We start from the raw sequence: 127,058 nt of genomic DNA, 5'->3' as shown, positions 1-127,058 counted from the left end.
GTGGTCTCACCAATGAGTTATTCAGCTGTAGCACGATGTTGCACCTTTTGTATTCAATATCCTTCCCAATGAATGCCAGTGTGCCAAAGACTGCCTTCACCATGCTATAGAGCTGACTCGGCATTTTATACATCTCTCTGTTCTACAACACCCTCTAGGACAATCCCATTTACTGCGCAAGTCCTGCCCTTGTTTGACACAAACCATGCAACACCACACACAGGCCAATTTTCCCATCAGCCAACTGCAAAAATGAGCAGCTACCTTCGTTTCTGAAGAAGGGTCTCGACCCAAAACATCACCCACAGTATTCCTTTTCTCTAGAGATGCTATCTGACCCGCAGAGTTGCTTCAGATTTTTGTGTCTAACTTTAGTTTTGCTGTTCAATATCAAAGGATGAAAGATGAACGATGATACAAGAAATACTACTTTAATTTTTAATGGTAAACGTGGTCCATAGTTGAACATTTGTTTAGTAACTCACTAATGAGTATTCCTCTGTACCAGTGGAGATTTGCAAAGGAAAATGTGCAAAGCTGTTTACATAATGTACTACAGATGTTCAACCATTTAGATCGAGACAGGATTTTTATGTAAACAAGCTAAAAATCGTGCACATAGTGTAGAGGACCTATAAATATCTGTCCGTTTTGAAACTGTAAGAGATGATTACATGTGAATTAGCCTGGCGGTAGTTTTAGCCAAGAATAAAATTGAAGTTAGAAGTATGAATATTGATTTCTCTCACATCAGGTAGCCCCGGCATTCCCTCTCTCTCTATCCCTTCCCCATCCAAGTCGAACTAGCTTCTCATTTTCACCCCACAACCAGCTTTACAAGGCCCGTTTCCTTTCTCATCATTACTTTTTTGCATATCTTTCATTCACTGTTCTATATCTCTCCACATCACCGTCTATATCTCTCGTTTCCCTTATCCCTAACCAGTCTGAAGCAGGGTCCTCACCCGAAACGTCACCCATTCCTTCTCTCCAAAGATGCTGCTGCCTGTCCCGCTGAGTTACTCCAGTTTTTTGTGTCCATCTTTGGTTTAAACCAGCATCTGCAGTTCCTTCTTACACATAAAATTGAAGTTGTGGCTTTAATCAACATCACCATGCGGGAATTGGAGCAATATCGCCCTCCATGTTAAATATCGTCAACTGTATCCTAACTAACTTGATTTTGGCTTTGTTTGAAGCACTAACTATGGGAAACTGGGGGCCAAGGGGCTTATTTATCGTTATAGTCATACTGCACAGAAACAAACCCTTCAGCCCAACATTTCCCATACCGACTAAGGTGTCCCATCTAACCTTGTCCCATTTGCCTGTGCTTGGCCCATATCCCTCTAAATCTTTCCTATCCATGTACCTCTGCAAGAAGTTTTTTTAAATGCTATGATATAACCTGCCTCAATTATCTCCTCTGGCAGCTCATTCCACACACCCACCATCATCTGAATAAAATAGTCGCCCCTCAGGGTTCTATTAAATGTCTCCCCTCCCACCTTAAACCTATGTATTCTGGTTCTTGATTCCTCTACCCTGGGTAAAAGACTGCATTCACTCTATCTATTCCTCCCATGATGTTTTACACCCGTATAAGATCACCCCTCAGCCTCCTGCAGTCCAAGGAATTAATTCCTAGCCTGCCCAATCTCCCTACAGCTCAGACCCTCATGTCTTGCCAACAACATTATAAATCTTCTCGGCACTCTTCCCGGTTTAATGACAGGAACAGGATACTTATTTTAGATGATCAACCATGATCATATTGAATGGCGTTGCTGGCTCGAAGGGCCGATTGGCCTACTCCTGCACTTATTTTTCTATGTTCTATGTTTCTAGGGAAATGTGCTTTTAACTTCCTCTGTTCCACAATACTCCACATTTTGTGTTTAAGAAGGAACTGCAGATGCTGGAGAATCGAAGGTACATAAAAAAGCTGGAGAAACTCAGCGGGTGCAGCAGCATCTATGGAGCGAAGGAAATAGGCAACGTTTCGGGCCGAAACGTTGCCTATTTCCTTCGCTCCATAGAGCTGGTTTCTGGGCCGAAACGTTTTTTTATAATATTGCCTATTTCAGTGCAGTATTCAACATGCCTTTCTTTCTTACAAATCAGGGACATTCCGGGTTTCGGCCCGAAACATTGCCTATTTCCTTCGTTCCATAGATGCTGCTGCACCCGCTGAGTTTCTCCAGCTTTTTTGTGTACCTTCCACATTTTGTGATGGTCCTGTCCTGCTTTGACATCCCAAAATGCAACACCATGCCGTATCTGCATTCAACTACAGTAGGCATTCCTTAGCCCACTTGCCCAACAGATCAAATTCTTGCTGTGTTTTTGATATCCCTCTTCACTGTCTATGACACCTCCTATTTAGTGTCATCTGCAAACTTACTAATCATGCCTTGTATTTTCTCATCCTAATCGTTGATATAATCCACAAACAGCATTGAGGCCAGCATTGATCCATGAAGCACACTACTTGTCACAGGCTTCCACCACCACCCTCTGCTTCATTCCATGAAGCCTATTCTGTATCCAGTTGGATAGCTCTTCCTGGATCCCGTACAACCTAACTTTCCACAGCAACAACCTACCACGTGGAGCATTATCAAAGGCTTTGCTGAAATATATCTAGACAACGTCTTCAGCCTTGTCTTCAGGAACCTTCACGGTTACTTAGAAATATGATGAAATTCATGATCAGGTGATACGGAAATACAATGTTTTAACTGCAGGTTGTAGAAATAAACCTGCCATGAGGTTGAGCATGGCTGAAACAGGCCAAAGTCAATGAACATCTAATTATTGGGAGACTTTCCTGCGGCTGGAAGGAGCAAGAATGTTCTTTATGGGCTGGAAAGATCCCTCGGTCCTCAATCTATCTCTGCTCATCTCTAAAGGACAAACCACACCAGCAATCTCCCTTCATTCCCTGCAACATTTAACTCATGGAGGGATGTTTTCTAATTCCCACTGTGCCAGTAGAACATGGGACCACCGCTGTCATAGTGGGCAAGAGACAGATCTACGGTGGCTAGTGACCACTATTGGGATTGTAACTGCAGAGCAACCTCTGGGCGGGGGGGGGTTTGCACTGACAAACAATGCGCTGTCCGTCACATCGAACGGGAGATGGTGAGAGAGACTGGGGCTCCAGGTGGTGTGTGGAGCACCACTGCCAATTCCCAACAATGGTCCACACTCATTGTGCTGGTCTGGGTGAACTACAGCTCAGTGATGACGACACTCACCCCAGCTGATCCAACACCATCTCTCAATGGAGGCGTTTCCACACTGAGCCATGGATGATTCTTTACTAGGGGAACATCAGTAGAGGGCAAGAGATTTTGCACCAATTTTCCAGCCAAATTGAGTAGATTCAGGTATGAGAAGCACTGTCCATGAGTCTTTGGACTCCAGAACCATGAGCGCAACAGTAGTCTGCAGTTTGGGATCTGTATGTCAGGACATATTACATCCAGATAAACATACAGTTTCCATGTGCAACTTGAAATTTGCAGACGGACCCCATAACAGTTGGGTTGGCTCAGATGTAGGAACAGTTATTACACTTAATTCAACAATATTTAGAAAATTAATGAACAATATGAGGGGGGATCTCATTGAAACGTACAGAATAGTGAAAGGCTTCGATAGAGTGGATGTCGAGAGGATGTTTCCACTCGTGGAAGAGTCTACAACGAGAGGTCATAGCCTCAGAATTAAGGGATGTTCTTTTAGGAAGGAGATGAGGAGGAATTTCTTTAGTCAGAGGGTGGTGAATCTGTGGAATTCTTTGCCACAGAAGGCTGTGGAGGCAAAGTTAGTGGATATATTTAAGGCAGGATTAGGTTCTTGATTAGTAAGGGTATCAGGGGTTATGGGGAGAAGACAGGAGAATGGGGTTAGGAAGGAGAGATAGATCAGCCATGATTGAATGGCGGAGTCGGCCAAATTCTACTCCGATCACATGATTTTATGAACAAGTCTTTTAATCCCATTATCAGGTTTTTTTTATGTTGGTCGCAACTTAGTTGCATCACTTCAGTTTCAACAAGGATCAGTGGGGTCTTGACCCGAAACGTCACCCATTCCTTCTCTCCAGAGATGCTGCCTGTCCTGCTGAGTTACTCCAGCATTTTGTGTCAACCTTCAATTTAAACCAGCATCTGCAGTTCTTTCCTGCACATCAAACCAAATATTATTCCTTTGTACAATTAATAGTTCGAACAACAAGGGCAATAATAGAATTGCTGTTCTGAAGCCAATTTTTGCCAAATGCATAATTTTGTATTAAGATTGTGCATTTTTTTCCAAGTTCTGATTTTAAACATTTGTCTTTGCTGTTCATTATGATTATTTACTGTTGACCAAAATCTCTAAGATTAGCGAGCGTGCATTTTTCATTTGATAAACCCAACAACAGCCTTTTAAAGCAATAATGAGAGAATTTGATTACGTTTACTCATCAGTTCCTGATCAGATGGGAGATTCTTATTCTTGGTGGGACTCAGATAAACTTTAGTGTAGTCTAGTGATTTGTCGGCATGGGAAGGCAAGAGAGCAAGAACAAGAAACGGGATAGACTGGATAGACTTGGTTTATAGTCTCAGGATTTAGGAGGTCAGGGGGGCTTATAGAAACTTACAAAATTTTTTGGAAAGGCTAGATGATGAAGATTGCTCCCGATTTGGTGTCATGGTAGACCAGTCAGTGAAAGTAGGAATGCAGGTGCAGCAGGCTGTGAAGAAAGCGAATGGTATGTTAGCATTCATAGCAAAAGGATTTGAGTATAGGAGCAGGGAGGTTCTACTGCAGTGTACAGGGTCTTGGTGAGACTACACCTGGAGTATTGCGTACAGTTTTGGTCTCCAAATCTGAGGAAGGACATTATTGCCATAGAGGGAGTGCAGAGAAGGTTCACCAGACTGATTCCTGGGATGTCAGGACTGTCTTGTGAAGAAAGACTGGATAGACTTGGTTTATACTCTCTAGAATTTAGGAGATTGAGAGGGGATCTTATAGAAACTTTCAACATTCTTAAGGGGTTGGACAGGCTAGATGCAGGAAGATTGCTCCCGATGTTGGGGAAGTCCAGGACAAGGGGTCACAGCTTAAGGATAAGGGGGAAATCCTTTAAAACCGAGATGAGAAGAACTTTTTTCACACAGAGAGTGGTGAATCTCTGGAACTCTCTGCCACATTTGCCAGAGGGTAGTTGAGGCCAGTTCATTGGCTATATTTAAGAGGGAGTTAGATGTGGCCCTTGTGGCTAAGGGGATCAGAGGGTATGGAGAGAAGGCAGGTACGGGATACTGAGTTGGATGATCATATTGAATGGCGGTGCAGGCTCGAAGGGCCGAATGGCCTACTCCTGCACCTAATTTCTATGTTTCTATGTTTCTATGAAAGATGACGGGAAAAAACAAGTATATTCAAGGTTTGGAAATAATTAATATATTAGGAAAAGACACGGAATAAAAGATTTTGAACGCACGTGCTAAACGGTGAGTAGATTTATTCAATTTATTAACTGGATCTTATTACTTTCTGTGCCTGACCATTTTTTGAAATATGATACTATGAACTTTTTGGTAACAAATATTTCTAATTAATTCCAGTTCAATTTTGATTTTTTATATGAGAGCATGAAATACACAAAAACTAATGACAAAATATACAGCATATGGTTTAACTAATGAATACTTTTGACAAATTGCTGCTCCATAAACATGAAATCTCTGTATGGATATTCACAACTCAAACATTTCAATGAGCCAATCTCTGAGGTAGATGTCCATAATCATTATGTTACCACATGATCTCAGGCATGAGATAATTTACATATGAATTCATTTCATTAGCTTGGCTATGAAAGCAGAGGGTGGCAGATCAGGATTTAAGAAAATGTGAAAATTTAAAACAGCTTTCAAGTAAGAAAGCCCAAACCTTCTTCACCGTGATTTGAAAATTAAGGGACTGAAGTTTAGGGGCAACATGAGGGGGAACTTCTTTACTCAGAGAGTGGTAGCTGTGTGGAATGAGCTTCCAGTGGAAGTGGTGGAGGCAGGTTCGATTTTATCATTTAAAAATAAATTGGATAGGTATATGGATGGGAAAGGAATGGAGGGTTATGGTCTGAGTGCAGGTAGATGGGATTAGGTGAGAATAAGTGTTCGGCATGGACTAGAAGGGCAGAGATGGCTTGTTTCCATGCTGTAATTGTTATATGGTTATGATGTTTTGTGCATGCTGAATTAATAGTGTTAATTTGTAATTCATTAATAATGTTTAATAATATTGTCATATAATTCCAGTTTAAATAGGAACCACAAGTGCAAAACACCGATTTATTAGTAACATTGTTGAACATAGTCTTACCTCAGTTCTTCAGCTGCTTATTAGTGCCCTTATTCCATTCCCGACTTGACTGTTCGAAGGTCGTCATGGCAACCTCTTAGAATTGTGCTAATCCAGGACACTGCTGCCCGTATTCAAGCTGGCATTGAAGTCTAATTCACCCATTAGTGTTGTCTTTCCGCATCTACATTAGTTCCTAGTTAAACAGAGCTCCGTTTTAAATATTCTGATTCAGGGTCATGCCTCTCTCCATTGCCCTCATCTGTTTGAGCATTAGTACCCTCTAAGACATCACCCTGGCCTGTCCTTCAGCCTCAGTTGCAATTGCTTCAGCTTTGTTCATGGTTCATAAGCTCTGGGAGCAGAATTAGGCCATTTGGCCCATCAGATCTACATTCAATCGTGGCTTTCTATCCCACTCAACCCTATTCTCCTGCCTTTGCCCCATAATTCCTGACAACCCTTACTGATCAGGAATCTGTCAATCTCCGCCGTAACTTGGCCTCCACAGCCATCTATGGTAATACATTCCACAGATTCGCCACCCTCTTACAAAATAAATTCCTCCTCATCTCCTTTCTAAAGGCTACCTAGACTCTCCCACTCATTCACGTTATGCAGGCCTTAGGTGGCTGTGACTTCATCTGCCGTAGCCTTGAATTCTCTAACTCCCTCCCTTCCCTCTTTAAGACCACTATTCTAAGCATGTTTTCAGTAGTTGTTCCATTTTCTCTGGCTCAGCATGAACCACTTTTGTTTAGTTGTGTTCTGTGAAATGCTGCAGGACATCTTTGTGCACACCGTAAGATGTTCGCAAACTTGCCAAATGACAAGATGACAAGATGAAAAATACCAACAGCAATTTTCATTTATTTATAAGTTTGTCTTTGTCGTGTCATTGTCGTGTGTGCGAAGAACCCATTAATACCCAGACACCATGGAGCGACTAAATAAGAAACAGTTTTTTTAAACAAAGGTTTATTTGCCAGGACAAATACATCAATGTTGCACATATACAACATGGAAATTGCATTCTCCGATTTAAATATAAACACTCACACACACATCCCCACAGGCACACGCACACACACACACACACACACACACACACACACACACACACAAACAAAGGTATACAAACTTGGTGTTAACAATTGCAACATTAGTTAATCATTGCAACATCAAATTAGTATATATCTAATGCAACATTTCCATGCAAATCCCAGTGTTTTTTTTAAATCAATGGGGGCAGGGGTGGTGCTGTTTATTAGAGCAAGAATAGAACTGTGATCACCTCCATTCATAAAACTGGAAAATACTGTACAATTTTGGCTCTTGTCTAAATTTAAAAAGCACTACAAGATATTAAATAAGAAGACTATGAGAAAACTGGAATGTATTTGAGAGCAAAAAGATATAAAAGACAATATTTGTTTCTAAACTGTAATATAACAATATTCCAAGGCCATTATAGAAAGTTAACAATACACCTGTGCCTATTTACTCCCATTGTTTTGCAATACCAGAATATTTGCTCATTCTTAGTATTTCTCATTGAGATAAAATAAATGCTAGAAAACTAATACAAAATCAGAAACATACATCCTCACAAAAAGTTCTTAATGAAAAGTTAACAACTATTTTTGTTTGGTGTTATTTCCAGTACTTTCACTCGCCCATCTTCCACTGAACTCTGTTCTATTATTTATGAGGGAGAAGCACAATCACTGTTTTTGTTTGTAAGTTGAGTAAAAGTGCATGTCACAATTTAGCTTAGGCCAAATGTTTAGATATGCGTTTCACTGCTGGGCATGTCCAGTGACAAAATGTTACTTGCTACAAGCATTGGATGAACTCAATGGGACAGGCAGCATCTGCAGAGGGAAATGAACAGACGAGGTTTCAGGTTGTGACCTTTCAAGAGCCAAACTATTCAGAATGATCACTGTGGTTTGTGGAAAAGGGAGGCATGATTTTGTCCCTTAAGGAGGAATGAAAATATTTACAAGAGCACTGACTGTTGTTGCGTTACCCCCAAAAATGTTGGAGTGTTGACCTGAAACATCATCTGTTGAGTCTGAAGATGTGTCCTGATTGGAAACTTTGTCCTGGCAGTCTAAACTAAATATATTATCAGTCCTTTTCCCTCCACAGATGCTGCTCAACATGCCGAACTCCACCAGCATCTGGTTTGTATTCATCAATCCATCATCTGCAGTCTTTGTGCTTCTGTGTCACTTGCTGCGACTGACACCACGTTTCCAATCGGGTTTAGTATAATAGCACCATCCCATAGTCCTGATGCAAACTAATCACAACCATAACAGCATAGTCCTGCCTCTAATATTAAGCCGAGCCCCTAAACCTAACCACAACCACCTATCTCAACCTTAACTCATATCTTGAGCTTAGCATTAATCAATAATCATATAGGCAATAGCATGATGCAGGACCAGCAGGTTATCAATAATCAGTCATAAATAATCACACTGATTGACCATATTGTCAATAACCAATCCATATTATTTTTCAATGCTCCTAATTGTACAAATGTTGCAACTGAATTTCTGTTTGCCTTCAGTTTCCCAAGTATTAAAATGCAGGCATCTGACTAGTAGTTGGATCAAATAAGTGGACATGAAGGGATAAGGTTGAAACGAATTAGGGGAAAACACGGGAAGGTGAAATGGAAAATGAACCAATGTTTGCTAAAGGGCAATAGCGTGTCGATGATCTTTGTGAGTAGTATTTAAGAAGGAACTGCAGATGCTGGAAAATCGAAGGTAGACAAAAATGCTGGAGAAACTCAGTGGGTGCAGCAGCATCTATGGAGCGAAGGAAATAGGCAACGTTTCGTCCCGAAACCCTTTGGGTTTCGACCCGAAACGTTGCCTATTTCCTTCAAGTTTTTGGCCCGAAGCGTTGCCTATTTCCTTCGCTCCATAGATGCTGCTGCACCCGCTGAGTTTCTCCAGCATTTTTGTGCACCTTTTGTAATTAGTACACTGTAAATGGGTTGTGTAGGAAAGAACTGCAGATGCTGGTTTAAACCAAAGATAGACACAAAAAGCTGGAGTTTAACATAACGGGACAGGCAGCGTCTCTGGAGAGAAGGAATGGGTGACGTTTCTTCTTTAGATGGATAGTTTCCCGCCTTTATTAAACAAGTAGTGAGACCAATTTATTTTTGTGTACCAAAAATGGTGCAGCTTGAAATGATTTCACTCGAAGTCTTTTCGAAAAAGGTAACCGCACGGGTCATCATTGCACTCCTTCATTGTAAATTATTTTTTTCAACAGAGGAATGACTTCTGTTGTTCCATTCGCCTGGAACGCACCATTTTCCGATGCCGCTACTGTCCGTGAATACCAAGCAACTGTTCGCAGAAAAAAATCAAAAACAAGTAGAAAAAGTAGGCAACAGGTGTGTCTATATTCACTTAACAGCGCTGAGATTAGGTCAGTTCACAGTTCAATGGTGTCCAGTACAAATTCTAGTCATGAAGACCGGATCAGCATCTATTTTCAGCCATGAGAGAGGTTTTACACCATTAATCAAACGTACGGATGACAAAACTAACCTTGGATTTTGTATCCAAGGCTGAGTGGCATTAAAGGGTATATGGACCAGGTGGCAAAGAGGGCCTGTGGAAAGGATCAGCAATGGCAGAGAGTTCTTGAGGAACTTGCACCTGCTTCTACTTTCTTTATAATGGGTTGGGATTGTCCTAACTTTTGGCAGCTTTTCTGATGGAACTGCCATGTAAAAGCCACACGCCCAGACATACATGCTTAGGCTGTCAAACGCTTTAGCCTGGGGGTTGCACATTTGGAAAGAAGATTTTGTTTGTTTGTTCTGCCCTAGAGGTGGGGCCCAGTCCTGCAGGAAGGAACTGCAGGTGCTAGTTTAAACCGAAGATAGACACAAAATGCTGGTGAAACTCAGCGGGACATGCAGCATCTCTGGAGAGAAGGAATAGAGTGATGTTTCGGGTCAAGACCCTCCTTCAGTCTGAAATGAGGACCTCACCTACTGTATCCGTTGTTCAAGATGTGGACTCTTATACATCGGCGAGACCTTACAGTAGACTGTGCGATCTTCTCACTGAACACCTTCGCTCAGTCCGCCTGGACCTACCTGATCTCCCGGTTGCTAAACATTTTAATTCCCCTTCCCATTCTCACACAGATCTTTCTGTCCAGGTCTCCACTATTATCAGAGTGAGGCAAGATGCAAATTGGAGGAACAGCATCTCATATTCCGCTTGGGCAGCTTACAGCCCAGGGGTATGAATATCGATTTCTCTAACTTCAAATAACCCCTGCATTCCCTCCCTCTCCATCCCTACCCCACCCAAGTCACACTAGCTTTTCGTTCTCACCTAGCGACAGCTAACAATGGCCTGTTTCCTTTATCATTGATACTTTTTTGCATATCTTTCATTCATTTATTCTATATCTCTCTACATCCCTCGTTTCCCTTTTCAGTGACTTTCAGTCTGAAGAAGGGTCTCTACCTGAAACGTCACCCATTCCTTCTCTCCAGAGATGCTGCCTGTCCCGCTGAGTTACTCCAGCATTTTGTGACCACCTGCTGGAGTTAAGCTGTATTATACAGAGGACATCATATCACGATCAGACACCAGGTTAGGCCAAGGTGCAACTTATGCATTCACTTTCATTTCAGTGAAAATTGTAGGGCAATGGATTAGGAGGCCCCAGGAAAAGCAGGCTGCTTTTTATAACATCATTTTCTTTTACATTACTGTTTGAAAATTATTTATAAAAGTGATCCAGTAGTTTTATTTTCTCAGTTCCTCATTATTCTTCCACCATTTACTTTAAGTTTATTTCACGAGGATATTACCAGGACTCAGAGGCCTAAACTAGAGGGGAAAGGTTGGGCAGGCAAAGACTTTATTCCTTGGAGCGCACAAGGTTGATGATATAAGATCATGAGGGGGATAGGTAGTGACAATTCACAGTGTCTTTTACCCAGAGTAGGGAATCGATGGCACAGCGCTAGACTTGCTGCTTTACAGCGCCAGAGACCCGGGTTCGATCCTGAGTAAGGGTGCTGTCTGTACGGCATTTGTACGTTCTCCCCATGACCACGTGGGTTTTCCCCGGGTGCTCCGGTTTCCTCCCACACACCAAAGACGTACAGGTTTGTAGGTTCATTTGCTCCGATATTGTCTTTAATGTGTAGGATAGTGCAAGTGTGTGGAGAACATTGGTTGGAGCGGACTCGGACTCGGACCCGAAGGGCCTGTTTCCGCGTTGTATCTCTAAACTAAATCAAACTAAACAGATGACATAGCTCTAAGGTGGAATGGAATGGAATACTTGTGACTTGGCACAGTGAGATTATTTGCTGCATACCCCAATGTATACAAATAATAGCCACCTACGGTGTTGACAAAGTTATAAAGCCCCTCCTTGTATTCTCTCCCCCCCCCCCCCCCCCCCCCCCCCCCACTGTGGTTCCCCTACCGGGTCCCATTGTCCTTTGTTCTCCCTCCCTCCCCAATTATCCATTGTTCTCCTCCCCATCTCCCCCATGCTGGGTCCTCCATTGCCCCAGCTGAGAGGGACAAGCTATAATGGGAACCTGAAAGGCAACTATTCCACTCACAGGGTGGTGGGTACATGTAACAAGTTACCAGTGGAGGGACTATGAGAGCATTTAAAAGACACTTGGACATGTACATGTACTGGAAAGGTTTTGAGGGATACGGGCCATAGACAGGCCAATGGGACAAGCTTCGATGACACATCTTGTTCGGATGGATGCATTGGGCCGAAGGGGCTGTTTCCGTGCTGTACGAGTTCAGTTCTGTCAATGTTTCTGTATATTAAGGGAAGAGACCACACTCTTCGACTCGAGAATGCTTCAGGCCAGCCAGACAGATCTTTCCCATCCAGACCAAACTAGTCGAGGCAAGGGGAGACACAGCAGTGCGCTGGTCTGGGCGGGCAAGATTTGGCCCATTATATCTGGATAACAAAAACTCCACTGTATATATACCGTGTGCGGCCATTGTGTAACCTAGTCCAACAGAAATATATTGGGAGGAGTTGCTTTTAAAACAAAAATAATTTAAATAAAGCATCTGTCTCTTTTAGAACTGACTGTAAACTTCTGACTGTTTTGTGAATATAGATGATTAAGGTAACACAGCAATTTGAAAGAATATCCAAGTTGCAAAGCTGGATGGCACAGTAGCTCAGAGCACTGAAGTACCAAGGTACTGTAGCACATGATAGCAAGAGAGGTGACACTCTCAATTTCCACCCAGTGAGTTGCAAATGTTGTTGTTGACTGGTTTGACATAGAGAAAAAAACTTAGGAGTTATACAGCAAGAGGAATTGAGAAGCAAGTTGTAGGAAAACTGGAAAGGCTACAGCTGTACAACTCCGAGTGACTAACACTGGGGGCGCATCAACAGAACTAGTTGACCAATTAACATCCCTCACAACTGTTGACAGTGTACGGAGAACGAGAAGTAACAAGGGAGGTTGTTAAAAATAAAATGGAATGGGTGCAGGCTGGCGGGTCAGGGTGCAGTGGAGATGAAAGCACAACTTTTGTACATTTGTGAACAATACTGGAATCACATATTCAGTATGAGAATATACACAGCTCACAGAATCCTTGTACAAGCAAATGACTTACTACATATTTAGCAAATACATATGTATGAATTCTGAAGTTCTCCTTTCACAGTTTTAGAGGATAGCACATTACTAATCACATGTTAGTCAAAGATCTTGGAAGTTAACACCATATATACAATAATCAAGGGAGGAAGGAAACAATTAATGGTCCAATATTATTAAAAATAGACTATCACATATGAATATTTCAGTAAGGGATCTACAAATTTAGCACAACTGACTAAGAAAAGACCCTCAATAAAGAATTGAAACATGAAACAGAGCAGACAAAGTGAATGTGAAAATATCAGCAAATGGCCCCTTAGATTTGAAAGGTCCCATTGAAACAGAGGTACAGGGTATTGTCTGCTGCTTCGAATCAGAGTTTTGATCATGAGTTGGATGCAGTTTGGTGTTGGATACTGTTGGCCAAATCAGCCTAGTATGTAGGAAGTAGATGATCGATGGTTAGCATGGACTCAGTGGGCTGAAGGGCCTGGTTCCATGCTGTATCTCTAAACTAAACTTTTTAAACCAAACCAACTAAACGTCAGATCTAAATAATCCTCTAAACTAGACCATGACTACAAAAACACAACTGGTTTGCCATCAGATCAGACGGCCATATTGGATTGCAGATAGACACAAAATGCTGGAGTAACTCAGCGGGATAGGCAGCATCTCTGTAGAGAATGAATGGGTGACGTTTCGGGTCAAGACCCTTCTTCAGGTCTCGACCTGAAATGTCACCCATTCCTTCTCTCCAGAGTAACTCCAACATTTTGTGTCTATCTTTGGTTTAAACCAGCATCTGCAGTTCCTAGGATTGTAAGTCAGTTCCGGAGACTCTATTGGGAGAAATACTCCGGCAATTTTTGGATATTTTGTGCATAATTGTCAGAAATAAAGGAGGTTTGAATATCCAGGATGAGCTCCTGCACCATGGATGTATAACATGACAGAACATCTTCCTGCCAGTCCCCCCTCACACTCTCACCTATGTCTTAACTGCGGGCCACCAACATTAAGGAAGGGGCAAATGTTTATGTCACTTGTAGCATTCATGGGCATTCTGTTCTGTTGGGGACTGGTCCATTAAACCCATGTGGTTAAATACACATCTTTCTAACCAAGACATCATTGCTATTTTACAAAAACATTGTTGACAATAGCACTAGGGGTGTTTCGATTAACATAGCAAACGTACCTGGGTGTTGTGGTTCCACATTTCGTAGAAATATTAGCATTTGTGGTGGGGATTGATAAATTATTGGTTACATCTTTATTATAAAATGATAATAAAGATAGATGGATAAAGCAGCTTTCTCTGTGGTAGGAATTTTGCAATGGGGATAAGAAGATTTAGGTCTTTTGAAAAGGCTTTCCAAAGTTCCTACCTTAACCCACTCATTAGTTTCTGTATCAAAATGAGTGTGACTTTGGACAAAGTGGTTTCAAATCAATGTTAGATCAACATAAATTGATATCAATTTCAATTAGTTGCCACAACTCATTTCATGTGTATGTCTCTCTCTTGATGCATCCATCCCTGTTCTCTAGGCTGTATTTCTAGTCTAACTACTGGTATATATAGAATTGGACCTTCATTTTAGTTTCTTTCAAACATTCCACCTGATGGTGAACGCTTTGTTAAATGTTTAGTGTGCTCAAAGTGGCCTTTTAACAACTGACAATTTGGAAATGTACTGAGAAAGCAGCTTGTGTTTAGTGTGAATACAGAGCTGACGAAAAGGGCATCTCAGAGATAAAACAGAATGTTGAAAACTGAAGGCCATGGTAATACAATAACAACTATTTAGACCAAAATGACCAAATAATCTGTTACCATGGTTATGTTTTAAAGTCAATTGCAGTTTCAGTCATTTGTGATTTGAGATTTGAGACAGGACCAAATGTCAAGCACACTGCTCATTACTAGTATTTCATTATTATGCTTTGCTTTAGTGGCTCTGGATACTTAGTTTTATTCATTTTTTTAATTATCAAATGTAATATCAGGAATATACTGATTACATTTTCTTCATATTCAAAACAAATTTAAAATTTGTTCAGATTTGCCAAAGTTAAACATTATTTCCTAGTTTCCTTCGATTATTTTTAAGGCTTTGGGCATTTCAGACTGTTACCTCCTGATGACTTGGCAAGTCAGAATAAATGTCACAGTTATATTTGGAAAGAGGATTCAAGTGTTGAAGGCCAATCCATCTATATTGTGCTAGTTTTACCTTGGAATGTACAAGACAAACCTACTTCACTATTCGGCAGTAAATAGCTGGTTAAATTGTTGAGCAGATTTTGATAGCAATCAATGCACCCATTCGAGTGATTAGGGCAACTTACAGACAAGATAAAAACACGACCATGGATAGAAGCAGAGATTAATAAATAATATCTGACACTGGAGAAGGTATGGCTGACAAGGGCAAAGTGAAGCTGGATGTTCGGTCGGACGGACTCCCTTCTCCTCAGGTGCAGAAATAAACTGGAAGAAAAGGAGAACATGGAGGTGAAACTCACGGAGCACATTGGAACCAGGGAAAGACTTTCAAGACCAAAGATCTTTGTTCAAGACTACATTTTACACAAAGCCCCTCTCCCATCAGGCAAGAGGTATAGAAGTGTGAGAACACAAACCTCCAGATTCAGGGACAGGTGTTATCCACAACTAAACCATTCTATCACCAACTAGAGATTGGTCCTGAGCTACCATCTATTGGAGACCCCCAGACTATCTTTTATCTGACTTTACTGGACTGTATCTTGCACTAAATGTTACTCGATTATCCAGCTTGATTGTAATCATGTTTACTCTTTTCGTTAACTGGATAGCATGTAATAAAAATGCTTGTTAGTGTATCGTGGTACACGGGGCACTATTAAACTAAACTAAACTAGTAACACAGTTTAATGTTTCTGGCTACTTTTGGCTCCTGGTCTATTGTAGCCACTCTTTGCATGCTAGTTACAGAAGTGGATTTGCAATCATGCATTACATTCGCTCCACTCGTTTAACCCTCAATTCCAACAGACCAGTTAGTGATCTTGTTGTGCAAGGCCCACAAACAAGCAACACACAAATTCTTGCCACAGGACTCAGTGGAGGCCAATTCACTGGATGTTTTCAAGAGAGAGTTAGATTTAGCTCTTCGGGTTGAGGGAATCAAGGGATATGGGGAAAAAGCCAGAACGGGGTACTTTCTGAACCTGAATGGCGGTGCTGGCTTGAAGGGCCGAATGGACTACTCTTGCACCCATTTTCTATGTTTCTAGCATTCCTTACTTTAACTATGCTCTTCTTAAACTGCTCTGATATCTGTCGATTCCCTCCGTCTGTACATTGTGGACGACCTGATTGTAATCATATGTTGTCTTCCAGCTGACTGATTAACATGCAACACAAGCTATTCACTGTACCTCGATACATGTGACAATAAACTCAACTTAAACTCAGAAAGTTGAACAGGCTGGGTTGCAAACAATCATAGCATGTGAATAATGGTGTACAGCGCCTTCTCCTGGCCCAGGATATATTGCAACTTCACAATCTCATGTTGCATCCAATGCATGGAAAGGGAAGGTGGTGGGTATATGGAACAAGCTGTCTTAGGAGCAAGGTCAACGTTTAAGAAACAGACAGGTACATGGATAGGATCCGATTTGTAGGGATATGGCAATTGGGACTAGTAGAGTCAACTACACATCCCTTCCATCTTCCCCAAGCCTAATTCTAGTATTGAGAGGTGCCCTAACTCTTTTCCACCTTTGTCAGACCCTAAGAACCTCCTTTGGGATTATTGCAACATAATGTTTACATATTCTGTTGTGCTGCTGCAAGTAAAGGGCCTGTCCCAACTTTCACCACCAACTAATTCACGGCTTTTTTTACTCGTGGACATTTGTCATCAGGCTAGAAAAACGACCCGACCTACTTGATGCCACGAGTACCTACGACTAGCATCACGACCTACCTACGACCTACCTATGACCCGTGACGACCATGCTGCGAATATGAATCAAGGGCAAACTCGGCAGAGGTGGTGAAAATGGGACAGCCTCTTACGAATGTCATTGTTCCATCTGGGTCATATGACAATAAAATACTCTTGACTTGAACACAAGAATCAAAGCTGGGTTGGGCCAGTCAGCCCTTTGTGCATCCTCCAGCATTCAATCAGATCACGTCTACCTTCTGCATCAGTGCCACTTTCCTGCACTATCCCACATTCCTCGACTCCCTGGATATCTAAACATATATCACTCTCTGTCTTCGATAGTCAGTGACAGAGTTCCCACATGCCACTTGGGTAACGGATTCTGAAGGCTAACAATCTTCTGAAGAAAACTAATCTGATCTCTGACCTTAAATGTTGACCTCATATTTTGAGACTCTGATCCCTGGTTGCAGACTATACCCCTATGTTCTCCCTGATACCCACCTTCCACCTTCTTGACACTGTCTATGTAAATAATCCCACCTTATTAGTTTTGACTGATTTAGCTATTTGTCAAGTCAAGTCAAGTCAAGTTTATTTGTCACATACACATACGAGATGTGCAGTGAAATGAAAGTGGCAATGCTCGTGGACTTTTGTGCATAAGACAAACAACAAAACAACCAAACAAATTATAAACACAATCATAACACACATATTATTTTACATAATAAATAATGGAAGGAAAAACGTTCAGTAGAGTTAGTCCCTGGTGAGATAGGCGTTTACAGTCCGAATTGCCTCTGGGAAGAAACTCCTTCTCAACCTCTCCGTTCTCACCGCATGGCAACGGAGGCGTTTGCCTGACCGTAGCAGCTGGAACAGTCCGTTGCAGGGGTGGAAGGGGTCTCCCATGATTTTGTTATCACTATTATCATTATTGCCATTTAGAACAATTTATTTGCCATTTAATTTGGCATTCTGGGCTTAACAAAATGACAAAAATATCAGATTGATGCACACCATAAATGCATCATGAATGGAGAAATGGAACCGTTTGATAAATATGGAAAGCTATGTGCCAGCAAGCAACAATCCAAAAATGTTGGTAGACAGAAGATCCAGATGAAAGCTAGCTACATGTTACGCCAAAACATAAAAAGTCACAAAGTGCTGGAGCAACTCATTGGGGTCAGGCAGCATCTCTGGAGAATAAGAATAGCTGATGATTCAGGTCAAGACTCTTCTTCAGATCCTATCGATGTTCTCCAGAGATGCTGCCGAGTTACTCCAGCACTTTGTGTGTGTTTCTTTTTCCAAACCAGCATCTGCAGTTCTTTGTTTCTACAACATGTTGCACCAGAATCATACACTATGGCAATGAATGTTTAGCAATGCAAGTCTATCATGCATTCTAGGAAAGATACTCACTTATGATAACGATGATAATGAATGCACATATTGCTCCAAGTATAATCATCATCTGTAAACATAAGAAGAGAAACATTATTTGCAGTAGAAATAAACCTGCGAGTTCCAGGCAAGGTTACATCATAGATCTGGATAATGCTCTTTACTTTCCACATGCAGTTTGTATATTAATTCATCCAATTGTTTCAATCATCTTTCAGTTATACTAATATAATAAGTTGCCAAATGACCACTGCGTTTGATTTCTATTTGTAGGCTGATTATATGTCCCTTGATTCCATGTAGTCACAGTGCTGTGGTGATCAACGCAAAAGAGGTAAGTAGCGGGGTATGTCAGTTCATCGCCAACAACTTTCTCCCCACTATTGTTTAATGCATAAGTGGTTTTCACAGAACAAGTGGTTGAGGTTAGTGGCTTTATTAACCATATAACAATGACAGCACGGAAACAGGCCATCTCGGCCCTACAAGTCCATGCCGAACAACTTTTTTTCCCTTAGTCCCACCTGCCTGCACTCATACCATAACCCTCCATTCCCTTCTCATCCATATGCCTATCCAATTTATTTTTAAATGATACCAACGAACCTGCCTCCACCACTTCCACTGGAAGCTCATTCCACACCGCTACCACTCTCTGAGTAAAGAAGTTCCCCCTCATATTACCCCTAAACTTCTGTCCCTTAATTCTGAAGTCATGTCCCCTTGTTTGAATCTTCCCTACTCTCAGTGGGAAAAGCTTGTCCACATCAACTCTGTCTATCCCTCTCATCATTTTAAAGACCTCTATCAAGTCCTCCCTTAACCTTCTGCGCTCCAGAGAATAAAGACCTAACTCATTCAACCTTTCTCTGTAATTCCTCTTCATCTAATCCTATCTTCTTTGTAACTGCATCTATAATATTAACATTACATCCTCCTCCAATAATGTGTTCCATATGTTTAACCTTCAGGATAAAAATATGTTCCTAAATTAACATAGATTAACGAACAATTCATTTTACAATTCAATTCATTTCTGCTCACTCCCAAATATGGAAATATCTTTTTTCTTACACATCTAATTCAACAACTTCATATCATTTTAGATCAAGTTTCCCCCTCACATGACATAATAACACAAACACGAACCCTAACCTGGTGATACTGTTCACCATCACACACTGGTGACAGGCACAATCTCTTGAATCTTGAATCAGTGTTGTGAATATGTTTTGCATTCTCTCATGTTTTGCATTGAACCGTGAAAGACCTGGATAGAATGGATGCGGAGAGGGTTCCCACCAGTGGGAGAGTCTAGGACCAGAGGCCATAACCTCAGAATAAAAATACATACCTTTAGGAAGGTGATGAGGAGGAATTTCTTTAGTCAGAGGGTGGCAATCTGTGGAATTCATTGCCACAAACATATGTGGTGGCCGAGTCAATGGATAATTTTAAGACGATGATTATCAGGTTCTTCATTAGGACGGGTGTCAGGGGTTATGGAGAGAAGGCTGGAGAATGGGGTTGAGAGGGTGGGATGGATCAGCCATATAATGGCGGGGTAGACTTGATGGGCCGAATGGCCTATTTCTGTTCCTATAACATGAACTTCCCCAATGCTACCACAATTTATAATATGGTGATCCCGATCGAGCTAATTTCTACAACTCCTTTCAAAACTTGGGCGACAATATCTAACAACGACTAATTTAAAAACTAAACAAGAACATTTGTCTTCTTTCCTCCACCTTCCCCACATATCCAGCAAACATCAACAAATGGCAGATGATGAAAAGGTGAAATAAGATGTTTAAATGTTGGAAACACTAAGTAGGTCAGGTAGCATGTGTGGGAAGGGAAACCAGGATCACATCTCATGTTGATCACTCCATTGGGAAAAGTATTTAGTTTAACATTTCCTTGAGGGTTAAGGAGGGATTAATGGAATGGGATAATTCCTCTCATTGGGTGAAGTTTGGTTGCCATGGGGATAAGATGTGGTTAAACTGTGGATGTAGGTTAATGCTGGAAGGGAGAGAGAGAGAGAGAGAGAGAGAGAGAGAGAGGAGAGAGAGGAGAGAGAGAGAGAGAGATCACAGAGAGAGATCAGACATTGGGAAAAGACAGAGACATTTCCTTGAGAGAGAGAGAGGGGAGAGATGGATGAGAGATGGATTGGGTGAAGAGAGAGAGAGAGAGGGAGAAAGTGATAGACAGACAGAGACACAGAGAGAGAGAATGGGGAGAGAGTTGCAAGGAGAGAGACAGGGAGAAAGAGGTGGAGAGAGGGAATGGGAGAGAGAGACAGGGAGAGATACCCGAGGAGAGAGACAAGGAGAGAGACACAAGGAGAGAGACAAGATGAAAGAGGCGGAGAGAGAGACTGGTGGAGAGACAGGGGAGAGAGAGACGGGGGCAGAGAGAGAAACAGGGTGAATGAGACAGAGACAGCAAGAGAGAGAGAGAACAAAAGGACACAAACTTGCTGCTTGCTGCGGATCTGTTCTGCATTGCACTGCTGTTATTTGCTTGTGTTCCCGCCCTCCTTCATTAACCGACCGACCCAATGGCTTGACATGCAGCTTATCACCATAACAACCCTGGTCTCACTTACAGAGATGGTCCCTCTGCCCTATCTACCCCATTCCTCACTTCGATTCAACTAAAAATCAATTAGATTTTTCAATTCTAATAAAGTGTCTTTGACTGGAAAAATCAACCACGTTTCTCTTTCCAGAGATGCTACCCGACTTGTTGAGTGTTTATGCTTTTATTCCTGAAACATCCATATGGAATTGAAGCACAACAGCAGTGCATCATTCTAGGATTAATCCCTATGTTCACTTTCTGGATCTTCATGGGGTTCCATCGATGTATGCCACCCTCAAAATACTATATAAGGTAGGCACCATTTGATGTGTAGTTTGTTGATAAAATGATCAGTGATTACAATTCAATGCATATTTAACATGGATTTCTTTTTAGTCATTCTGATGTGGAACTGTTCACAAAATCCCGGTTGGTATCAGCTAACACACGCTACATGTATGCATCAGTACGTCATGTCCACTGTCACTACAATTCATTCCAAAATGAATGGAATTAATTTTGGAGGCAGAATATAATGCACTTTCATAGCAAAAGGATTTGAGTGTAGGAGCAGGGAGGTTCTACTGCAGTTGTACAGGGTCTTGGTGAGACCACACCTGGAGTATTGCGTACAGTTTTGGTCTCCAAATCTGAGGAAGGACATTATTGCCATAGAGGGAGTGCAGAGAAGGTTCACCAGACTGATTCCTGGGATGTCAGGACTGTCTTATGAAGAAAGACTGGATAGACTTGGTTTATACTCTCTAGAATTTAGGAGATTGAGAGGGGATCTTATAGAAACTTACAAAATTCTTAAGGGGTTGGACAGGCTAGATGCAGGAAGATTGCTCCCGATGTTGGGGAAGTCCAGGACAAGGGGTCACAGCTTAAGGATAAGGGGGAAATCCTTTAAAACCGAGATGAGAAGAACTTTTTTCACTCAGAGAGTGGTGAATCTCTGGAACTCTCTGCCGCAGAGGGTAGTCGAGGCCAGTTCATTGGCTATATTTAAGAGAGAGTTAGATGTGGCCCTTGTGGCTAAGGGGATCAGAGGGTATGGAGAGAAGGCAGGTACGGGATACTGAGTTGGATGATCAGCCATGATCATATTGAATGGCGGTGCAGGCTCGAAGGGCCGAATGGCCTACTCCTGCACCTAATTTCTATGTTTCTATGTTTTTTCAAGACTAGCTTGGGCAGGTTTAGAGGGATATGGGCCAAATATAGGCAAGTGGGACTAGATGGGACATGTTGGTCGGTGCAGGCAAGCTGGGCCGAGGGGCCTGTTTCCACACTGTATGACTCTCTGACTATGTAACATTTGTAGAACTACTGATTGGAAATCCACTCCTTGGAACAGGTGGAGTAAAGTGCAGTTACGGACATGGATAATTTCAAGAATCAAGAGTGTTTTGTTGCCACGTGTACTGTGCCAAAACAGAACAATGACGTCCTTACCTGCAGCAGCGCGCCAGGTTTGTAAACACAGTAACCAATAAATAATAAAATAAACAAACATAAAAAAGTACAATAACCAAAACAACTCAAGATAGTGCAAAAATCAAAGCAAAGCTAGAAGTTACTAGTGCAACCAAGGCAGCCTGTAGTTTAGTTGGTGTTTGCAGCGTTCGGTAGTCTGTTGGTCATTGGGAGGAAACTGTCACTGAGCCTTGATGTTACATTTGATGAGGAAATAAAGATGATACATGGTCTCTGATTTAAAGCTCTGTATTCTGTCCTTATGAAATATGGCGATATTAAAATAAGGTATAATTTGCTGCAGAAACAACTCTAATAGCACATCATCATCATCACTAATGCATTCATCTGCTGCAATGTTAAACCTCTGTCCCACTGTACGAGTTCATTCCAAGACCTCTCCCCAGTTTGTCCTGATTCGAACTCGGAGATTTACGGTAATGGCCACTCGTCGGTACTCGGGGCTCTCTTGGACATTTTTCATCATGTTGAAAAATCTTCACCAGTCTTCCCGTGCTTACCTGCCGTTAGCGAGTCTTCCCGAGTACCTGCCGTTAGCGCTAAGAAACGTCCCTGAACTCCGACGTACCCGCTACGTTCATTCTCCGTGCTTACCACGAGTTTGATTTGTGTTAAATTCGGGAGAGCTCTTGGAATGTACTGTGGGACAGGGCTTTTAGACAAGATTAGATATACAGTCAAATGTGAAAACCCAGCAGTTTTTTGCACCAATTCATATATTGATTTGTTTGTTTTTGTTTTACTATAGGTTATCTATGAGTATTGTGTTTACAGACCTGTTCTGCTGCTGTAAGTAAGAATGTCATTGTTGGTACATATGACAATGAAGCACTCTTGCCTACTTTAATTCCATCACTGTGATCCTGAAGATTAACTTATACTAGTGTGATGTCTCACTGCTTTAGTTTTTAAAATATATTTTAATTTGTTTAAAAACATTTTGATCTCCAAATCCACTGTTCCACATCAGGTCTTGAGGAATAGGAGTAGAATTTGGCCATTCGGCCCATCAAGCCTAATCCGCCATTCAATCATGGCTGATCTATCTCTCCCTCCGAACCCGATTCACCACCCTTTGTGTGAAAAAGTTACCCCTCAGATTCCTATTAAATCTTTTCCCCTTCACCTTGAACCTGTCCTCTGGTCCTCGATTCCCCTACTCTGGGCAAGAGATTCTGTGCATCTACAATTTGTGCATACTTGTGGGAAATAAATAGTCTTTGGGCTTTGCAATTTCATAAGCCATCACGTATTTTCAACACCCTCTGCAGTGGAATCTAAAAAGGCATGGCATGTTGGTAAATATTAAAATATACCTGATTATTAAACACACCTGATACACTTAATGTATTAAAACAAACCTGATAAAACATTTTTGAAATTTGTTTAACTTTATTAAAATAGAAGAGGGAAGAGATGGAAAGAAATCAATGGGATAACATTTCTTCTGTCTAAAACAAATTTACAATGTCACACATAGAGTAATACAGCATGGAAACATACCCTTTGGCACAACTATTCCATGCCGACCAAGATGCCTGTGCCTGGCCTATAACTCTCTATACCTTCCCTATACATGTATCTGTCCAAATGTATTTTAAAATGTTGTTATTGTATCTGCCTTAACTATATCTGACAACTCGTTTCACAGACAGATCACTCTCTTTGTGAAATGGTTGCCCTTCAGGTTCCTATTAAATCTTTCCCTCTCGTTGTAAATCTGTGCCCACTGGTTCTTGATTCCCCTACTCCGGGAAATTCACGTTACCTGTTACCCTTATGATTGTAAACCTCTCTGTAAGCTCACCCCTCGGGCACCTTGGCTCCTTGCCTAAAATCCTGGCCTGCTCTGCCTCTTCCTATAGCTCAGGCCCTTGAGTCCTGGCATAAATCTTTTTTACATTCTTTCCAGTTTAATAGCATCTTTCCTTTAGCAAACTGACCGAAACGGAACATGATCCTCACCATCATCTTGTACGACTCTAACATGATATCCCAATTTCTATATTCAATTCCCTGACTGAAGAAGGCCAGCATGCCGGTAGCTTTCGTTATCACCCTTTCTACCTGTGATGCCACTTTCTGGGAGCTCCTCCTAGATTCCTCAGGTCTGCAACATTTGCAAGGGGCCAACCATTCACTGTGAACATCCAGCCCTGGACCGACTTTGCAAGTTGCAAAACCTTACACGTATCTCAATTCAGAACTAGTTGTCTCTCCCCGGCCCACTTGCCCAGCAGATCCTGTAAATCTTGATAATCACCTTCATTGTCTCCAATACAAACTATTTTAGTGTCACCTGTGAACTGACTTATCCTGCTTGTACATTCTCATTGACATAGGTGACAACCAACAATGATCCCAGCACCAATCTCTGAGAATTGGTGCTGAACACATTAGTCAGAGGTCTCCAGTCTGAAAATCTATCTTTCACCACCATCCTGTTTCAGTTTACCATTGAGCCAGATCTGTATCGTCAGCTAGCTCTCCCTGGATCCCATGCGATCTAACCTTTCAGGACAGCCTACCATATGGAAAATGATCAGCGGCATGGCTGAAATCCATATAGACTACCTTTATGGCCCTGCCCTCATTAACCCTCTTGGTTATTTCTTCAAAGAACTCAACAAAATTCATAACTCATGAGGGACAATCTCCCACCCCATGAGACAAAACCATGCTGACTATCCCAAATCAACCCCAGTCTTTCTAAGTGCATGTACAGCTTAATCATCTTAATCTTCTCCGGGAACTTTCCTAGCACCAATATTTGGCCTCATGCTCTAACTTTCCAGGTTTTTCTTCACCACATTTCCTCAATGGAGGCACAACATCAGCCTCCCTCCAGCCTTTGGAAACCTCAACCATGTTCACCACTGATTCAAATATCTCAGCCAGGGTTCCTGCTACATAGTCTAAGTAACGCTGGCAATTGTCGAGCTCATCCGTTTTGCTTTCTGACATTGCTCTGGTTGATACCATGTTGGTTTGAAAGGCTCACCTTGCAGTTTTTCCACCAATACTTCCTCTTCAGCTTAGCAGCACTTGTTTCAAATTGTGAGGCCCCAGCTTGGAGGGCATCAGCACGATCATCGAGCTCCGACAGCTTCTGGTCACGTTCAAGCACCTTGTCGACATTTACTCGCATGATATCCACCACCTGGGAGAAACAGTGTGATGTTACACATCGTAATGCTCTGAATGGAGAAGGAAGAATACTGATGACGGGAACACAAGCAACCGTGACTGGAAGATATACACAAAGTGCTGGAGTAACTCCGTGCTTGTAACCCATTGAATATATCACATTATCTGAAAATCAAGTATGTTCAGATATTTATAAATCACAACAGTTTTTAGCAACATTTATTGGCCTGAAATATCCTTCAAAAACCCTGGCAGTTTGAAGGATAAAGGGGGAAATCTTTTAGGACTGAGATGAGAAAAACATTTTTCACACAGAGTGGTGAATCTCTGGAATTCTCTGCCACAGAGGCCAGTTCATTGGCTATATTTAAGAGGGAGTTAGATGTGGCCCTTGTGGCTAAAGGATCAGGGGGTATGGAGAGATTTAGATACCCCGAGAAACATGGTTTATAAAAAGAACAGTAAAACAATAAAACAGTCTAAAGTGCAAATGTGTCTGTCGCTGGGTCACAGTTTAAGGATAGAGGGGAAAATCTTTTAGGACCGAAATGAGAAAAACATTTTTCACACAGAGAGTGGTGAATCTGTGGAATTCTCTGCCACAGAAGGTAGTTGAGGCCACAGTTCATTGGGTATATTTAAGAGGGAGTTAGATGTGGCCCTTGTGGCTAAAGGGATCAGGGGGTATGGAGAGAAGGCAGGTACAGGATACTGAGTTGGATGATCAGCCATGATCATATTGAATGGCGGTGCAGGATCGAAGGGCCGAATGGCCTACTCCTGCACCAATGTTCTATGTTTCTATGTTTCACCAGCTGGGAAAGAAATCGAAGAACAGTTAATAATCACCAATGAAGAATGCAAGTTAGGTAAGGAAGACTGCAGGCTCAGTATTCCTCCCGACGTAAATCGTGGTTGATAAGAAACCTGGTTCTCATCTTTATGACGGACGGATTCAGGATGAAATCACGTTCATTTGTTCATTTCCGAACTTTTAGGACAGACCTATTTTAGATTTTTGTTCCAGCACTCATAAAGGCAAGCCTGGGAATACGTTGAGGGATTGATGAAGCTTTTCCCCAAATGATGAGGTAACCTCTTTCTAGGCTGAAGTAAAACAACAGGCAGACTAGAATATGTTTTGTCTGCTCCAGAACTCCCACACAGTGGCTGTGGCCTCTCTAGCAATAATATCTTTATGTACGTGGGAAATGTTTTGCAAGGTACCATGTTATTTCCATATAACTGCTAGATATTTTTTTCCAGCATCTCAGGTGTGTCTTGGGAATGTGCCCATTCAAACTGTTTCCATAACTTCCTGCTGCTAGTTCAGAAAACAATTACCTGACAAGGGCATTTTTATTTACCAGGAAAAAAAATCCAAGAAATGTGCATCAATTTAATCAAATGTCTTAAGAGTTTTTTCCTTAGACTTTTACAAACTTAAAGCACACGGCATTGGGGGTTCAGTATTGATGTGGATAGAGAACTGGCTGGCAAACAGGAAGCAAAGAATAGGAGTAAACGGGTCCTTTTCACAATGGCAGGCAGTGACTAGTGGGGTACCGCAAGGCTCAGTGCTGGGACCCCAGCTATTTACAATATATATTAATGATCTGGATGAGGGAATTAAAGGCAATATCTCCAAGTTTGCGGATGACACTAAGCTGGGGGGCAGTGTTAGCTGTGAGGAGGATGCTAGGAGACTGCAAAGTGACTTGGATAGGCTGGGTGAGTGGGCAAATGTTTGGCAGGTGCAGTATAATGTGTATAAATGTGAGGTTATCCATTTTGGTGGCAAAAACGGAAAGCAGACTATTATCTAAATGGTGGCCGATTGGGAAAGGGGGAGATGCAGCGAGACCTGGGTGTCATGGTACACCAGTCATTGAAGGTAGGCATGCAGGTGCAGCAGGCAGTAAAGAAAGCGAATGGTATGTTGGCTTTCATTGCAAAAGGATTTGAGTATAGGAGCAGGGAGGTTCTACTGCAGTTGTACAGGGTCTTGGTGAGACCACACCTGGAGTATTGCGTACAGTTTTGGTCTCCAAATCTGAGGAAGGACATTATTGCCATAGAGGGAGTGCAGAGAAGGTTCACCAGACTGATTCCTGGGATGTCAGGACTGTCTTATGAAGAAAGACTGGATAGACTTGGTTTATACTCTCTAGAATTTAGGAGATTGAGAGGGGATCTTATAGAAACTTACAAAATTCTTAGTGGTTGGACAGGCTAGATGCAGGAAGATTATTCCCGATGTTGGGGAAGTCCAGGACAAGGGGTCACAGCTTAAGGATAAGGGGGAAATCCTTTAAAACCGAGATGAGGAGAACTTTTTTCACACAGAGAGTGGTGAATCTCTGGAACTCTCTGCCACAGAAGGTAGTCGAACCCAGTTCATTGGCTATATTTAAGAGGGAGTTAGATGTGGCCCTTGTGGCCAAGGGGATCAGAGGGTATGGAGAGAAGGCAGGTACGGGATACTGAGTTGGATGATCAGCCATGATCGTATTGAATGGCGGTGCAGGCTCGAAGGGCCGAATGGCCTACTCCTGCACCTAATTTCTGTGTTTCTATGTTTCTATACAGCATGGATACAGGCTCTTCCGCCCACAGTGTTTGTACCAATCAACAATCACCCATACCTTATTCCTATCCTACACACTCGGGCTAATTTTATTTTACCAGAAGCCAATTAACCTACAAACCTGCAGATCTTTGGAATGTGGGAAGAAACCGGAGCACCCTGAGAAAACCCACGTGGTCACAGGGAGATGGACAAACTCCGTACAGAGAGCACCCAAGGTCACCAACCTGTGGTGGTAAATCTATTGCTGCCCATCTGTGCCGCACGCATAGTGAATCTTACAGGAGTGGATGGTAAATACTGTACCTCATCAACTTGAGCCTGTGTTTGCTGCAGCCTCCTGTTGCTGGTGGTGTTCACTGGTGGCGGTGGCCCTCCGTCTCCAGGGGCCCCTGGAGGTCCCCCCGCAGCAGGAGCAGCACCACCTTGGGTTGGGGCTGACCTACAAGCGAAACACAGGAAACCTCTCGTTAACAATGCAAAACAAGAATCTTCTGCAAGCAGCAGCAGCAGCAGCAGCAACAACAACAGCAACATGTCAAATGTACCTTGAAGTCCTACTTTAAACTTAACTCTAGAACACACGTGGAAACAGGCTCTTTGGCCTGTCCGTCTCTCTAGCAATGGAGTCTCTAGCAATCCCAGATTAATAACATGACACAAATTTGTGCTGGTTTCAAAACCAAATCTCCAAACTGTCTTAAACATAAAAACATAGAAACATAGAAATTAGGTGCAGGAGTAGGCCATTCGGCCCTTCGAGCCTGCACCTCCATTCAATATGATCATGGCTGATCATCCAACTCAGTATCCCGTACCTGCCTTCTCTCCATACCCTCTGATCCCCTTAGCCACAAGGGCCACATCTAACTCCCTCTTAAATATAGCAAGAGCAAATGTTTACACCTTGCAGGCACTGGCACATAGTTTCCTGTCTTCTCTAGAACAGCTCAAACCAAATTGAATCAAATTTGGATCTATCTTAATTTCCCTCCTTCAGGTCAGTGGACAACCTGTCAAATTGTGTCACAACAAATTGTTATTATTTAAGTTTGAGTTTAGTTTATTGTCACGTTATACATGATAAAGGGACAAGACACAAGATGCTGGAGTAACTCAGTGGGACAGGCAGCATCTCTGGAGAGAGGAATGGGTGATGTTTCTTCAGATCCTTCTTCAGACCTTCAGAGTCTATCTTTGATGTAAACCAGCATCTGCAGTTCCTTCCTACAGATAACATGAAGAATGTTTGGTGCAAGATAAATTCCAGTCAGTTGCTAACTAATATATTTTGACTAACTGGTGGACTATTTTCTCCTTTAGATAGTATGTAATGTATAACCTTTCGTCCTATTTTATTTACTGGAGGCAGGTTGCTCCTAAAATGAACAAAAGTCTATGTGGCCCAGGTGGAGTGAAGATGGTCACATTGATTTTAATTCTGTTCCGAATGTCTCTGCAATATCTTTTGTTGCTTTACTTACAGAAATATGAAAAATACTGAGATCTATGCAATGATAATAACACACACCACTAGAGGACTCCCCACCCTAGCAGGCACACACAATGTGCAGCATTGTAACTAAGATGCACAGCAACACCTGAACACGATTGGAGAGGACAAGACTTGTACTGAATGTTGGTGTGACCACTCCCACTGCTGTGGCAAGAAAATCATTTGATTGCCAACTACCATTTGGTCAATATTTGTGAGTCAAAATATGTAGCTATATCTGAGGTCCCAACTCCCATGTAATGGACATGCAATTGGTTTAGTTTGGAGTTAGAAACAGTCCCTTTAGCTCACTGACTCCGCGCTGATCATTGTCACGAGTGGTATGTTCACACTAGTTCTATGTTGTCCCACTTACATATCCAGTCCATACACTCTAGGGACAATTTCCAGAGGCCAATAAACCTGACATTTTGAGGCACTAGTTCAACCATTGCGCCACTGTGCCACCCCAAAACTACATCAAACACTCTATTAATACGCCAATGTATAGTGGCCCTGTAAATATTTCCACCCCTCCCCATGGGGCAACAAAAACATGCATCTACTTAAAGCCATTTTCCAAAATTACGATCATTCTGAATAGATTGTCTGAAGAAGGGTCCTGGCCCGAAACTACATCTGTCCATTTGCCCTCATCGATCGATGCGTTCCTCCAGCGTTTTGTTTTTTGCTCAAGATTCCAGCATCTGCAGTCTCATGTGTTACTTCAATGATCACTGTTGTGCCTGGGTCAGGTGCTTGACCTATGCAAATACATCTTTTCTAATCTGCTAGCATTTAACTATTTGGCAAAACAACAGCATTATTTCTGCAGATTATCGGGCATGTTCAAGCTAGCAGTGGATACAGTACTTACAGTAGATACCAATTTCCTTATTTACTTTAGTTTAGTTTAGAGATACAGCACCTGGTCTGTGCCGACCAGCGATCCCTGCACATTAACACCATCCTATACCCTACCCACTAGGGACAATTTTTACATTTTCCAAGCCAATTAACCTACAAACCTGTACGTCTTTGGAGCGTGGGAGGAAACCGAAGATCTCAGAGAAAACCCACGCAGGTCACGGGGAGAACGTACAAACTCCGTACAGACAGCACCCGTAGTCAGGATCGAACCCGGGTCTCCAGCGCTGCATTCGCTGTAAGGCAGCAACTCTACCGCTGCGCCACCGTGCAAATGAAAATGCCATTTTCCAGTAAACCTCACACCAACGTTAATGGTGGAAAACCTGGTCCCTCTGGGCCAACCTGTGTGTCTACTATAGGCTCAGAAGTTAGCAAGCTTTCATAAGTCCATAAGTTGTAGGAACAGAATAAGGCCATTAACCATATAACCATATAACCATATAACCATATAACAATTACAGCACGGAAGCAGGCCATCTCGGCCCTACAAGTCCGTGCCGAACACATTTTTTTTCCCCCTTAGTCCCACCTGCCTGCACTCACACCATAACCCTCCATTCTCTTCTCATCCATATGCCTATCGAATTTATTTTTAAATGATACCAATGAACCTGCCTCCACCACTTCCACTGGAAGCTCATTCCACACCGCTACCACTCTCTGAGTAAAGAAGTTCCCCCTCATATTACCCCTTAATTCTGAAGTCATGTCCTCTTGTTTGAATCTTCCCTATTCTCAAAGGGAAAAGCTTGTCCACATCAACTCTGTCTATCCCTCTCATCATTTTAAAGACCTCTATCAAGTCCCCCCTTAACCTTCTGCGCTCCAAAGAATAAAGACCTAACTTATTCAACCTATCTCTGTAACTTAGTTGTTGAAACCCAGGCAACATTCTAGTAAATCTCCTCTGTACTCTCTCTATTTTGTTGACAATTCAGCCTAACAAGTCGACTCTGCCATTCCCCTCTCAACCCCAATCTCCTGCTTTCACCCACAACCCCTAGTTACCCGTCCGTACTCATCAAGAAACTTAATATCTGCCTTAAAAATACCCATGGACTTGGCCTTCACAGCCTTCTGTGGCAATGAAGCTTTGGGTCACCAGGAAGCAGTTGGGTTTATGGTGCGATGCAAAGTTTTAGAGAAGACTTGATTTAGCCACAAAACTTTCTTCGCTCATCACTGTACAACAAAGGAGGTGCCAGGCCTTCAATTAACTGCCGGCAGCTGCTCCCTGTTTGTTTACACCCACTCGGGGATAACTTAAAGGACAAGTCACGCAAATTTCAGTAGATGCAAGGAGGAAAATAATTAGTTGGCTTGATCATACACCAGAGCGAGACCTTTAGAAATCTCCCACTGCATGTGGGTTCCAACAGAAAACATCAGACGCAAGAGGCAGACTCACAAAACTCATCCACCTACACGTTGCCTCATGAAAACTGTCGCTCCAGATGCTCAAAGCAGCAGCGCAGGTATTAGGTGATGCAACCAAGGCGAGTGTTTGATGTTGAATATTTGATTTATGCTTTTTAAAGCCCTTTTTTTTGGCAAGCAGGCAGCAGAGGTGATGAAACAGTCTCAACCCACACAACTCCCCTCCCAGGACATGCCCTGCTCCTCAAAATGGCCTAATTACCATGTCAAGGGAATTGCAAGCAGCATTTTGTTTGCAAAGATGAATTAATTGATCTGCAAAATGTATTTCAGAAAAACCCGAAAGTTTAGTTTAGTTGAGAGATACATGACCTTTACATGAATGTACAGACAGCACCTGTAGTCGGGATCGAACCTGAGTCTCTGGCGCTGCAAGCACTGTAAGGCAGCAACTCTACCGCTGTGCCACCCTGCAGTCCTATTTCTGCCCCAGCGAAAGTATTGAATCAGAATGCAAAATCCTGGCAAAGCTGCATACGTGTCATAAGCAGCTTTGTATGTTTTGGCATGTTCCTAAAATAATATGTGGCAGAAGAGTCACTCATTTGTGATGCAACTTGGCAATGGCAGATTAAGTTCCAGTTAAAATCTATACGCAAATCTCAAGCAGAGGAGGCTGAAAATGGTAAGTGAGGCAGAATTGAAAAGTTTCATTGAATCCCACCCAACACAATTATTAATTTTGTTTAAGAAGGAACTGCAGATGCTGGAAAGTCGAAGGTAGACAAAAGTGCTGGAGAAACTCAGCGGGTGTGGCAGCATCTATGGAGCGAAGGAAATAGGCAATGTTTCGGGCCGAAACCCTTCTTCAGACTAATCCTACACCACAAGAAGAGTTTCGGCCCGAAACGTTGCCTATTAATTCTGTTTGCCCATTCTGTCCAAACAGATTAATTAAAAAAAAAACATTCCTAGTAGCAAGTAGCTCCTTATAATGACACTTAAAAACTCTATTACTAACTGTGAATCCATTTCTTTGCTTTGAGGGCAAGATTGCGACATTTTTATTTCTTTTTTCCTCCTTCAACCCTCACTGGGAGTCAAGTATGATCCCAGCTCCGTGGGATTCGATAGATTTCAGGTGACTAACGTGGAAACACAGGTGGGTGTTGGTGAGGTAGACACAATGCTGGAGTAACTCAGAGGGTCAGGCAGCATCTCTGGAGAGAAGGAACGGGTGACATTTCGAGTCGCATCCTTTCTTCAGACTGAAGAAGGGTCTCAACCCGAAACGTCACCGTTTCCTTCTCTCCAGAGATGCTGCCTGACCCTCTGAGTTACTCCAGCATTGTGTCTACCTTCGATTTAAACCAGCATCTGCAGCACCTTTCCTTCACAACCCATTTACAGTGTACTAATCACAAAGATCATGGTATTGTATTGTATTCAAATGTATTGTCATTGTCTCAATTTGAGACAACGAAATGAATTTCCCTTTACAGGCAGTATCATAAAAAAAATCATTAAAAAAAAAAAAAATAATAATAATAATAATAATAATAATAAATAAATAATAAAACATATTAAAAATAAAATTGAAATTGAATTAAAAAAAAGCACAAACACAGAAAGTCCACGACACAACATAACATAAATGGCACCAAGGTGAGGATGGCACCATAGTCCAGCCATCAGCGACACGCTATTGTCCTTTAGCAAAGATTGGTTCGTTTTCCATTTCACCTTCCCGTGTTTTCCCCTAATTCTTCTCAACCATATCCCTTCATGTCCACTTATTTGATCCAACTACTAGTCAGATGCCTGCATTTTAATACTTGGGAAATTGAAGGCAAACAGAAATTCAGTTACAACATTTGTACAATACTTGACGTGGAGCGTGAACACCACTGCACTGCTGAAAAAGGTCCAGCAGAGACTGCACTTCCTGAGGGTGCTCAGGAAGAATAACATCACTCAGAGACTGCTGCTGTCCTTTTATCGGTGCTCCATTGAGAGCATACTAACATACTGTGTATGCGTGTGGTACACCAGCTGCACAGCGGCTCAGAGGAAAGCGCTCCAGAGGGCCATTGACAACGCCCAGAGGATTGTCGGCTGCCCTCTCCTTACCTTGGAGGACCTACACAGTTCCCGCTGCATCAAAAATTCCCAGAGTATCATAAAGGACATTTCCCACCCCGGACACTCCCTGTTTGAACTGTTGCCGTCAGGCAGACGGTACAGATCTACATGGACAAGGACGAACAGACTAAAAAACAGTTTTTACCCCACTGCTATAAAAGCACTAAATGTAGCCGCCAAGGAACGCAGGGGCGATACAGACTAAGGGACTGTGGTACACTGTGAAATCGACAGAAGGATGGAGGGTTGGGTGTTTATGCGTGCTATTTTCGTGATATTTATTTTAGTTGTTTATCTTTTAATATTTTATCTTGTATGTATCGTTAGCTTTTAGAAATGTTTGAATGGTGCACTGACTGGCTGACATTTTTAAATTTCGTTGTACATGGTTCATGTTACAATGACAATAAAGAAACTATTCTATTCTATTCAATTAGGAGCATTGAAAAATAATATGGATTGGTTATTGACAATATGGTCAATCAGTATGATTAATGATGACACAATGTTTATTGATAAGCTGCTGGTCCTGTATCGTGCTATTGCCTATATGATTATTGATTAATGCTAAGCTCAAGATATGATTTAAGGTTGGAATAGGTGGTTGTCCCGTTAATGGGTTTGGAGGGTTTTGTAACAATGGTGCTGTTTTGGTCTTTGTGCTACTTTGAGATGACCACTGTAGATAGTCCACATCTCAGAAGCATTCGGGATCATTGCCCTCATGTGCCAGGGTGAAACTCTTGACCTTCCTCTGATAACCAAAGGCTTTGCACGGATGTCAACAGTGATTTATTATAATTGGAATCGGCCTTAGTTGGGAGATGGGCCCAAATTATGAGGGAAAAAGTCCACATTTGATCAGGTTGGGGCAGACTGGATGAAGGGTTTAGTTTATCATGTGTTTAACTGGGCCCATTCTGTACTGTACTTCAGTGAACGACTTTACAATGACTCGGAGTTCATCCTTTGAATGTACTTAGTTTGATTTAGTTTAGAGATACAGCGAGTCTGCATCGACCAATTTATAGAAGTCAATTAACCTACAAACCTGCACATCTTTGGAATACGGCAGAACCCGGAGCACCCGGAGAAAACCCACGTGGTCACAGGGTGAACGTACAAACTCCGTACAGGCAGCACCCATAGTCAGTATTGAACCCATGTGTCTGGTGCTATGAAGCTGCAACTCTAACGCTGCACCACTTGCATGCAAGAGGCATCTGTGTCCTATAAATCGATGATGGAGGTCGTGGAGTGTGGGTGGCAGAGATTGGATAGTCTGATTAATATTGTAGAGCAGCTCGACGGAGGTGGAAAGCTCGTTGAAGGCGAGGTATAGTGTCGCAGGATGGATGGTGTCAAACTTGGGGTGACGATACAGCTTTGCTCACACCGACATTGGAGCAGCTGTGGACCCAGCCGTTAGAGTCGCAACTTGCATGTCATTAATGCAAGCACTACGCACTGATCCACACTCCCAATCAGTGGTCACAAACCCTCCACTTACAGATCTCCTGTCCTTCCCCCTCGGGCAACAAACCCCCCGAGCTCACTATTTATCACAACAAGCAACCTCTGCAACTGAACAATGCATTTCGTTGTCTCTGTACTGTACACTGACAATGACAATTAAAATTGAATCTGAATCTGAATCTGAACAGATATGAACATGAAGCAAACAACAGAACGGACGTGAAGTCTGGCCGTGAGAATGGGAGTGAGGTGCCGGTGATGGTGATACATGCGATGGGCAAGGGGCAAGGCCAGTAGGAGAGGGAACCGGGGGTCTGGTCTATCCCGCCTTCCAAGTCAGCGTGGAGGTTCCCCGGGGCACAAAGGTGAACGGGCAAGGAGGGGACATCGGTTCGCAGGTTGATCCACACATCCAAGGAAGATGATGACTGGAGGCCGGCAGCAGTCTAGGGCTTGGCTGGATCGGGCAACCCTCATAACAACTAGAGCGTGGACTGGACTTTGAAAATGGCGCCAGAACGTGGCACCTCTTGCATGCGGTTTCTGTTTCTGTTTCTGTACACTTTGCTAAGCGGGGGGGGGAGGGGGGGCGGGATCATGCCTACATATAACAATTCTCCACTGGAGTATTTGTAAAAAAATAATTTCATTGTGCATTTGCACTTGTCACAATAAAGCACCATTGAAACATTGATGTTGTAAAATCAGACAAATGTTTACTGGCACGGCATGAAACACTTTGAATTGACAACAATATGAATCTGACCGTGAATATTTTCACCAGCCACAAATAAAGGGTTTTAGGGTTAAATCTACAAGGTCTGATGCGGGCCAATATTTAGAATAATCTACATTATTTAAATGGACGTGCATTTGATTGCTGTCGTTACTACTTTTGAAATTATATTCCGGATTTATCTTGGCAAAGGAATTCTACCTTGATATTAGCAAAATAGAGGTTAAATGTGGAATGCTAAAATAGGGGGAGGGGGATTTTACATGATGTCAGTGTCACTACCAAATTTTAGAATTGGTTAAACACTTGATTGGCATTTGAAAAAAATGTACTTCCTAATTCAATATTTGTTAGCATGATAACTGCGGTGAAAATATGCCTAGAATTGACAATTTCCTTTTAAAGATCATTCTGATGCCTTTGCTAAATCTGTCACATTGGATAGCATCCCTCACAAATCCTTAGCAACCTGACAACCACTAACCTACAGTTAATGAGTCACCAGCACATGACAGTCTGTGCAGCCAGATTTACCACTGAAGTACAATTATCACTTGCGGCTTAAAATAAAGTGTTAGAAAAACTGACGTCTGATGGATGGCATTCGGCAAGGGTGTATAATATTGATCAGTGGAATACAGAGACAACTTCTGTCAGGAAGGAGTTGAAATCGTTTTACGTTTTTGCTGGTAGCTGACAAAAAAATAATAGTTCAGCACAGCAGCCTGTCCTTTAGTAATGCTATGCCTTTTTCAGAGAAGAACAAACCCATGATTAGGACCAGAACAGATCAACAGGCAGAGATGAAGCCATTTTCAGGATGTCTTAAGATAATAATGAGTAATATTAAAAGGATGCACTTTAATCCATCCATTCCTGCTTTGAATGAATCCAATTGTTTCTTAAAGAAACCCAACTTCTTGTTTCTGTTCACCGTTCATTAATGGCTTTGGATGGGCCGTGTTCGAACAAAAAAAATAAATTGATATTAATCCTTTTTATTAATTTTACTTTCTCGTGTTCCTTTGTTTCATTCTCACAATTCAAATAACATTCCGGATTTTCCTTTCCAATTGTAACCATTTTTTTAACTGTGAGTCTTCTGTGAGATTATCTCAGCAATCTCACTATTCCAGGCTGCAGACTTACTGTATGAGGCAAGACTCAGTCCGGGGCTCTTTTCCACTCCGCTTCCCGACTTGGAATTTCTCTCTCATCTCTTAGCAACCAGTAGCCGGGTGCAGTACAAAGGTGACCTGTCCACGAGCTACACAATTTATTCACAATTTATTCCCTTTAGTTATGTCATTAATAGAGACTGGGGCTATGTTGCTTTCTACTATACATTGGACTGAGTACATTTAATGATGAGATAACTCAAATGTACTGATAAAACTGTTTTATTCTGAGCTCGCGTAATAAAGACCATAGAACAGTACATAGACTCATAGACAATACACAATAGACAATGGACAGTAGGTGCAGGAGGAGGCCATTTGGCCCTTCAGGCCAGCACCGCCATTCAATATGATCATGCCTGATCGCATGATCACATTGAATTAATCTCCTCTGCCTGCATATGATCCATATCCCCCCCATACCCTGTGTATCAATGTGACAATCTCTGAAACGCCACTATAATATTTTCCTACACTATCACCTCGGGCTGGACATTCCAGGCACATTCCGTCATTCTCTGTGTAAAACAACTTGCCCCGAACATCTCCTTTAAATTTGCCTCTCTCACCTCAAAGCTCTGCCCTCTAGTCTTTGACACTTCCACCCTGAGAAAAAGGTTCTGACTGTCTACCCTATCTATGCCTCTCATCATATTTTATCAGGTCTTCCCTCAACCTCCAATGCTCGAGAGATCGACAGGTCAGATAGTAAACTTTCTCAGATGTTCTACATGTGTTACATCAAATTGCATCAGCCATGGTCACTTAGATTTATTTGGCACAACTTTTTCTTCTGTCTAGATTAATCAGCAACACTAGAGACAAGAGCAGGTCATTCAACCTGTCTAACCCACTCTACTATTCAATGGGTGCACGGCTAATCTTCTTTTTTCCCCTCCGTATCTTCACATTCCTTTATGATATCTTCAATATCTGTTCAGACAATTTCAAGATTTCGAGTGTTTAAAAATTTATAAATTCTATCAAAAATCCCCAAGACATCCTCAGTAGGTGCGTCTTTGAAATAGGGGCAGTAAAAAAAAAAATGCTTTTCACTGTACCTCGTGACAATAAACTAAACTAAACTATAGGCGCAGAGTGCTGGAGTAACTCAGCGGGTCAGGCAACATCTCTGGAGAAAAAGGATGAGTAATGTATCGGATCATAACCCTTCTTTAGACTAAACTAACATACTGCTATAATTTACTTTCAGAGCTAAATTAAGTGAGAACTGCCAACGTTTTACATCTGCAGTGGAAATTAACGAATCTTGAAAGATCTTAGAAGACATGCAGCTTCAGTGAATTGATGGGTAGTTTTGTTCTGCTGCCAGGGAGTGTCATATTGTTACCTCTGAATCTCTAGTTGGAGAGGAACTGTTAGTATTAGAGAAAATATATCAGATGTCCTTCGATTGAAGATGCATAACTTTGGGGCGTGGCGTCAAAGTAATGTTTGCCGTTTACATTCTGTCTCACAATATGAAAATCTGCTTTCACAATTTATTTTATGCTGCAACTCTGGTCTGAAGTTTTTTCATAAATTGGCCTTGGGCTTGTTTCAGGGGAGAAATAATGCAAATCAATGGGTGTCTGTTTCACCTAACAAATGCAAATGGATGAGCATCTATTTGTAACAATACAGATAACAACTTATGGATTATTCCCTTATGTTTGCTCGTGAAGTTTGTCACGTGTAAGGTGTGTACGTTCATTTTTTCACACAGAGAGTGGTGAATCTCTGGAACTCTCTGCCACAGAAGGTAGTTGAGGCCAGTTCATTGGCTATATTTAAGAGGGAGTTAGATGTGGCCCTTGTAGCTAAGGGGATCAGGGGGTATGGAGAGAAGGCAGGTACGGGATACTGAGTTGGATGATCAGCCATAATCATATTGAATGGCGGTGCAGGCTCGAAGGGCCGAATGGCCTCTACTCCTGCACCTAATTTCTATGTTTCTATGTTTCTATTACATTATGACCTTGTTTTATTTTAGGCATGTTCCCATAATGCCTAAGTCATTGGTTGTCTGTTTTTATTTTATAAGATTTGATTTGATTTGATTTGATTCCTTTATTGTCATTCGGACCTTTTGGTCTGAACGAAATGTTGTTGCCTGCAGTCATACACAGTATTAATAAATAACAAAACATACAATAAACACAAATCAACATCCACCACAGTGAGTTCACCCAAGCACCTCCTCACTGTGATGGAGGCAAACGTCTTAGTCTCTGTCTCTTTCCCGAGTAAAATTCCTACTTCTGCTTTATCATCTTGAGATGAGACTGAGATGAGAAAAACATTTTTCACACAGAGAGTGGTGAATCTGTGGAATTCTCTGCCACAAAGGTAGTTGAGGCCAGTTCATTGGGTAAGAGGGAGTTAGATGTGGCCCTTGTGGCTAAAGGGATCAGGGGGTATGGAGAGAAAGCAGGTACAGGATACTGAGTTGGATGATCAGCCATGATCATATTGAATGGTGGTGCAGGCTCGAAGGGCCGAATGGCCTACTCCTGCACCTATTGTCTATGTTTCTATGTTTCTATGTAAACATTTGCATTCATGAAAATATTTAATTCAAGAATTGTTTGTTGACCCTGCAATGCTTAAGTTTCCCTGGTCAGTTGGAACAAAGCAAATATTCGCATCATTCTTTCTCCTATATAAAGCCATGAAGCTATGTGCATTTTTACAACAATACACTGGTATTAAGGCCCATATCCAGGATAACTTGAATATTGAGATTTAAACACAATGGTGCGGTGCGTGGGTCTCAAAAGGAGGCACGAAGTTCAGTGTTTGAGAAGCACCTTTATTTTATTCCTCCCGGTTGAAGGGAAGACGAAACCAGAGGAAGATGGCATCCAAACCCTGCCTTTTAAACCCTCCGGCTGAGGGCTACCTCCGGACTGCACCACTCCTGTGCCGAGGGGTTCGGCAGTATAATGGCACGACCCTTAGGAGCCGCCACAATGGCATCAAATTTCAGAAAGTAGCAAATTTAAAACACGAGGTGCAATTGCAAAAATCTTTAGATTGTGTCCACAAGGGGTGCCATAATAAAACACTTTTTTAAAAAATGAAAAGCATTTTGACCATAAAATAGAGATCCCTTTAATAATTGCAGTTTGGATAAAATCATAAAGCAATCTCTGATATTGGTGATAATCCCCTCCCTAAACCCAACCAATTGGCCTGTGATCAATCTTCCTTTAGATTTGGTCACTGCACCTGACTGTTTACCTTGGGTCTGTTTATTTTGCAATTTGTGAACTAATTTAAGATTACCACTTATTTAGTATCAAAGGGACTGAATTTATAGGTCATGGTGGCACCAACAGCCAATTTTCCAGGAGCTGCTTTCACTCTATCAGGCATCCAACAAATAAATGATGGTAAAGTTCCAACAAAATTCTGGACATTCATTTTCCATTGTAATGTTCATGTATTGGGTGCTTCCCCTCACTCACACTGATAGTAAAATCATTGTATAAGTGTGGTTGTGAACCAACAGGATTGGAGTTCATTAGAAATGCTACACACTAACTGAGCCGAATAACTCTTCAGCAGAGAACATCATTATCCTCTTCACCTTGCCTGAACCTGACCACAGAGACACAATACCAGAGCCCTCGTATACTCATCTCTGTGCGTGGAGAATATATTGATACAGACTATAACTACATGTTGATATGTCTTTAGAAAACTTCAAAAACGTGTTCATTTCATTAGCAGAAGGTTACTCCAAATAACTCTTCATTTACTTCAAAAGGTAGACAAAAATGCTGGAGAAACTCAGCGGGTGCAGCAGCATGTATGGAGCGAAGGAGATAGGCAATGTTTCGGGCCGAAACCCTTCTTCAGACTTACGTTTACTTCAGACTGCTTTATAGATTTTGAAGATATTAATTGTTTGTGAAAAGTGGTTTATGTAAAAAATGTCATATTCTTATAGTGGAACAGTTTTTAAAACAAGGAGTTGAATACTTAGATAAAATAACCAAGATTGTATCATGACTCGGGGGCAGTGGTTTTAGCATTTTGCACTATTATTGCTTTATATACTGAACCTTATTTTCTCATTTATTAATGTTTACATGAATGCGCTTACAAAGTAGTTGATGATGTCATCTTTTTTATCACACACACACACAATGCTTCCAGCTGTTAGTGCTGCATTTCTGCTCATGATCCATACGGTTTCTGTGTAAGAAATGCATGATTCAATGTGGCAAGATTGCACAATGAATCAATTCACTGTTGTATCCTCATCCTATTTTAGTGCATGTGTTTTACGTAGGGAGACGTTTGCAATCATTTAATACATGCAGCACAAACCCTGGGCCCTGATGCACAACATCCTTAAATTTCTAGACATGTATCTTCATTGCAGGAAAGATGACATGAATCACAGATACAAGTTGCTTAAGGATTGAAATTTGCAAACGTATAACAGTGGTCCAAAAAAGAAAAAGGTGAAGGATAACAGTGGGAGGAAACATTTCTTCTAATTAGCCTGGTCTGTCTGACCTCTTATGTGAGACTCTTTCAGCTGGGGTTTGAGAATTATTTATGCGGCCAATCCAATTATACGTTGCATTACACATCAGCAGATTAACCATTATGATTCTGTAAGTTCAATACCATGACTGCGTGTTTGGCTGAGTGAAACCAGTAGATTATTAATAGGGAAATGAGGTTGACCACCCTTAATTTACCAAGACTTCTGCCCACCTTGGCATCACTGCGGGATGGTTCCCTGCTGTACATCTGTACATAATCCTACTACAGATCTCTGAATATCTTGTTTTAGAAGTAAGGCATTAGAACTTCAATTCCCTTGATCGATTTGAATGCAAGGCTCACTGTTTGAGTATATCAGCTGTGCAATCCATATAACAAATAACATGCCCTGGATTTTCTTGAAAGGGGTCCACAGCCCTCATGCAAGTCCCAATTCCCAAACGTACTTCCGCCAGATAATTCCACAGCTAGATGGCTTAGCAGCTGAGCCGCACGGTCATAGCAGTCCGAGGGTTCTTAGTGAAGCGTCTCTTTGTGGGTTAGAAGGAGCTCTGTACATTAAACTCCCCTGTAAGCTACTGGCAGTCAGCAAGATCCCAGCACAGCTTTGCTGCCTATCAATGATCTGCATATTCAAGTAAGATTGAAATGACTATTATTCCCCCCAAAAATCAACGGCAAAATATGGATTAAAAAAAAGGTTAAAAAAACCCGCAAACTATCAAATAAAATGGCAGCAGAATGGTGAAAGGGTAGAGTTGCTGCCTTGCAGCCCCGGAGACCCAGGTTCGATCCTGACTATGGGTACTGTCTGCACAGAGTTTGTCGCTTCTCCCTCTGACCATGTGGATTTTCTTCAGGTGATCCATTTCCCCCCACACCCCCATGACATACTGGCTTGTAGGTTACTTATCTTCAGTAAAATTGTAAATTGTCCCTAGATACAAGGAACTGCAGATGCTGGTTAACAAAAGGAGCCACACAGTGCTGGAGTAATCCAGTGGGTCCCTAGTGGCAGATTCTCTGATGAACATGGTAGCTGACGCTTTGAGTCGGGATCCTTCCCAAAATGTTACTTATCCATGTTCTCCACAGATACTGCCTGACCCGCTGAGTTAGTCCAGAACTTTTTTTTTTGCTCAAACAAATGAATAGCATTAAATCAACAAAGACAAATCAGGTGAACAGTGTAGCTCAGGCGAAGTCTGATCATGTGAAAGGTTAGTGTGACAGTGCTGTCTCTGATATGAATATAGCAATGTTACAACATTTTGAGATTTAAAAAATCAATTCTGCAATTTATCCCATCAGATAAAGCATAAAAATAAGTTTAATTTGACACCTAATTCACTTTCATATCTCAAGTATTTAAAAAGTTATGGCCATTTTCATACTCAGAAATTAGCATCTTGTTCCCTATTGATTTTCTATGAACATAACAAAAAAGCTGTGATCGTGGACAGTCAAAAGCCCATAACCTTCTTAAAAATTAAGAGAACTGAATGAAATTTTCAGTTATCGTAGATTGAACCATTCTGAAACAAACATAAAATAATCTAACTTGGATGACCTGAAATTAAAACATATAATTAGTTAGTTACCCAAGTGTAGCAAATTTCAAACTTCAATTACTAGATCTAAACATCTATCCATTTCTTAATAAATGATTAACGTTTTTAAATAGCCCAAGTGTCCAAATAATATTCATAAATAATTCACAATAAAACATGATTTTAAAATCTCATTTACATTAATTTATAGGCCAAATGGAAGGAATTTAGTGTTCAATTGCTGTAAATTAAAGTCCATTTAAATCGGCTTTCTAGTGGGTTCCTGTGAACGCGCTGGTTTAGAACGTTCACATTGCAGTGGATTTGTGCCCTCAAATGCCCAGAAAAATACTGCGGATATAAAGAGCCCAAAATGAACTACTCGCTATAGAAAACTTTATATACAGGGTTCTTAAGAAGCCCCTTTTAATGTAAAAATAAGGTACATACCTTTAATTGTTTGCTTTATAAAACCCTGGGGCTGCGAGAGGTTGTGGGTTTAGAGAGTGGTTTTTAAACTACTATAACTATTATACAAGGCCATAAAAACTAATAATACCTTTTGCGACGGGGTCTTTCAGCGATTTTTCGTTAATGATTTACTAGGCTGAACATTTTCGATTGCACCAGCCTAGTAAAAATCGCGTTTTAAACCCGCTCCCTCTAAACAGCGCCAAAATCGCGCACACGGGGTAGGGGCAGATACTCAGCCACGATTCAGGTAGGTTTTGTAACATACCTACTGATTATTCTCAATTAATAAGATTACATTTTGAATTACAAATATGCCCTTACTATCATTTAAAAAAATCACACTTTACTAGAATACTCTTGGTGTATATTTTATCACAATAGCTAAACTAGTTTATGCCAAAATAATTCTGCTAATCAGAAAACAAAAGATCCTTTAATACCTAATGTGGTTTTCTGTATCTAACATTTTTGACATGTTTAACCATAAGATCATGAGGCATTTTGGAGCAGAAATAGGCCATTCAGCCCATCATCTGCTCCACCATTCTATCATGGCTGATGTATTTTTCCTCCCAACCCCATTCTCCTGCCTTCTCCCTGTAATCTTTAATGCCCTTACTAATCGAGAACCTATCAATCTCCGCTTTAAGAATACCCAATAACGGCCTCTGCGGCAATGAATTCCACATATTCGTCAGCTAAAGGAATTCCTTCTGAAGGTAATTTCCATTGTAAATATACGTCCTTTTATTCTGAGGCTGTGCCCTCTGGTCCTAGACTCTCCCAGGCTGGATGGCCATATGAACATTCATAACAAGAGGATTTCAGTATAGAAGTAGAGAGGTTCTTCTGCAGTTGTATAAGGCTCTAGAAAGCCCACATCTGGAGTATTGTGTACAGCTATGGTCTCCTAATTTGAGGAAGGACATCCTTGCGATTGAGGCAGTGCAGCGTAGGTTCACGAGATTGATCCCTGGGATGGCGGGACTGTCATTCGAGGAAATATTGAAAAGTCTAGGCTTGTATTCACTGGAGTTTAGAAGGATGAGGGGATATCTTATAGAAACATATAAAATTATAAAAGGACTGGACAAGGTAGATGCAGGAAAAATGTTCCCAATGTTGGGCGAGTCCAGAACCAGGGGCCACAGTCTTAGAATAAAGGGGAGGTCATTTAAGAATGGAAAAAACGTTTCCACCCAGAGAGTTTTGAATTTGTGGAATTCCCTGCCACAGAGGGCAGTGGAGGCCAAATCACTGGATGGATTTAAGAGAGAGTTAGATAGAGCTCTAGGGGCTAGTGGAGTCAAGGGATATGGGGAGAAGGCAGGCACGGGTTATTGATAGGGGATGATCAGCCATGATCACAATGAATGGTGGAGCTGGCTCGAAGGGCCGAACGGCCTCCTCCTGCACCTATTTTCTACATTTCTATATTACTCTAGAAGTGTCTCGACCCAAAACATCACCCATTTCTTATCGCCAGAGATGCTGCCTGTCCGGCTGAGTTACTCCAGCATTTTGTGCCCCACCAACAGTACATTAATCCCACATGCTCGTATTTAGTCCAAATCCTTCTAAACTTTCCCTATCCATGTACCTGTGCAAGTGTCCTTTAAGAACCCGTCCAAACTCTATCTTGGAACTTCAGCAGAACTATAAGGATAACAGGGAGCATCTTGATACACATTCCACGGTGGAAACAATTTTAATTAAGTGTAGGCTTTGGTATTTGCACCATGGTGCAACATGTTCTGGGCCGATACATGGATACATGGACCATTTCCTGCAGGAGGTTGTGCTCTGTGAGAGCTTTGACACCTCCGAGGCCACAATTCATGGTTGGAGAACACAATCCCCATCTTCCAGGGCATCAGGAATGTGATTCACTGCCTGCAACTTGCTGTGTATGCATTACATCTTGTTGTCAAAATATATTTTTCCCATTCGAATTGTCAAGTGTTGACATGATATGAATAAAATAAGCGGCATCTAGAATATCTGACATGGGCACAGAGAATCTCTTTGAAAATGCACCACAAAGGACATCTATGGCACTTGTGTAAGATTTGGCCTTACACATATCTTCTTGTTTTTTTAAAAATCAGATTTCTATTACTGGAGAAAGGTAGTCCATCAAATATTAAATGATACAAAATACTGACTTGAAAGATTAAATATGATTTGGTGTGGGTTTTTGAATGATTGAAATAAAGGTGAAGGTTGAGCTGGTCTCATGAATAACAGTGGGAGGAAACATTTCTTCTAATGAGCCTGGTCTGTCTGACCTCTTGTACGAGCCTCTTTCAGCTGGGGTTTGGGAATTATTTATGCAACCAATCCAATTAGAGGTTGCATTACACATCATCAGATTTACCATTTATGATTCAGTAATTTAAATACCATGACTACTGTAGCATCAAACAAGTTGATTATTAATGGGGAACCGGTTGACTTCACCCTTCATTTCTTAAGGCATCTGCCCACCTTGGCATCACTGCGGGATGGTTCCCTGCTGTACATCTGTACATGTTACGTAATCCTACTACAGATCTCTGAAAATCTTGTAAAGGCGTTACCTTGGTTGATTTGAAAGCAAGACTCTCTGTTTGATTATATCAGATGTGCATTCCATAGAAGTCTGGTGGAGCTGGGTGTACAACAGGCTATTAAAAACTACAAACTCCAAATAAGCTCTGACCTACATAAAATTGGGGGCATTGTTTTGTCTTTGGTCTCGACCCCAAACGTTACCCATTCCTTCTCTCTAGAGATGCTGCCTCACCCGCTGAGTTATGTCAGCATTTAGTCCTATAGTGTGGAAAAAACCTCCTTCGACCCAACTTGTCCACACCGACCAACATGTCCCATCTACACTAGTCCCACCTGCCTGCATTTGGGCCATATCCCTCTAAACCTGTCCTATCCAAGTACCTGCCCGAATGTTTCTTAAACGTTGCAATAGTACCTGGTTCAACTACCTCCTCTGGACGCTTGTTCCATACACCCGTCGCCATTTGTGTGAAAAAGTTACCCCTCAGGTTCCTATTAAATCTTTCACCTCTCACCTTAAACCTATGTTCTCTCGTTCTCAATTCCCCTACTTTGAGCAAGAGACTCTGTATATCTACCCGATCTATTCCTCTCATGATATATATATACACCGAACTGTTATTTTGTTTATTATGGCATTTACAGAGTACTAGCTATTCCCTTTAGCCTATATATACTCTATAAGGTCACCACTTAGCCTCCTGATAAACACATTTGGTTTAAACCAGTTCCTTCCCACTCCTACTCAGCCTCCTACTCTCCAAGGAATAATATCCTAGCCTGCCCAACCTCTCTCTATAGTTCAGGTCCTCGAGTTCTGGGAGTATACTCATAAATCTGTTTGGTGAACTGATTAGTTAAGTTTGCTTGTAACAATAGAATGACTTGAATACCTAATGACGTGGTTAACTTTTGCATCTATGTGGGAAGGTCCCTGTGCTAGATCTCACTTGTTGGTTGAAGTAGATGACATGATGTAACTTCAAGATGGTCTCCTCCACAGAATATAAACTGGAAAAAAAGGTCTCCTTGGGCACCCCCTGATAAAGTGCATCGGGGATTGAGGCTCATGTCTTGGAATGAGGCCAAGAGGAATCTAGATGCCCGAGAGGCAAGCACATCTGCTTTTGGTGCCTCGACTGAATTTTCCTTCCCCCTCTAGATCCATCACAGCCACATGGACTCCCATGCCAATTGAAGTTAGTTTCTGCTAATAAAACAGCTCTTGGCACCAAAGGCACTGGAAGGGAAAATATATCTGCCGAAGAATTGCTGCAATTCAAAGCACAAGCAGCCACGTGTGTACAACCATGCTGATACAGGTTCGTAACATAACAGACAAAAGAACGCTATCGCCACAGAGCTCCAAATCTGGCAATACATTTGCCGAAGATCAGAATACTAAAATTTCAATACTACCCACTTTTAAGAGAATAACCTGGACCTCAGTAACATCCAGAAAAACCAAAGGCAAAATACCCAACAGCACAGAATGTTAATGAATAACATTTTCGAGTGAGAGAACTGGGATTAGATTTAATGCGCATTTAATGATATTAATTTTAAACCTTGTTTGGAGGATGCACACTTAATTGCAAATGAATGAATTGTTGAATTGAGATTATTAGCTGAGGGTAAGTTTTTGGTTGTGCAGGATTTGAAATATGGTATTTTGTATCATAATCAAAAAGCCATACACAGTGGGAAGGTGAAGATATTTGCAGAAGGGACACCAAGTCTGAATTTATTGCCACATGTACCAATTAAGGTACAGTGATATTTGAGTTGCAGGCATAATGGCTGGAGGTTTGGCTGCTCATGTTGGAAAATAGGGTGAGGTGGGTGCATAGATTAACCCAGAGTGGGCAGCAGAGAGAGGGAGAGGAGTGTGGATGATAGAGGTGGAGTGAGTGCAGCGGTTGAGGGGTAATGGTTGGTGGACTCAAAGAGAATGAAAGTTTGCCAGGCAGAAGTGTAAAACCCATGCAGAATTGAACCCCAGGATGGAATGTTTACAATTGTGGCATTAGCCCCCAACCAGCATTGCAACCAAGGATGAACGGGACTGGACGCAATATGGCAACTAGACCTTGGCTTGTTTGTAGAGGACAAGGGATGGGCATTTGGTGAGGAAACCCGTAGACATAAAAACATCCCAGATGAAGTTTTAATAGCAAAAGCGTAGACCCAGAGGCAGAGATGATAGAACACTCGGGAGAAGGACGGCTTTTCATTAAGACGTAAAATGCCATATTTGAAAGCATGCGCAACAAAAACTTGCTCCGTTAATATACTAGTTACACAAGTATGCATGACAGAGTAATAACATGATAGCATATTAGAGAATGCCAAAGGGCAGATCCAGCAGAACCGCCAAGGGACCTTTGAAAGGCTGCTTTGAATCAATTTTTTTCTCATCAGATCGACGATATTTAGTTGCCATAGCTGTGAATTGGATTGGAAACCTAGAGGTATAAAGCTCTCCTGCTGCTGGCGATGATGTGAGTATACTTCAGGAAATGGAAGTCGTGCCTAATGAGGCCTTCGCTTACATTGGCCTTAGGGTATAGATGTCTTCATGGGAGAAAAACATTGATATGTATAGCTAAGGCCATCAATGTAAAACAACTTGTATAGCCTACACTGTAAAATATGAGTGAGACAGGAAGCAATGGAAATGGTTGAAGAGAGATCTGTTAACTTAATACAAAATGTAATAGTTTCATTTAACCTGATATTCATCTTGATGTCTTTTGACTCAAACATACATTTTTGCAATTGGGAGATTTGAATGACATCTATAAAACAACAAAACCACTTAAATATGTTCATGTACTGAGGCTATTTGAATCATAAAACTAGATAGGGCTCTTAAAAATAGCGGAGTCGGGGGATATGGGGAGAAGGCAGGAACGGGGCACTGATCGGGGATGATCAGCTGTGATCACATTGAATGGTGGTGCTGGCTCGAAGGGCCAAATGGCCTACTGGGAGGGAGAGATAGACCAGCCATGATTGAATGGCGGAGTAGACTTGATGGGCTGAATGGCCTAATTCTGCTCCTATCACTTAAAATTTAATTGCAAACTGGCAAAGGCCTAGTCTTAGATTAAAGGCATGGCCTAGTGCACAACACAATCCATTGATCTAGCAATCTCCAAACTCAAAATTCCAGATACACAAACATTTTGGGCTTTCTCTTACTAGTTACTCCTAACTTCCATAGTTAAATAATTAGTGCCAACATATTCTGCCAGTATGTACAGAATAACTAATTATCTCCCTACTAAAAGTATTTTTGCTCTATAGACACTGCAGACTAAATCCAAAGAAACAAATTAGTTTGGCACTGATCTTGATTGCCCTTTCCAGAAGTTTAATAAGAAATGATTTAAATGAAATAATTCATAAGTATAACTGAAAGCTCTCTGATGAATTCCTCATGTAAATGAATTTGTCATTTATAGATAGCGTTTCCTGATTGATGTAGAATGGAAATAGCAGGTGGTTGTACAAATGTCCAAGGAAATGTTACAGGTTTAAACAACGAACAATAAATCAGAAAGAAATGGGCCTGGGAATTTCCCTCCAATGTTCAGTATGATTTCATTCTGCATTCTCATTTGTGGCTTTGAAGCAATAAGAACTAAATGCTATCGGGGCAACAGGTTCAGACAATTCCCACTTTACAAATACATTTGTAGGAAGGAACTGCAGATGCTGGTTTAAACTGAAGGTTGACACAAAAAGCTGGAGTAACTCAGCGGGTCAGACAGCATTTCTGGAGAAAAGGAACAGGAGACCCTTCTTCAGAGATGTTGTCTGACCCGGGGAGTTACTCCAGCTTTTTGTGTCTATATTCGGTTACAAATACATGCCTTTGGTAAACAAGCAATTTGCCTGTAGCTCCTAAATATAAGGAAGGACTGGTAGGCTGCACGGACAGAAGGAAGTGGCTGAGCCAGCTATTGCTCATCTCCTGAGGACTGGAGATCTAGAGAGGGGGATGGAGGGAGTGGGCGATGACTGATACGAGAGCAAGGGCCAGTAATAGTGTCAACCGGGGTCTTACCTTCCACTCCCTCAACGTCGGGTGCGGAAGGCACCCCAGGGGCACAAAGGCTGAAGCTGGCCATGCCAGGGGGGAATGAGGTCCACTGGAAGATCTGGGCGGAGGTGATGGCTGGAGGCCCTGCAGCAGCCTGGGACTTGCCTGGATCTGGCACCGTTCCAGATGACCAAGCGCATGGTCTGGACTGGACTTTGAAAATTGTGCCAAAACCTGGCATGCGGAGGTCTCTGTAGACTACATTAACGCACTTTGTACCAATGTTATTAGGTATGACTATACTACACTGAACTGTATGCAAATTAAATTATTTCACTGTATGTCTGCACATGGGGTAATAAATAGCCATTGAACCATATAAAAATGTGTTATTATTGTGGTCCTGAGCAGAGATCACCAATGGATGTGCTGTTGAAGAAAGCCTTCCTTCTTTTTCCGAGTTGGTGTCTCGTGATTGAGGTTGAATTAATTTCACTCCAGATTTCTTGGTTCAGAGGTGACTAATGAGGATAATATGGACCACACGGACTTTACCATGAGTGAGGTAGGAGATCCCCAATAGGATTAATTTGCACACCTAAAAGCCCATTCCCACGGTACGAGTTCATTCCAACAGCTCTCCCGGGGACGTCTCTTAGCGGCTCGTAACGCTAACGGCAGGTAAGCACGGGAAGACTCGTGAAGATTTTTCAACATGTTGGAAAATGTCCACGAGAGCCCCGAGTACCGACGAGTGGCCGTTACCGTAAATCTCTGAGTTCGAATCAGGGCAAACTCGGGAGAGCTCTTGGAATGAATGTTGCCTGGGTTTCAACAACTAAGTTACAGAGATAGGTTGAATACGTTAAGTCTTTATTCTCTGGAGCCCAGATCAAGTCGATAGAGGTCTTTAAAATAATGAGAGGGATAGACAGAGTTGATGTGGATCAGCTTTTCCCTTTGAGAATAGGGAAGATTCAAACAAGAGGACATGACTTCAGAATTAAGGGACAGAAGTTTAGGGGTAACATGAGGGGGAACTTCTTTACTCAGAGAGTGGTAGCGGTGTGGAATGAGCTTCCAGTGGAAGTGGTGGAGGCAGGTTCATTGGTATCATTTAAAAATAAATTGGATAGGCATATGGATGAGAAGGGAATGGAGGGTTATGGTATGAGTGCAGGCAGGTGGGACTAAGGGAAAAAAGGTTGTTCGGCACGGACTTGTAGGGCCGAGATGGCCTGTTTCCGTGCTGTAATTGTTATATGTTTATATGGTTAATGAACTCGTACCGTGGGACAGGGGTTTAAGGCACTAGAAATCTGCTCCGATCCAGAAACTTGAGTTCAAATCCCTCCATGGAAACCGAGGGATTAAATTCAAGTAATCAAATAGATTAAGAATTTTAATAAAGCAAGTCTTCGTAATAGTGAGAGCATTAAAAACTCATCTGGTTCACCATTGTCCATCAGAAAAGGAAATCTAGCATCCTGGACAGGCCTGGCTTCAAGGCGACAAAGACAGATTGGGTGAGGCAGTGGTTCAACATTAAGTTGTCCACTTTGAAAGTAACAATAAAAAGACAGCATATTACTTCAGCGATGTGCGATTGTACCTGACCTACTGAGTTACTCCAGTATTTTGTGCTTTTTGTTTGTCTACAGTCCCTTGCCTCTTCAATCCTAAGAGGCTGTCTGTCGGATTAGACAAGTTGGGCCAAAGGGCCTGTTTTCATGCTTTCTCTTTTAATCCTTCCCACCTTTCATCGTGGTCATCTATTGATATTACAATCAATTCCATACGATTTCACCTTTACTATCCTTAAAGGACTGACCCTGGGATATATCTGGTGAACTAACATTCGTTCTGGAAAGTTTCTCCTTTTTATTTCTATTGTTTCTCTAGTTATTTTCAGAAAAGTTGTTGCTTTAAATATTCCGTTCCTCTTGCCTTGTTGCTGTGAAATGACAGCTGCCACTGCCAACACCTTTAATCACAGGGAATGCTTTGTTGCTGCCACCAGCAAAATGCGTGAAGAATTATAGGTTTCTAGAGAAATCTCTAAAAGATGCCTTCATTTCTAATGTGAGATGATTTATTTATGAGGGCACTGAGATGTACTGATGGTGATGAAAACGATGCCATTTCACCAAGTGCACCCAAGGCCATTCTGAGCAATAAGAACCACAGGAGTTCTCCGATTGGAAGGGGAGACCTAGACTGATGCAATTGGCAAGCCTTGCTGGATGTTAATAGTCAAAAATTAAATTCTAATGTCTTAGTAATAGGTGCTGTGGTGCTTCATGGCCGTGGGACATTCCAGCGCCTACCGGAGGCTCCAACTTTGTCACGTTTAGACCGGGAGCGGGGCCGTAAATCGCCCGGCGCGGCCTAAAACGGCCGTGTGACTTAGCATCGCCTGCCTGGGGCTTGGACATCGGGAGAGAAATGGAGACCAGGGGAGAGAAAAGACTTTGCCTTCCATCACAGTGGGTTCACTGTGATGGATGTTTGTGTGAATTAAATTGTGTGTATGTTTGTAGAAAATTGTCTTTGTTTGTATGGCTGTGGAAACGGAGTTTCGTTTCAGCCTCACTGGGGCTCAAATGACAATAAATGGTATTGTTGTTATTGTTGTTGTTGTCAATCAATGAAACTTAAATCCCCCGTAATGTGGACTGTGGTCAGTATTTTTGGGTTCGTTAAGCATTGGAACCACAAGCTCTTAAAATTTAAAATATGTTGTGTTTCACAGAATAGCTGCTTACCGTTGAGGACTGGATTGTTAAATGGAGAGATAAGGAATCTTAATGCTGATCTTCTCCATTTCAGAGATAATGGCAGACGTTCTATTTAAATGAATTTAAAACCAACTCGTTAAACGTGATCAGGGTCTATTTTCTGTTAATTTCAAAAAGCATCTCTCATCCTCGAGTTTAAAACAAGAGGCGTTGGAAACATACGACAGGTCAGACAGCACCTGTGGAAAGCGAAACAGAGTAGACATTTCGGGTCAAAGAAGTACGACACAGTGGGGCAGCGGTAGAGCAGCTGCCTTACAGCACCAGAGACCCAGGTTGGATCTTGGCCACGAGTGCTGTCTGCATGGAGTTTGTACGTTCTCCCTGTGACCACGTGGGTTATCTCTGGGTGCTCCGGTTTCTCCTAAGAAGTATAGGCTTGTAAATTAATTGGCTTCGGTAAAAGATCATAAATTGTCCGTAGTGTTGTTTGTGTACAAGGCGATCGCGTCCAATTCTTGATAGAAATTTTGTTCCTCCCCTGATTATTATAATATTTAATATCGGATAGATCCCAGCCTGATTTTGTATCCAATCCTTCGTAGACAACCCTGGTTTTGTAGCTTCCCCGATATCCTCAACTGCAACTTTTCCCAAATCATGCATGATCTTGCCTGATTGTTTTCCTCCAACAATACTTTTGCTCAGCGGGCCAAAGACTGTGATGGCACAGAATGTAAATCCTGATGGCAGCAGTGACCACTTTCTTCCTGGAAGCTTCTGAGACAACAGGTATCTCAATGCAACTTTGAGATGCCCCTAGTGTTGGCTGCACAAAATCCTCCTAATCCATTGAAAAGATGTTTCCATCCTTTCCTAGGCCAACCTCTGCAACCTTGAAACCCTAATTAAAGTTATCTAGCCCTGTACTGCAAGCCATGTCACTCACATGCCTGACACCAGACCTCCAAGCAGCCACTCGATGGGCCGAATGGCCTAATTCTGCTCTTATGTCTATGGTCCCACTCTGTCTTGAGCTACAGCACAAAATGAGATTACTAGATTAACAGAGGAAATGTGTTGTGTTTGTCTTTAAAGCCTTTGTGAGAAATGGAATATCCTGGCTAACCTCTGGCAATCTTGGGTCCTTGATCCCCTCAAAGCCGGTAAAAAAACATTCAGCTTTACACTGGGAACAGCAAAGCCAAGCACTGGTGCACATGGAAGCCCAGTAAAAGCAGCAGGTGGAATATGCCATCTCACAAATCACCCAGGAATTGTTATAACAATGCTTTTGTCACTGCTTGTTGCACCGGCTTTCAGCGATAGATGTACGCGTGCATAAACAGTCTGAAGAACGGTCTCGACCCGAAATGTCACCTATTCCTTTTCTCCAGAGATGCTGCCTTACCCGCTGAGTTTCTCCAGCATTTTGTGTCCACCTTTGAAGATGAATTATCTCCATTCTGGTTTTATGAATTCTGGGTTAATGGACGGAACATAGGTCAGAAATTAAAGCACCTATCCATGTTGTCCAGAGATGCTCCCTGTCTCCCTGAGTTCCTCCAGCGCTTTGTGCGCTTTTGTTTAAACCAGCATCTGCAATTCCTTCTTTATACAAATCTGAATTGGATTGTGTTGTAAATTCAAGCCATCAAGTGGGGTGTGGAAAACATAAGGTTATTAGCTTGCTGGACCATGAACTTTGCTGGTGGTCTTTCTACCTTAGTTTAGTTTGTTTAGAGATACAAACTGCATACAGACAGCACCTGTAGTCGGGATTGAACCCGGCTCTCCGGCACTGCATGTGCTGTAAGGCAGCAACTCTATTGCTGCGCCACCGTGCCGCTCAGATTGGTTTAAGTCAAGGAAACAGGCCCTTCGGCCCACCGAATCCGAGCGGACCAGTGATCACTCCATACACTAACACTCTCCTACACACTAGGGGCAATTTACAATTTTACAGACGACAATTAACCTACAAACCTGTAAAACTTCAAATAGCCATTGCTTTCCCTCTCTCTCCATCCCCTCCCCTTCACAGTTCTCACACCAGTCTTACTTTCCCCGACTACATTCTATCTCTGTCCCGCCCACTCCCCTGACATCTGTCCGAAGAAGGGTCTCGACCTGAAACGTCAACCATTCCTTCTCTCCAGAGATGCTGGCTGTCCTGCTGAGTTACTCCAGCATTTTGTGTCTACCTTCGATTTAAACCAGCATCTGCAGTTCTTTCCCACACAACCTGCAAACCTGTTCGTCTTCGGAGAGTGGGAGGAAACTGGAGCACCTGGAGAAAACCCACTCGGTCATAGGGAGAAGGTACATGCTCCATACAGACAGCACTCATAGCCAGGATCGAACCTGGGTATCAGGCACAGTAAGGGAGCAACTTCACTGTTCCTGTACCTTTGGGAATGGAAAGACTAAATGTGTCTGCCTTACACCATCTCTGAATATGTATCACATTCTTTGATTCAAGACCCGAAGAGAAAACGGAACCTTTATTGTTTAAATCTTGAAGATGTACATCATTAAAACGGAATCTTGTCACGCAGTTACAGCACAAACCAGGTCAAAACAGATTCTGTTTTTGTATAGCCCATTCTTTGCAGACTTAGAGAGAAAATCCAATTACGATGAAAATTATGTTTATAATAGCTATTTTAACAACCAGCATAAATCTCGGGATAAAAGGACAAACAACACTGCCTCTGGCCCAATAAAACATAAGTAGGATGGCACAGTGGAGAAGCGGTAGAGTTGCTGCCTTACAGCACCAGAGACCTGGGTTCGATCCTGACTACGGATGCTGTCTGTACGGAGATTGTACATTCTCCCCGTGACCGCGTGGGTTTTCCCCGGGTGCTCCAGTTTCCTCTCACACTCCACAGAAGTACACGTTTGTAGGTTAATTGGCTTCGGTAGGAATTGTAAATTGTTCCTAGTGCGTAGGATAGTGCTAATGTACGGGGTGATCACAGATCAGCGCAGACTCAGTGGGCCGAAGGGCCTGTTTCCACACTGTATCTCTAACCTAAACTAAACAAAACATAAATATAGTGGTTGGTGTGGGAAAAATGTCGCTGGCACGAATCTCACAGATCAAATGCTCCACTTTTATTGTACTCGTTTCTCCAATTTTATTCATCATTGTATTACAAATATTAGTAGAAAAACAATCTTTTAGTTTAGATGAGAGACAAAAATGGGTCTTGTTTACCAAGGAAAGACACAAAATGCTGGAGTGACTCAGTGGGTCAGGCAGCATCCCGGTCAACATGGAGAGGTAACATTTAGGGTCGGGACAATTCTTATTACCTGTGAATAATAAAGATTCAGATTCAGAATCAGATTCAGATTCAATTTAATTGTCATTGTCAGTGTACAGTACAGAGACAACGAAATGCTGAGCGCCCTCCGCAGACAACGCTTGCTTTGGACAGACTCAATGGAGGGGAGCGAGGAACCGGTGATGTGTTGGGCAATTTTCACCACCCTCTGCAGTGCCTTCCGGTCGGAGACAGAGCAGTTGCCGTACCATACTGTGATGCAGTTGGTAAGGATGCTCTCGATGGTGCAGTGGTAGAAGTTCACCAGGATCTGAGGAGACAGATGGACCTTCTTCAGTCTCCTCAGGAAGAAGAGACGCTGATGAGCCTTCTTGATCAGAGTAGAGGTATTGTGGGTCCAAGAGAGGTCATCGGAGATGTTGACCCCCAGGAACCTGAAGCTAAAGTTGAATTTATTGAGGTCAGAACCTGAATTGGATTTGCTTTAAATCCCACTTAAATCTCAGAAGAAGAAATGGGTATATTTGGCATCTCATGGGTCTTTTAATCTCATATTGCAACTAAATTACTGACAAAATCAGCCATGATCACATTGAATGGCGGTGCTGGCTCGAAGGGCCGAATGGCCTCCTCCTGCACCTAAAAGTGATCTGGTAAAGAGATACAAAGTGATTCGGTCCAGCATTGCAGCCAAGAGATAGCTGATGAAACACCCAGCATGGTCTTTGAAAATACTTCTCTTCACAGCTGTTCAATGCCTTCACTGAAATCATTGACAGAAAAGCAACATCTCAAACATGCGTGCAATATAATAATGCAAATAATGATTTTTAGATTTAGAGAGGTCACTTGTGCTAAATCCAGCAGAGAGATTTTTTGTACCGAATTGTATTATGATAATTAAGCAAATTTGCAATTTATTTTTCTTTCACTGTTTGAGACCATTGAGGTTAGACTAGATGACATTCTTGTTGATTGACATTAGATCTTGGAAAATTATTATCCAAATAATCAAATGTATCACCACCAGACCCTCACACCCATTTTTTGAAGATGTAACTAGGAAAATGGACAAGGGAGAGCCAGTGGATGTAGTGTACCTGGACTTTCAGAAAGCATTTGATAAGGTCCCACAGAGGATATTAGTGGGAAAAATTAGGGCACATGGTATTGGGGGTAGAGTGCTGACATGTATAGAAAATTGGTCGCAGACTGGAAACAAAGAGTAGGGATTAACTGGTCCCTTTCAGAATGGCAGGCAGTGACTGGTGGAGTACCGTAAGGCTTGGTGCTGGGACCGCAGCTATTTACAATATACATCAATGATTTAGATGAAGGGATTCAAAGTTACATTAGCAAATTTGCTATGAGAATGTAGGGTGACTTGGTCCCGAGGTATTATCAATGGTGCCAACAGAAACCTCAGATGCCGGAATCTTGAGCAAGAACAAGTGGTGGAACTCAGCAGGTCGGGCAATGGACAAATAATGTTTTGGGCCAGAATCCTTCTTCAGACTGATGGAGTAGGGAGAGAAAGCTTGAACCCTCTCTTGGACCCACAATACCTCTACTCTGATCAAGAAGGCTCATCAGCGTCTCTTCTTCCTGAGGAGACTGAAGAAGGTCCATCTGTCTCCTCAGATCCTGGTGAACTTCTACCGCTGCACCATTGAGAGCATCCTTACCAACTGCATCACAGTATGGTATGGCAACTGCTCTGTCTCCGACCGGAAGGCATTGCAGAGAAAATTGCCCAACGCATCACCGGTTCCTCGCTCCCCTCCATTGAGTCTGTCCAAAGCAAGCGCTGTCTGCGGAGGGCACTCAGCATTGCCAAGGACTGCTCTCACCCCAACCATGGACTGTTTACCCTCCTACCATCCGGGAGGCGCTACAGGTCTCTCCGTTGCCGGACCAGCAGGTCGAGGAACAGCTTCTTTCCGGCGGCTGTCACTCTACTCAACAACGTACCTCGGTGACTGCCAATCACCACCACCCCCCCCGGACACTTATTATTATTTATTCAAATCGTTTGCTATGTCACTCTTCAATGGAGATCATGCATGGTTTGGGAAAAGTTGCAGTTGAGGATATCGGGGAAGCTACAAAACCAGGGTTGTCTATGAAGGATTGGATACAAAATGCATTTCGTTGTCTCTGTACTGTACACTGACAATGACAATTAAAATTGAATCTGAATCTGAATCTGAATCTGAACAGAGAGGTGGACATGGGTCAATCCCTGGGCAAGTAATAGGTGGATGCAGGTGAGGGGAGGTAATTGACAGATGGGTGGAGATAGTGCCAAATGAAAGAGGTGAAAAGGTGACAAAACGAGTCAGATAAGGAAATAAGAGATCATAAGATCATAAGTGATAGGAGCAAAATTAGGCCATTCGGCCCATCAAGTCTACTGAATTGATCAGAAATTCAATCATGGCTGATCTATCTCTCCTTCCTAACCCTATTATCCTGCCTTCTCCCCATAACCTTTGATACCTGTTTATTAATCAAGAATCTATCCATCTCGGCCTTAAAAATAACCATTGACTTGGCCTCCACACCCTTCAGTGGCAAAGAATTCCAGATTCACCACCCTCTGACTAAAGAAATTCCTCTTCATCTCCTTCCTAAAAGAATGTCCTTTAATTCTAAGGCTATGACCTCTAGTCCTAGACTCTCCCACTAGTGGAATCATCCAATCCACATCTACTCTATCCAAGCCTTTCACTATTCTATACGTTTCAATGAGGGTGCCCCTCATTTTTCTAAACTCCAGCGAATCTTGCACAGAGTCTCTTTGCACCTCCGATTTCTGGATTAGACAATAGGTGCAGGAGTAGGCCATTCGGACCTTCGAGCCAGCACCGCCATTCAATGTGATCATGGCTGATCATCCCCAATCAGTACCCCGTTCCTGCCTTCTCCCCATATCCCCTGACTCCGCTATTTTTAAGAGCCCTATCTAGCTCTCTCTTGAAAGCATCCTGAGAACCGGCCTCTGAGGCAGAGAATTCCACAGACTCACAACTCTCTGTGAGAAAAAGTGTTTCCTCGTCTCCGTTCTAAATGGCCGACCCCTTATTCTTAAATTCTCTCCCCATTTTGAATATAATATACGTCTTTATTCCTAAGGTGTGATAAATGTAAAGCCGGAAGGAGGGGGATAAGGGTGGAAGGGAAAGGGGGAGGATGAAAGGGGAATGAGGGGTTCAGCAACGGGACGTGTGGGAGAAGGATGATGTAACAGGGCGATGGTGTGAGATATGTGTTTGTACTGGGGCAGGGGTGGGGAAGGGGGGTAATTATAGGAATGATCAGGGGAATTAAACTAGGTGTCGTGGATCTCCAGGAGGCCTTGGTGGACAGGGTGCAAGTGTTTAGTGAAATGGTAGCTTCATCTATACTTGGTCTCGCAGGTGTAGAGGAGGCAACATCGGGAGCACTGATGTACCAGACAAGATCGGTGAGAATAAACCTCTGTCTCACTGGAAAGACTGTTGGGGGTCCCTGGATGGACATGGGAGAGATGGGGTAAGGACAAGTGTTACATCTCCCACGATTTCAATGGAAAGAGCCCGGGTCGGGTGTGGATTGAGTGGGGACTGATGAACACTGTATTATTAATATAAAGCTGAAATAGAGTGGACGTGAAGAGGATATTTCTAGTAGTGGGAGAGTCTAGGACCAGAGGCCACATCCTCAGAATAAAAGGGCACACCTTTAGAATAGAGATAAGGAGGAATTTCTTTAGCTAGAGGATGGTGAATCTGTTAAATTCATTGCCACAGACAGCTGTGAAGGCAAAGTCCATTGTAAAGCTGACTTTGATAGGTTCTTGATTTATTTAGTTTAGTTTATTGTCACATGTACCGAGGTACTGTGAAACGCTTCTTGTTACTAACTATACAGTCAGCGGAAAGGCTATACATGATTATAATTGAGGCGTCCACAGTATATAGATACAGGTATTTAGTTATTTATTTGATGCTTTATTTGGAACAGAATAAAAGAATAAAAAGCAAGTGTGAAACAGCAAACAACAAACAGAACAAGAATATTTATAAAGTGTCATAAACAATATCTATAAATAAATGAAATCGTATGTGTCCGAAAAGGAGCAGGAAGAAGCCAAAGCTTATTAATTCCCACCCCTTATTCAACTGCTTGTAATTATCTTATACACATTTAGCAGCTATATGTACACCATATGTACACCAGTCACTATATGTACACCATATGTACACCAGTCACTATATGTACACCATATGTACACCAGTCACTATATGTACACCATATGTACACCAAATTATTTACATTTGAACACTAATCAAATATTTACAAAGCCATACAAAGAGAGAAAAAAATAAAAAAATAAAAGCAAAACCCCTCATATACTATACAGTATCTTAGTCATATTTACAACCCATCACTCTATAATCACCCTTCCCAATATAATCAGTATAACAAATATCCCACTCACAATCACCTATCCTCATCCCAATATCCTTTTAAACTAGTGTTTTTGTACCTTTTTAGACTGAATTATGCTTGTGCTAAGTTTTATCTCCTGTTCCAGACCATTCCACAAATTCACCCCACAGATTGCTATGCAATTACTGTTAAGAGTTGTTCTGACATTGAGTTTTTTTAAATTATGTTCCCCTCTCAAATTATACCCACCCTGTCCTTCCATAAACAGTTTTTGTATATTTCTTGGAAGTAAATTATTTCTTGCTTTGTACATGATTTGCGCAGTCTTATATTTAACCAGATCAGTGAACTTCAGTGTATGTGACTTTAAGAATAATAAATTGTTATGTTCAAGATATCCAACGTTATTGATCATTCTTATTGCTCTTTTTTGTAATGTGCATAATGGCTGTAGGTTGGTTTTGTAGATGTTACCCCATATCTCCACATAGTAACTCAGATATGGCAATATGAGTGTATTATACAGAGTATGTAATGATTTGTGGTCCAGAATGTGTCTTGATTTTCCCAATATTGCTATAGACTTTGCCAGTTTTGCTTTGACGTGGTTTATATGTGGTTTCCAGCAGATTTTGTGGTCTAAGATCACACCAAGAAATTTATTTTCATATACTCTTTCTATATTTATGTTATGGTATGAGAATGAGATTGAGAGGGAAATGTGGATGAGCCATGGTCGATTGGTGGAGCAGACTTGATGGGCTGAATATTTAACTCTGCTCCCATATCTTATGATGATCTTGTGATCTAATGTTCTTGCTTTCCCGTTTGTTCAGCTCCCCCCAGTTTATTTGGATCAACAGTCAGTTCACTGGTCAAAGTGACGCATTTCTTTCTACATGGGATTTTACAAAGAGCAAATTTGATCAGGACTGCGTCACGACGAGATTAAATTGCTTCCTCTTTCCATTAGTTATTATTGTCTTATGATTCAGTCACAAGTACTGAACGTGCTTTAGTATTTGGCACTTACATTAACTGGGAGCTCTGGTCTGAGCTCACACCTACCGCTACTTGGAATTCAAAAAAATAGCAGCTAAATTGTGCAAATTAACGAAATGAAACGTGACTCTGCAGAAACAGAATGTTGCCTCCAAATAAAATGTTCAAAGGACAATAAATAGCAGGTCCTAATTTCCAGCAAAACTTGAGGTAGGAAGATTGCACACAGCAATCTCTTCAAACTAGTCTGGTTCTATTTTATGGATAATCAGGCACATGACCATCCCCGACAGGGAGTTTCAAGAGGAGCACTTAAACTCCTTGAGCCACAGTTTAAGAATAAGGGGTCGGCCATTTAGAACGGAGATGAGGAAACACTTTTTCACCCAGAGAGTTGTGAGTCTGTGGAATTCTCTGCCTCAGAGGTGGAGGTCGGTTCTCTGGATACTTTCAAGAGAGAGCTAGATAGGGCTCTTAAAAATAACGGAGTCAGGGGATATGGGGAGAAGGCAGGAACGGGGTACTGATTGGGGATGATCAGCCATGATCACATTGAATGGCGGTGCTGGCTCGAAGGACCAAATGGCCTATTCCTGCACCTATTGTCTATTGTCTATTGAAATGCAAATGTATACGTCTGCAGAATGAGCAGATTAGCAAGCTGACTGCTAGATCCCAGAGAGCGAACTTTCTTCTAGTTTAGTTTCATTTATTATTATTATTATTATTATTGTCATGTGTACCGGAGTACAGTAAGATGCATTGTTGTTGTGTGCTTTCCAGTCAGTGACAAGACTATACATGGATACAATCTAGCTGCCCATAGTGTACAAATACAGGATAAAGGGAACAGTGTATAGTGCAAGTCCAGTACAGACCCATTAAAGATAGTCCTAAATGTCTCCAATGAGGTAGATGGTAGGTCAGGACTGCTCTCTAGTTGGTGATGGGATGGTTCAGTTGCCTGATAACAGCTGGGAAGAAATGTCCCTGAATCTGGAGGTGTGCGTTTTCATATTTCTATATATCTTGCCTGATGGGAGAGGAGAAGAAGCAGACACCTAAATAATGCTGGTGGCACTGCCAAGGCAGCATGAGATGTAGATAGAGTCAATGGAAGGGAGGTTGGTTTGCGTGATGTTCTGGACCACTTCCTCAACTCTTTGCAATTTCTTGTGCTCTTGGATGGAGCTGTTCCCAAACCACGCTGCAGGACATCCCAATAAAATGCTTTCTACGGCGCATTTGGAGTAAAGGGCCTGTCCCACTGTACGAGCTCATTCCAGGGCTCTCCCGAGTTAAAAAAATAATCAAACTAATGGTAAGTACGTTGCGGGTATGTCGGAGCTCGGGGCGTCTCTTAGCGGCTCGTAACGCTAACGGCAGGTACTCGGGAAACGCGGTAAGCTCATGAAGACTCGTGAAGATTTTTCAACATGTTGAAAAATGTCCACGAGAGCCCAGAGTACCTACGAGCGGCTATTACCGTAATTCTCCGAGTTCGAATCGGGGAAAACTCGGGAGAAGTCTTGAATTAGCTTGTACAGTGGGACAGCCCCTTAAACCGACATGGTCACAGGGCAAATGTACAAACACCGCATTGTCAGCACCTGTAGTGGGGGTCGAACCTGGGTCTCCAGCGCTGTGAGGCAGCAGCTTAACGCTGCGCTACTGCGCTACCATCCACATAGACCATCAGAGAACCTTTGACCTGAAACGTTAACTTCATCTGTATTTCCAAAAATGCTGCCTGACCCGCTGGGTGAATCTAACGTTTTGTCTTTTTAATATTCTACATTTCTATCATCTGTAGTTTTATGATTCTCACTCAAGCAGAAAAGTTGGAACAAATAGCTGACAACAAGGTTATAATCTTGATAGAATTCTAAATATATTTAGATTGAGTGCAAGTGACAAGATGCAAACTCCTTTAAGAAGAGCTGAAATGAACTCAAAGACATGACTTTTAATTACCGAAACAAATCGAATTGAGGTCTTGACATCCTGAAAACATCACAGGCTGCAAACTTCAATTAGTGTTGCTTCATTTTAAAACCAGGGCTTCAAACTGCTTGTGGCATGGAATTGATTATGATATTTTGTGTGTGTGTGTGTGTGTGTGTGTGTGTGTGTGTGTGTGGTGTGTGTGTGTGTGTGTGTGTGTGTGTGTGTGTGTGTGTGTGTGTGTGTGTGTGTGTGTGTGTGTGTGTGTGTGTGTGTGTGTGTGTGTGTGTGTGTGTGTGTGTGGCTCCATTTACTAAAATACACAAGACTAATTGCAACTGTAGCTTAGATCTCATTAGCCGTACACAGCCCCAATATTGTGAAATGCGTCATCTCTGCTTTTTCCCTTGTTGGTCAGCCATCGTGACTTTGCTTGCACACTGATATCTGCTTAATATTGATAAAGAATAATGTGGGGGAAAGGGTTGAGTCATCTGCTGTTTAACATGGCTGCCACATCCACTGGTGAGCTGCAGATATTCGGTCATTCAGTTGGCAGAGCAACCAAATCACAGTAGCAAATGATCACCATCCACCATTACTCCTTATTACAGCTGCAAGGCAACATCATCTATTTATTCAAGCACATTTCCAACTGCTTAAGGGGTTGGACAGGCTAGATGCAGGAAGATTGCTCCCAAAGTTGGGGAAGTACAGGACAAGGGGTCACAGCTTAAGGATAAGGGGGAAATCCTTTAAAACCGAGATGAGAAGAACTTTTTTCACACAGAGAGTGGTGAATCTCTGGAACTCTCTGCCACAGAGGGTAGTTGAGGCCAGTTCATTGGCTATATTTAAGAGGAAGTTAGATGTGGCCCTTGTGGCTAAGGGGATCAGGGGGTATGGAGAGAAGGCAGGTACGGGATACTGAGTTGGATGATCAGCCATGATCATATTGAATGGCGGTGCAGGCTCGAAGGGCCGAATGGCCTACTCCTGCACCTAATTTCTATGTTTCTATGTTTGCTTATATAAAGTTACATATATATTATTATTTGGGATTTGAGTGGTATGGGTTGGGTGCAGATACAAAAGGGATGGTCTTGGCATTATGTTCGGCACAGGCATTGTGGACCGAAGGGTCTGTTCCTATGTTGTACTGTTATATTGTATAATGTATAATGTATAATACACTATAATATAATATATAATATACTGTACTATTATATGTTGGTGTTTTAGCAGAGCAACTAATACTGGAGGATTTCCGTTGTGGAAGGTTGGAGGTGCCGAGTCATATAAATCACCATAGTTAAAATCAGCAGCAATGCATTTATTGCACAGATCCAAGGTGAAAGCAAAGTGGCATTAATATATTCTTTTCACTCTCATCTTTCTCTTCCTTTCATTCAAGTCTTTTCAGCTGATTTTGAAATGCATAAGAAGCGAGAGGTAGTTCTGGTGATAGGGTTATCCCAATGACAATTACAGTGGTAACAATTCTCCAAATGAAACTGCCGAACCATCCAATTTTAAATGAGACCTTTCCGCATTCACTTTGAAAACGGAGAGAGTTAACATTCTTAATCCATGAAGTGGCAAAGCAAGAGAACTTTAGAAGATTGAGAGGGGATATTATAGAAACTTACAAAATTCTTAAGGGGTTGGACAGGCTAGATGCAGGAAGATTGTTCCCGATGTTGGGGAAGTCCAGGACAAGGGGTCACAGTTTAAGGATAAGGGGGAAATCCTTTAAAACCGAGATGAGAAGAACTTTTTTCACACAGAGAGTGGTGAATCTCTGGAACTCTCTGCCACAGAGGGTAGTTGAGGCCAGTTCATTGGCTATATTTAAGAGGGAGTTAGATGTGGCCCTTGTGGCTAAGGGGATCAGGGGGGTATGGAGAGAAGGCAGGTACGGGATACTGAGTTGGATGATCAGCCATGATCATATTGAATGGCGGTGCAGGCTCGAAGGGCCGAATGGCCTACTCCTGCACCTAATTTCTATGTTTCTATGTTTCTAACTGGCCGCATGTCACTGTTGCAGTTCTTTGAAGTGGATTTCCTGTTGTACTTCATTCATTCTGAATAAAAATACACCAGGTTCTGTCTGATGGGCATGGCCCAAATATCAGACTCCTTGCTTCCTTTCTACACAGGGAGACTACAGTCTTGAGACGGGCAGGGTGGAAAATGGGAACTTCCAGGGACGTTAGGGGGACATCTCAAACAAGGGAAGGGACGTTACCCCAGGGAACTGTTGAAAAATAGGTGTGAACACTACTGAATATGACACTATTCAATCTATAGACTACTGAATGTCAGAGTCATACAGTATAGAAACAGGCCCTTTGGCCCAACTTGCCCACACTGACCAACATGTCCCATCTACACTAGTCCCACCTGATTGCGTTTGGCCCCATATCCCTCTAAAATTGTCCTATACATGTTGCTGTCTAACTGTTTCTTAAATGTTGCAATAGTCCCTGCCTCAACGACCTCTTCTGGCATCTGCCCATCATACTGTGTGGAAAATGTATAGACACTTAGAATGTACAAAGAATATTTGCACAGTTTTCATTTTGTATACATTTTATCTCAAATAAGGTTTATTTTTGGAAAACAAAATCGGCAATGCGGAGCAAATAGCCACATTGATGATTTTCAACAGCATTAGAGGGAGTAGTGGTATTAGAGATGCAGCAGGAAAACAGGCCCTTCAGCCCACCGAGTCCACACTGACCTGTAATCACCCGTCCACTAGTTCTATCTTACTAGGGACAATTTACAGAAGCCATTTAACCTACAAATGTATACATCTTTGGAATGTAAGAGGACACCCGGGGAAAACCCACAGGGAGACTCCTTCTGCAGTTGTACAGGGCTCTTGTGAGACAACATCTGGAGTATTGTGTACAGTTTTGGTCTCCTAATTTGCGGAAGGACATCCTTGTGATTGAGGCAGTGCAGCGTAGGTTCACGAGATTGATCCCTGGGATGGCGGGACTGTCATATGAGGAAAGATTGAAAAGACTAGGCTTGTATTCACTGGAGTTTAGAAGGATGAGGGGGTTTCTTAGAGAAAACATGTAAAATTATAAAAGGATTGGACAAGCTAGATGCAGGAAAAATGTTCCCAATGTTGGGCAAGTCCAGAACCAGGGGCCACAGTCTTAGAATAAAGGGGAGGTCATTTAAGACTGAGGTGAAAAAAACGTTTTCACCCAGAGAGTTGTGAATTTGTGGAATTTCCTGCCACAGAGGGCAGTGAAGGCCAAGTCACTGGATGGATTTAAGAGAGAGTTAGATAGAGCTCTAGGGGCTAGTGGAGTCAAGGGATATGGGGAGAAGGCAGGCACGGGTTATTGATAGGGGACGATCAGCCATGATCACAATGAATGGCGGTGCTGGCTCGAAGGGCCGAATGGCCTCCTCCTGCGCCTATTTTCTACATTTCTATATTACTCTAGAAGTGTCTCGACCCAAAACATCACCCATTTCTTATCGCCAGAGATGCTGCCTGTCCGGCTGAGTTACTCCAGCATTTTGTACCCCACCAACAGTACATTAATCCCACATGCTCGCATTTAGTCCAAATCCTTCTAAACTTTCCCTATCCATGTACCTGTTCAAGTGTCCTTTAAGAACCCGTCCAAACTCTATCTTGGAACTTCAGCAGAACTATAAGGATAACAGGGAGCAGCTTGATACACATTCCAAGGGCCGAATGGCCTCCTCCTGCACCTATTTTCTATGCTTCTATGTTTCTATGAGAACGTACAAACTCCGTACAGACAGCGCCCATCGTCAGGATCGAACCCGCATCTCTGGCACTGTCAGGCAGAAACTCTTTCACTGCGCCGCCTTTACTTCTGGTGAAATGGAATCAGTCAATCCAAGAGTGGGGGAAGGGGACTGTTGTTAGGCGAGGAAGTAACCACCTGGACTACCAGCTATACGCACAGCTGCAAGATGGTGGGCGAGACTCCAAGCTTTGTACAAGGGCTGAGTGGGTATTTATTGGCAATGGTACAGTATCATTGTAGTCAACATTTAACAGCAGGAAGCAAGATTAGAATTCCATCATCCCGCCTTCAGTTGCTTTATTCTAAGAACATTACAATTATGTGACAGAACTATTTTCACTAAGTTGCAACCAGATGTCAGCCCACATCAGAGACTTCAATACACAATCTAGGCTAAACGTGCAGTGCTGAACACCACACAACATTGTCAGAAGTGCTGGATTTCACAATACATGTAGCGTTGTCAACCTTTTTATGGTAGTATTTTGAGGAAAACACATACAGTCTTATATACTGTCCTGGCCAACATATATCCTTCAAGCTTAGTGATAATCTCCACCGTATATTTAACGTCCCGCTGCAGTAGAGGGATGCACAGTGGCGCAGCGGTAGAGTTACGGATGGTGTCTGTGTGGAATTTGTACATTCTCCCTGCGACCTGCCTGGGTTTTCTCCGAGATCCTTGGTTTCATCCCACACTCCAATGACACTCCAGAGTTGTTGGCTTGGTATAAACGTAAATTGTTCCTGGTGTGTGACACTACACTTGATCTTAGCCAAAAGGCCGAGAAGCTAGTGTGCGGGGATCGCTTGTCGGCACTGACTCGGTGGGCTGAAGGGCCTGTTTCCGCGCTGTATCTCTAAACTGCATTAAACTAAACATTTTGGTTATCGCAGTGGCTAGCAGAGTTCAAAGCAGCATTTGCAACATGTCTAAAGAAATGCTATTTTGTAATTTTTATATCATTTTGATTTACAATCTACTCATACGCTGAGGATTCTACTGTGGTGGTGTTACTCCAGAACTGTTCTAGGCAAGATTCAGCATCTGCAGTTCCTTATGAATGCAGTGAAATTGCAGCAATCTTGTGAAGGAAACTTCTTCTAATGGAATAAAAAGGAACTCAGATGCTGGTTTATACCAAAGGTAGTCACAAAATGCTGGAGTAACTCAGCGGGTCAGGCAGCATCTCTGGAGAAAATGTAGGTGACGTTTCAAGTTGGGGCCCTTCTTCAGACTGATTTCTTCTAATGGGAGTTGTGATTATTTTATTACCGACTTCACCTAGAGGTCAGATAACAAGATTAAATGTCTTTGCACAGACAACAGCACATAGTGAAAACTCTGTGGGAAGGAACTGCAGATGCTGGTTTACACTGAAGCTAGGCACAAATTACTGGAGTAACTCAGCGGGTCAGGCAGCATCTCTGGAGAGAAGGAGCAGGTGATGTTTTGGAAACTGCTGGACTGACTGTGATATTTGCATGCACAGGACAGTGTTGTTATTAGACACCATAGCGTTTAAAGCAGTATCAAGTATTATATTATTTACTAATGCAAAGGTGCATGCAAAATATTGCTATGGTAATGTGGAGAACTTGAATTTGTAGGTTAGAATTTAAAATCCATTTCTAGATTTACGATTTGAAAATAAAACACTGAACCAGCCCCACTCCCCTTTTCCTTATAATAAAAATTTAATTTACCAGACTGATGGAGATTAGTTGAGCAGTTGAGCAGCTGCTGGTTCTGCTAATGGCATAGGAAAGCTGGTTATTAAATCATTACCCAAAGAAATAATGACTTTCACGTTGCTACACTGTACTCCAGCGTGGGAGCATCTGGCATCCCCTGAATGTTATTGCCACAGATATATTGAGAGGTAAATGTAGACTATGGAGATAGGTCCACCGTACATGTTCACCTGTAATAACAACAAGGAACTGCAGATGCTGGTTTATACCATAGAAAGGCACAAAGTGCTGGAGTAACTCAGCGGGTCAGGCAGCATCTCTGGAGAGAAGGAGCAGGTGATGTTTCGGGTTGCACCCTTCCTTCAGAATGAGAGTCAAGGGAACGAAAATACATAGTGGAAACTGCTGGACTGACTGTGATATTTCCGGAGAATTATGGATAGAGGATGTTTTGGGTCGGGACCCTTCTTCAGACTGATTGCAGGGGGAGCAGGAAAGAACTGAAAAAGAGGTTGGGGCAGGACAGAGCATGGCTGGTAATAGGTGTACACGGGCAAGGGTTTTATTTGATAGGCAGAATGTTGCATAAAGGCCAGAGATGAAAGGACAAGTGTGAGCTCAAAAACGATAAAGGGTTGCGAAAAGTGATACACGAAGGGGAGGAAACCCTTATACCCCTTATACAATTATGTTGAAAAGTGGCCCTTTTTGATTTTTGCCCTGGTTTTGACTGCCTGCCACTTTTACTTTTCACCTTGCTACCTATTGCTTCTACCCTCATTTTACATCCCTCTGTCTCTACGCTCACACATTTAAGAAACCCTTTCCCTTTAACTCTATCCTCCACTATCCCATTCGACACCCCACCCCCCCTTATTCAGTTTAAAGCCACCCGTGTAGCAGTGGCAAACCTGCCTGCCAGAATGCTGGTCCCACACCTGTTAAGATGCAATCCGTCCCTTTTGTACAGTTCCCCCTTACCCCAAAACAGATCCCAGTGATCTAAGAATCTAAATCCCTGCCCCGTGCACCAGTTCCTCAGCCACACGTTCAGGTCCCGTATCTCCCTGTTCCTGCTCTCGCCAGCACGGGGAACTGGAAGCAAACCGGAGATAACAACCCTGGAGGTCCTGCTTTTTAACATTTTTCCGAGCTCTCTAAAGTCACGCTGCAGAATATTCATCCCCTTCTTTCCGACATCGTTTGTGCCGACATGCACTACCACTTGTGGCTAAAGGGATCGGGGGATTTGGATGCAGGTGGAGGGAGGATACTGAGTTGGATGAGCATCATTGAATGGCGGTGCAGGTTCGAAGGGCCGAATGACCTACTCCTGCACCTATTTTCTATGTGTCGATGTTTCTATAATAGCTCAACCATTTTAGATTCAGGCTGATTGTTCCCATGTCGACCTTCTGGATTTAGAAAAAAGTACTTTGAGGCTGAATTTATTACAATTGTGCTGTCTTAGTCTAATCATAACTATCAAGATGAATTATTATTGGCCCTAGAGTTCATATCGTGGCTGCTGCAGTCAATTAGACCACAAATGGTGTATGTTTCGTAATCCGCGCAAATGGCATGAAATTGTAAACAGGAGAATTCCAAAAGAACATAACAGTGGCCCATTCCTGCCGGAAAACAAAGGGAGCAGGAAAAAATGGCTTGTGGTCCTCACCAAAGAACACCATCCACTTTTATCACATTGCATTTAACTACAATTTAATGCAAACTATGTTTGTTATCTCATGTATGAACAATTTATTCTATTCTAGCCCATCAAACTATTCTTCGTATATTTTTATTGAAGGGATACTGCATTGAAACAGGCCCTTCAGCCCACAGAGTCCATGCTGGCCACTGATCACCCACTCACTCTAGTTCTGTGCAATATCACTTTTTCATCCACTTCCTCCACACTAAGGGCAATTTGCAGAGGGCCAATTAACCTCCAAACCCAGACATCTTTGTGATGTTGTGTCGTGGACTGTCTGTGCTTTGTTTTAATTCAATTTCAATTTTATTTTTAATATGTTTTATTATTTATTTATCTTTTTTTTTTGTGATTTTTTTTTAATGAAACTGCCTGTAAGGGAAATTCATTTTGTTGTCTCAAATTGAGACAATGACAATAAATTTGAATACAATACAATACAATGTGGGAGTAAACCAGGGGACTGAGACGGAACTCACGCGGTCTCAGTGAGAACGTGCAAACTCTACACACTATAGTATCTGTGGTCAGGATCGAACCCGGCTCTCTGGCGCTGTGAGGCAGCAGCTCCACCAGCTGCGGGCGGCACTATGCCGCTGGAAATGCAAATATCTGGACCACTTGTAAATCAGAGCTGGGGGGAGAGAAAACTCCAGTTTTTACAAGTAGCAACGTCTTGCATTTTCTAACATCATTAATTGTCAATTGTCAAAAAAAAAAAATGCTGGATCGCCTACTGATGAGAAGCTTGTTGAAGGAGAACTTTTATGGAGCATTTTAAAAGAGGAATAAGAAATAAAAAGGCGGAGAGATTTAAAAAAAGTGAAAAAAAATGCAATTAATTAAATTATAAGTTTCTTTACAATTAATAAATCACAAAATAATTCTGATGGTGCACATTCCAACAATTAATTGAGAATCGTTAGATATGAAGGGAAGCAAGAATTGCTTTTTTTGTATATGAATCAGGATTACGTTATCACATTGTAATAGCAGTATAATGCCACGTTTGGGGACTTATTTGTGCTCTTTTAGCATTGCAGGCTCAATCTCTTTCATGCATGCTCGTTACCTCTTCTTTAAGCACAGAACTTAATACCTCCATAATTGTTTTTTTCCAAAAGGTTAATTCCCTCGGTAAAAATCAGTTAACATTTGGAAAGCTCCCTTCCAGCTAGCTTACAACAGCCTTCTCAAAATGTTATTATTCCTTCATTATCTCCATTGATTTTTGTGGTGCAAACATTTAGACTGTATACAATAATAGTACTCGGACAGTATAATTCATAGCAAAAGGATTTGAGTATAGGAGCAGGGAGGTTCTACTGCAGTTGTACAGGGTCTCGGTGAGACCACACCTGGAGTATTACGTACAGTTTTGGTCTCCAAATCTGAGGAAGGACATTATTGCCATAGAGGGAGTGCAGAGAAGGTTCACCAGACTGATTCCTGGGATGTCAGGACTGTCTTATGAAGAAAGACTGGATAGACTTGGTTTATACTCTCTAGAATTTAGGAGATTGAGAGGGGATCTTATAGAAACTTACAAAATTCTTAAGGGGTTGGACAGGCTAGATGCAGGAAGATTGCTCCCGATGTTGGGGAAGTCCAGGACAAGGGGTCACAGTTTAAGGATAAGGGGGAAATCCTTTAAAACCGAGATGAGAAGAACTTTTTTCACACAGAGAGTGGTGAATCTCTGGAACTCTCTGCCACAGAGGGTAGTTGAGGCCAGTTCATTGGCTATATTTAAGAGGGAGTTAGATGTGGCCCTTGTGGCTAAGGGGATCAGAGGGTATGGGGAGAAGGCAGGTACGGGATACTGAGTTGGATGATCAGCCATGATCATATTGAATGGCGGTGCAGGCTCGAAGGGCCGAATGGCCTACTCCTGCACCTAATTTCTATGTTTCTATAAAGGATTTGCCAGTAAGTTTTCAGGTTAAAAGTGATATGGCTGGTGGGGGGCTCGTTTTAGCGATTATATGGGTCGCTGATCAGACTAATTTGCATTGTTACCTGCATACAGACAGCAAAGAGAGAGCGTTTATTGTAATCCACTCCATGTTTTGGAAACAATGCATTACAGCCATGTGCCCCAAGTGTGACGTAGGTGCATTTATGAATGGTGTAACAAATAATGTAGTCAAAAAGCTGTCTCTGAGCTGGAGTGGGTGCACGTTTAGACTGTATATCCAGTATGGACGAGACTTCACAGAGTGGAATGAGATTTCCTCTGGACCCCAAGTCAGAGTTGACTTCAACAAGTTTCTTCCAACTTCTCTGGAAGTGATTTCATTCCTTTCTTTGGCAGTCACTCACCAGGTGACATTGCCTGCCCATCATGTCGTGATTTTGTTCGTAGCATGTGGACATTTGGAAAGCCTAGTTAAGTTAAAATGTGAGTATTTAGCACCTGAACACATTTAATCCTTTAAACTAAACTAAAAAAAAAAGAAGCATCATGGAGATATGTGAAGCCACCTCTTCAATAGGCAGGCCAACAGATTCATAGCTACTTCCTTGCCAATAAGAGACTCGAAGATTCAATATTCAGGCAACTGAACGGTCCTTTCATCAACTACCATCTACTCCATTGGAAGCCTTCGAACTATCTTTAATCAGACTTTATCCGACTTTAATGTTACATCTTCAAGCTAAATGTTGTGCCTTTTATCATTTATCTGTGTACCGTGGATGGCTTGATTGTATTCATGTATTCATGTAGAGTCTGTTCTTTGACGGAGTATCACGCAAACAAAAGCTTTTCACTGTACCTTGCCGTGACGATAATTAAACAGTGCAGCCAAACCCTGGACAACCATGATGGCACAACACTGAATCATAGTCAGAAAGTTGTTATCAGCTAGATACAGTGAGCTCACACTATGGGTACCTCCCTTATGTAAACATGCCCCACAACATGAGATTGTCCAGTTACATCCTTTGATACAGGTACAGTTTCATCGCAAAGATGCAGGAAGTTGAAAACCATAGGCGATGTTTTTAACCTGATGTAGCCAGCCATTTATTGACCGTCAATAATTAAAACCTTATGACTGACATATGTTAATATTTGTTTTCTTAAATCAATCACCAAGGCAGAATGAGCTAATGTTATTTCATTTACATGGATATATTGTACATAAAGATGTTGCAGCACTGGTACCCAATTTCTTTTAATTAACAATAATCATGTTACGGTTTGTCCTACGTGGAACTGTATTTGTGAAGCAGGGTATTTACACTGTGGGAATAAACAGTTGAGTGTCGAATGAAAATAAAGGAAACCAGGACAAACACATACGCACAAGCTTATGTTAATTTGTCAGAAAATAAACCTTCCAGCATTAATGAAACAGCACGTTCACCGAACATGTGAAATGTGTTGAGGATAACAGCAACCGGACAGAAAGACTGGCAGTGGGAATAGAACACATGATGGCAGACCCAAACTATGCCCAGAAAACACCATGGCAGAACACCCACTTCCATTGTTTAAAAGCAACTGTTAGATACTCAGCTCACACTCTGGGTAGAACGGAAAAACTGGAGTAACTCAGTGAGTCATCTCTGGGGAAAAACCAATAGGTGACGTTTCGGGTCGAGACCCTTCTTCACTATGGGCATCTACCTTGTGTAAATATACCTCAGAACATCACCTCAATGCACAAACTATACTAATCGTCCAGTTAAATCCTTGCTTTCCATATTAAAATATCATCAAAGCCTCCCAAATATACTAGGTTTAGATTTACTATTGTATCTACGACCACCTTCGATTACTACGACTAACATGCCGACCTACTACGACCTACTTTGAGTAAACATACAGGTAAAAAAAGTATCGATTTTTTCCATGGCGATCTTGTTTTACTGGCGGGCATTTTTCAACGTTAAAAAATACGCCGCGACCTAGCTGAGGCCTCGAGTACGCAGGGACTACTCTCGAGCATGACGAAGAGTTACAAAGACCTCCTAGGACCTCGTGTCAACCATGCTGCGAGTACGAGTCGAGGGCGAACTCGCCTGAACTCATGGATTAGGTCGCCGCAGTGGGACAGGCCCTTAAATCTGGTGGTTTCGAATGATTCACTGAATTTTAATTAATTACACAAACGAGATTAGCCACAAATTTCATTTTAATTACCCACCTTCTTGCATATGAACTAAAATATCCTTTATGCTTCACGATTAAAAAGGCTTGGGAAGATACTTTGGCCTTTGGTACATAGCTAAATTACAGGACAAATAGATAGACACTCAGACCAGACATTCTCTTAACTGTATATTGCCTTTCCCTATTTGGTAGCTTGTTATTAGTGGCTAGACAAGGTGCTATTAATATCGCATCACAGGAAACAAACTGTTTCTTCAAAGTTAAATGTAGAAATCATTTTGTTCTGTTCTTATTTTTTTCTATCAATTCTATTCCCTTCGGACACTTCCCTTCCCCGCACCAATCTATGGTCCATAACGCAATCAGACAGCATGGGAGCAACAGAAAGGCAGTTATTCAAAAGATAGACACAAAGCGCTTGGCGTATCTCAGCGGGTCAGGCATCATCTCTGGAGAAAAAGGATGGGTGATGTTTTTTCGGGTTGGAACCTTTCGTTGACTGAAAGTAGAGGGGAGGGATCTGAAGGTAGGGAAAGGCCAGGGAAGGCAACAGATAACCAAGGAAGGGGGGAGCCCATCATGGCTCATTGTTGGCTGGGGAAGAGGGGCTAGCAAAGGGATACAGGGATGTGGACCATGGAATCAGTAGGTGACTAGGGTGAGGGGGGGGGGGGGGGGGGGGGGGGGGGGGGAGAAAGAGGGAATGCAGAGATTACTTGTAATTTAGAAATCAACGTTTATACTGCTGGGGTTGTAAGCTGTCCGTGAAATATGAGGTGCTGTTCCTTCAATTTATGTGTGACCTCACACTGACAGTGGGGGCAGCCCATGACAGAAAGGTCAGTATGGGAATGGGAAGGGGAGTTTGGCAAGCGGGACATCGTGTCGGCCAAGGCAGGCTGAGTGTAGGTGGTCAATGAAACGATCAGCTAGTTTGCACCGATATATAGTCAGTTATTCAAAATGAACTCGGCTTCCTGTGCTACTTACAACGTGGGGAATGAGAGGAATGTTACTTGTGTCACAAAGGCATGAGAGGAATTACAAGGGTAAACCTGCTGTGCTCTCACCCCATATATGAATATATTGGCCAAGTAATAACCTGACCCATTGATTGACATAGAGAATCTTATAAGAACTGACAGCTGCAGATTAGTTAGGTATTCATAGCCAAGCAGAAGATCTTCAACGCTTCTAATTATTCAAATATTCATTAAATACAGCAGAGGCTGGTACCATTTTCCTAATGTTTCAATCAGGAGCCATCTTAACGACTGAATGTTTAGCTTCTAATATTCCAGATATAACTGGAAAAGATTGCACAATTCTCTCAAGGCACAAATTGTTTTTGTAGAATTTGTTTCTGTTTCAATATTTTTCTTCAGACATTTGTCCCATCGATTCTCTGTCACCTCTCAAAACATTCATCAATCCGATTCCTCATTGATTCCTTCTGATCTATTTTCTCTCACATGCCCATCAACTGTATCCCGTTTCTCTTACACACGGTAATGAATTAACCTCCCAACCAGAACATCTTTGGGGTATTGAAAGAAAGCACACACCCCCGGGGAACCCATGCATCACAGCGGCTATGTGTAATCTCCATGCAGAGAGCTTCCCCATTGTAAGCACAGCATTATAGTTTCCTCATCAATATCAATAAATAAGAATGCTAACGACAATTTGCAGTTAAACAATGATTATCATGTTGCAAAATGCCGCAAGATCTATATTTAATTGCACAACAACCTGAAACCACGTTCCACCATCTTTGAGTAACTTAATTTTAAACAATCAAAATTCATTGCCAAGCTTAACGCAAAAGCTTTACGTGACAGGAGAAAAAATACGAAGTTGGTGTATCCCTTTTAGCTCTTTCTTTTACTTTTAACATATCTTCTGTTTTCTTTTTCTCTTTTTCCCTTTCTTTGGCTTACTTCTTAACTTTTTTTCTCCAATTTTTCATGTGTGAGGGTCTTTTATTGATCACTTTCACACTCACTATCCTATCCCACTCTCTTTACTTTTCTTTTTTTTTTTAAGGTTTAAAATATGAAGTGGTACAAGAAATGTATTATGTTATTTTAGGCTTATATTATTGTAATGTACACCACTTCTAATAAATACAATTATTTTTAAAAAAGCTTTACGTAAAAACTCTTAAATTAATTTTCAAACGTAATTTATTATTTTCATTATAGACACTATTGACATTAGTCAGTCGCTTCATAAATTATAATCATAATCGCCTTTTAAAGATATTATATACTTACAACATTTTAAAATGCATTTTTGTGTTGAGCCCAAAAAACAATGTTCTTTTTAAATTCTTTTTGACAGTGCAAATGTGAACAATGAACAAAAATCCCAAATTGTAATTAAGCCCAGTGGCATAGTTTAGAGAACAGATCTTGGTGGTAGCATGAGTGTTTAAGAAGGAACTGCAGATGCTGGAAAATCGAAGGTAGACAAAAATGCTGGATAAACCCAGCAGGTGCAGCAGCATCTGTGGAGCGAAGGAAATAGGCAACGTTTTGGCACTTGGTTTCGGCCCGAAACGTTGCCTATTTCCTTCGCTCCATAGATGCTGCTGCACCCGCTGAGTTTCTCCAGCAATTTTGTGTACCTTCGATTTTCCAGCATCTGCAGTTCCTTCTTGAACACATTTCATTTAACACATCCATTTTTGTCCTATTTTCACATGCATTGTTTTGGATGTATTTCACACCCTTGAATTTACAATTGAAGCATCAACTTGAGAAAAACATTTCAAAAATTCAAAAGCTGTATTTGCATCATGTATTTTTAAGCTTCTAGAAATGGAATGACTCATAAATGACTCACTCACCTTTTTGAGCTCAGGGCTATTAGCATCTATCCAACGATAGAGAAACAAAATCCAAGACCACCCAATACATTTTCCCATCCGTGGCAGTGTGTAACAGCAGATATAGATGCCCTCTCATGAAACAAATTTACATTTTGAATTCAATTATAAGCAATCAATGTCTAGAAGAGTCAATGAAAATCTGTTTACAGAATGCATAAATGTGAAAGGGAGCTTCCCGTAAAATTCTTAAGACAAAAATATCAATAATAAATCAAATCAATACATTGTCCGGTGTAGAACATAACCAGTTATTGGTGAGGCACCAGCATGCAAGTGCTAGCAACCCTGTAGTGAACCATGAGGATAGATACAACAAGCTGGAGTAACTCAGCGGGACAGGCAGCATCTCTGGGTTGAAGAAATGGGTGACGTTTCGGGTCGAGACCCTTCTTCAGACCCCGACTTCTTCGCCTGTCCCGCTGAGTTACTGCAGCATTTTGTGTCTATATTTGGTGTAAACCAGCATCTGCAGTTTCGCCCACAGAGAGTTACCCAAGTGAATTCCTGCAGTTTGGGACTTTCTGACACATGTTCACAAGTTCACGTTCACAAATTTTAGGAATGGAATGAACTTATATGACCTATTCTACCATGCAAGGTCCTAGTGTCATTCGAGGACTTGCAGATCTGCTGCCAGAGAACTTCCATGTAGAAAATTAATTTAACAAAAATGCACAGAAGGCAGAAGTGAAACAACTGACATATACGTTAGCTGTAGTATAGATGGTACATGCTCTCACCAAAAGACAGGCCATAAACGGGACCATTCTCCAATTAGCTCCATTTAAGATATACAGTATCTTGGATTGATGAGGATCAAAAGCTCGATAAACACCATGCAAACATCTCATTCAGAATATGAGCATTTAAGAAAAGGCAATAATTTCAAGATGTTTTGGTGGGTTTATTAGTTCATTTCCAGCATGTTGTACTTTACATTGAGTCACTATGGAGTGTATGAGAGCAATTGGACAACGGATAGATCTTGTGTAAAAAAAACGATAATTGTTTTCTAAACTCAGTTGTCAATAGTCACACACTCTACAATGATCAATGATCAGTAAAATACAAGGATGATGCCAGCACTTGAGGATCTGAGCTACCAGGAGAGTTTGGGCAGTCTGACTTTATTCCATGGAGTGCATAAGGCTGAGGGATGATCTTATGCAGGTATATATGATGTTGAAGGGAATAGACAGGTTGAATGCATAGTGTCTTTGTCCCAGAATAGGAGAATCAAGAAATAGAGGATGGAGGATTAAGATGAGAGGGAAGAAATTTAATAGGTACCTGATGGGCAACTTTCTCACTCAGAGAGTGGTGGGTGTATTGAATGACTGCCCAGAGGAAGTAGCTGAGGCAGATACGATAACAACATTTAAAAGACATTTTTAGATTTACATGCAGAGAAAAGGTTTAGAGCAACTTGCGACAAATGCGAAAAATGGGACTAGCTTTCCCGATTCAGGTATTGTACACTTAATTGTAATTAATCTTAATTAGAGGCTTCTACTAATTTCAGTAAACTCAATGCAGATCAAGGACTACATCTGATCTTAGCTTTAAACTGGATGCCATTTAATAACTGGAGTAATTCAGCGCATCTCATCATATTGACACTTGTAAAAATATTCCAATACAAATAATGCATGTGTTATCATTACCTCCCAGTCTGTCATTATTTCCATCATATGATATAAATTAAATTAAATGTGGCCAGTTAAACTTCATATGATGCATGGAACTCTCTTGTATCCAGCAGTATGTAGACACTGATTGGTATGACCTTGTTTTTATTTTGTCAAGTTCTCCCCAGAGAGCCCATTGTAAACTCAGAGTCCACCAATATACTAATCATGCTAATTGCATTGTTATAATGTAGATGAGGGACAAGTGGAGCCAGCACCAACCCATGTAGCACACCATGGAAAGCATCGTTGACTATCCCTAATCAGTCCTTGCCTTTCCAAATGCAGGTAGACCTGTCTCTCAGAATCCCCTCCAGTAACCTGGCCACCATCAATGTTAAGCTCACTGACCTGAAGTTCCTTTAACAAAGCCACAATGTTTAGAATCCTCCAATCTTCCAGTTACTTATTCATTGCCAACAATGACATAAACATCTCCACCAGACAATGTCTGACTTGGGTTCCCATGATGTTTTAGAATCTACAAGTGTGCTTTTGCATATCTCCTTAAAACTGAAAAAGGGTCCCAACCTGAAACATCGTCTGTCCGTTTCTCTCGGTAAATGCTGCCTGATCTGCTGAGTCCAGCGATTGGGTTTATGCTCAAGACTCCAGCATCTCTTGTGTCCATTTCAATTGATCAACATGGAATTACTTCAAAAATGGTTATTAGACAATGACAATACCGCGGCCAAAAATAATGCCACCATTGCTTGCTTTGGAGTAAATATTAATGTTTCAATTTTAAGGTAACACATTTCTTCTTCTTTTCTTGAGGCAGAATAAAGATACTATTTTCATGTTGATTTCATGGCCTTGAACAGACGCTAAGATTACACAATCGGCTCCCATTCCACAGTGACATAATCATTTCCCTCAGAACTAGTCTCTATCTGAACTAAGGAGATCCATATTTACAAGTCAACCTTGAATTATTAAAGAGACAGCAGTGACAAAAACATAGTGAATATGTTCATGGAAGATTACCTATGTCTTTACATATCAACACATTCTCTTATTTCACTGTGATTAATATCATGGAGGACTTCATGTCTGAGATTCTAAAAGTGTCCTTTAGGGTATATCAGGCATTTGGGCTTTGTGTTTATGATTTATGCTAATTAAAAATGCTCCCTTAATTTTTAAAGTCCGATTTTGTTAGGCTTTTAATATATTGCCAAGTGTTAGCGGGGAAAGTTGAATAGTTTGTGCATTGAACTCTGCTTCAGAGCAACAAAGAAAGCTAGATCGTAGATGGATGCAGGAAGCCGAACATTCACCCATGTGTGACTCTTATGCAGAAGAAATAATATTGACTTAAATGGGAAATCATCCTCTGAAGATTCTGAAGATATTACAATTGTAAGTATGCAGGATGGGATCAGGAAGAATAAGAAAGGGAAACAAAATGTAAAAAGCAAGTTGAATTAAAATTTTAAAAATCTTAAGTAACCTACAAACTTATGGTGATCAACCTGCCCACATGTCATATGATGCAATCAATGTCTCTTCAATTGAAGTCTTCCAAGGAAAACATAGGTTGTGCCTTTAAGTTTCCAAATTCATTGACCAGTTCACCAAGAATCCCCACTATAAACATAGACATAAATCAGGCCGACACAGCCTGGAGGAGAAATGTACTGGATGCTGACGTTCGTGGGATATTTCAATTGTAGTGTCTGTTGAGTTAGCAGCAATCAGCAAATATAATATGGTAGATTATTTTTTACTTACTATTATGAACGAGAAGGAGTCCATTCAGCCCACCGACTCCATGCAATCTTACAAAATTCTTAAAGGGGTTGGACAGGCTAGATGCAGGAAGATTGCTCCCGATGTTGGGGAAGTCCAGGACAAGGGGTCACAGTTTAAGGATAAAGGGGAAATCCTTTAGGACCGAGATGAGAAAAACATTTTTCACACAGAGAGTGGTGAATCTCTGGAACTCTCTGCCACAGAAGGAAGTTGAGGCCACAGTTCATTGGCTATATTTAAGAGGGAGTTAGATGTGGCTCTTGTGGCTAAAGGGACCAGGGGGGTATGGAGAGAAGGCAGGTACAGGATACTGAGTTGGATGATCAGCCATGATCATATTGAATGGCGGTGCAGGCTCGAAGGGCCGAATGGCCTACTCCTGCACCTATTGTCTATGTTTCCATTAGTCCCATTCCCCATCAACTTATTCTCACAAATGTCCATCAGCTGCCCTTTGATTCATTTGTCATTAACCTACACAAAGAGTATTTTACAGTAGACAATTAACCTACCAGCACACCTTTGGGATGTGGGAAGAAAACACAGCACAAGGGGAAGTCCACATTATTGCAGGGAAAATGTGCAAACTACACACCGGCAATACTGGAGGTCAGGTTTGAACCAGTGTTACCGGAATACTAACTGCAGCATGACTGTTCTACCCAGAAATGGCCATAGAGTCATACAGTGTGGAAACAGGCCTTTCGGCCCAACTTGCCCATACCGGTCCCATCTACACCAGTCCCACTAGCCTGTGTTTCGCACATATCCCTCTAAACCCGTCCTATCCATTGTTTTTAACGTCTAAACGCTTCTTAAACATTGCGATAGTCCCTGCTTCAGCTACCTCCTCTGACAGCTCATTCCATACACCCACCAACCCTTTGCGTGAAAAAGTCGCCCCTCAGATTCCTATAAAATCTTTCCCCCTTCACCTTAAACCTATGCCCTCAGGTTCCGCTACTCTGGGCAAGAGACTCTGTGCATCTATCCGATATATTCCTCTCATAATTTTATACATCTCTCTAAGATCACTCCTCATCCTCCTGTGATCGAGGCAATAAAGTCTTTGAGTTAGTCTACAAAAGTCTGCTCTACTACTGCTTTGGAGAGAAAATAATTACAGTAAAATAAAACAGAATTTCCAAAAGCACCAGGGTGCAGACAGGAGTTAATCATATTCAGGGAAATAACATTGTAATTGATCTGATTCTTTTGATAAATGTCTCTCCAAAGTAAAATCTACTGATTTAGTTTCCTTCCCTTATTTTAAGATCACTTAATTATTAGCCACTGAAAAGCAGTTGTTTTGTTTTGGAGAATTGCTTTGCAAAAATAACCAGGAATCGCAGCATATTAAATTCACCCAACACAAATAACACTAAGATTAGAAACCGAAAGGCTATTTTTGAGGAAAAAAACACAGGTCTGCTGCTCTTTTGCTATTTTTAATAATGACATTATTTGACTCCTAGTGCATGCATGCATGGATGCACCTGTCAGTTCAAATCAATACCAAATTGAAATATTACTAAATAACATCAAATAATATTAAAAGCTGCAGTATAACCCAGTTTACCTTAATATGGTCTTGATTTTATTGTAAGCGTATGAGCTTTAACCGTAATTGAGTGGTGAAGACAATATCAGACCAATGTACAATGATACATTTCCTGACACTAAGTTATGGGAAGGCAGAGTATGGAAAGGCATATTCAGTAGATTACAATAATTACAGGACGGATCAGATTGAATACTTAAGTGTTTCTCACCACATGCATTGGCGGTGCGTTCAACTTACACTGATGGAATAAATCCTGAGACACATTGCACTGAGAACACTAGAGCCTTTATTTAAAGCGACAATGAATTGGAATTATCTTTCTGCTGTTTTACATTTGACTCTTGTGCAACCTTCCTTGCCTTTCGCATTCACACCCACTTCTTCAAGCCAGCTATTATTTTCCATGCTTCATTCCCACTTTAGTGTTAGGTAAACACCTTGCACAAGTAAACATGTAGCACAGTGGAAAAGCCTGCCGACTTCCTTCGCCAGCTAACATAGTACTGCCTCTTTGTAATTTATTATGTAGGTCACCTACTCTATTAATCTTTCAAAGCCATTCTTTCATGAATAGAAAATACAGACTGTAGTGTTTCATGGTTAACATCCAAGGATGCCAATATTCCAGAGCATCTTTGGGATGTGTACTCCAAGGTTTACATCACGTTTACAATATGGTTTAGACTAGAGCGACTAACGTGTACTATAGTTGCAGCCACTGTTTTATATTAGGTACATTTTGGATGATAGCCAACAATCTTATACGTTGTGCACCTTCTCTCATAAATTCATAAGTTCTAGGAGAAGAATTAGGCCATTCGGCCCATCAAGTCTACTCCACCATTCAATCATGCCTGATCTATCTTTCCCTCTCGACCCCATTCTCCTGCCTTCTCCCCATCACTAATCAAGAATCTGTCAATCTTGACCTAAAAAATATCCATTGACTTGGCCTCCACAGCCATCTGTGGCAATAAATTCCACAGATTCACCACCCTCTTCTCTTTATTTATGTTTCATTAGCAAGGAGAAGACCACCCCGTGACAAAATAAATCCCTCCTCATCTCCTTTCTAAAGGTACGTTCTTTTATTCTGGGGCTATGGCCTCTGGTCCGAGACTCTCCCACTAGTGGAAACACTCTCCCCACATCCACTCCATCCTCTACTTAAGGCACAAGTGAGAACTTTTATGTTTGTTTCATTATGAAATAAAGTGATATGCACCAATTAATTAATGCCTCCTTTCTCAAATTTGTCCAGCCCTTTCGAATAATTAGGCTGGGTATTGGAAAACAGAATAAACCGGGGCCTGGTAGGTTATTTTATACAGTAACACAGAACTGTACAATGTGTAACAGAGCCATTGCTCTGGTGCCCTCCATAATGTTTGGGACAAAGACCCATCATTTATTTATTTGCCTCTGAATGCCACAATTTTAGATTTATAATAGAAAAAAATCACATGTGGGCACCATAATGTTTGGGACACATGGCTTCACAGGCATTTGTAATTGCTCAGGTGTGTTTAATTGCCTCCTTAATGCAGGTACAAGAGAGCTCTCAGCACCTAGACTTTCCTCCAGTCTTTCCATCACCTTTGGAAACTTTTAATGCTGTTTATCAACATGAGGACCAACGTTGTGCCAATGAAAGTCAAAGAAGCCATTGTGAGACTGAGAAACAAGAATAAAACTGTTAGAGACACCAGACAAACCTTAGACTTACCAAAATCAACTGTTTGGAACATCATTAAGAAGAAAGAGAGCACTGGTGAGCTTACTAATCACAAAGGGCCAAGGAAGACCTCCACAGCTGATGACAGAAGAATTCTCTCTATAATATAGAGACATCCCCAAACACCTGTCCGACAGATCAGAAACACTCTTCAGGAGTCAGGTGTGGATTTTCCAATGACCACTGTCCGCAGAAGACTTCATGAACAGAAACATAGAGACTACACTGCAAGATGCAAACCACTGGTTAGCTGCAAAAATAGGATGGTCAGGTTACAGTTGGCCAAGAAGTACTTAAAAGAGCAACCACAGTTCTGGGAAAAAAAGTCTTGTGGACAGATGAGATGAAGGTTAAATTATATCATAGTGATGGCAAGAGCAAAGTGTGGAGGAGAGAAGGAACTGCCCAAGATACAAAGCATACCACCTCATCTGTGAAACACGGTGGTGGGGGTGTTATGGCCTGGGCATGTATGGCTGCTGAAGGTACTGGCTCACTTATCTTCATTGATGATACAACTGCTGATGGTAGTAGCATAATGAATTCTGAAGTGTATAGACACATCCTATCTGCTCAAGTTCAAACAAATGCCTCAAAACTCATTGGCCGGCGGTTCATTCTACAGCAAGACAATGATCCCAAACATACTGCTAAAGCAACAAAGGAGTTTTTCAAAGCTAAAAAATGGTCAATTCTTGAGTGGCCAAGTCAATCACCCGATCTGAACCCAATTGAGCATGTCTTTTATATGCTGAAGAGAAAACTGAAGGGGACTAGCCCCCAAAACAAGCATAAGCTAAAAGATGGCTGCAATACAGGCCTGGCAGAGCATCACCAGAGAAGACACCCAGCAACTGGTGATGTCCATGAATCACAGACTTCAAGCAGTCATTGCATGCAAAGGATATGCAACAAAATACTAAACATGACTACTTTCATTTACATGACATTGCTGTGTCCCAAACATTATGGTGCCCTGAAATGGGGCACTATGTATAAACACTGGTGTAATTTCTACATGGTGAAACCAAAATGTATAAAAATAGCCTTGATTAAAATCTGACAATGTGCACTTTAACTAAATGTGATTTTTTTTCCCATTACAAATCTCAAATTGTGGAGTACAGAGGCAAATAAATAAATGATGAGTCTTTGTCCCAAACATTATGGAGGGCACTGTAGCTCAAGCAACAAACAGACTTTAAGAACCTCATGAGAAATGTTGCTAAATCCCAGGATCAGATTCAGATTCAGATTCAGATTCAATTTTAATTGTCATTGTCAGTGTACAGTACAGAGACAACGAAATGCATTCAGCCCAAAGACTGGTTATTTATTTAAAAGATGATTGTTTTGGAACTGTAGCAAGAATGATGGACACCCATGACATTGACCTCCGCGAAATCATTTCTCGACTTAAGATGAATGAACAAAATGTAACAGTTTGATGTGAAAAAGAAAATCTTCAAACAACAGGTCGAGAAAATGAATAGAAATAGAATTATAAAGAATCATTCAAGGATAAGTGTGGGTTTAGTCTGATATTCTTTTAAACGGGCTGTAATTACAATAATCCTTAAAATTACTTTCTTGGGAAACCAAAAATGTTCGGATAAATTTTCATTTTAAACGTTTATAAATTTTTGAAAAATTTTCGAGGCATCAAAGTTGCTTCAATTAAAAATGATTGTATTCAGCAGAGAGCGAAAAAAAGGTTCTCAAAGTCAATTTGCCATAAAAATATGACACTGTTAGGTCAAATATTGCAGCACGTTTAAACTGAGATTCAACATAGAATTGCTCGCATGGAAACAACGGTGACGGACATGACGCCTTTGTACTTCACAAGGGCATGGATTGACGATCGAATCAAATGCTTTACACACACAAACACACATTAGTCTAATCCGATTTAAGATCTTAAAATACTGCTTTCAATAAGCAGTCAATTCCTCGTGTCCCGTTAGAGACATCTGCCACGTTATTTCCACGCTTGGTTTGTGGGGGAACCCACCCGGCAATCCCACAGGAACCCGTGTTATTTATTTTCCAAAGTTAAGGACGATTCCTTTGGGGTTTTTCAACGCGCGGCTGACAACGTTGCCCCGACCTCCGGTTGCTGGTTGCCAACCTCACCACCTCCCTTCCCTCTCTCCCCCCCACCCCAACCCCAACCCCATATACGCTCAGCGACCGCCCTCGGCCGAAACAGGGGACTGGCAACTTAGTGAGCATGTCGCTGCTCCGTGCAAATCGCACGGCGCCATGCAATAGTGCACACAGTGTCAACGGTAGCAGATATTAAACATGCATTTCTGCCCTGGGTGTACGGTGTAACGATTTCAGAGCAAAAAGAACCAGAAGCGCTCAGCTCCAAAAATAACCCCCCCGAAAAAATGAAAAAATAAAATTATTTCTCAAACCGTTTAAAATGTTATTTTTTGATATCTCCCACGTTTTCCAAGAAGGAAGAGGGGGTGGGTGGGGGCTCAACATTAGCACACACTTATTCACAACACCCACTAAGCTCTGTCTCCAAGAGTGCTCGCTGTTTCAGCACTAACGCACCAGGACAGCGGTTTCTCTAGTGAATTAGACCCGACCCCTGTGCTGTTCGCTGCCAAACAGACCCGACCGTGTCAATATCAGGCTGCAATTACAAGAGCAGTTGATTGCAAACTCCCTCCCTCGCCCTCGCCTTCACTTTGTCAAAGCATCGACCCTACTCACATTTTGTTTTTCTCTTTCTCGAGTTTCGGATGTTCCACAGGGTTGTTATTTCGTGTGTGTGTGTGTGTGTTCCCTCTCCTCGACTGCTCCGTCCCTCGGCTTTTCAACAAAGATGGCTATTGAACAAGGCAGCTTGACGTCAGGCATCCGGGTTGTTCGTTTCCCGGAGGCTGAGCCAAAAATACACAACGTAGAGAGAGAGAGATGCAAGAGTTAAGGGCCTGTCCCACTTGCGCGTCCTTGGTCGCGCGATTTGCGAGACAAGGACGCGTAAGTGGGACAGGCCCTTTTGTACACTGCCATCGGAAGCGGAGCGAAATGAGAGGACCAAGCAACGTCGCCAGTCAAAGAGCACAACTTTGAGACTTCGGACGGAGCCAAATGTAAAAGGCTGTCTGAAAAAAATAGAGAATCGGGGTAAACAAATAGAGTCTTGCAGGAGAAGGCGAATCCAAGCAAGATTTAACTAGAGAGATAGCGAGAGAGTCACGTATGCCTGGGATCAAAAGTAGGAGGAACCAGAATGGTGTGGTCGAGAGCATATTATCGGGACATACGCAAAAGCTGGAGTAACTCAGCGGGTCAGGCAGCATCTCTGGAGACGGAGTAAATGAATAGGTGACATTTCTGGTCGAGACCCTTCGGACTGAGAGTCTGAGGAAAGGGGAACAAGACATATAGACGGTACTTAGGACAAATGAGTGCAAGATTCAAGTGATTCAAGTTTCTAGTGAGTTTATTGTCACGTGTCCCTGATAGGACAATTAAATTCTTGCTTTGCTTCAGCACAACAGAACATAGTAGGCATTGACTACAGAACAGATCAGTGTGTCCATATACCATTATATAAATATATACACACATGAATAAATAAACTGATAAAGTGCAAATAACAGATCACAATGGCAGGCAGTGACTAGTGGGGTACCGCAAGGCTCAGTGTTGGGACCCCAGCTATTTACAATATATATTAATGATTTGGACAAGGGAATTGAATGCAACATCTCCAAGTTTGCGGATGACACGAAGCTGGGGGGCAGTGTTAGCTGTGTGGAGGATGCTAGGAGGCTGCAAGGTGACTTGGATAGGCTGGGTTAGTGGGCAAATGCATGGCAGATGCAGTATAATGTGGATAATGTAAATAGCTGGGGTCCCAACACTGAGCCTTGCGGTACCCCACTAGTCACTGCCTGCCATTGTGATCTGTTATTTGCACTTTATCAGTTTATTTATTCATGTGTGTATATATTCCGCTTCCTGGGAATCCATATTGAGGAGGACCTGACGTGGAGCGTGAACACCACTGCGCTGCTGAAAAAGGTCCAGCAGAGACTGCACTTCCTGAGGGTGCTCAGGAAGAACAACATCACTCAGAGGCTGCTGCTGTCCTTTTATCGGTGCTCCATTGAGAGCATACTAACATACTGTGTATGCGTGTGGTACACCAGCTGCACAGCGGCTCAGAGGAAAGCGCTCCAGAGGGCCATTGACAACGCCCAGAGGATTGTCGGCTGCCCTCTCCTTACCTTGGAGGACCTACACAGTTCCCGCTGCACCAAAAAAAACCCAGAATATAATAAAGGACATCTCCCACCCCGGACACTCCCTGTTTGAACTGTTGCCGTCAGGCAGACGGTACAGATCTACAAGGACAAGGACAAATAGACTAAAAAACAGTTTTTACCCCACTGCTATAAAAGCACTAAATGTAGCCGCCAAGGAACGCAGGGGCGATACAGACTAAGGGACTGTGGTAACGGTGAAATCGACAGAAGGATGGAGGGTTGGGTGTGTATGCGTGCTTTGTCTGTGATATTTATTTATTTGCTTATCTTTATTATTTTACCGTGGATGTTTCGTTAGCTTTAGAAATGTTTGAATGCTGCACTGACTGGCTGACATTTTAAATTTCGTTGTACATGGCCCATGTTACAATGACAATAAAGAAACTATTCTATTCTATTCTATTCTATTCTATTCTATTCTATTCTATTCTAAATGTGAGGTTATCCACTTTGGTGGTAAAAACAGGAAAGTAGATTATTATCTGAATGGTGGCCGATTAGGAAAGGGGGAGATGCAACGAGACCTGGGTGTCATGGTACACCAGTCATTAAAAGTAGGCATGCAGGTGCAGCAGGCAGTGAAGAAGGCAAATGGTATGTTAGCACTCATATCAAAAGGATTTGAGTATAGGAGCAGGGAGGTTCTACTGCAGTTGTACAGGGTCTTGGTGAGACCACACCTGGAGTATTGCGTACAGTTTTGGTCTCCTAATCTGAGGAAAGACATTCTTGCCATAGAGGGAGTACAGAGAAGGTTCACCAGACTGATTCCTGGGATGTCAGGACTTTCATATGAAAAAAGACTGGATAGACTTGGCTTGTACACGCTAGAATTTGGAAGATTGAGGGGGGATCTTATAGAAACTTACAAAATTCTTAAGGGGTTGGACAGGCTAGATGCAGGAAGATTGTTCCCGATGTTGGGGAAGTCCAGAATAAGGGGTCACAGTTTAAGGATAAAGGGGAAATCCTTTAGGACCGAGATGAGGAAAACCTTTTTCACACAGAGAGTGGTGAATCTCTGGAATTTGCTCCCGCAGAAGGTAGTTGAGGCCAGTTCATTGGCTATATTTAAGAGGGAGTTAGATGTGGCCCTTGTGGCTAAAGGGATCAGGGGGTATGGAGAGAAGGCAGGTACAGGATACTGAGTTGGATGATGAGCCATGATCATATTGAATGGTGGTGCAGGCTCGAAGGGCCGAATGGCCTACTCATACACCTATTGTCTATGTTTCTATGTTTCTATAATGGGTTATTAATGTTCAGAGTTTTGTCCGAGCCAGATACACATAAGCAACCATAAATCAAGGCAAGGTGGAGCCCACAATGGCCCATTCTTGCCTGTGGGATAGGTGATAATGAGTTACAGACAGTGGAACTCAACAGGATGGCAGTAAAAGGTGTCAGAGATTATGGGGAGAAGGCAGGAGAATGGGGTTAGGAGGGAGAGATGGATCAGCCATGATTGAATGGTGGAGTAGACTTGATGGGCCGAATGGCCTAATTCTACTCCTGTTCCCTATGACCTTATGACTTAAAACTAGTACGACAACCAGGATAGGGGAGGGAGAGACAGGGAATTGCTACATTTGGGAATCAACAAACTGTACACATGGAAAGTACCATTGTATCATTGCACTATTGATTTTGATACAAGCCATCCACTTTGGACTAAGACAGTATAACTAAATGAGAAAAACCTAAAAATACTGGAGGCCTATCTATTACAGCCTCCCCCAGCGAGCCGTATGAGCACTCATCCAGTTGAATTAATTCACTGTAATATCCATAATCAAAGACCTGACAGCCCCCACTGCTGTGCTTGTGCTCCAGGTAATAACCAGGCCTCTGGTCACATTGCTCCAGTACAACGTGCAACAATGGTACCTACCAGCTGGGTCCGGTCCAGAAAAAAACAGACAGACAGCATGGAAACAGGCCCTTTGGCCCAACCTGTCCAGTCCCGCCTACATTCCCATCCCTCTAAATGTTTCCCATCCATGAACCTGTCTAAATGTTTTTTAAATGTTGTTGTGGTACCTGATTCAACCACCTCCACTGGCAACTCATTCCATAGACACACCACCCTCTATGTGAAAGAGTTTGCCCTCAGGTTCTGGTTAAATCTTTTCCCTCTCACCTTAAACTTATGTCCACTGGTTCTTGATTCCTCTACTCTGGGTAAAAGATTCTGTGCATTCATCTTATTCCCCACATTATTTTACACACCTCAGTCTCCTGTGTTCCAAGGAATGAAGCTCGAGTCTGCTCAACCTCTTCCTGCTCAGGTCCTAAATTCCATGCAGAATCCATGTAAATCTTCTCTGTACTCTTTCCATCTTAACAACATCCTTCCTATAGCATGTCAGCAGGGTGACAAGGTGGTGCAGTGGTAGAGTTGCTGAACCGGGTTTGATCCTGACCTCGGGTGCTGTCTGTACAGAGTCTGTACACTCTCCTCATGACCTGTGTGGGTTTTCTCAGAGATCTTCAGATTCCTCCCACACTCCACAGACATACAGGTTTGTGGTTCATTGGGTTGGTTTAAATGTAAGTAGTCCCTGGTCTGTGTGGGTTTGTGTTAATGTGCGGGGATTGTTGGTTGATACTGACTCGGAGGCCTGAAGAGCCTGTTTCCATGCTGTATCTCTAAACTCAGCTAAACTAAACAAAACTAAACTAAACTAAGAACTTGAAGGCAGAGATGTATACTAACTTAATGTGGGCAAATGGGATTTGTGTAGATCTGAAAAAAAGATTGGCAAGGCCATGCTGGGTCAGATTGGTAACTTGATCATTTTATAATGCTGACAAAATACAAATTAATCAATTGCTACCTCATTGATTTACTCTTGAAGGTAGGTATTGGTAGGTACAAGGACATGTGGATAGTGTGCATCACTCACTCACCAATAACATGGCTCACCACAACACAATTTAAATTTTCTGGAAGGGACCACTTGATTCCAAACAACTTGGACCAAATAAGTGAACACAAGAGTGATCGCTGTGGACTTGATTAACCAAGAGTGGCATCAAGGAACCCATATAAAACTCCAACACCAGTGAAAACATCATGAGGAATCTCACCACTGGAAGGTGATTATTTGACGGCAAGCATCTCAGTTGCAGACCATGGCTACATGAGTTCTGAAGGGCAGTGACTGTGGCCCCGGGTATCTTCGTCAAAGACATTCCTTTCATTATTATGCCACAAGTGGGAATAATCACCAATGGTTGCCACACTGTTCAGTTATCTTCACAGCTCATGCAATGGAGCAGTCAGTGTCTTGTATACATCTCAGACATGGACAATATTTACGCTTGGACTGACATGGCAAATTATATTTGTTCCTGACCAATGTCAGATTATCACCATCACCAATAAGGGTTTGGCTAACAATCATGGCATGGTATTGAACAACAGGACTATTGCTCAATTCCTCATCCTTAATATCCCGAAAATAACGTTTGCCCATAATCGTAACTGGACCAGTTACAAAAATAACGTGGCCATTACAGCAGATCAGAACTGGTTGCTTTGTAGTGAGTAATCAAGCATTCAGTCAAGGCATTCTTGGCATCAACAAGGCAGATGTGAGATGGAATGATGTATATTTGGCTGGAAAGCTGCTGCTTCAACAATACTCAAGAAATTTATCATTATCTTGGACAAAAACGGCCCACTTTATGGGCACTCCATTCACCATGTTTCTCCCATCAACATGTCTACTGGGAATGTCACCTTCAAGGTCATCTTGCTACAACTTCCTTGAAAGCACCCTCTACCATCTCCCTGAGATAGGCACAATATCTTTTATATCCCTAACTTTTACTGAACCACTCTACTGCTATTTTTAAAAATTGCTGTTTTTTTCCCTTTTTCCTTCCGCCCACAATATTTAATATGTAAAAGAATATGTGATTCTGTTGCATTCTGTTTGTAGTTTGGTTGGTTGTTTGTTTGTTTGTCTTTTTGCACAAAGTCCGCGAGCATTGCCACATTTCATTTCACTGCACATCTCGTATGTGTACGTGACGAATAAACTTGACTTGACTTGACTCACTCACTCACTCAAGCATAAAGCCAAAAAAAACCCCAAATCATCGTAACATTGTAGAAAGGATCAAAAAGCCTTTGACGAGGTCGCACACAAGAGATTAGTTTAGTGTGCAAAATTGACTTGGATAGGTGTGTGTGTGTGTGTGTGTGTGTGTGTTTGTTTGGTTGTTTGTTTGTTTGTCTTTTTGCACAAAGTCCGCGAGCATTGCCACTTTTAATTTCACTGCACATCTCGTATGTGTACGTGACGAATAGACTTGACTTGAATAGGCTTAAGCTGAGAGGAGAGAGATTTAAGAGGGATCTCAAGGCAAGTTCTTCATTCAGATGGTAATCCATATTTGGAATGAACTGCCAGAATAAGTTATTGAAACTGATATAATTATGATTTTTAAAAGACATTTGGACAGATAAATGTATTTGAAGGGTGGAGAGGCCAAAAGGCCGAATGGAGGCAAATGAGATGAGCTCAATGTGCCAACTTGGTTGGCAAGGAGGGCTGAAGGACTCATTTATGCGCTGTACAACTCTACAACCCAATGCAGATTGATATTTAAGCATCTGGACAAAGCAGGGCAATAAATGAACAGACTTGTGAATATAAACGACCCATTTTTGCACGTTTAATTGGACTTTATGTTGCACTAAACATTATTCCCTTTATCCTCGGTCTGTACACTGTGGCCATACACAGTCTTTTTGTTGATTGGTTGGCATGCACCAAATAACCTTTACACTCTACCTCAGTACACGTGACAATAAACTAAACTAAACTGAAACTTAGTTCTAAACAAGGAGACTGAAAAACTCCTTCAGGAAAACTGTCGAATAGAGTCTAAAGGAGAAAGAGAAACTGAAGAAAGAAAGAATCAAATACATTGATTTGGAAAGAGAATCTATAGACAAATTAGGCAGTCACATAAAGAATCGTGCAATAAACCCCCCAAAAAAGGAAACAAAATCAGTACTCGGTTAAAATAAACAAACATTAGGAGGAGTGGTCCTTGGAACTGCAGAAGATTTACTGGGAACAAGTCTAAAGCTGAGAATTGGGATGTTTTAAGAGGGATGAGGTTTAAGATAACAGCTGTATCTTTTTTAGTTCAATGTTAATTACACTTGTGCATTGGAGCATAAAGTCATGTGTCTGAGCATTCAGCTGCCAGCAATGTTGACAAATGTCCATATTGTAGAGCGGGGTTGCAGTAAAATGCCAACACAGGTGCTTACAGAATGAAAATTAGTTCCACTGCAAAGTGTGTCGTCACAAAGGACAACATTCTTGAATTAAGTCTGCAGTTTGTCGTGGAATATATACGTTCAGGAGAATGAAATGGAGACAAAAATTTATAGACACACAGTCAATGAAAGGTCAGGTGGCTCATCGATTGAGTCTTGCGATATTACCAACAGGGGGTGAGCCCACTTTGTGACAGGCAGATCAATCCTGTGGTTTATTTTTGCTACTGGAATTATTACAGAATACACAGGGTACAAAACACAAAGTGCTGGAGGAACTCATTGGGTTAAGCAGCATCTGTGGAGGGAATGGACTAATCAGATTCAAGGTGGCCTGGTCATTCTCCCACTGTGCCTCCTTAACTTACCTCCATTGGTAAAGAGAGAAATCTAACACCCTGCCATGGTGAAATGGCAGGAGAAGCACCAGCTTGCATTTTATGGAGAAAAGGAATAGGTGACACTTTGGGTCGAGACCCTTCTTCTGAAAAATGGTCTCGACCCGAAACGTCACCTATTCCTTTCCTCCATAGATACTGCCTGACCTGCTGAGTTACTCCAGCTTTTTGTGTCTATCTTCGGTTTAAACCAGCACTGTGGTTCCTTCCTACACATATAACCTGTTTTTTTTGTTTTTCTGATATATCACTGGAAGCAAGTATTCTGGAAGGACAATGGTGACTATGAGGCAGGAAATAGGGTGTTGGGAGAATGCAAGAGGCAGTGTAATTCAGCCCTAGAAATGTATTTCAGTGATATCATAGAAACATAGAAACATAGAAATTAGGTGCAGGAGTAGGCCATTCGGCCCTTCGAGCCTGCACCGCCATTTAATATGATCATGGCTGATCATCCAACTCAGTATCCCGTACCTGCCTTTTCTCCATACCCTCTGATCCCCTTGGCCACAAGGGCCACATCTAACTCCCTCTTAAATATAGCCATGATCTAATGGCATCTCCTCTAAATATAGCCAATGTGGCAGAGAGTGTGGCAGAGAGTTCCAGAGATTCACCACTCTCTGTGTGATAAAAGTTCTTCTCATCTCGGTTTTAAGGATTTCCCCCTTATCCTTAAGCTGTGACCCCTTGTCCTGGACTTCCCTAACATCGGGAACAATCTTCCTGCATCTAGCCTGTCCAACCCCTTAAGAATTTTGTAAGTTTCTATAAGATCCCCTCTCAATCTCCTAAATTCTAGAGAGTATAAACCAAGTCTATCCAGTCTTTCTTCATAAGACAGTCCTGACATCCCAGGAATCAGTCTGGTGAACCTTCTCTGCACTCCCTCTATGGCAATAATGTCCTTCCTCAGATTTGGAGACCAAAACTGTACATATCATAAGGGTTACTTGAGTTACTCAAGCACGTTGTGTTTTTTTTTGTAAACAAAAGGGGTGGCACAGTGGTAGAGTTGCTACCTTACAGTGCCAGATATAAGACCCAGGTTCAATCCTGGCTATGGATGGTGTCTGTACAGAGTTTGTATACTCTCCCTGTGACCTGCGTGGGTATTCTCTGGGTGCTCTGGTTTCCTCCCACACTCCAAAGACGTACAGGTTTGTAGGTTAATTGGCTTGGTGTAATTGTAAATTGCAAATTGTAAATTGTTCCTAGTGCTTGTGGGATAGGGCTAGTATGCGGGGATCGCTGGTCGGCGCGGACTCGGTGAGCTGAAGGGCCTGTTATCCACATTTATCTCTAAACTAAACTAAACCAAAGCAGCATCCACATGTTCCTTGTTTCTGCTCCTTAATTCTATCACTGATGCCTATACAAATTCTCAACCTTACCTGCAATACTCTCTCATCGAGCATCTGCATGTAAGGGAACTGAAGCTGGTGCTAACACATTCTGTGCAGAGTGATGCCACAGGGCTTGGTGTTGGGATCATTGGAATTGGTCGAGGGCTAGATTTGGCCTTGTTGTACTTCAGTGCACTGCCCAGGGTTTCATACGTCTACTGGAGAGAGCAGACTATAATTCACTTAAACATATCCCCCAAAAGGCAGCACTGTCAGAACTGTGAGTCTCCCCTGTACGTGCTGGGGTGTCAGCACCGATTATTATGTTGAATTCTTTGGAAGAGAACATCAACCCACAACCATTCTACCCAGAGGCAAGGATGCTCTATGAGCATTGGTTGACGGAAGAGTCTATTAAATGGTTATGTGTATAGGGAAAGCAATTCTAGTACCACACCAAGTTGAGTTACATTAGCATAAGGTGCAAAAACTGAAAATATATATGAAGATAAATAAATACTTCACCACAGTTTGAATTAATTAACCCACGGATTTCTGAATAGTAATCACTACAATTCAGGGAACACTGAAGAAATAATTGGTTGTGTAGGAAGGAACTGCAGATGCTGGTTTGCACCAAAGATAGACACAAAGTGCTGGAGTAACTCAGCAGTACAGGCATCATCTCTGGAGAGAAGGAATGGGTGACGTTTCAGGTCGAGATTGGTTGAATCAGTGTGGAGACTTTATTTGCTTGTTTATTATTGTCACATGTACCGAGAAAAGCTTCTGTTCACATGCTATCCAGTCAAACAAATACTGTACAGGAATAGAAACATAGAAACATAGAAAATAGGTGCAGGAGTAGGCCATTCGGCCCTTCGTGCCTGCACCGCCATTCAATATGATCATGGCTGATCATCCAACTCAGTATCCTGTACCTGCCTTCTCTCCATACCCCCTAATCCCTTTAGCCACAAGGACCACATCTAACTCTTAAATATAGCCAATGAATTGGCCTCAACCACCTTCTGTGGCAGAGAGGTCCAGAGATTCACCACTCTCTGTGTGAAAAATGTTTTTCTTTTCTCGGTCCAAAAGGATTTCCCCTCTATCCTTAAGCTGTGACCCCTTGTCCTAGACTTCCCCAACATCAGGAACAATCTTCCTGCATCTAGCCTGTCCAACCCCTTAAGAATTTTGTACTTTTCTATAAGATCCCCCCTCAATCTCCTAAATTCTAGCGAGTACAAGTCGAGTCTATCCAGTCTTTCTTCATATGAAAGTCCTGACATCCCAGAAATCAGTCTGGTGAACTTTCTCTGTACTCCCTCTATGGCAATAATATCCTTCCTCAGATTAAGAGACCAAAACTGTACACAATACTGCAGGTGTGGTCTCACCAAGACCCTGTACAACTGCAGTAGAACCTCCCTGCTCCTATACTCAAATCAATTAAGCCACCCACAGTGAAAAGATAAAGGATAAAAGGTACAATATTTAGTGCAAAGATATAACATTGAAGTCCGATAAAGTCAGATTAAAGAAAGTACGAAGGTTTCCAATGAGGTAAATGGGAGCTTGGGATCACACTCTAGCTGATGAGAGGGTGGTTCAGTTGTCTGATAACCCCTGGGATGAAATTGTTCCAGAATCTGGAGGTATGTGTTTTGTATCCCTGGAGGGTGGAATAGGGAGTGACCAGGGTGAGACTGGTCCTTGATATTGTTAGCAGCTTTGCCAAGACAGCATGAGGGGTAGATGCCGTCGATGGAAGGGGAGCTGGTTTGGGTGATAGTCTGGGCCACGTCCACAACTCTCTGCAGTTTCTTGCAGCCTTGGATGGAGCTGTTCCCGAACCAGGCTGAAAGGCATCCTAATAAGATGCTTTCTTAAGAATGCGCCACTCTCAAACTCACTCTCAAAAGCAAATGGATTGCTACACGGCATTGAGAAATGAGGAATGAGGTCATGGTCTACTCGAACAGAAGTTGATTATACTCTCTTAGTACTTTAAGTTCTTCCCCACTTGGTGGCAGCACCTTTCAACGAATGAATGGTAGAAGTTGGAACAAAGCAGAAATAGAGAATGGTGAAAAACAAACAATTTGGAGTTGCTCCTGCTCTGACAAAAGATGAAGCAGGATACAGAAGATTAATTGTAGTTTAGTTAAAGAAAACAACAGTACATATTTATCAAGTGAAGATCATCCCATATTAATGTTTGGATCAAGGAAATAAAAAATCAGAAAAAATTAACAAATTGAAGATTCTCTCAAAGATAAACACAAAATACTGGAGTAACTGATTAGTGGAGTAATTCAGCGCGTCAGGCAGCATCTGTGCAGAAAATGGATAAGTTGCATTTCAGGACAGGACTGAAAGTCTGATGAAAGGTCCTGACCCAAATCATCGCCTATCCAGTGGTGCTGCCTGACTCCTCGTGTTAGTCCAGCATTTTGTGTCGATCTAAAGTGTAAACCAGCATCTGCCGTTCCTGTTTATTACATAAAGATTCTTTCAAGAATAGGAATACTGTGAGATTCAGAGCTGAACAACTAATGAATAGTTAATCGTAACATGACTCGGAAAAATAGTAGTACTTTAAAGAAAAATTGAAGGAGGATAGCAGCTATATTTTGGCACAAAAGATAATCTCCTGGAAGAACTCAGTGGATCAAGCAGCATCTGGATGATGAGACGAGGGTATCAGGCCCTCAGCCTGAGGCCTTATTGATTTAGGCAATAGGATAGTCAACTCTTCAGGCCAAGAGACTGCAACAATGCTGATTCAATCCTTTGTGCCTCAACTATATTTTGGCCATGTTTTAAGGATGTAAACTTCATGAATATTTGAAATGCATTTGTGCAATGAGGTACGCAGAGTAAAAAATAACCGAGGAAGCTGCCAAGAGCTTTAAGTAAGTGCAATAATCTAGCTGGATCAGACGAGAGGAATTTATTCATTTGTTGCTTAACTAATGATAAGAAACACTACGAATGAACAGAATTAAAATATGAAGGGTGCTATTTATGAAAGCATTTTTATATCCTTGTATATATGAAATAAATGAATATTTTTAAAACAAGTTTTGTGGCTGGCTTAAGCCATTTTTGTATAATTATATATTATGAAGCCAATTGAAAATAGAAAAATAAAATGTTTCAGATTAGTTTGCCAGTTATGCTTAATATGCTATGTGATATTTTGGTGTTAAATAAATGGTTGGAAATTATTGTAAGCATATCCTGAGAAAAAAAATCACCATACAGTGATTAAATCCAAGTTTCTCTCTATGTTTAACTCAGATCATTTTCAGTTAGTTTACTACAGAGATACAGCATGGAAACAGTATTTTCAGCCCACTGAGTCATCAGCACACAGACCAGCCATCCCCATAACAATAGCATTACCCTACACACTAGGGACAATTTACAATCTTTACCGAAGCCAATTAATCTCCTAATCTGCACGTCTTTGGAGTGTGGGAGGAAACTGGATCAACCGGAGAAAACCCATGCGATCACAGAGAGAACACACAAACTCTGTAAGACTGCACCCGCTGCAGGTGGACACTGATTTATTTAAAGTGAGTATCAATTATTTGTATAAGAAAGAACTGCAGATGCTGGTATAAATCGAAGGTAGACACAAAATGTTGGAGTAACTCAGCGGGACAGGCAGCATCTCTGGAGAGAAGGAACGGGTGACGTTTCAGGTCGAGACCGTTCTTCAGACAATTGTTTGTAGCCATGTTATAAATTCCTTTGCGGAATATTTGTTGCATTTAATTACTGGGTCATCTTGTTCACAGAGTGTTTGGGACATCTGCACACTTCACACAAGGAAAACTCTGTATGGTGGTTTTAAGTACCAACAGAATGCCATTGCAAATGTTTTAGAATCAATTTCACCCGCCGTGCTGTATGGATTAACAGGAGACAAAATGCAGGGCTATATTTTGGTGATGAGAGGAAGGTGAGGAAAGAGAAATGGGCCCGCAATCTGTGGCCTTATTCAGTAAAAGCATTCATGGAGACTCTGTGTATGTGGACATCACCAAAGATCTTATAGCGAAGCAAGATGGATTACTCTCACGCAAACGTGAGGTTCGCTCATGGGCGGATTCATGGGTGATTATAGGACACATTTTAGCAACCTGACTCCGCCATCTTGTTCCGCCATCTTGTTCCGCTTTCTTGCTCCCGCCTTCTTGCTTCCGGCCAAAGATTGGATCCGCAGCGGGGAGAGAGAGTGCGGGGCCCGGGGCAGCGGGGAGAGAGAGTGCGGGGTCCGGGGCAGCGGGGAGAAGGAGTGCGGGGCCCGGGGCAGCGGGGAGACAGAGTGCCCCAAGACAATGTTTCTTATTTAATGTCCCTTGTCTAGTCTGAAATAAAGTTCATTATTGGATTAGAAGAAATATAATTGTGTGTGTTATATACATTTATATAATTTTCATGTATGTGTGTTGATAAACATTTTATTCTTTAACAAGAATCAACAGAATTATGAACTAACAGAATTATAAATCTAACCCTATAATCACGCACAAAAAGTCCCCCCCTGTCAATCACCCTGCGAGTCGGGTCGGTTCCGGTTACTACAAAATCAACTCAAACACTGTTTGTGAGCCATTTAAAAAGAAATGATTTAAAAAACATTAAAAAAGACAATTACCAGAATCAAATTTTATTCTTGACAAGAAGTTTGAACTGACAGATTTATGAATCTGACCCACACAAACTGTTGCCCCGCAACATTGATTACAGTGCGAGTCGGGTCGGGTTAGGTAGGCTCAGGTTGCTAAAATGGGCGTGGAAAAATGCCCATGATCCCCTCCATAGCGTACTACACGTCAGTCCATTGCATTTAGCAGGAGTTGCCTATCTTGCTCTGCTATAAGATCTTTGGACATCACTACAGTAGCACCAGAGACCTGAGTTCAATCCTGACTAAGGGTGCAGTCTGCATGGGGTTTGTGTGTTCTCCCCATGACAGCGTGGGTTTTCTCTGGGTGCTCTGGTTTCCTCCCTCGTTACAAATAAATACAGGTTTGAAGGTCGGCGTGGACTCAGTGGGCGAAAGGCCAGTTTCCACATTATATCTCCAATATAAACTAAACTAAACTAAACAAGGCCGTCAAGTTTTATCTGTAAAATCTAAAATATTAGTCACCCATGCAATTTGAGAAAGGGTCCTGACTCGAAACGTTACCCATCCTTTTTCTGCTGAGATGCTGCCTGACCTGCTGAGTTACTGCAGCACCGTGTCTCTCTCTTCAATCTAAGCCTTTGTTACTTTGATATAGAAGTATATCAAATATACTTCAATATCTGTAGCCTGTAGAATGACTCCTCCACACATACTCAATGGATACTTATCTTAGTTTTGAAAACAACTTGGATATCATGCCAGCAAACGGGAACTCCCATAAAGGACCTGTCCCACTTTCACAACCTAATTCACGACCTCTGCCGAGTTTGCCCTTGACTCATACTCGCAGCATGGTCGTCACGGGTCGTAGGAGGTCGTAGGGAGGTCGTGATTCCAGTCGTAGGTACCCGTGGCATCAAGTAGGTCGGGGCGTTATTTCTAGCATGAAGAAAAATGTCCACGAGTAAAAAATGTCGTGAATTAGGTCGTGGAAGAGGGACTGGCCCTTACGTCTGCCTGAATAACATTACTACATTCAGTTCAGCCATCCTTCCAACAAACATACCATACATTTTTGACAACACGTAAGCACCACATGCATTGACAAAGACATTCAGAGAATCTGTATTAATTTCACACCATGTTTATTCTTTGTGTACAGCAGATGACAGCTAAGTGCACACAGCTCAGTTTATATGTTGTAAATGGTTGGTAATAATGTTCAACTCAAGGATAATTTATGCACTGTAGTTTAAATTGGATTTTAGTCAGGATTAAGGTCAATTGAAAGAGCGTTTATGTCTCTGGGGTGTTATGAAGGTTATTTTAAAAACTGAATTAATAATTAGGTTTCCATTCGTAAAAGCACATTTTTTATGCATAGAATATTCCCATTAATTTTATTTTAAATTAAAGATTTGGAATTTTTTAAATACGTTTCTGCATCATGATGCATTATTTAAATTTGTTTTGTTATGAAATAACATTATGGATGATATCTCCTTTGTGACAGTTTCTTAAAAAAAAAAAAAATGCTTAATTACTCTCTAATGAGACCCTAAAACTAACCTGACTTCCGCATGTGCAGTGTGATATTAAAATAAACAAACAAAAAGCAGGCTGCTCTATCACTGATTCATTGCTCATTTAATATCTCTCATGGAAGCTTATGGTTGTTCATTTTTGATTAGAGAAAATTAATCCTGCATTTAAAATGGATTCTCAAGAGTGTCTTTTTGTCCATTTCATTAACTCCACATGGTATCATGGACATAGCTGAATACAGTGAAGATTATAGGACCAGACAAGCTGTGATTCTGGACAAACTACTCCACTCTAATTCACACCAATGGCCTCGACTACAAATTGTGGAAAGTTGCCCTGGTGGTGACCTGTTCACAAAGGATAAACACAGCCCAAATTATTCCCACCACGTTGCTCCACTCTGGATCATTAGCAAAGTGATGGAAGTGTAATTGACAGAGCTTTCAGTTGTCATGCACTCACAAATAGCAGTTTGCCGATGCACAAGACATCTCAGCTTGAGCCCCCATCACAGCCTAGTTCTAAACATCGACTCAAGAGTGAATCCCAGTGCAGGGCACTCAGTCACTGCCCTTGACTTAAGGCAACATTTGACTGAGTAAAACATCAAGGCACTCTGGTAAAATTGAAATCAATGGGGATCATAGGGAAGACACTCCTGTGTTTGGAGTCTCACCTTGCACAATGGAAGATGCTGGCATTGTTGGCGGCCAGTCATTCCAGTCCAAGGACATCATTGTAGGACAATAGTGTCAAGGGCAATATCACATGTCTAACCACCTTAAGATGCCCCATAGAGTCATACAGGCCCTTTGGCCCAACTTGCCCATACTGAGTAACATGCTCCATCTACACTAGTCTACACCTGCTTGCATTTGCCCCATATCCTTCTGAACCTATCCTATCCATGTAACTGTGCAAATGTTTTTTTTAATGTTGTGACTGTTCCATAATGTTTCCATAAATGTCCATAAAGTTAGAAGTTTGGATATTCACTGAAGTTTGCTCAAAGGTCAATCCCATTCATGGTTCCTCAGAAAATGAAGCAGTCCATGTTTGCTAGCAGCAGGAAGTAAACAATACCCAGGAATGGGTTGACAAGTGGCAGATAATATTCATGTCACATACAAATGTAGCAATGACCACCTTCAACATGAAAGGTTCAATCTTCAACATTTTAAGAATAAGGAGTAAGCCATTTAGAACGGAGACGAGGAAACACTTTTTCTCACAGAGAGTGGCGAGTCTGTGGAATTCTCTGCCCCAGAGGGCGGTGGAGGCAGGTTCTCTGGATGCTTTCAAGAGAGAGCTAGATAGGGCTCTTAAAAATAGCGGAGTCAGGGGATATGGGGAGAAGGCAGGAACGGGGTACTAATTGGGGATGATCAGCCATGATCGCATTGAATGGCGGTGCTGGCTTGAAGGGCCGAATGGCCTACTCCTGCACCTATTGTCTATTGAAAGAGTATAATCAGCTACCCTTCACGTTGAGTGGATTACCACAGCTGAGACTCACCATTTGTTGTCACCAGAACTAGCCACATAAAAACCACGTCTATAAGGACAGGTTACGCATCAGGTGTGTGAAGTGTGCCTTACTTCCTGACATGGAAAGTGTACATGACACTAAGTAATAAAGATAGTGATGGAATACTCCCCAGTCCTCTTATTGAGTGTAGATCAGGCGGCATGGTAGCGCAGTGTTGCTTTACAGCGCTTACAACGCCAGAGACCCGGGTTCCATCCTGGCTATGAGTGCTGTCTGTACGAAGTTTGTACGTTCTCCCCGTGAGCTTCAGTTTCCTCGTACTCTCCAAAGTCGCACAGGTTTGTAGGTTAATGGCTCGGTATTAACATAAAGATTGTTCCTCGTGTAGGAGTGTGTTAGTGTGCGGGGATCGCTGGTCAGTGTGGACTCGGTGGGCCGAAGGGCCTGTTTCCAACGCTGTAACTCTAAACTAAGCATTCAGCGAGCTCAGAAACATGCAGGATAATTTAGTGAGCAAGAAAGTGCTGTCCTCATTCACGACCCCAGCACTGACGGTTCGACAATGCCCACAGCCTGGTAACCAGATGCTGCTGCTGCTTAGGCCAAGAGAGTACAATCCCTAGATGACCCAGCCTGGATCAGAACTCCACACCGCAGACTATCATGGCCACTTGCTATTGCAGCATGTTGGTGGCCTGGAGGACTACTGTATAGGCATAATGGATCTAGCAAGCCAACTCCGAAGACTGCCACCAGATGAGAGCACAAGGGGGCGATCAATAATATTTACACTGCAGACTTTGCAAGTTATCTTTGTCACATTTACATTCATTAAAATTATGTTACATGGACCTTAGGCATCCCATTTTCAACAAAATATGTAGCAGGTTTAACAAGAAAGGACTCAGCACGATATAATATGGCGTGGCATTTCCTTCACTGCTTGGGTAACCTTAATTCAAAATATGCAAACATTCGTGGAGCGGCTTTATATTACATGCATTCACAATGTCCTCCTGATCATTTCCATTACACACCCACATGAGTTCCATTACACACCCATATGATGCCTGCGTTGAGGGAGATGAACCTTTATTGTGAGTGAGCTGTCGGTCTCGCTTTGAAAAGATACCACTTCCATTGCATCTGCCATGTTGCCAGTGGTAATTCCTCCACCTTCCCTTGCAACACCATTAGGTTAGCCTTCGTTGCGATGGCAAAATGAAATTTGTTCATGTTCCACTGTGCCATTCCCCAATGAACTTCTGCTAAGAGGCGTTTACAATGCTTACAGCATGGGCTAAATTGGTGAATGCATCCTGAGGCAATGTATTCAACAGCATTTGTTTCTGGAGGGACAGCAGATATCATAACACATTACCATGGTTTACATGAGTTCGTGCTTTAGTTTAGCTTAGAGATACGGTGTGGAAATTTGCCCTTTGCCCAACCGAGTCTGCACTGACCAACGATCATCGTGCACTAGTTCTATCGTATCCCAGTTTCGCATTCTCAACTCCAGGGGCAATTTACAGAAGGCAAGTAACCTAGAAACCTGTATGTCTTTGGAGTGTGGGAGGAAACAGGAGAACTCGATTGTGGTCACAGGGGAGACTCCATATCAACACCGCACACACAGCACCTGTAATCAGAAGACATGTTCACGTTCAAATTCCAAAGGGCAGCTTAGGAATGTTTGTGATTCTTTGATGACCCACTTGGTAATATTTCATGCTCAATATCTCTGCATATGAAGGGTTAAACTGATCCAGCTTCTTAAACTGGATTGACGGAGAAAGGGGACACAAATAATGGGATATAGAAACATAGAAACATAGAAATTAGGTGCAGGAGTAGGCCATTCGGCCCTTCGAGCCTGCACCGCCATTCAATATGATCATGGCTGATCATCCAACTCAGTATCCCGTACCTGCCTTCTCTCCATACACTCTGATCCCCTTAGCCACAAGGGCCACATCTAACTCCCTCTTAAATATAGCCAATGAACTGGCCTCGACTACCCTCTGCGGCAGAGAGTTCCAGAGATTCACCACTCTCTGTGTGAAAAAAGTTCTCCTCATCTCGGTTTTAAAGGATTTCCCCCTTATCTTAAGCTGTGACCCCTTGTCCTGGACTTCCCCAACATTGGGAACAATCATATAATCATATAACCATATAACAATTACAGCACGGAAACAGGCCATCTCGGCCCTACAAGTCCGTGCTGAACAACTTTTTTTCCCTTAGTCCCACTTGCCTGCACTCATACCATAACCCTCCATTCCCTTCTCATCCATATGCCTATCCAATTTATTTTTAAATGATACCAATGAACCTGCCTCCACCACTTCCACTGGAAGCTCATTCCACACCGCCACCACTCTCTGAGTAAAGAAGTTCCCCCTCATATTACCCCTAAACTTCTGTCCCTTAATTCTGAAGTCATGTCCTCTTGTTTGAATCTTCCCTATTCTCAAAGGGAAAAGCTTGTCCACATCAACTCTGTCTATCCCTCTCATCATTTTAAAGACCTCTATCAGGTCCCCCCTTAACCTTCTGCGCTCCAGAGAATCTTCCTCCATCTAGCCTGTCCAACCCCTTAAGAATTTTGTAAGTTTCTATAAGATCCCCCCTCAATCTCCTAAATTCTAGAGAGTATAAACCAAGTCTATCCAGTCTTTCTTCATAAGACAGTCCTGACATCCCAGGAATCAGTCTGGTGAACCTTCTCTGCACTCCCTCTACGGCAATAATGTCCTTCCTCAGATTTGGAGACCAAAACTGTACGCAATACTCCAGGTGTGGTCTCACCAAGACCCTGTACAACTGCAGTAGAACCTCCCTGCTCCTATATTCAAATCCTTTTGCTATGAAAACTAACTATTTGTGTGTTCTCTTCAAGATGGTGACAGCAGCAGATGGAGGAAAGGAATGGGGCAAGCAAGTGGGATGGGGGGTCGACAATGGTGCCGTGGGGCATTGCTGCAATACTTGCTGCATAGGTCATACCAGCTAGCTTATTCGCTGAGATCTTCAACAAGTTGCAACTCAATGGGGAAATGACGTTCCAAAACCAATATTAGTTCCAGTGAACTGAAGGAAACCCAACAGTGAAGTTCAGCCAATGTTGCGTTTTGGTCAGATGCAGAGGGGGGTGATTCTGGGATGCCAGAACGCTCCGCTGAGCCTATTGGAGATGTCGTGGGTTCAATCAGCGAAACGTCGATGAAAGTAGGCGTCCACTTGGTAACCCCAATGACGTGTCTGCCTAGCCTTTCTCAACATCGGAGGAGTATAGGTGAGTGCAGAAGGCTCCCATCACCATCGGGAATAAGTTGACATTTGGCACTTTGGACTTTTAACATCTAGTCCTGTGTATTTATAAACACGAGGGGGGTTTGCAATGGCATTTTAATGCCAGACAAAACTCGGAACAATTTCTGGTCCTAGATATGTGACAGAAACAAGAAAGGGTCTGGAAATGGCTTCTCATCAGGCAGCGGTGGAGAAAGAGGTAATGCTTCGTCAATAACCTACATTAAAATTTAATTAACATTAAACAGAAATGTTCATTCTGCTTCTCTCTCCACAGATGCTGCCTGGCCTATTGAGTGTTTCTATCAATTTCAGTGTTACCAGTTTTCCTTAAAATTCTCTGCAACTCGCTGAAACGATCGTTCTGATGTTTGGACAGTACTTCCAGGCTTCAGTGTGCAATGAAGAATAGAGGGCAGGTGTGAAGACATTTAAATGGGTCCATCAACTTGTTGAATATGGAGTTTCCAGGACAAGGGGTCACAGCTTAAGGATAAGGGGGAAATCCTTTAAAACCGAGATGAGAAGAACTTTTTTCACACAGAGAGTGGTGAATCTCTGGAACTCTCTGCCACAGAGGGTAGTTGAGGCCAGTTCATTGGCTATATTTAAGAGGGAGTTAGATGTGGCCCTTGTGGCTCAGGGGATCAGAGGGTATGGAGAAAAGGCAGGTATGGGATACTGAGTTGGATGATCAGCCATGATCATATTGAATGGCGGTGCAGGCTCGAAGTGCCGAATGGCCTACTCCTGCACCTAATTTCTATGTTTCTATGTTATGAGCTCTATTAAAGCCTTTTCATTTCTCAGCTCAGAAGGCGTTGCTCCACACATTCTAATTGTCTTGTATTTATTTAGGCAGATGTATTATGCACTTTGCCACCGTATTATGTATATATGTATATAGTGCCGCAGAATTGTGCACCTATCCCCCCCCCCTCCCCCTTTTGTTTTTGTTTTTCTGTTTCTTGTTTTTTGTACTAAATTATATGTCTGCACTGAGTACGAGCAGCTTTTAATTTCATTGTACATGTATAGTGACAATAAATGGCATATCATATCATATCATATCATATCATATCATTATTTTTTTTCCTGGAAAGTCAGGAAATCTCTACTGTTGTGAGTAATAGACTAGAATAGTAGAAGGCTTGGATAGAATAGAAACATAGAAACATAGAAAATAGGTGCAGGAGTAGGCCATTCGGTCCTTCGAGCCTGCACCGCCATTCAATATGATCATGGCTGAACATCCAACTCAGTATCCTGTGCCTGCCTTCTCTCCATACCCTCTGATCCCTTTAGCCACAAGGGCCACATCTAACTGTCCACATCCAACTGCTTGGTTCTGAACTTACATTGCCAGCAGAGGGAGTGTTTTGAAAAAACACACAATTTTGTATTGCATGAGCTCTGTGTTCAGATTAGAGTATTTAGTTCAGTTTAGAGATACAGCATGGAAACAGACGTACTGACCAGCGACCACCCCGTACACACTAGGGACAATTTACAATATACAGTAGCCAATTCACCTGTAAATCTGTATGTCTTTGGAGTGTGGGAAGAAATCGGAGCACTGAGAGAAAACACACGCAGGTCATGGGGAGAGTGTACAAACTCCGTACAGCCTCTCACCTCTGGACCCCACCCACCTCCAAGTAACTTTATTTTCTTCCCTCCCCTGTACCATCTAATACTTCTAATCTCGTACTTTAAATCTAAGCCCCGATATTGAAAACCTTTCCACTAAAGTAAATGATCCGACCAATTAACTTCCCTTTGGCCTTCCATATCTTAAATCCATTTAAATATTTCAAAGAGAGCCTTTGAATCATTTGAATGGGAAAACTGTTCTATATCTGCTAGGATTACTTTAACTCCCCTCTGTACCCTTTCTATTGCTATTCCATCCTCATGGTAATGCAACATCAGAATGTGCACAGAACATTAGTCGGAGCATAATTAGCCTTTCATGTTGCTCGAATATGATCTCCCTACTTATAGACTATAACTTAAACAAAGTGAAAAATATGCCGATACCTTCTCAAATGCATTTCAAGAAGGCACAAGGGCAATTATTACCTGCCTTGGGATGGACATCCATAGAAACATAGAAACATAGAAATTAGGTGCAGGAGTAGGCCATTCGGCCCTTCGAGCCTGCACCGCCATTCAATATGATCATGGCTGATCATCCAACTCAGTATCCCGTACCTGCCTTCTCTCCATACCCTCTGATCCCCTTAGCCACAAGGGCCACATCTAACTCCCTCTTAAATATAGCCAATGAACTGGCCTCGACTACTCTCTGTGGCAGAGAGTTCCAGAGATTCACCACTCTCTGTGTGAAAAAAGTTCTTCTCATCTCGGTTTTAAAGGATTTCCCCCTTAACCCAGTCCAATGCTTCTTTGTTTCTCCCTACTTTAACCTACCTGTCCCTTCCTTATGCTTAAAACTTGGAAAGAACTACATGTAGTGGCCATTTGGTCTGTTTTGCATGTCATTGATGATGGCATGTGCCTTTAAATTTTAGACTGCCCGTTATATTGTGGGTGGGATTTATGACGTGTTTTTGGGGCGTGTTTGGAGCTTAGATGCTTGCGCAGAAGTTTAATTTTTTAGATTAGTTTGGGGAGACGATGAGGTTAACTCTTCTACCACCATGCAGGCCACATGCCAGATCTTGCCAGTGTTATGGAGACACGAGGAGTTTTCTAATGTCGAAAGTAATAAGCTGGAGTTCGAAGAAGATTGGAGTAATGAGTCGGAAGAAACTTGGATGTATCTTACTGTTTTCTATCAACAATAAAGCATTTATTCATCAAAAGACTGTGTGTTGAAGACATATCTGAGAAGAAGCTCTGAAGGTCTCTGTGAGTGAGCTTGCATGCGTTTAGAAGACACCCCCTTCAACCATGCTCATCCAAATAGCGGCTAGGGTGCTAATTACCTGAAAGATATGAAAATCTGCCACTACACTACACCTGCCATGAATTGGCCCAATCCACTTACACCATTCTGCAGCAAATGATTTAATTATTAATAATAAAATAAGGATAATTTCTATATCATTAACAGACTTCTTAATTGTGACCCTTACATCTAAGTGAATGTTATTTTTACTGCAGAGAATCAAGAGACCGTCTTTTGAGCCTTGAGGAATGCCACTGGAAACAGCCTTACAGTCTTTAAGGTATCTGTTGACCTTTACATAAGTTATAGCAGCAGAATTCTGCCATTCGGCCCATCAAGTCTACTCTGCCATTCAATCATGGCTGATCTATCTTTCACTCTCAACCCCATTCTCCTGCCTTCTCCCCATATCCCTCGACAGCCTTACTAATCAAGAATATGTCAATCTGTGCCTTAACTATATCCAATGACTCGGCCTCCACAGCTGTCTGTGGCCAATCTGAGTTCCACAGATTCACCACTTTACTTTTTAACCCTCGAGAGATAATGGTTCATACTCACCATTTTTCCTTGGATCAGATGCTTGTATTATTCTGACAAGTCTGACTTTTCAAAAAACTTTGCTAAAACTCCTGTGAAGTGTGTTACCAACTCTACTCTTATTGATCTTCCTTGTAGCCAGCACAAAGGATTTAATTTGACTTGTCAGGCATGACCTTCCATTAACGAATCCATGCTGATTGTCCTTGATGAATCTGTTTTCCTTACTGACAATTAATACTGGTTCAAGGAAATGTTTCCAATAATTTGGCCAACACCGACATTCATCTCCTTGGGTTTTAATTACCCATCCTTCTTTCTTTTCAAACACTTAGTAGTCATAGATTTATAGCTCACAGAAGCAGGTTCTTCAGTCCAACTCACCTCTGCCAACCAAGATGCTTATCTAAACTAGTCCCATTTGCTTGCATTGGACCCATAGTGTATCTCTCTAAACCCTCCCTATCACCGTGCCTGTCCAAATGTTGTGTAAACCTTATTATTGTATCTGGTCCATCAATTCCTATGGTAGCTAGTCCCAAATAAAATCCCAACTTTGTGTGAAAAAATTGCCCATCAACTTTTAAAGTTCCTATTAAATCTTTTCCCCTTAAAAATGTGCCATTCAGTTCCTGATTCCCCAAACATGGGGAAAACACGTTGTGCATCATTCCTATCTATGCCCTTCATGATTTTATACACTGCTGTTAAATCAACCCTCAGTCGCCTTTGAACCAATGAATAAAGTCCTAACCTACCCAATCTCTCCCTTACAATCTCTCCTTGTAAATCTTTTCTGCACTCTTTCAGGCTTCAAGGCAACCTTCCATTGGCAGGGTGGCCAGAAGTGAACATGATACTCCAAGTACGGCCTCACCAACGTCTTGCACAGCTGTAAAATGACATCTCAACCTCTGTACACAGTGCTCCACCTGATGAAGACTATTGTGCCAAAAGCATTCTTCACCACCCTGTGCACTTGTGAGTCTGAGTCTTCCAGCCCTCTGGCACAATGTCTGTACTCAGACACAAAAATCAATTTATTTTTCCTCAGACCTAATTATTCAAACTTGTCTATTCGAAATGTGTAGGAATGTTTTTCAAGAGTTTAAATGGAGAAGTTTTACTCAGTCACCAATCCACAAATTTAGTAAATTAACAGTAAGTGTACATGATTTATTTTGTTTGTGTTAGCACTTTCCCCCAATAGATTTGAGGCAATTTATGCAATAACTTGGTGTGGTTTCCATTCTAGGTTCATGATTGAAGCATTGAGTTTGATTGAGGCCCATGAACCACTTAAGCTATACCTGCCTTTGACATTTACACTGTGACCTGAATGTTGAAATCTGCATTGTAACGGTCTTCCGTTTACATTCTAATTCTTCTACCCGCTGTTCCACACATGTAAATGGTACATGGTAATGTACATGGTAAATGGTAGGGAATTGAACAATGTAGGTGAACAGAGGGATCTGGGAATAACTGTGCACAGTTCCCTGAAAGTGGAATCTCATGTAGATAGGGTGGTAAAGAAAGCTTTTGGTGTGCTGGCCTTTATAAATCAGAGCATTGAGTATAGAAGTTGGGATGCAATGTTAAAATTGTACAAGGCATTGGTGAGGCCAATTCTGGAGTATGGTGTGCAATTTTGGTCGCCTAATTATAGGAAGGATGTCAACAAAATAGAGAGAGTACAGAGGAGATTTACTAGAATGTTGCCTGGGTTTCAGCAACTAAGTTACAGAGAAAGGTTGAACAAGTTAGGGCTTTATTCTTTGGAGCGCAGAAGGTTAAGGGGGGACTTGATAGAGGTCTTTAAAATTATTAGAGGGATAGACAGAGTTGACGTGGAAAAGCTTTTCCCACTGAGAGTAGGGAAGATTCAAACAAGGGGACATGACTTGAGAATTAAGGGACTGAAGTTTAGGGGTAACATGAGGGGGAACTTCTTTACTCAGAGAGTGGTGGCTGTGTGGAATGAGCTTCCAGTGAAGGTGGTGGAGGCAGGTTCGTTTTTATCATTTAAAAATAAATTGGATAGTTATATGGACAGGAAGGGAATGGAAGGTTATGGTCTGAGCGCAGGTGTATGGGTCTAGGGGAGAATATGTGTTCGGCACGGACTAGAAGGGTCGAGATGGCCTGTTTCCGTGCTGTAATTGTTATATGGTTATATGGTTATATGTTTGAACTGGTCCAGGATGTCAGCTTGCGGCCAAATGCCTTCTTCAATTTTTAATGATGGCTGGCTGCAGTTTTTCCATGGGACTGATAGAAAAGACAGCAGGTGGTTCATGAGTTGACTATGTTGTTTATCTCATTAATTCTCATCCATACTGAGAGAAGAGGACAAAATCCGGGTTCAAGAAAATAGATGAACTTCACTTGATCTCTGAGTGGCCTCCCTTGCCCTCAGCCATGAGGATTTATTTTGGTTAACCCCATGTTCACCACCAATGGAGTGGCTGGCATGAATTGGCCACTCAGACAATCAAAGGAACTAGAGTGAATGTGGGGAGGATGTTTCCACTAGAGGGAGTGTCTTGGACCAGAGGCCACAGCCTCAGAATAAATGGACCAACCTTTAGAAAGGAGATGAGGAGGAATTTCTTCAGTCAGAGGGTGGTGAGTCTGTGGACGTCATTACCATTCATTGGCCTGTAGAGGCCAAGACACTGGGTATTTTTAAAGCAGGGATTGGTTAGTTAGGGCTTCAAAGGGTATGGGGAGAAGGCAGGAGAATGCGGTTGAGAGGGGAAAATAGATCAGCCATGATAGAATGGTGGAGCAGACCCAATGGGCTGAATGGCCTCATTCTGTGTCTTATGTTCTTATATCCTGAAAATAAACAGTGTTCACCTTAATCCCATCAGCGTTTCATTATTTTGATTACAAGGTTATCTTTCATTATGAGGAATCCATATCACATGAATATATATCTTTAGTTTCACATTCTACTGGCAATATCAGTTTTCTAGTCTTCATGTTCACTGCTTGCCTCTGGATATCAAACTTTAGACCTGTTAGTTTTATTTTTGTAATGTTTTATTATGACATAAAAATAAGCCATTTGGCCTATTGCCTCTATGTTGACTCTTACCCCATCAGTCCCACTCACCAGTTATTCTCCTGTAACCTACCCTGTCACACATGTCCATTTGTACTCCAACCCCATCCCTTCTACCATCTACCAGCAAGAGGGGGAGTTAACATAACCAATTAATTTACCAATCAGCACATCTGTGGGATAAGGAAGTAAACTGGAGCATGCAACGTAAAGTCCCTTTGTCACAGGGAGAAGGTTTAAACTCCCCATATACAGTACCGAAGGCCAGAGTCCTCTTCTGGTTGAAGAAGGGTCCCGACCCGAAACATCACTTATCCATGTTTTCGACCATGATCTATCCATGATAGATCAGCCATGACTGAATGGTAGAGTAGACAGGATGGGCCGAATGGCCTAATTCTACTCCTATCTCTTCTGATCTCCAGAGATGCTGCCTGGCCCCCCTGCTGAGTTACTCCAGCACTTTGTGCCCTCTTGTGTGAACCAGCAGCTGCAGTTCTTTGTTTCTATATCTTTGGAAGCCAGGTTGCTGGAGTGTAGGGCCGGTGCATCAGAGCAACACCACTGTGCTACATTCAGCCTGTCCCATCTGTGAATATTTTCCCTGACAGTTGCCAAGTCTTTTTAGTTTGTTGTTAACATTGATCCTTGTGTTTTAGCTTTGCACAAGAATCGTTTTAAGTCACCCACTGCTGCTCATGCTTGACTTTAATTTAACAAATATTCAAAAGTTCAAGATTTGATATAACCAGACTTCTAATGATGATTCCCCCCCCCCTCCCCCCCCCCCCCCCCCTCCCCCCCTCTCTCCCCCCCCCCCCCCCCTCCCCTCCCCCCCCACCAACTAATGAAAGTATGGTCTCCTGTTACAAAGCAATATTTATTTTAAGGCATTATGTTTACCGCAGGAAAAAGGATAAACAGCAAACGTAGTATAAATAACATTGTCCAATTTTTCTGGTATCCATTAATGTCTTGGTTAGCTTAAAATGCTTAGTTTAGTTTATCCCTAAAGTGCAGAAACAGGCCCTTCGGCCCACCCAGGCTGTACCGACCAATGATCCCAGTTAACCAGCACTATCCTCCACACTAGGGCCAATTTACAATTTTTACTGAAGCCAATTAACCTGCAGACCTGTACATCTTTGGAGTGTGGAAGGAAACCGGAGCGCCCAGAGAAAACCCACGCAGTCACGGGGAGAACGTACAAACTCCGTGCAGACGGGACCCGTGGTCAGGGTCAAACTCAGGTCTCTGGTGCTGGAAGGCAGCAACTCTACCGCTGCACCACTTGCTACCCTGTGCACAAAATTCCAGGTTCACAATTGCTACAGACGTATATAAATCCACTTACAATAAAAGCCAACCAACCTTCCTAATTCATACTGAGTTCATGCCTTCACTTCCAGAAATTGTTTTTTTAAGGTCAGCCAAGTTTCAGACCAATAACTTCCATTTTTCCGAGCATTAATAAAAGTATTTTTCTACAGAAAACATACCTGCACCCAGTTTTGTACGATCAGCATCTTTGATTTGATTACATTTTCTCCATTTATCAAAGTCATTGGTACAGATTTCAATGTTCACTGGGTCACGTCACCAACTACAGCCTACCAACCATAGAATGTCCCAATGGGTCAGGCAGCATTACTGGAGAGAATGGATAGCTGATTTTTTGGGGTCCTGAGAGATCTAAAGTAGGGTCCAGAACCCAAAACGTCACCTATCCATTTTCTCCAAAGATGCTGCCTGACCCATTGAGTTACTCTAGCATTTTGTGTTTATTTTTGGCAGGAACCAGCATCTGCAGATTATTTTTATTATATAAAATTATCATTTTTTTAAATCTTTGGTTTTTCTTGTCCATAACCAATTTTCAATCCATTTGAATATATTGCTCCCACTGCCCTGTATTATAATGTTGTTGAATAATCTCTTAGATGGCACCATATCATGGTTTCCAAATGCACTGTATCCACTGACTCGTCCTTATCGATTCAGCAAGTTACAACCTCAAAAAACACGAATACATTTGCAAACATGAATCTTCTTACAGAAATCCAAGATGTTTCAACCTTCAGGTACTTCAGGAACCCCAGCTCCCCCCACTCATAACTTCATAACTTCAGAAGTTCTGGGAACAGAATTTGGCCATTCAGCCCATCAAGTCTACTCTGCCATTCAATCATGGCTGATCAATCTTTTGCTCTCAGACCCGCTCCAAATGCCGCTCCAGACATTACCAAGCCGCTGAGGAGTGTTCACCCGACTCCGGAGTTCCATCTTCCCGGCAAGAGGGCCTGAAAACATCGGACTGGCTGCGGAGGCCACAATAGGCCCGACTATGAGTGAACAGGGGATGGGGACTGGACTTTGCTGCCTTCCCCCACAGTGGGAACCATTGTCTGGGGATGTTTTAATGTTTATTGTTAAATTATTTAATGTGGTGTCTCATCTTTATTTGTGTGCTGCAATGGCAAGTCAAATTTCACTACACCATTTGGTGTATGTGATTATAAATGTCCTTTACATCCTTTATATTCTCCTGTCTTTGCCACAAAGATACACTCATTGATTAATTAGTTACTGCAAACTGTCTTTAGAGTAGGTGGATGGCATGGGAGATTGGGGGATGGGGAGTTGTTGGGCATGTAGGAAAGAATGGAATGCATTACAGAGAAATACGTGGAGGAACTCTACCGCTGCGCCACTTTGATTCCAGATTCAGGGACAGTTTCTTCCCAGCTGTTATCAGGCAACAGAATCATCCAACCACAACTTGAGAGCAGTCCTGGACTACTATCTGCCTCATTGGTGACCCTCGGACTATTTTTGACTGGACTTTGGTCGACAAAAAATGCTGGAGTAACTCAGCCAGAGAGGCAGCATCTTTCGAGAGAAGGAATGAGTGATGTTTCGGGTCGAGACCCTTCTTCAGACTGAATAAGGGTCTCAACCCGAAACGGATCAGTCTGAAGATGGGTCTCGAACCGAAATGGCACCCGTTCCTTCTCTCCAGCGATGCTGCCTGTCCCGCTGAGTTACTCCAGTATTTTGTGTCTACCTTCAATTTAAACAGGCATCTACAGTTCTTTCCTACACATTTTGACCAGACTTTACTGGCCTTACCTTGCACTAAAGGATTTGAGTATAGGAGCAGGGAGGTTCTACTGCAGTTGTACAGGGTCTTGGCGAGACCACACCTGGAGTATTGCGTACAGTTTTGGTCTCCAAATCTGAGGAAGGACATTATTGCCATAGAGGGAGTGCAGAGAAGGTTCACCAGACTGATTCCTGGGATGTCAGGACTGTCTTATGAAGAAAGACTGGATAGACTTGGTTTATACTCTCTAGAATTTAGGAGATTTAGAGGGGATCTTATAGAAACTTACAAAATTCTTAAGGGGTTGGACAGGCTAGATGCAGGAAGATTGTTCCCGATGTTGGGGAAGTCCAGGACAAGGGGTCACAGCTTAAGGATAAGGGGGAAATCCTTTAAAACCGAGATGAGAAGAACTTTTTTTCACACAGAGAGTGGTGAATCTCTGGAACTCTCTGCCACAGAGGGTAGTTGAGGCCAGTTCATTGGCTATATTTAAGAGGGAGTTAGATGTGGACCTTGTGGCTAAGGGGATCAGAGGGTATGGAGAGAAGGCAGGTACGGGATACTGAGTTGGATGATCAGCCATGATCATATTGAATGGCGGTGCAGGCTCGAAGGGCCGAATGGCCTACTCCTGCACCTAATTTCTATGTTTCTATGTTTCTAAACGTTATTCGCTTATCATGTATCTATACACTGTAAATGGCTCATTTGTAATTAGGTATTGGCTTTCTGCTGACTGGTTAGCATGCCACAAAGGTTTTTCATTGTATCTTGGTACACTTGACAATAAAAGGAACTGAACTGTGTTGCCCATAATCTGTTTGGCAGACCGAAGGGCCTGTTTCCAAGCTGTGTCTCTCAGACATGAAATAAAATGATTCTAATTTTGAGGCAAACAGGTTAAGGGTCTGTCCCACTTTCCCGAGTTACTCACGAATTCTCCCGAGTTTTCCCTTTGATTCAAACTCGGATAATGCCCGTAGCGAGTCCGTCGGAGTCCGTAGATATATCGTAGCGGCTCGTTATGTCAGCCGCAGGTACTCGGGGCATCAGGTAAATCGGGACGTCTTTTCCAGCATGACAAAAAAGCCCACGAGTAAAAAGATAGCCGGGAGGAGGAGTTCGTAGATCACAAAAATCTTGATTTTTTTTAAGGTCCTTTCAACTCGGCAGAGGACTCGGGACAGTGGGACAGGCCCTTTAGCTGTTTTCCCTGCACACCTTTTGGGTCTGACACTGAATGTTCTCACTAAGGAGAAAGTCGCAAATGAGATATCCAACCACAAGATGGTGCCAGACTAATGTCCCAGGAACAAAAAGGCTCCGTTTCTTTTGTTCCAATTCAAGGAAGCCAGATCTTCAGATTAACGAAAAGCTGCTGTTGGCAAACTACTAATCAATTTGTCATTGATACACTGATTGGACTGGTTAAAGTGACAAGACCTAGGCAGTTGGATTTTTCCCTCTGACATTATTGTCATCTGAAAGTCTACTTGAATGTCAGATGGAAGCAGAATCTCTCAAGACTACTGAACCAATGTTGCTGAAACATACAATTAAGCAGAAAAACAACAAGAAAGGAATTGCAGATGCTGGTTTACACCAAAGATAGACACAAAATGCTAGGGGTTATTCAACGGGTCAGGCAGACTTGTTATTTATTGTTTATATAGTCAACAAAATAGAGAGAGTACAGAGGAGATTTACTAGAATGTTGCCTGGGTTTCAGCAACTAAGTTACAGAGAAAGGTTGAACAAGTTAGGGCTTTATTCTTTGAGCGCAGAAGGTTAAGGGGGGACTTGATAGAGGTTTTTTAAATGATGAGAGGGATAGACAGAGTTGACGTGGAAAAGCTTTTCCCACTGAGAGTAGGGAAGATTCAAACAAGGGGACATGACTTGAGAATTAAGGGACTGAAGTTTAGGGGTAACATGAGGGGGAACTTCTTTACTCAGAGAGTGGTGGCTGTGTGGAATGAGCTTCCAGTGAAGGTGGTGGAGGCAGGTTCGTTTTTATCATTTAAAAGTAAGTTGGATAGTTATATGGACGGGAAGGGAATGGAGGGTTATGGTCTGAGTGCAGGTATATGGGACTAGGGGAGATTATGTGTTCGGCACGGACTAGAAGGGTCGAGATGGCCTGTTTCCGTGCTGTAATTGTTATATGGTTATATGGTTATATAGACGATAGGAAAGTTCCATCTTGTGTGACAATTGTTTCCAAGCTCCTACTTCCTTTGGCACTGAAATATGACAACAAATCGAAATGGATGATGCAGTGGTTTGGGTTGTAGTTGTTTTAGAATGGAAATATACATTTCGGGAATAGTTATTCAGATTACCAGAGAATTTGACTGGATTATGCATCTGTTTATTCTGCGTGACTGCAGTAGAGAGTTGGCATTGTCAGCCACAGCATGGAAGGGGATGTCTTAATAGACAATAGACAACAGGTGCAGGAGGAGGCCATTCGGCCCTTCGAGCCAGCACCGCCATTCAATGTGATCATGGCTGATCTTCCCCAATCAGTACCCCGTTCCTGCCTTCTCCCCATATCCCCTGACTCCGCTATTTTTAAGAGCCCTATCTAGCTCTCTCTTGAAAGCATCCAGAGAACCTGCCTCCACCGCCCTTTGAGGCAGAGAATTCCTCAGACGCACCACTCTCTGTGAGAAAAAGTGTTACGAGCCGCTAAGAGACGTCCCGAGCTCCGACGTACCCGCTATGTACATTCTACGTGCTTACCACGAGTTTGATTTTTTTTTAAACTCGGGAGAGCTCTTGGGTGAACTCGTAGAGTGGGACAAGGCCTTTACTGTTTGATAGTTATATGGATAGTTATATGGACGAGAAAGGAATGGAGGGTTATGGTCTGAGCGCAGGTATATGGGACTAGGGGAGAATACGTGTTCGGCACGGACTAGAAGGGTCGAGATGGCCTGTTTCCGTACTGTAATTGTTATATGGTTATTATATGGTTATATATGCAGCTTAACACTGAGTAAAGAACTCATTGCCTTGAAACAAGGTTGAGAAGCAAAGTATGTCAGAGGATTGATTCGGGATAAATCACAGGCACAAAGAGATTTATTTAAAAATTAAATACATTGTTATGGATGAAATAACTGTGGTTGTAATCTCAGCGTTTAGTTGTGTGTTGGCGGACAGGCAAATGCTGGAACCCATCAAGACAAATTATACGGCTGGTAATTTTAATGAAAACCCTACACACAAAAACATTTGACGAGTCAAAAAGGAAAAGCTGCTAAAATGATTTTTTTTAAGATCTTTTACAGTGATTTCTGGTAATTCTAGAATGCACATATTGAAGCCAGCTTTATTATAGTCTACAATGGGCCATTGTGGGCTCCTCCCTTCCTTCATTATCTGTTGTCGGCCCTGCTGTATTCGGGCTTTTTCTCACCTCCAGTTCCCTGCCCTCAACTTTCAGTCTGAAGAAGGGTCCTAACTTGAAATTTCATCCATCCTTTTCCTCCAGAGATGCTGCCTGACCAGCTGAGATACTCCAGCACTTTGTTCCTATCTTTAGTATAAACCAGCATCTGCAGTTCCTTTCTCCACAATAAACCTAGTAGGTCTTGTCTTGCATGCCATGTGATCAGACTGTACAGGCCCAGCGAGTCTATGTGGGTGTGTTTACACACCACGGATACATTAAGTATCTGGTCCGGTTTAGCTAGCTGATATTAGATTAGATCACAAACACCTGCTGAACTACCCAATAGAACCTGAGGGGTCGGCTTTTCACAGAGAGAGTAGCTGGTTGCATGGAATAAGCTGACAGAGCTGGTGAATGCAAGACCAATAGCAACATTAAGAGGCATCTGGACAAGTATGGTGGGTTACGAAATGAGTGTTGTTGTGTGGGATTAGTATAGATAGGCAATGATGGGCAGTATACATGTAGTGGGCAGAAGGGCCTGTTTGTACGGTGTCCAACTCTAATTTTCAAGATGAACTATTTTGCAATTATCTTGATGCCAAAGCTGCACAGCACAGAACACGTGCAGCATGGGAACGTGCAGCATGGAAACGTGCAGCATGGAAACGTGCAGCATGGAAACGTGCAGCATGGAAACGTGCAGCATGGGAACGTGCAACATGGAAACGTGCAGCATGGGAACGTGCAGCATGGGGACGTGCAGCATGGAAACGTGCAGCATGGAAACGTGCAGCATGGGAACGTGCAGCATGGAAACGTGCAGCATGGAAACGTGCAGCAACGTGCAGCATGGGAACGTGCAGCATGGTGCAATGGAAACGTGCAGCATGGGAACGTGCAGCATGGGTGCAGCATGGGGACGTGCAGCATGGAAACAGGCCCTTTGCCTCACAGTGTCTATGGCCAAACATAAAGCCAAGAATAACAAATCCCATCTGCTTGAACATGATCCATATCCCTGCCTCCACGACCACCCCTGGCAGCACGTTCCACGCACCCACGCTCCAGGCACCCACGCTCCAGACACCCACGCTCCAGACACCCACGCTCCAGGCACCCACGCTCCACACACCCACGCTCCAGGCACCCACGCTCCAGACACCCACGCTCCAGACACCCACGCTCCAGACACCCACGCTCCAGACACCCACGCTCCAGACACCCACGCTCCAGACACCCACGCTCCCGGCACCCACGCTCCACGCACCCACGCTCCACACACCCACGCTCCACGCACCCACGCTCCAGACACCCACGCTCCAGACACCCACGCTCCAGACACCCACGCTCCAGACCCCCACGCTCCACGCACCCACGCTCCACGCACCCACGCTCCACACACCCACGCTCCACACACCCACGCTCCAGACACCCATGCACCCACGCTCCAGACACCCACACTCCAGACACCCACGCTCCCGACACCCACGCTCCCGACCCCCACGCTCCCGACACCCACGCTCCCGACACCCACGCTCCAGACACCCACGCTCCAGACACCCACGCTCCAGACACCCACGCTCCAGGCACCCACGCTCCACGCACCCACGCTCCAGACACCCACGCTCCAGACACCCACGCTCCAGACACCCACGCTCCAGACACCCACGCCCCAGACACCCACGCTCCAGCCACCCACGCTCCAGCTCCAGACACCCACGCTCCAGACACCCACGCTCCACGCACCCACGCTCCAGACACCCACGCTCCAGGCACCCACGCTCCAGACACCCACGCTCCAGACACCCATGCACCCACGCTCCAGACACCCACGCTCCACGCACCCACGCTCCAGGCACCCACGCTCCAGACACCCACGCTCCAGGCACCCACGCTCCACACACCCACGCTCCAGACACCCACGCTCCAGGCACCCACGCTCCAGACACCCACGCTCCAGACACCCACGCTCCAGACACCCACGCTCCACGCACCCACGCTCCAGACACCCACGCTCCAGACACCCACGCTCCAGACACCCACGCTCTAGACACCCACGCTCCAGACACCCACGCTCCACGCACCCACGCTCCAGACACCCACGCTCCAGACACCCACGCTCCACGCACCCACGCTCTAGACACCCACGCTCCAGACACCCACGCTCCAGACACCCACGCTCCAGACACCCACGCTCCACGCACCCACGCTCTAGACACCCACGCTCCAGGCACCCACGCTCCACGCACCCACGCTCCAGACACCCACGCTCCAGGCACCCACGCTCCAGACACCCACGCACCCACGCTCCAGACACCCACGCTCCACGCACCCACGCTCCAGACACCCACGCTCCAGACACCCACGCTCCAGACACCCACGCTCCACGCACCCACGCTCCAGACACCCACGCTCCACGCACCCACGCTCTCCAGCACCCACGCTCCAGACACCCACGCTCCACGACACCCACGCTCCAGACACCCACGCTCCACGCACCCCCACGCTCCAGACACCCACGCTCCACGACACCCACGCTCCAGACACCCACGCTCCAGACACCCACGCTCCAGACACCCACGCTCCAGACACCCACGCTCCACGCTCCAGACACCCACGCTCCAGACACCCCACGCTCCAGACACCACGCTCCAGACACCCACGCTCCAGACACCCACGCTCCACGACACCCACGCTCCAGACACCCACGCTCCAGACACCCACGCTCCAGACACCCACGCTCCAGACACCCACGCTCCAGACACCCACTCTCCACGCACCCACGCTCCAGACACCCACACGCTCCAGACACCCACGCTCCAGACACCCACGCTCCACGCACCCACGCTCCACGCACCCACGCTCCACACACCCACGCTCCACCCACGCTCCAGACACCCACGCTCCACGCACCCACGCTCCACGCACCCCCACGCTACCACGCACCCACGCTCCACGCACCCACGCTCCAGACACCCACGCTCCAGACACCCACGCTCCAGACACCCACGCTCCAGACACCCACGCTCCACGCACCCACGCTCCACACACCCACGCTCCACACACCCACGCTCCACGCACCCACGCTCCACGCACCCACGCTCCAAACACCCACGCTCCACGCACCCACGCTCCACACACCCACGCTCCACGCACCCACGCTCCACGCACCCACGCTCCACACACCCACGCTCCAGACACCCACGCTCCACGCACCCACGCTCCCACACACCCACGCTCCAGACACCCACGCTCCACGCACCCACGCTCCACGCACCCACGCTCCACACACCCACGCTCCAGACACCCACGCTCCACACACCCACGCTCCACGCACCCACGCTCCACACACCCACGCTCCACACACCCACGCTCCACACACCCACGCTCCACAAACTCCACGCACCCACGCTCCAGCCACCCACGCTCCACACACCCACGCTCCAGACACCCACGCTCCACGCACCCACGCTCCACACACCCACGCTCCAGACACCCACGCTCCACACACCCACGCTCCACGCACCCACGCTCCACACACACCCACGCTCCACACACCCACGCTCCAGGCACCCACGCTCCACGCACCCACGCTCCACACACCCACGCTCCACTCACCCACGCACCCGCTCCAGCACCCACGCTCCACTCCCCCACTCTCCACACCCCCACGCTCCAGACACCCACGCTCCACGCACCCACGCTCCAGACACCCACGCTCCAGGCACCCACGCTCCACACACCCACGCTCCAGACACCCACGCTCCACGCACCCACGCTCCACACACCCACGCTCCAGACACCCACGCTCCAGACACCCACACGCTCCCGACACCCACGCTCCAGACACCCACGCTCCAGGCACCCACGCTCCAGACACCCACGCTCCAGACACCCACGCTCCACACACCCACGCTCCAGACCCCCACGCTCCCGACACCCACGCTCCACGCACCCACGCTCCAGGCACCCACGCTCCAGACACCCACGCTCCAGACACCCACGCTCTCCCGACACCCACGCTCCAGACACCCACGCTCCAGACACCCACGCTCCAGACACCCACGCTCCAGGCACCCACGCTCCAGACACCCACGCTCCAGACACCCACGCTCCACACACCCACGCTCCACACACCCACGCTCCACGCACCCACGCTCCAGACACCCACGCTCCAGACACCCACGCTCCACGCACCCACGCTCCAGACACCCACGCTCCAGGCACCCACGCTCCAGGCACCCACGCTCCAGACACCCACGCTCCACGCACCCACGCTCCAGACACCCACGCTCCAACCACGCTCCAGACACCCACGCTCCAGACACCCACGCTCCAGACACCCACGCTCCAGGCACCCACGCTCCAGACACCCACGCTCCAGACACCCCATGCACCCACGCTCCAGACACCCACACTCCAGACACCCACGCTCCAGACACCCACGCTCCACGCACCCACGCTCCAGACACCCACGCTCCAGACACCCACGCTCCACGCACCCACGCTCTAGACACCCACGCTCCAGGCACCCACGCTCCACGCACCCACGCTCCAGACACCCACGCTCCAGACACCATGCACCCACGCTCCAGACACCCCACGCTCCAGACACCCACGCTCCAGACACCCACGCTCCAGACACCCACGCTCCAGACACCCACGCACCCACGCTCCAGACACCCACGCTCCAGGCACCCACGCTCCACGCACCCACGCTCCACGCACCCACGCTCCACGCACCCACGCTCCACGCACCCACGCTCCAGACACCCACGCTCCAGGCACCCACGCTCCACGCACCCACGCTCTAGACACCCACGCTCCAGGCACCCACGCTCCACGCACCCACGCTCCAGACACCCACGCTCCAGACACCCACGCTCCAGGCACCCACGCTCCACGCACCCACGCTCCAGACACCCACGCACCCACGCTCCAGACACCCACGCTCCAGACACCCACGCTCCAGACACCCACGCTCCACGCACCCACGCTCCAGACACCCACGCTCCAGGCACCCACGCTCCACGCACCCACGCTCCACGCACCCACGCTCCACGCACCCACGCTCCACGCACCCACGCTCCAGACACCCACGCTCCAGACACCCACGCTCCACGCACCCCACGCTCCAGACACCCACGCTCCAGACACCCACGCTCCAGACACCCACGCTCCAGACACCCACGCTCCAGACACCCACGCTCCACGCACCCACGCTCCAGACACCCACGCTCCACGCACCCACGCTCCAGACACCCACGCTCCAGACACCCACGCTCCAGACACCCACGCACCCACGCTCCACGCACCCACGCTCCAGACACCCACGCTCCACGCACCCACGCTCCCACGCACCCACGCTCCAGACACCCACGCTCCACGCACCCACGCTCCAGACACCCACGCTCCAGGCACCCACGCTCCACGCACCCACGCTCCACGCACCCACGCTCCACACACCCACGCTCCACGCACCCACGCTCCAGACACCCACGCTCCACGCACCCACGCTCCACGCACCCACGCTCCAGACACCCACGCTCCACGCACCCCACGCTCCCGACACCCACGCTCCAGGCACCCACGCTCCACGCACCCACGCTCCAGACACACCCACGCTCCACGCACCCACGCTCCACGCACCCACGCTCCAGACACCCACGCTCCACGCACCCACGCTCCACGCACCCACGCTCCGGGCACCCACGCTCCACGCACCCACGCTCCACGCACCCACGCTCCAGACACCCACGCTCCACGCACCCACGCTCCCGACACCCACGCTCCAGGCACCCACACTCCACGCACCCACGCTCCAGACACCCACGCTCCAGACACCCACGCTCCACACACCCACGCTCCAGACACCCACGCTCCAGACACCCACGCTCCACGCACCCACGCTCCAGACACCCACGCTCCAGGCACCCACGCTCCCGACACCCACGCTCCAGACACCCACGCTCCACGCACCCACGCTCCAGACACCCACGCTCCAGACACCCACGCTCCCGACACCCACGCTCCCGACACCCACGCTCCAGACACCCACGCTCCACGCACCCACGCTCCAGACACCCACGCTCCAGACACCCACGCTCCAGACACCCACGTTCCACGCACCCACGCTCCAGACACCCACGCTCCAGACACCCACGCTCCACACACCCACGCTCCAGGCACCCACGCTCCACGCACCCACGCTCCAGACACCCACGCTCCAGACACCCACGCTCCACGCACCCACGCTCCAGACACCCACGCTCCAGACACCCACGCTCCACGCACCCACGCTCCACGCACCCACGCTCCTCCACACACCCACGCTCCAGACACCCACGCTCCAGACACCCACGCTCCACACACCCACGCTCCAGACACCCACGCTCCAGACACCCACGCTCCAGACACCCATGCACCCACGCTCCAGACACCCACGCTCCAGACACCCACGCTCCAGACACCCACGCTCCACGCACCCACGCTCCACACACCCACGCACCCACGCTCCAGACACCCACGCTCCACACACCCACGCTCCAGACACCCACGCTCCACACACCCACGCTCCAGACACCCACGCTCC

General features: G+C 43.3%; 1 protein-coding gene across 1 annotated transcript; it reads right to left on the bottom strand.

The window, feature by feature from the left end:
• Window positions 1-11,877: 11,877 nt before the first annotated feature.
• Window positions 11,878-87,949, bottom strand: vamp2 (vesicle-associated membrane protein 2). The gene is made up of 5 exons (XM_055646431.1): window positions 87,820-87,949; window positions 28,529-28,664; window positions 25,490-25,648; window positions 18,415-18,466; window positions 11,878-15,533 (listed from the first exon to the last, which is right to left on the bottom strand). Coding segments are annotated over exons 1-5 (366 nt in total). The 5' UTR covers window positions 87,822-87,949; the 3' UTR covers window positions 11,878-15,516.
• Between the last annotated feature and the right edge of the window lie 39,109 nt (window positions 87,950-127,058).

Source organism: Leucoraja erinacea, chromosome 14 (assembly GCF_028641065.1).
Source record: "Leucoraja erinacea ecotype New England chromosome 14, Leri_hhj_1, whole genome shotgun sequence".
Classification (NCBI taxonomy): Eukaryota; Metazoa; Chordata; class Chondrichthyes; order Rajiformes; family Rajidae; genus Leucoraja; species Leucoraja erinaceus.
The sequence above is the reverse complement of the archived record's forward strand: the minus strand, read 5'-3'. Positions and strand labels throughout refer to the sequence as shown.

Coding starts and splice junctions, on each gene's coding strand:
- vamp2 (XM_055646431.1), bottom strand. Junction 25,649..28,528: donor CACAGGCTCAAGTTGATGAG/GTACAGTATTTA, acceptor TGTTTCTCCCAG/GTGGTGGATATCATGCGAGT. Junction 18,467..25,489: donor ATTGGTGGAAAAACTGCAAG/GTGAGCCTTTCA, acceptor TTATGTTTACAG/ATGATGATTATACTTGGAGC.